This window comes from Camelus ferus, chromosome 16 (genome assembly GCF_009834535.1).
Source record: "Camelus ferus isolate YT-003-E chromosome 16, BCGSAC_Cfer_1.0, whole genome shotgun sequence".
Lineage (NCBI taxonomy): Eukaryota > Metazoa > Chordata > Mammalia > Artiodactyla > Camelidae > Camelus > Camelus ferus.
The window spans coordinates 20,905,078-21,037,908 of record NC_045711.1 but is presented as its reverse complement, the minus strand read 5'-3'; the positions used below and the strand labels follow the sequence as shown (position 1 = coordinate 21,037,908).

At 61.1% G+C, this 132,831-nt stretch overlaps 5 protein-coding genes, 4 long non-coding RNA genes and 1 other non-coding gene across 26 annotated transcripts in view; 5 read left to right on the top strand and 5 right to left on the bottom strand.

The window, feature by feature from the left end:
• The first annotated feature begins 3,185 nt into the window (after positions 1-3,185).
• PVALEF (parvalbumin like EF-hand containing) lies at positions 3,186-9,411 on the top strand. The gene is given in 7 exon segments (XM_032498235.1): positions 3,186-3,319; positions 6,701-6,813; positions 7,029-7,085; positions 7,088-7,160; positions 7,456-7,571; positions 7,696-7,872; positions 9,407-9,411. Coding segments are annotated over 7 exon segments (543 nt in total). The 5' UTR covers positions 3,186-3,317.
• Positions 9,412-13,223: 3,812 nt separating this feature from the next.
• Positions 13,224-30,491, bottom strand: CEP131 (centrosomal protein 131). Of its 12 annotated transcripts, XM_032456589.1 has the most exons (26): positions 30,267-30,489; positions 27,774-27,962; positions 27,056-27,165; positions 26,526-26,640; positions 26,126-26,253; positions 23,998-24,114; positions 23,348-23,503; positions 22,111-22,228; positions 21,681-21,797; positions 21,324-21,474; positions 20,683-20,777; positions 20,069-20,254; positions 19,543-19,719; positions 19,342-19,467; positions 19,140-19,265; positions 18,027-18,143; positions 17,490-17,592; positions 16,707-16,908; positions 16,299-16,406; positions 16,104-16,221; positions 15,758-15,832; positions 14,753-14,895; positions 14,498-14,675; positions 14,216-14,412; positions 13,467-13,527; positions 13,224-13,391 (listed from the first exon to the last, which is right to left on the bottom strand). In XM_032456589.1, exons 2-26 carry the CDS (start codon positions 27,945-27,947, stop codon positions 13,317-13,319), a joined length of 3,273 nt encoding a protein of 1,090 aa, XP_032312480.1. In that variant the 5' UTR covers positions 27,948-27,962; positions 30,267-30,489; the 3' UTR covers positions 13,224-13,316. The 12 variants fall into 12 exon arrangements, 10 of the variants coding, with proteins under 10 accessions (XP_032312480.1, XP_032312476.1, XP_032312481.1 ...); XM_032456585.1 differs by having other exon boundaries at positions 19,342-19,719; XM_032456590.1 differs by lacking the exon at positions 19,342-19,467.
• A 3,178-nt stretch (positions 30,492-33,669) lies between these two features.
• Positions 33,670-44,112, bottom strand: TEPSIN (TEPSIN adaptor related protein complex 4 accessory protein). Of its 4 annotated transcripts, XM_032456580.1 has the most exons (14): positions 44,023-44,110; positions 42,084-42,156; positions 41,724-41,815; positions 41,485-41,578; positions 40,948-41,061; positions 39,343-39,410; positions 39,091-39,169; positions 38,893-38,964; positions 37,882-38,085; positions 36,802-36,979; positions 36,590-36,703; positions 36,393-36,471; positions 36,150-36,284; positions 33,670-35,462 (listed from the first exon to the last, which is right to left on the bottom strand). In XM_032456580.1, the coding sequence occupies exons 1-14, from the start codon at positions 44,068-44,070 to the stop codon at positions 34,911-34,913; spliced, it is 1,902 nt and encodes a 633-aa protein (XP_032312471.1). In that variant the 5' UTR covers positions 44,071-44,110; the 3' UTR covers positions 33,670-34,910. The 4 variants fall into 4 exon arrangements, with proteins under 4 accessions (XP_032312471.1, XP_032312473.1, XP_032312472.1 ...); XM_032456582.1 differs by having other exon boundaries at positions 41,724-41,813; positions 42,084-44,112; XM_032456581.1 differs by lacking the exon at positions 38,893-38,964.
• A 269-nt stretch (positions 44,113-44,381) lies between these two features.
• Positions 44,382-47,048, top strand: NDUFAF8 (NADH:ubiquinone oxidoreductase complex assembly factor 8). The gene is made up of 3 exons (XM_032456584.1): positions 44,382-44,540; positions 44,688-44,798; positions 46,722-47,048. The coding sequence occupies exons 1-3, from the start codon at positions 44,457-44,459 to the stop codon at positions 46,749-46,751; spliced, it is 225 nt and encodes a 74-aa protein (XP_032312475.1). The 5' UTR covers positions 44,382-44,456; the 3' UTR covers positions 46,752-47,048.
• A 1,843-nt stretch (positions 47,049-48,891) lies between these two features.
• On the bottom strand, positions 48,892-83,570 carry SLC38A10 (solute carrier family 38 member 10). 3 transcript variants are annotated; one of them, XM_032456576.1, is made up of 17 exons: positions 83,158-83,570; positions 80,481-80,598; positions 75,216-75,261; positions 74,272-74,365; positions 74,027-74,170; positions 72,706-72,830; positions 70,250-70,352; positions 69,313-69,495; positions 67,031-67,142; positions 66,711-66,817; positions 60,312-60,468; positions 55,215-55,382; positions 54,469-54,909; positions 53,799-53,915; positions 52,662-52,742; positions 50,785-50,955; positions 48,892-50,531 (listed from the first exon to the last, which is right to left on the bottom strand). In XM_032456576.1, exons 1-17 carry the CDS (start codon positions 83,254-83,256, stop codon positions 49,477-49,479), a joined length of 3,321 nt encoding a protein of 1,106 aa, XP_032312467.1. In that variant the 5' UTR covers positions 83,257-83,570; the 3' UTR covers positions 48,892-49,476. The 3 variants fall into 3 exon arrangements, with proteins under 3 accessions (XP_032312467.1, XP_032312468.1, XP_032312470.1); XM_032456577.1 differs by lacking the exon at positions 52,662-52,742 and having other exon boundaries at positions 83,158-83,256; XM_032456579.1 differs by lacking the exons at positions 80,481-80,598; positions 83,158-83,570 and adding an exon at positions 79,580-79,733.
• Positions 83,571-90,957: 7,387 nt separating this feature from the next.
• Positions 90,958-91,030, top strand: TRNAG-ACC. The gene has a single exon. It is a non-coding gene; the product is annotated as a tRNA-Gly (tRNA).
• Positions 91,031-108,281: 17,251 nt separating this feature from the next.
• LOC116656699 lies at positions 108,282-110,944 on the bottom strand. The gene is made up of 2 exons (XR_004311584.1): positions 110,490-110,944; positions 108,282-109,599 (listed from the first exon to the last, which is right to left on the bottom strand). It is a non-coding gene; the product is annotated as an uncharacterized LOC116656699 (long non-coding RNA).
• Positions 110,945-114,262: 3,318 nt separating this feature from the next.
• Positions 114,263-118,955, top strand: LOC116656698. The gene is made up of 3 exons (XR_004311583.1): positions 114,263-114,779; positions 115,939-116,081; positions 116,598-118,955. It is a non-coding gene; the product is annotated as an uncharacterized LOC116656698 (long non-coding RNA).
• Positions 118,956-128,814: 9,859 nt separating this feature from the next.
• The window catches only part of LOC116656697, a 15,284-nt gene continuing 11,267 nt past the window's right edge, over positions 128,815-132,831 (bottom strand). Inside the window, exon 2 of the long non-coding RNA XR_004311582.1 lies at positions 128,815-129,131. This is a non-coding gene — a long non-coding RNA (uncharacterized LOC116656697). The remainder of the gene's footprint in view (positions 129,132-132,831) is intronic.
• LOC116656696 overlaps positions 132,402-132,831 on the top strand; it is a 3,317-nt gene continuing 2,887 nt past the window's right edge. Inside the window, exon 1 of the long non-coding RNA XR_004311581.1 lies at positions 132,402-132,536. This is a non-coding gene — a long non-coding RNA (uncharacterized LOC116656696). The remainder of the gene's footprint in view (positions 132,537-132,831) is intronic.

Here is a 132,831-nt window from a genome sequence, read left to right as displayed (position 1 = left end):
ATGGGACCTCGAGACCCTTCTCCCCGGCCCTGGTTGTGTGGACACTACTCCCAGCAGCGTTGTCCCACGGGCCGCCCTGCGGGGGAGGAGCCAGCCACAGGGGGGTGGCCAGCGGAGGGTGCAGCCGGTAGGAGGGGCTCCGACCCCACGGGGCGGAGGGGCAGCGGCCACCCGTGGAAAGGATGGCTGAGAGCTGAAACACAGGAGCGCACCAGTGTGGGGGGCTGGGTCCGTAAAGGGGTGTCTCCCCTTCCCACCTAGGAGGGGAGCTCAAAACTGCCCACCCCCATGTGGCGCGCCCTCCTCTGTTCCCCAGGAAGGTGCCCAGACACCCGGACCTCCTCGCAGCAGGGTGGGTAGGGGGGCTCCCTGGGGACAAGCAGGCGAAATGGCCAGTGGCCCTAAGTTGTCTCTGTTCAGACTGCACTGCCATGGCCAGCCTCAGTGACCAGGGGGAGAAGGCCCCCTGTGAAGACCTCTGTGACACGGGTTTGTCTGTGAACACACACACGTGCACAGGATGGCACACTGGCACACAGAAGGGCCTGATCTCGGAAGGGCCAGTCCCCAACATCTCGCCCCCCAGCTCTGAGAAAGGACGGAAAGCCCCCACTGTAAGCCGTGGCTCTCCCCGCCTTGCTCCTCCAGTGCTCGGGCCAGGGCATGCAGGAGTGAGGGTGGGAGGGGCGGCCCTGCCAATCTGAGGGTGACCGGTGGCCAGCCTGCCCCAGGGTTTCTATAGGGCTGGCTCTGCCAACCCCACAGTGGCAAGAGGTCCCTGAAGATGTGTCTTCCCAGCCTAGGGGGAGGCAAGATGGCCCCGAGCCCTCCACAGCCTGGGCAGGGGCCAGGCCTGAGGGGGGTGGGCAGGGGCTGGGGTGTCCTGCATCCAAAGCAGGGTGGGGCCAGGGTGGGGGCCAACCAGGGCTCGTGAGGTAAGGGAGGCTCTATGGGTCACCAGAAACTCAGTAATGATGTCCACCAGCAGATGAATGGACACACAAAAGCTGACAGATCAAACAGTGGCATATCAGGAGCAATGAAAAGAACTCGGTGCAGACGGGCGCTGTAGCGAGGTGAACCTCGGACGCGCTGCTCAGGGAGGGAAGCAAGAAGACTGACACTGCAGGAGTCCGCTTACCTGAAAGGCCTGGACTGCGCAAACCCGCGGAGACAGGAAGCCAGGCCGGGGGGGACGGGGTACGAGGCCTCTTCTGGGGGTGATGAAAATGTCCTGGGATTGTATCGAGGTGATGGTTGCACGGCCCCGTGACTACACTTGAAAACACAGATGTGTGCACTCTGAAACAGTGAATTTCACAGCACGTGAGTCATATCTCAGTAAAGCTGTCAGTAACTCGGTGATCAAGGGCAGGAAGGTTTTAGCGCAATATCTTAGAGAATCTGCGAGGAGCTGCCTACCCCAACCTTGAACCAAGGCCGGAGCGGAGCCGCGCTGGGCGCTCTGCAGCCTAAGGCCTGGAAGCCCAGGAGCGCTCACCTGTCGGCCTGACGCCCCTCCAGTCCGCAGCCCAGGGAGTGCCTGGTCACGTCGGCAAACACCCTGGTTCCCAGCAAGTTCCCATCCAGGTACCGGGATTAGGACACGGATGTATCTTGTGTATGTAAAGGACACAGGGACAGGGTCGGGGGGATGACCAGCCAGCACCTCTTGAGTCCCTCCTGTAATAACCCCCATCAGCATTGCTGCATGAAAGGCCACCCCACATTCCGTCCCCAAACCCATATGCCGGGCAGCATAGTGCAGGGCCCCAGCGCCACCCCTGCCCGACAGGATCTCACCCCCAGGGGCTCCCCCCACCCAGCCCTCCTGCTGCACCGGGATGTGGCCCCGCCTGCGGGCAGGGGAGGAGGACCTGGGAAGGTATGCCGCTGCCAACGGGAAAGGCCATCCCCCAACCTCAGAAGAACCTCTCCCCAACAAGCCCGCCCACTGCAGCTGTGCTCTGCCAAGTCGGGCTGAGAGGGGCTCTGGCATTTGCCAAAGAGGCCTTGGAAGGCGGGTGCATCCGCCAAGGGTGCTGGCCTCCCCAGGAAGAAGATGCTGCCTGGTGTTCTGAGCCAGCCAGGGGGGGACCCCATGATCCGGGAGGAGACTGGGCTTAAAAGAGCTTTGTCTTTATATAAAAACAGCTCCCTGGAGAGGAAGAGCTAATTCCCTTTCCGTGTCTAGACTCACGTCACGGGGCAGGGCTGTGCTGCAGGGGTCTCCCCAGGGGTTCCCAGGCTGCAGCAGGAGGGGCCAAGAGCAGGCCAGCCCTGCTCCCCTGAAGTTGTTCCAGGCAGGCGGGGCGAGGGAGGGAGTCAGTGCCGAGAGACCAGAGGGGGCAGTGCCTGCCGTGCCTGGGCACCGGGAACGACGGTGTCGCCGGAGCTGTGGAGCTGGTCCCTGTGACCCCTCCAGGCCAGCTCAGGCCAAAGATCGTCCGTAAGCTGGGGCCGGGGCTCCAGGAGAGAAGGGGCTGCCGGGGGGGACTGGCCATCTGGCAGCTCCGGCAGGTGCTGGTCCAGGAGCCCGTCCACCCGCTCCCCACCCCACTTCTCACAGCCCGAGCAGGGTTGGGCATGGACCCGCCCTCCTGGAAGAGGCCAGCAGTGCCTCCCTTCCGCACAGGGGCCAGGCGGTGGGCTGGGGGTACTCAGATAACAGAAGATAAACCATTTAAATGCAGACAATTCTGGGGCATTTGGTGCATTCACCGTGTTGTGCAACCACCACCTCTATCTGGTTCCAGAATATTGTCATGACTCCAGAATAAAACTCCGCACTCCTTAAACAGTAGCCCCATTCCCCTCTCCCCGCAACCCCCAACCTACTCCCTGTCCCTGTGGAGCCGCCTCGTCTGCACAAACGGCATTGTGGATGCTGCGGCCCTTTGTGACTGGCCTTCTTCCCTCCGCGTGGGGCTGCCGGGGCTCATCTGTGCTGTGGCAAGTGTCGGGGCCTCCTTCCGGGTAACGTTCCACCGGACGGACAGACGCGTTGAGCCATGTCAGCGCTGCCTGCGGGGGACCAGACCGCAGTGTAGGGTGGGTGTGCAGGGGGGTGTGAGGGCACCCAGGCTTGGCTGGGAAGCTTTCGGGTAACCTTTCTGAGAATGTGGCGGGACCGTGGAGTCATCCATCGTTTGTCCCCATTCTCCCACCCGGTCTCGTACCGCACCTCTGAGGACAAGTGCTGGGACCCACTCCGGGCCGAACCCGGAGATGCTTTGCATCATAGCCTTGCAGAGTCTTGGCGGACAGGCTATAAACTCTCAGGAGAAGAAGGTGGATCTCGGAGCCATGTGAGCACCATGTAAGTTGACGGGGCAGAAACCCCACAGAGGACAGCTGGTGATGGGGGTCGGGAAGAGGCCATGCAGATGTCTGCACCGCCCGGGGCACCGTGCTGTGAGATACTGAGGCCAAGAGAGCAAACAGATAGTGAGGCGTCCCCCTCCAGGTAGGCCACGGCCGGGAGGGCCTCTTGGTGATGTGTCCTGGTCTGGTCCCCTCTTCTCCCCCTGGGGTCATACAGCCCTGCTCCCTGGGCCCCCAGGGACCACCCTGCGCAACAGAGACCTCTCTCTCCTCCCTTCGCCTTGACGGCCAGCCCCGGCGTGGCTCCCCGGACCCCCGCAGTGACCCAGGGACAAAAGACTGGCTGCTCACTGGAGGAGACCCAATCGTCCCGCACATGCAGGCCAGCCTGCACTCCTGGGCTGTCTCCTGGGCCGCCACCCCCTCACCCCCCTGACGCCAGTAGGCAGGGTAGAACCTCATGGGAAAGCCAGAAAGTCCACTCGCTCGCTGGTACCATCGCTCTCCTCCTCCACCCCCGGGCTCGGGGCGGCCAGGCGCCACTGATGGTCAGTCTGCCCAGCCTGGTGCAGACATGCCAAGTGCCAGAGAGCCCCTGGGGGCAGCTGGTGCCAGGCTGGAGTGTGGGGGAGGCAGGGGAACAGCTGCAGCCCCAAGCTGTAAACAGACTGGGAAGCCATAGGCATAGAAGTGGGGGACCCCACAGCCTCTCAGCACCCCCAGCTGAGCTGCCTCCCAGAACCCTCGTGGGAAGCCAGCCGGAGGTGAGCTGTGCAGGAGAGAGGGGGTGTGGGCGCCCAGCTGGGCCAGAGCTGCCCAAGCTGCTTGGTGAGAGATGGGGCCTTGTCTTCCACAGGACGAGGGGCGGCCCTGGGTGCTGGGCGTACCCCAGGGAGGCCTAGGGGAGGGGCAGCCCGACGCAGCTGGGTCTGCAGGGATGAGCACGTGTGCATGCGTGTGCCTGTGGCAGGGGCCTCTGAGAGCAGGGCGGGGAGCCGGGCATCAGCAGGGGAGGCTGAGACCCACTCACTGACAGCAGGGAGCCTGGTGCTGGCGGGGAACAGGGTGGAAGGGCCTGGCACGACAGAGGGTCCAAGGCCCCCAGACCCAGCGACTCAGACGGGCATGCTGAGCCAGCTCTGGGCCCCCATGCCCAGCCCCCATCCCGATGGCCACTACTGCCTCCATCACCCCTTCGCACCTCCCTGCAGCCGACGAAGCCTTTTCCTCACTCAGCGCCTGAATTTGGTGATTTACTCTGGGAGGCTAAATGCAGACAGCAGCCCCCAGCAGGGCCACATGGGTGGTCCAGGGTGGTCTGGGGTCAGGGGAGGCCCCTGCCAGCCTTGGAAGGGGCGTCTGGGACACAGCAGTACTGGGGATGTGTGGGGGTCTGTGGGGGTCTCAGCTCGGCCTTAGAGTTCTGGCCGGCTTTGGCTGTGGAGGGCACTGAGATTGAAGGGGAAGGCGGGGGCTCTCTTCTAGGAGGGGGGACGAAGACGCAGGGCCTTTTCAGGCACTGGGAGCACCTCAGGAGGCCGGGCACGGGGCCTCAGGGTCAGCTCTGTGTGGTGCCCCTCAGCCCCCTCCCACCCCGGGCTCGGCACACCAGGTGTGGTGCCATCCCCGGCCCTGGGTCAGGCACTATAAACACGCCAGCTGCAGCCTGAGGCCCAGGCCCTGCCTCGCCGCTGTCTCCAGCTCTGGTCGCACTCCCCTGCCTTCGTGCGGGGGCTGTGGGGGTGCCCCAGAGAGCAGTGCGGTGGGAGGGGGTGGCGAACAGCCCAGCCCAGGCACCCACAGCGCCATGCTGTCAGGGTGTCAACCGCAGGCTTGGCCAGACCTGGCCTGGAATTTGGCCCAGTCCCTCCTCCACAAAGCAGGTGACTTGGCCCCTGGCAGGGCCCCCAGTGGCAGACAGGGCCTCCCTTCTCTCCAGGGTAGACCCTGAGATTCCAGGGTGGGAGAGGGGACTCAGGGTCTCAGCTCAAGATGCAAGGTGGTGGGGCCTGTCCTGCGGGCCTCCATGGCCTGGACCTGCCTCTGATCCCAGCTGACCACCCCCACCCCACCGCCCGTGCTGGCTGTGGGAGCTGGCCATCACGGGGGACACGTGGAGGCCCTAGCTCAAGGCCCAGCACAGGGTCCAGCACCCTTTCCCACCATCTCCTTCCCTCATGGCTCCTTGTACCGCCCTGCGAAGGGACAGAGCAGGCAGGGGTCTCCCCACTTCACAGATGAGGAGCCCGAGGCCCAGAGCAGCTTGGGGGCACGCCCGGGGTCCGGAAGCAAGACGCAGCCCTGCTCCTGCTGCAGGGTTGAGCTGCAATCTTTGACCCGTGACTTCTCTATTAGGAGGAAGGTAGATCCCTCTGGCCACTGCCTGGCCAGCTTGCAACCCGCAGGCCACTGGGCGGCCTTTCCTGGCGGCGGTAGCAGGTTCCAGAAGGCTCCACTGCCCCATGAACTCTGGAGAGGGCCGAGGGGCCTCTGAAATAGCTGCTGTGCCACGAGCCCCAGGACCCAACCCCCCGGAGACGGCAGCCGGAGAGCTCAGCATGTCACAAGGCGCTGGCGTCGGGGCACAGGACAGCCTGGGCCCAGACCCCACCTGCTTGGCTGGAATCCCACCTGCCTCAGTGGCTCCTGCCTGACTCTCCAGGAGGTGGGGACAGTGACAGAGGCACTTCCTCAGGGGCTGTGGGCAGATGCATGGCAGGCTGCCCTCTAGAGCGCCTGGGAAGGTGGGGTGGTCATCCCGCTCCAAGCGTGTTGGGGCCTTGCTCAGTCCAGGGCCAGGTCGAAATCGGCCTGCACCCACCACGCTTCGCCACTGGCGGTTAGTGTCCAGCCAGGATGACCAGGGCCTGGTGGCCCGGGGTCCAGGAGAGAGAGGTCAAGGCCTTGGGCCCTGAGTCCCCACAGGAGGAGGTGGTGCTTCAGATAACCCGGAAGGCTTCCTGGAGGAGGAGGCTTTGAGATGAGCCTTGAAGGACAGAGGAAATTACCCAGCAGTGTTGAGGGATCAGACAGCGCCACTATTTCCACCTCTTCTGAGCAGAGTGAAGGACCTTGTGCATCACTTATCGGCTCAGAGCCTCAGTGTTGTCTTCTGTGAGGTGGGGAACACCTCAAGGTGGCCAGCCAGCAAGAGGCGGGGCTCAGACACACCTGCCTCAGGGCCTGGGCACAGGACCTCTGCAAGGCCTGGGCTCCAGAGTAGAGGGACAGCTGACCCCCCCAGCCGCCCTCTGCAGCCGGGGGGCTGGTCTGGTGCCAGGGTCCCCATTCGAGGGGCAAGAGCTGGTGACGTGCAGGGTCCAAGCAGAGCACTCCTCCCGGCACACCAGCTGAGCCGGCTCCCTGTCCCCTGCAGGGCCAGGATGGGCGAGGACTTCTCCTCCAAGATGAAGAAGATGGTTTTGGCTGTGGGCACGTCCCCGTTGCACAAGGACGCAGACCTGCTGCCCACCAACTTGAGGCACTACGGTACAGCACGTCCCGGCCCGACCCGCACCTGCTCCCCAGGCCCGCCCAGCCATGGACTAGACGTGCTGGACGCAGGAGCCCACGGGCTGGGGGAGGGCACAGGACCCAGCAGCCCCCATCCCAGGGCAGGAGTTCCCTCTGGGCCCTGGCCCCACTGGCCAGGGCTGCCAGGCCCCAAGTTGGGTGGCCCTGGTGACGCGCCCAGTTGTCCCCAGGCTCCTTCAGCTAAATCAGGTTTGAGAACATGCAGAAGTTCCAGGCCTTGGGGCAGCTGAGAGCGCCATCTGCAAGGTCTTCCAGACCCTGGATGAGGACAAGAGTGGCTTCGTCGAGTGGAATGAGATAAAGTGACGGCCAGTGGCTAGGAATGGGGGGTCCTGAGCCCCGGGCCCCATCCCTGGCCTACGGCTACCACACCCACCCCAGAAGACCTGGTACCCCACTGGGCTCCAGCAGGCCTGCTGGGCGATGGGGCCAGGCAGGAAACCGGGGCCTGGGCCACAGCACGGGGCCGCAGCCCAGAGACGCCTCTCCAGCTGGGCCTCAGTGTCTCCAGCTGTAAAGTGAAGAGCAATCACCTTGTAAACCACTGGGCCCCGGCCAGGTGCCCCTCAGCTCTGACCCGCGCCCACCCCGGCTCAGACACATCCTGTCCACCGTCTCCGGCAGCGGGTCCACCGCCCCACTGACGGACGCGGAGGCCGAGGCCGTGATGCAGGCGGCTGACATGGACGGGGACGGAAGAATTGACTTCGAAGGTGGGGCAGCAGAGATGAGAGGGGCAGGGATACCTCTCAGGACCTCCCTGGCCACCCTCCACCCCCGCTGCAATCATTCGCACTCAGGCCGTCAGTACTGAGTCCAGCGCCTGTCTTGGTGCAGGGCTGAGCGGGCTCCCCACTGCCAGGCGTGGACCCCATGCCCCGAAGCTGACAGCGGCCTGTGGAGGTCACCACACCCCCAATCCACAGATGGGGAGACTGAGTCTCGGGGATGCTGAGTGGAGCAGGGAGTTTCACCGGGCCCGGGGGGCTGCTGCGGTGCCTGAGCAGAGGAGAGGTGGTCCAAGCTGGCTTTGGGGAGGGTCAAGGGGGCAGATAAGGTGGGGGCTTCCGAGATGGGGATGGAAATCTGAGGCAGGGGTCAAGGCCTAAGGGGCGGCAGAGGTGGACGCAGAAGGACGGAGGCAGGGTGGGCAGACGGCTGTGGCCGCAGGGGGATGTGTGGGTTGGGGGGGCTTTCCTGGGAGGAACGGCGTTTGTGGGGCTGCAGGCCTCCCCTGAGGCTCCCCACGGCTGCCCTGGAGTCTGCATTGTCCTGCTGCCTGCCCACCCTCCCCTGATGCTGAGCCGGGGCCTGGAGGGTGGCCCTGGGATGGGCTCAGAGCCCCAGTGTGCTGGTCTCCAGACACCCCCGCCAGCTGCGAGCCTCCACTTCCTGCTCCCAAATGCCAGCAAACCTTGACTTCTGGGGTGGCCACAAGGCTTAACAGAGGGCAGCTGGGCTGAGGGGTTCCCTTAGGAACGCAGCCCCCAGCTTTTCTATGCCTCAGTGTCCCCAGTGAAAGTGGGGTGATCACAGAAGCTCCTGCTCAGAAGGCTCGGGGGAACCCCGCCCGAGGGTCTGTCTTAAAGCCCTGGGGGAGGGGGTTAGCTCACCAGCACGACAGCAGTGGGGGCACCCGGGTAGCCAAGCTCCGGCTCCTCCTGCTCCCCACCCAGGGCTCAGGAGGGCAGAATGCATGGCCCCCATCTCCCATGGGGTCCCCCGTCATAACAGAGGCTCCCCGCCAGGCCTGTGGGGCTTGGGGGCCACAAGCCAGGGGGTTATTTACTAGAAATCTGTCTCCCGCTCTAGAATTTTCTGAATTGATCCAAAACGAGAAAATTTCAAAGGAAAAGCAGCGCCAGGCCCAGTGCCGGCTGGCGGGTGTCCCCCGGGGCACTGTGGGCCACGCGCGTGCCCGTGGGGAAGGCCATGGGGGCAGGCGTGGCTTGTGCCAGGAAGATGGGAAAGAACAGCGTTGCGTGAACCTGGGCCCGTGTGTGTGGGGGGAGGTGCGGGGTCAGTGGGGCTGGGGACAGGGCCGTGGGTCTCTGGGGGACGGCTGGGGGCAGGGGAGCACAGGGGGTGCGCCCAGCCCCTGCCCCTCTTGTGCCTACTTCACAGGGGCACCCTCGGAGGGCAGTCCCACCTCCAGCCCCGGCCCTACCAGGTCAGCCCTCCCAGCTCAGTGTCTCTGGACCCTAGACCACCTTCTTCCCCAGCCTGAGCTGGGCTCTGCACAGGCTCCTCACCAGGCTGGGTCCGAGGCCGCTGGGAGTCCATACAGCAGCCGTGTGAGCAGAGTGCGGGGACAGCTGCAGCCCCAGGGTGAGGCCCCAGGCGCCTGGCAGGGGCCCTGCACCCTGCACTCAGGACTGGATGCATCCAAGACTCGCATCTCTGGCGATGACGTCTCCCTGCCCCCTCCCCTTCTCCCCAGCTCTTCCTGCAGGAGTCCCGCCGCCCCACCCCAAGCCACCTGGCCCGCCCCAGCCTCTGCTCCACCCACACTCGCGCTTGCCCACCTGGTGGGCTCCCGTCTCCGTAGGTTAGCACCTGCATGCCGGCAGCTCCCACCCAGGCCTCTCTCCCATACGCCAGACTCCTCTGCTGGTTCTGGCTGCCCACTTCAGATGGAGGCACCTGACTTGACGTGCCCAAGGCTGAGAGCCATCTTCCCCTGGAGTCCCACCCACAGCTGCCCACTTCTCAGAGCTGACTTGGGCTGCTCTGGCAGGGAGCCCATGGTCACCACGCACAAGGCATGGCTGTGCTCCACCCCCCACCCTGGGGACTGGTTGCTGGGAGAGCACTGGCCCCCATCCTCACCCCCTGCTTGTGTCCATGTGGGTGCCAGGGGTTCCCTCCTCCAGCTGCCGTGGGACTCCAGACCCTCTAGGATGGAGGAGCCAAAGGTGGCTGGATCATCCCCCGGGTGAAGGCACTGCCCCCAGGACCCCCCATGCTGAGCTGCCGCAGGCGCCACGGCAGACAGACTTGCCAGGGTCTGCCTGTAGCAGCCGCGTGTGCTCCTGGCTCACACCATCCTCACCTCGTCTCCCTCCCACACCCACCCGCAAGGTAACCCCACTAGTGTTGCCCTCGACGTGCACCAGAGACCCCCACCCCCCCACCTGGCCACCACCACCTCCTATTTGGATGACCATCTGTTCCCCTACATTGGTCTCCCTGTTTCTACCCTCCAACAGTGGGCTCCCAACATAGCAGCCAGAGAGTTCCTTTTAAAATAGAAGTCAGACCCATCACTTCACTTGGAAATTTCTAGAGCCTCCTTTGCACACAGTTGAGCCAGGTCCTTGAGACATTCACATGCTCCCAGGCCCTCCCACCCCTACTGCAGCCACACTGGCCTCCCCACTGCTCCATTTCTCCACCGCACTCACCACCCCCTAGTTCACCAAGCCACTGGCTTACACACTGTGTCTGCTATGAGCAAGGAAAGCATCCAGGACGTGGGTTCTTAGATCTCAGGAAGGAAAGCCGGGGAGGTGAGCCTGCTGTCGGCACAGGGTCCCTGGCAGGGTCTGCAGCTGGTAACAACGGCCAAGAGGCCGAGCGGCTGAGGAGGGCGTCCAGCGGTCTGCTGGGGGTCCACTACCTGCCAGGGAGGAGGGTCTTTGCTTGTGGGGCCTGTGGGATAAGACTGAGTGGCCCAGTCTCGGCCAGCCCCACCCCTGCCTAAGTGTTGCCAGAGCAAAAGTAGTCCTTCCAGAACCAGGGGCCAAATTCAGGTCAATGCAGAGCACACCTGGCCACACCCATTCTTTTGCATATTGTCTGAGGCTGGGCCGCGTTTAGGTGGAAGGTGCGGGAAGGCTGAGGGGAGGCGCACCGTGCAGACGCCACGTGGGGGGAGCTGGCGTGGCTGCTACTGTCGGCTGAAGGAGACTTTAAGGCAAGAAACACTGCGAGGCAAAGAGGGACAGTTTGTAAAGATAAAGGGTCAATTCACCGGGAAAGCACACAGCTCTAAATATGGATGCACCTCCTAACACAGCCTCAGAATGCGTAAAGCAAAAACGAGCCGGCTGACATGAAAAAATGGCGACGCGCAGCCACAGCGGCAGCCCTGAGTTCCTCTCCCGGGAGCCGAGCGAGCGAGCAGGAAAGAAGCCAGTAAAGACAAGACGACTCGAAAAACACAAGGAAATAACCGAGGAGCTAAAAGCTGAGGAAACCTTTCCTGGGAGGCCGGCCCCCACCCAAGGGCACAGAGCCCCCCGCCTACTCTCCCTACCCGTGGGGAGCGGGAGGGCGTCTCAGTCCCCCTCCTCTGGAGCACACCTGTGCAGGTGCCAGAGCCTCTTCCCACCCCCACCATTCTGGCCTCTCAGGGACACGCTCCCACCAGCTGGGACATGTGAGATGCCACCGCGAGGCTCACAGGCAGGTCGTGGGCAGGACGGAGGCCAGGGTGACACAAAGCCCAAGCCCCTTCGTGTCAGTAGACGCCTTCTCTGTGACACAAAACCACAAAACACCTGAGTAAGATTAAAGCGAAGAGCTGAGACAGCAGCAGAGGTCAGGGGGCGCATGGGATGCAGAGGCCGGCCCAGGAGGGGCGCCCTGCCTGTCCTCGTCAACGGGTGGACAGACGGATAGATGGAGGGATGAGCAAATTAATGAATGAACAAATGAACAGATAAATGGATGGGTGAATGGATGGAAGAACAAACGAATGGACAGATGAACAGAAAGCTGTAAATAAGGAATCGGGCACCATCTCCCTGACTGGAAAGGCCCCACTGTCCGTTTCCCTGCTGCTTCTCTGGTTGTCAAGAAAGAGCCACCCCCTCCCCACCGCCTCTCTCTGAAAGTCTCCTCAAGGGTCTGTCTTCCCATCTGCTGAAACCCTTACTTGCAGAAATACCCTAGTTTGGTAACTTACAGCCACTTCCCCCAGCAGCTCCCAGATAAAACTACATCTGGGGGCAGGGCAGAGTGTCCAAAGGCCTGTCAGGACGAGCTGTTTCTGCCCCTGTTTGATCCCTGCCCTCCCCGAGCCCCCCGCCTGGAGACCAGCCAGCAGCCAACTCCCTCTGCTTCTGAGGCATCTCAGGGAAGCTCAGGCAGGCCCAGCACCTGAAGCCCGCAGCCCATTGAGCTGGCCGCCCACTGCCCCTCCCTGCCAGGGCCCCCTCCGAGCCCTTGCTCTTGGAGTCCAGCCCCTCCTCATCTGTTTTCTGGCACTCGGGAGGAATGCCTCGAATGGCCAGCCTGGCTCTCAGAGCAGCAGGAGGTGGGGGGGGGCCGGGCGGGCGGGGGTGTGTGTGGGTGCTCCAGGGACAAAGCTGTGTGAGGGGAGGCAGGCGGTGCTGGGAGCCCTGGGGGTGACTGGGCGGGCCCCCTCCTCACCCCAAGCCCTTGGCCTGGGAGCCCCAGTCGGAGCCGGAGGGGCTGCGAGGACTGCTCCCTGCCTGGCAGCGAGGGAGGGGCCGCAGACAGCACTCGCGCTCTGCCTGGGGCCAGGCCGGGCTCTCCGCCCCGGGACAGGTCAGGCCAGGGCGGCCCGCTCCCCTCGCTGCCTGCCGCACCCGGTGCTCACCCTGGGCTCTGCGCAGGGTGGGCTCCAGCACAAGGGGGGAGCAGCCATCCTGTGTTGGGACTGAGAGTGGCCGCAGCCGGGACCCACACCAAAGAGCCCTGCCCCCGGGGCCTTTAGAGGGCTCGGAAGGGGCTCCGCCTCCACCAGGGCAGCCCCGCGCAGCCCCGCCCTGCCCCACGGCCGTGTGACACCCATGCCAGTAGGAGGGCCATCCTGGCCAGCACCAGCTCTCCCCAGCAGCCTGGTCCCAGCACCCTTGGCGGGTGGCGGCGGCAGCTGCGATGGAGCGCCTGGCAGGAGGGTGGGGGAGACAAGGCCCCAGAGAAGTGTCTCCTTTGCTGGCCTCTTGCTCCCGAGCCTAGGCCTCCACCCTCCTTGTGTGCAGGGCCTGTCCAGTGCCCATTTCTCGAGGGCTCCAGGCTGTCACACCCCCAGGGGGTGCCCCAAGTAGGGGAAGGAAGGAGAAGGCCTCAGGGAGGCTGGCCTGTTCTCCAGCAGTGGAGGGGTGGGGGAGGAAGCACAGAGCTCCTCTGGGGACAGGGGTGGGGTGTGGCGAGGAGGGGCATGAGTGCCACAGGGCTTGTCCAGGACAGAACAGAGAGCCACTCTCTGCTCGGGGACCAGGGCCCAAGCTGAGGGGCTGCAGGGCCAGGCAGGGAACGTTGGGGGCAGGCTGAGAGCAGAGCTGAGTCTGGGCCCCCATGCCTGGGCCCTCCGTGGAGGGGGCCCTCCAGTGGCCTCTGCCCCCGCCACTCTGGACCCCAGCCCAGGAGAGAGAGACGAGGCAGGTCACACGAAGTACAAAACAACACCTCTTTATGTTATGACGCTCTCCCCATGGGGCGCCCTCAGCCTGCTGCTGTCAGAATGTCCACTGTCCACATGCTGGCAGTCACTTGGCGCTCGGAAACGGCCGCCCGTGCTGCTCCAGCAGCTCCTCCAGGTGGTCGGCCCGCTTCATCGCGGCCTGCAACGTGCCATCAGGGTCAGGCCCAAGCTCGCCCGCCCGCCCGCCCCCAGGCCGCCAGCCACGAGGACCTACCTCGTGCTGCTTCCGGAGGCTGTTCACGGCCTCCTCCTTCTTTGCCAGGGCCACCTTCACCCTGCAGGGGGGCACATGGTGGGCTTCTGTGCGGCGCCCGCCGGACCCCCAGACCAGCCTGCAGCTCCAAGTGGGGGTCCTCCACCCCCCGAAGAGCAGGAGGGGCCACTGTCCTGCCCCCCCCGGTCCCAGCTGTGCTGACTGAGGGCACAGGGCCACCTGGAGCAGCTGACAACAGGCCCCGTGTGAGTCCACGCCCCTTGGGAAGGGGCCCTGCTTAGAGGGGGACGAGAAGCCCTCACTGCACGCCTGCCTCTCAGAGCCCACAGAGGGTAGGTGGGCAGGGGCTAGGAAGGCCTCTGGGGTCCCCGGGGAGGGGCACACCTGCTCACTGTGGCCTCACAGGGCCTCCTTCCTTTCTGCATGGCACCTGCTCTGCCCAGCCCAGGGGGCTCCTTTCCCAACACCCGCACAGGGGGGGCACTTGCCCTGACTCGGGGCGGCCAGGCTTCTTCCTGGGGCCGGCAGCCAAGCACCACCCAGAGGGAATGACCTAGCCTCAAACATGGAGCGGAGCCAGCAGCAGCCATGGCTGCAGGACCCAGCTCTGCACCAGCGGGAAGGAGGCAGCAAGATGGGCACACCGCCCGCTCACCTTCCTCAGCCCAGCGTCCTTTTTGGAGCCGCGGGGTCCCGCCCGCCTCCCTGCCCCTGCGCTCCCCGAGGACCCAGCCAGCCCTGCAGCACACCTCCCGTGCACCTCCTCCAGCTCCGCCTGCTTCTCCCGCGTCAGCTGCTCCAGCTCCAGCCGCTGGCGGGCCCGCAGCTCAGCCAGCTCAGCCCTGACCTGCCGGTTCTCCTCCTCGGAGGCTGCCAGCCGGTCAGCGAACTCCTGGCGAAGGACCTGGGCCAGGCCGCTGCGCTCGCCGGCCAGCTGCTCGCTCACCTGGGGGATGTGGGGTCATGGGAGGGTGCGGGCGGCGCGGGCGGTGGGGGAACCGGGGGCCGGGCTGCCCATCCCACCGGCTCACCGCCCTCACGTCTGCCAGCTCCTTCTCCTTCTGCCGCACCAGGCCCTGCAGACGCACGCTCTCCCCCTCGGCCTCCCCGAGGCGTCCCTTCAGCTCCGCACACCGTTCCTGGAGCTTCCGCTCCGACCTTTCCAGCTCCGAGAGCTCCGCCTCGTACTTGTCCCTGACGCGCTTGATGCTGGCGGCAGGAGGCGCAGGGTCGGGGCAGCGCACGGCTGGCTCCCCACCCCATCCCCCGGGGACGCGGGGCCTCACCGGCTCTCGGCCGCCCGCTCGCTCTCCTCCCTGGCCAGCGTCATGTCGGCCTCCAGCCGGCGGACGACCCGCTCGATCTCCTCGTCCCGGCCTCTCCGGACCTCCTCCTTCAGCTCCCGCTCCCGGCTCAGCAGCCACGCTTCCTGGCGGGGAGGCAGGGGGCTCAGTGGGCTGGCTGAGGGTGGCGGAGGGAGGCTGAGGGAGGCCAAGGGCCAGGAGGGCCACGTGGGCTCCCAGGACACCCAACAGGGGGGATGGAGCGGCCTGCCCCTGCCCCAGGCCCCACCTGTCCGCAGGGGTGGGGGCCGGGCCCGTCATCAGCGGCATAAGCAGGAGCTGTCAGCACAGCCTGGTGCTTCTCCCCCACCCAGAGACCCGGGACAACACGATGAGGACTGTCTGCTGCCAGACGGACCCTCACAATAAAAGGGACCTCATCTGACTGCCGAGGGTGGGAAGGCAATTTTGAAACTTCCATCAAGTTTAACACACTCACGTCTGGGAACAGACCCCACAGATACAGTGATCCCTCCGTGCACTGCTAGGGCGGGGACAGGGTGGCTGCTAGGCCACCGCTCAGGCTTCATCGCCAGGCTGATGCCTTGCATGGGACCGTGCCCTCTCCGCCACAGCCTCTTCCATTAGAGTCGGAGAGCCTGCCAGCGCAGTCCACCCCGCGGAAGGCCAGAGGGGACAAGGAGAGGCCTGACCCCACCTGTGCCCCTCACACTGGCTGCAGGGCAGCCTGTCAATTTTGAGAGCAGCTACCTGGGCAAGGGGAGGATGAGGAAAATACCCCACTGTCCCCTGGAACCTGCTCCAGCCCCCTCGTCTCCCCTGCTCCCCTCTAGCAGGACAGAAGCAGCACATTCAAGCAGGGTCAAAACCACACCGCCCACCCACAGGCGCCCCTGGGCGGCCACAGCAGCCTGGAAGCCGGGGCGCTGGGCAGGAGGGGAGGGAGGGAAGCCCCCACCCCCCAGCCCAGCCACACCTGCCTCCCACCTCCTTCTTGGCGGAGTTGGCCTCCCACATCTGTTTCTCCACCTCCAGCTGGTCCTTCAGGGCCTTCAGCTCCATCTGGGGACGGATGACGGTGTGAGAGCGGGCCTTGTGGGCCACTCCCCACCCAGAGCCTGTCTGCCGGGGGGGCCTGGACGGGGCCTGTGGTCAAGTTGGGGTCCGTGGGGAGCTGGCTGGGCAGCCCAGTCGTGGAGACACAGGCTCGCTCAATGCTCTAAGCGGCTGCCAGCCCGGCACAACAGGGCCCCGGTGGCGGCCCCTCCCCCCCAGTGTGGGTGCCCCGGGCCGAGCTGGGGGGCGGGGCGGGGCGGGGCGGGGCGGGGCCGACCAGGTGCCTGCGCTCCTGCTCCTCTCTCCGCTTCTCAAACTCCGCCCGCAGGGCCCGGCCCCCGGCCGAGCTGCTCTCCTCCAGCTGCTGCCTCAGCTCCTCCAGCTCCGCCCGCTGCCTGCAGGAGAGCACGGGTCAGTCCGCAGCGACGGTGGCGGGTCGGCCGCGCGGGGGCCAGGTCCTCCCCAGGGGCACCTGGCGGCCTGCTGGCCCAGCCGCTCCTTCTCCTCGGCCACCTCGCTGTGGAGCCGCCGCCGCTGCTGCTCCAGGGCCCGCTGCTCCTGCTCCAGGTGCTGCTCGAAGCTGCAGAGGGACAGCAGGACCGGCTCGGGGGCGGCCGGGCCCAGGGAGGGCCTCACGCCCAGAGGTGCGGGGTCCACGCTGGCAGAGCGTGTCCCTGGGAGCTGAACTGCCGGCACAGCTGCAGCTGCCCTGCGGAGGCTGCCGCGCCCAGCCCTGCGTCCCGCTGTCCCCCTCCCTGTCTTCTCTGTCCCCCGAGAGCGGCCATGGGGAGGAGGTGCTCTTGGCCCTGGGGGTCCAGGCACACCCCAGCTCTGCTCTGGCCTCGCCCCACCCCCGTGTCCCTGGGGCAGGGGGGCCCACCGCTGCTGGGCGCGCTCCCACTCCTGCCGGCCCAGCGCCTCCTTCTCCCGCTCCAGGTGCTGGCGGAGCTCCTCGGCCTGGCGCCCGTAGCGCTGGGCCGCACACTCATCCGCCTGCAGCAACTCGGCTGCGTGCTGGCTCTTGAGCTTCTTCACCTCCTGCTTGTGCCTGGCGATCAGCTTCTGGATCTCGGGCTCCAGGCCTGGGGGGACACCATGCTGCAGGGACCCACCCCCACCACTGCGGGGTCCTGCCCCTCCCTCCTGGGCTGGGGGGGACCCCCGACCTCTGCCCGCTGTGACACCTCGGCCGCTAGGGGGCCCCGGGGGGGGCTCCAGCACGGAGCACAGCTGAGCCCACTGGGGCCACAGCACATCTCCCTGCCTGGGGCACCGTGGCTCCCCCCTTGGCGCTCTGGGCCGTGGGGTCTCCCCCGGGAGAGGGGGTTACTGGGGCAGGAGAGCCAGGCATAGACGAGCACAGCTGGGGTTGTCCCTTTGGCCCTCGGAGGGCTCTCTACATGGGGGAGGTGCGACCATGCAGCAGGCAGGCAGCCCCCAACGCGAGCCCCCACCCGCGAGCCCCCTTGGAAGCTGGAGGGGAGCCCGTCCAAGGGCCCGCGAGGCCCCTCACCTAGACGGGGCCCTTGCTGCTGGTCTACAGCCAAGCTCGAGTGCCCCCAGCTCCCCCGCTCCTGGTGGCCTCCCCGGCCGGGCTGCACCCCTGGGTCTCAGTGCTTCCCGGGAAGCCCCTTCACGTGCACGCAGCTGGCGAGGCCCTCACCTTTGACGGTGATCTCTTTGATCTTCCGGGTCTTCTCGCTGATCCACTTCTCCCTGCGGACCTTCTCGGTGGCGCTCATCAGTTCTTTGAGCTTCTTGATCTCCTGCCAGCGAGAACACAGGAGTCAGCAGAGGTGCTGTGGGAAGTGGGAAGATGCAAGGACAGCCCCCCACCCTCGGTCACCCCCGTCGTTCAGGAGGCCTTTCAACAGTGACCGCGGGCAAAGCAGGAGGCACCAGGGCTGCAGCACTTGTCTGACGGAAGCCGGTCCCTCTGCCCAGGGTCCAGAGCGGGGGCCATCACCTCCTCTTCAGGGACACGAGAGGGGTCACACAAGCCCCTTGGCCCTGCCCCGGGGTCTGGCACCCGTGGGGTGGCAGGAAGCAGCTCCAGTGGAAGGAGGGGACAGAGCATGGTGCCGGGCTGGCCCCTCCCCGCTGGCCCGCGGGATGGCTCCGGCCGTGGGGTGCAGGCCCAGGCTTCCCCGTGCAGGCACACCGGGTCTGGGGTCAGCAGGCAGGAGAGCAGGGGGCTCACCAGCTCGTGCTGCTCCTGCATCTGGGCCTCTCTGTCCTTGCGCCTCTGGTCCCCCTGCTTCAGCTCGGCCACCAGGGCCTCGCACTTCTCACCCAAGGCCTTCTTGTCCTCGATCAGCTGCGACCAGGGGTGGAGGTGAGGTCAGGAAACACTACCTCTCCTCGCCTGGGAGGCCAGCACACCAAATCCTGCCCCCTCCCAGGTCTGTAGAGGACCCTGGGTCCAAAAAGGTGTGCATGTGGACAAAGGGCTCGACCCCTTCCTGAGGGCTGGCTGGTGTCAGCAGAGCCCGGGCAGAGTGGGCACCTTGGCTACAAGCCCCCAACTGTGGCCATGCCAGGAGCCTCCAGGGGTGGGGGTCAACCTGTTGACCCCGTCATCCAGCCTGTGAGAAGGGCCTGCCCTTGTTGCCTGACAAAAGGTCTCGGCGAAGTCCCCAGGTGGCACCCAGCCTCACCGAGGGGTCCAGGCAGACCCCCAGTTTGGAAACATCTATGACTGCGAGGCGGCGTGTTGAGGCCACTTGGTTCCTCTGGGCTCCCTCCTCTCCTCACAGACCCCACACCTAGAGCTCTCCTCGGAAAAGGACCTGACAGGGCCCAGCCGAGCACAGGTGGGCTGGAAGTCTCCACCAGTCCCTGTCGAGGGAGCTCCGAATGCCCCAGCAGCGGCCTCCCCGGGACAGCACACCAGGAAGTTCAGGGTGTGTGTCCTGCTGGCAGCCTCCTGACGGCCACCAGGGGACCAGCCTGTCCTGAGTGACCCCACGTGGCCGGACCCCACTGGGGGGTGTGCTCTGCCCCCCTGCCCCTGCCGCCCACCATGCTGGGCCTGGGAGCACAGCTGTGGGTGGGCGGAGGGCTGGGGGAGGGGAGGGCAGCACTCGCTGGGGCTGGTTGCCCCAGAGCAGCCCGACGGGCAGGCGACACCTGGCCCCCATAGGGGAAGACGCTGCCCGTTTCTACGAAAGTGGGAGGAGGCCCACGAGGAAGGCCCGTGGGTTTAGAAGTCTCCGTGAGGCCCGCTCTGGTCTGGAACCCGGCCCTGCCCCTCTCCCTGACCCCCAGGTCCTGATGCAACTGCCCTGAAGCCCCGCTCCCCGGGCAGCGCCACCTGGTCAATGAAAGACAGGTGCCGCTGTATGGTGGCCTCGTAATGCTCCCTCTGCTGCCGCAGCTGCCGGCCCAGCTCCTTCTCCGTCTCCTTGACCCGCCGCACGGTCAGGTCCCGCTGCTGTGCCTGCGGGGTGCGGGGGGAGCTGCTCAGGGACAGGCGGGGCGCTTGGGCGGTGGGGGGGGGGCAGAGGGGCCGTTACCAGCGCCCGCTGCAACAGCACCATCGCCTGCTTCTTCTCCTCCACCTCCAGCTGCAGCCGCATCGCCGACGTGCTGGCCTCAGACGCCGGCCCCGAGCACCCCAGCCCCTCCTCCGGCACGTGGCCCTGGGACGCGGCTGCGTCAGGCAGGCCCTCATCGCCCAGTGGTGGCCGGCCTCCCTCCCTGAGGCCTCTCCACACCTGGGGGGCTGGGGCTGCCTGGCGCTGCCCAGATTCCTCCGTCTCATCCAGGAAGCGCAGGATGCTGCGCAGCTTGGCCTCCGAGAGCAGGGCCCCATCCTCGGGGGGGCTGGCGGCCACGCTGAGCCTCCCAAACCTCTCCAGGTTGTGGGCCGTCAGGGAGCTGGCATAGTCCTCCTGCAGGGGGTGGGGCGTGGCATTGGAGGCTGTGGGGGCAGCGGCGGACTCCAGGCCGGCCTTCCAGGGCCCACCGGAGACTGGTCGGGGGGAGGGCCTCTCAGACTGCCCAGACCCTTGCAAGGGACTGACCGGGGACCACTGCTGGCAGAGACATGGTGCCCACTACCACCCCCAGGTTACTCTGAGGGTCCTAACCTTCGTGAGCCCTCGGATGAGTAGGTAGTTCAACAAGGTCCCATCTGGCCCTCGTGGGGTCCTGACTCAAGCAGGGAGGACCCCCGGGGGCTTCCCAGGTCCCCATAGCAAGCCTGTGACCTGCATGGATGGTGCCAGGGCCCACGGTCACCTCGTCAGTCCAGGCATATTTGTCCTTGAGATAGGCCCTAGGGCGGGGCAGCGGCTCTGGCTCCTGCTCCAGCAACTTCAGCGTGTCCAGCAGATCGTCCAGAGTTGCCCTGGACTTGGCCCTGCCCTCAGTGGGGGCCACCACCTCCAGGATCTCACCAGCTGCCGTGTCCTGGGAGCTGGCGTCCTGCAGCAGACGGATGGGAGGCTGAAGCCGGTGAGGCCATAAGAGGCAGAGACCATCAGCGAACAGTGGGGAGGCAGGGGCCCCGATCCTTCTGCTCGGGCGCCTGCCTGCCTGCTCACCCGCCTCCAGGGAGACAAGAAGGGGCGCCAGGTGGGACGGCCTGGGCCCGGGACCCTTGGCCCTCGGGCTAGACGCCATGGCTGCCATCTAACCTCTGTGCTTCTGTGTGGAGCCCAACCCTGCATCCAAGAACACCCAGTGGGATTCCAGGGCAACTGTGAGACCCCAGCCCTGCACGGGAGCGACAAGACCTGTCTTGGTGAGCGTCCCTGTGGCCACGGCAGGGCACGAAAGGGCAGGCGCAGGCCACCCCGGCCTGGACATGCCCCAGAGCTGGGCGGGGAGGGCAGGGAGGGCCGTGCTGAGACCTGAGGCTTGTCCTCTGGAAACTGCTGGGGCTCCAGGGCCGTGTCGGGGGCAGGCTGGCGGGGGTCCTCCGGGCCTGCAGCGCGCAAGCCAGCCCCTGCACGAGGGAACACAGCGTTGGCCACCTGGGGCAACGACTGTGGAGGAGCCCCTGCGAGAGGCCGGGCACGGGGAGGGGCGGAGGCAGGGCCCGGGATGGTGCGCGCCACAGTGGACCTCATGGAGCAGGGGCTGCCTGGGGAGCCCTGACCTTCTTGGGTGAGAGGTCAGGGAGCTGGTGCAGTGCTCTGTAGGGCCCCCATGTCCAGCTCCAGAGCAAGCGGGGCTGGAGCAGAGGAGCAGGGCCTGGGGGTTGCTGAGAGCGAGGCCCCTCCTCCAGGGTGGACGCCGTCAATGGGCAGTGGCACAGGAGCCAGGGGACGTCAGCAGAGCCCGCACCTCCTCCTCGGCCACAGGCCTCCCTGGGGGAGGGGGGTGTGGGGGTCGGGCACAAGGGTGTCTGCCTTCGGGGATGGCCGCACCCAGGGGTCACCATACCCGGAGTGTCCACACTGGGGGGTGTTGACACCGGGATGTCCACACACAGCCAGAGGCAGCGGTGGGTGGGTGGCAGGGCAGCCTCCGGGCTCTCAGCCACGCTCACCGGCATTACTGGCCTTGCGGGTCTCCTGGGCAGCGCTCCCCGGGCTCAGGGGCAGCTCCTGGGTGGGCTGGGGCTTCCCTGTCTCCCTGGTCCCCTTCAGCAGCCCGAGGTCAGTGTTGCCTGACTTCTGCGCTCGCTTCTGCTGCAGCTCCTGCCGCAGGGAGCGCCTGTGAGCAGCCCTGCCCGGGGGGGAGCGGGCAGAGGGCGGCCCCTCATCCTCCCCGAGCCTCGCTGCCCGAGGCCCCACGTCCAGGAGCTCGGGGAAAGGGGTAGTGGGGCCCCCAGTGGTGCTCTCGGCACACAGGGTCCTCCTGCCTGGACACCGGGCTCCCCACACGGCTCAGGTCGCCCGGGCACCTGAATGGCCGCCCTCCGGGCCTGGCGTGCCTTCTCCTCCCGGGCCCTTCTCCTGGCTGCCTCCTTCTGCTGATGCTGCTCCAGGAGGGTCCCCTCTCCCAGCCGCTGCCGCTGCTGCTGCAGAGACCAAGCCATAGTGCAGACAGCAGGTTGCCCCACAAGGCCCCCAACCTGCCATTTCTCTGCCCCACAGAAAACAAGCCCCCCTCCCAGGCGCCCAGTGGATCCCGCAGATGGGACGCAGCTTGGTAGTGCAGCCAGAAACCCGCCCCCACTTTCAGTGGGTGCAACCCAGCACCCAGGCACTGCCAACGAGCAACTGGGGAGGGAGGAAGCTGGGCCCCCAGATGGGGTGGGCCCCCAGGAAATTCTAGGTCCATCCCACCGGTCTGCATACGGCCGGGCCCCCCACCCACACACCCACACTCACCGCTTGCTTTGACTCCAGCAGGCACTGCACGCTGGCCGCCCCTGCTCGGCGCCGCTGCACTTGGTGCCGGTACCAGCGCTGGATGGTGGCGGCGGCCTGGTTCACCTGGTGGATAAACCTGCCGGAGAGCGGGGCTCAGGACCGAGGCGGCTGAGTGGTGGCCTCCCCTCCCGAGTCCCCGAAGGCTGGCCGGGCAGGGACGCCGTGCACAGAGCCCGTCCTCAGGTGCTGACGTCCCGGGGAAAAGGAAACGCCTATCCACATAGACTCCACTCACAATCGCCAGAAAGCGGAGAGACCCGAAGGCCCACCACCCGGCTGTGGGGAGCAAGTGTGCGCCCGATGGGACGCCACTCACGGACCAGCGGCAACAAACTGGAGACACAGCCAGGGCTGCAGTCGGCCCGTGGGGGAAGGCAAGCTGCAGGGACAGGCTGGCGTGGCCAGGATCACCTGGCAGGGCCTGGCTGAGAGGCGTGCAGGGAACCCCGGGGGGATGAGACGCTCTTTTTGCAGACCCGGCTGCACACGTGCCAAGCTCACAGACCTGTGTCCTAAAGGGGGCGCGCCCTGTGCACAAAGTGCACTCAGTAACGTGGGCTAAACCCAAAGCCTCCGTCCTGGCTCCCGGGATGCCCTGTCGATTCACTTGGCGAAGATGCTAACGGACCGTCCAGGATGTGAACGGTCACCGGCCGTGGGACACGCATGCAGAGGCCCGTCCACCACCTCACCCTGCTCGCCCGCTTCCAGGGCCTGTCCCAAGCTCCACGGGGACAGCAGTGGTGACAGCCCAGCCAGGTGAGGCTCTCCAAGCGCAGCCTCTGATGGCTGGGTGGTTCCGGCCTGGGTATGTGGTCTCCAGCTGCAGGAGGAGGCTCCGCCAGGCCTGCCCTCCGCGGCCCCCGGGGCCAAGGTCCAGGGGCCGCCCTCCCACTTGCTTCTGAGCGTTTTAGTTTTCTTTCTACCAGGAATTTTACTGAGATATAATTTACATACTTACAAAATTCACCCATTTTGAGTACACGACTCAGTGATTTGCAGTAAACTTAAAGAGCTGTGTGACCATCCCCAGGGTCCGGTGCTGGGACGGCTCCATCACCCCTCGAAGACCCCCTCCTGCGCCGCCCCAGCCCCAGGCAGCCAGCGCTCTCCTTCCTGATTCTGCAGATCTGCCTCCTTGACATCTCTCCCCGGCGCCTCCGGCCCCCTCCCGGCCCCAGCCCCGGGCGGTCACCTCTCGGCCTCCTCCTCAGTCACCTCCTTCCGTCTGAGCTGGCCCGCGGCACCTCCCGAGTTGCTCTGGACCGCGTGGTTGCTGCGGGCCACGTTCTTCTGCGCCTTCCCGAAGCTGCAGCTCTCGCCCTCGCCCGTGGTGGCCTTGACGATATTGCTGACCGGAGGGGCAGAGAACGGCTCACGGACCTCAACCCTGGGGACAGCTCCACCCGCGGCTATGTCCCGGGCCTGGGAGGAGGTGCCCGCTGGACGCCAGCAGCAGGCAAGGTCCTGCTCCTGCTCTGATTTGCTGTTCATCTCTTGGGGCCACCCTCTCCCCCTGGGGCCCATCTGGTGGCACCCAGGTTAAAAGGCTCTATGTTTAAAACAGCAAAAAGGTCTCAAAAGCCACAAGATCCCAGAATGGATGGTGACTCAAGACACGCGGGTGCGCCACCCCTGACTCTGAGAGTGCCCTGAGGGTGACAGGGGGCGAGGTACCAGAGGATGCTTTGCTCTGCTCAGCCAAGCCCCACCCAAGACCCCCGCAGCTTCGGACTCGGCTGGGGACCCGAGCCGGGGGTTGGGGGGCTGTGGCTTCCTCAGCGGGCCCCAGGCCGGGTGCGCCCAGGTCCCGGGCCCGCGGTGAGACTGGAGCGAGGCCCTTACTTGAGGGAGGGAGCCGTGTGGTTGGAGCTCTTGGGGGGCGGCGGCGCCTTCTCCGAGGGGGGATAGTGGTTGTGCACCATGGTGGTCACGCAGTTGCCCACGGCTCCCTTGCTGCTCCTGCGGGAACAGATGGGAGGCGGCGTCCAGCTCTGGGAAGGAGGCGGACCCTGCGTCTCGTGCTCAGGGCCTGTGCTCACTTGGTGTCGTCCCAGTGTCCCTGTGGGGCCCCGTCCACAGCCACCGCACCCAGCCGTGGGCCCTTCTTGGGACCCAGGACAGCTCCAGCAGGGCTGTTCCACTGAGCAGAACCTGAGGTGTGAGCGGTGAAAACCACCGCGACCCCCGACATCGGACACGCCTGTGATGGGGGAACGGCCACAGACGGGTCGGCGGAGAGAGGGCCTGTCCATGCTGGCCACACAGCCACACGGGGCGGGTGGCACAGGCACTGTGCTTTCTCAGAGCCACTGGAAGGAGTAAAGACAGCGTAATCACACAAAGACGAGAGGAGACAGCGGCAGAGAGATGTCCACGAAGCGTTAGAGGTGGAGGAACAGAAGGGCCAGTGGTGAGGGACGCGCAAAGTGAGGGAGCGGAGCCCCAGGTGCTGCAGGCAGCTGGTCTGCACCCCAGAACCCAGGGAGGGGCAGGGAGCAGAGGCACCGGCTCTCCAAGGAAGCCCACGCCTGGACCCCCCTGCTTGCCCCGAGCATCAGACGCCAGCCCCCTCGCCGCCTCAGCCCTGCAGAGGACGAGTCTGGGTCTCCGGTGAAGCAGTCTATGCCCCGAGCCAGGGCAGCCCCACCCCTCCCCAGCCGGCCTGCAGCACTGGCGGCCAGGACGCAAACCCCAGCGTCGGAGATGAGAGGACCACTCCCCGGAGAGGCTGGGCAGCCCCGAGAAAAGGCCCAGATGCTGACCCCCAGCACAGCAGCCTGGCCCCTGCACAACCACCCCGAAGTGAAGCTGCCTGGAACAGGCTTCCCGGCAAGTCTCAGGGCCTTGAACTCTGGGAACACTCGGGGAAAGATCCACAAGAGAAAGATCAGCAAACAGAATGTGACGGAAATGAGGCTAAACAGAGAACAGGACCGCGAGGGCGGGACGGAGGGCGCGATGGGGCGCAAGGTGGAAGCAGGGCGGTGGACAGTGAGCCCACCTTCCATGTGGGTCACGCCCGAGACTGAAAACCAGTCGACAAGGAGCCGCCCTGGCATGTCTTGAGAAAGGTTTTCTAGAAAATACGAGAACGAACAGCCTGCACGTGGCTGCTTCTGGGGAGCAGGGCTTGGGGCGGGGAGGGGCGCGCGGGCGGGCTGTTTTCCTCCTGAAGTCAGTGCCACTGTTCAACTTTCTAGCTGTATGCACATGTCACTGTGACGGGAATTAGAGTTAAGCCTTAATTCTAATTCTCACGTTGAAACCAAGAATCCTTCCTGCACCGGCGCTGGTGAAGGCCTCTCAAAGGACATTCCTTTGATAAATGGCTCTAAAGGTTGGGAAATTCTTTCTTGTACTGAGGCAAACGTGTCTCAGCCCCTCCGCCCGTGTGCGGGTCGCGCGTGGGTCCCGGCTGAGGCCGAGAGCCAGGGGGCCGGGCTTTCCTGCAGGTGGGGGCGCTGCCCTCAGCTCTTTCTCTCTGGGCTTCTCCAGACGCCCCCATCTGACCATTCCTGGCCACCAGCCCCGATGGCTGAGGTCCCAGCCTGCCCGGCCCTCCCTCTCCAGCCCCCGCTGCTGTCTCGCTGTGAGTGGCATGGCTGAGAAGTGACCAGCACAGCCAGGATGCTGACCAGTTCTGGGCAGTGAGCAGGTGCCCCCGAGGCAGCTCCATCCTCCCCTCCAGACAGACTGAGGCTGAACCTTAAGGTCTCCCGGGGCCCGGAGTGAGCCTCGTCCAGGCCTGACCTCTTCAAGAGTGAAGCTGGGCATCTCGGGTCCTGGGGGGAGTGCTGGGTACAAAACACCATGTTGCAGCCTCTTCCCTCGGCCCTCAGGTAGGGAAGGCCGACCGTTCATTCCCACACTCACTCATTCCAAAGCACCCGGTCCAGCCATGAACAAGACAAAGCGGCTGCCCCGGGAGCTCCGGGTGGGTGGGGCCGTGTGGCCCCTGTAGCTGCCGCACCTATTGTTGGCAGTGAAGGTGGGCGCCAGGGGCACCGTGCACTCTCTCCTCCGTGGGCACGCTGGCACGTCGAGGGCACTGGGACTCGGGGCATCGGGCGGTGAGCTGAAGGCCATGGGCCGGTCGTCCTGTCAGTGCACACAGCCTGTGACCCCACCGCACACGCCCCTGACCCCGGTCACTCCCACGCACAGGGGGCGGTGAGGCAGCCCCGGGACAGGGGCGTTCTTTGCTCCCCCTCACGTCCAGCCCTGTGGTCAAAGCTGGCCAACACTGGCGCCCCCCTCCTGCCAGTCCCCACCCCCAGAGGAACAGTGAGAACAAAGACAGAATGGGGGTCACTCCCCACAGACACCAGCCACCCAACATCCCATCTGCTCCGCTCAGCCGCCGGCCTCACCAGGATGTTCCATGTGGCTCCCTTCTCACTAGAAGTTCTGCTTGGACCGGCCGGCCTCTTTCTCTCACTGGGGCTGCCCTCAGAGAGCAACAGGGAGTCCGGGGGCTCCGTCGGCCTGTGTCGGGAGAGGGCACAAGCAGGGACCGTCCCTCAGCCCAGGAGCCTGGCTCCAGGGACCCAGACTGGAGGGGGTGTCTTATGAGGGGACAGGAGGGGCCGGCTCCCCAGCGGGGACTTCTGCGCCAAGCCCACAACATAAAGCGTCGTTTCTCAGCCCTGATCTGACAACCACGCCTGGATCAGGCGTCACACCCCATCCTGCGGCCACCAAGACTCCCACAAGGCACAGCACGGACAAAGGGAGAGGAGCGGGCAGGGGACACCAGCCTCAGGGCCGCATCTCTGCACACAGACTCACCCCACCCGCCCTGCCCAGGGCTGGCCCCGTGCTCCTGCTGGTGAGGCTGCGGGAAGGGCTGACCAGGCAGGAGAGGAGCAGGCCGCGGTCCCCTGAGGGGACAGGAGGCTACCTGCGGGGGCCGGTCCACGCATGGTCGGCTTGTGACTGGTTGACCTGCGTGGTGCTGTTAGATCTGCGAAGGTTGTTGGCAGCCTGGGAGCCTCTGGGCCCTGGGGCCTCCTGCAAAAAGAGGGGAGGCCACCAACCACGTGGCAAAGGTTTCAGTCACCCACCAGTTCACTCAGCTGGTGGCAGGTGGGCAGAGGTAGCAGCGTGGGGGTCTTGGGTGTGGCCTTGGCCTCTCTGGCATGAAGTGGGAGCCCCTCACCCCAGGCAGATGGAGGGTCCTAGAGGAGATGCGTGAGGCCTGCCCGGGTGCCACGGCAAAGGCTGATGGGCCCCTGGTCCCCTTCTAACCAGCAAGCCTGGCTGCCCGCTCCCGGCTGCCCGCCTGCCCTGGGGCTCGTCTCCATCCCCCCACGTCAGCCCATTTGCGGAGGGCTCCGACAAATCCAGGTGCTGCTGGAGCACAAGGGACAGAGGGCTCTGCCTGGGGCCAGCCGACCCATCCTCGACCTCTCTGAGTCAGCTCCCTGGTCCACAAGCCGAGTCCTTCCTGCCCTAGGACAGCCCCGGAGTGGACGGATGGTGGATGAGAGGACGCTGGCTGAGGTGTGGAGCCCACCCAGTGGGCAGACGCCACCCTGGGGCAGGGGCCCTGGACGCCCGAGGACCAGACGCTAACACTGCTCCAGGCGTGGCTGTCAGATCAGGGCTCTCACACTCACCGGTGCCTTCCTCCCGGGCGCGCCACCCGTGGCCATGGAGACGGAGCGGGTGATGGGCTTGGCGGCAGAGGCGCTGCTGGGGCGCCGGGACACGGGCGGAGGGAGGCCCGCCAGACACAGGTCCACACTTCCAGGGCTGCCCGCAGGGCTGCCGATGGCCCTGGGGCCTTTCATGTGGCCAGGCAAGCCCTGAGAGGAGAAGGGGAGTAAAGAGATGCCCTCTGAGGAACCGGGCCCTGCACACACCACCTCCAACTGGGCCTCAGGGGCTCGGGGCACCTGGGTCTGCGGCCACCAAGCTCTCCACCCTGCTCGCTGGGTGGCCGTCTCCTTGTTGGGACCCTGAGCGTGAGCCGCAAGAGGAGGGCCTCCTGGGCTCCAGAAAACCCCCCCAGCCTGGGAGGCTGCCCTGCGCTGCAGTCGTGGGTGTGAGCCCCCGCCCCTGTGACAGGCACCACGCCAGCCCGAGCCTCGCGCTCTGCATCTGCAGAATGGGCATTTAAGAAGGTGCCTCCATGGCGGGGGTGTAGCTCAAGCGGCAGAGCGAGTGCTTAGCGTGCACAGGGCCCTGGGTTCAATCCCAGTGCCCCCTCCAAAAATAAACAAATAAATAAATAAACCTAATATCCACCCCTGCCCCCCAAAGAAGGTGCCTCCTCACGGGTTATCACGAGGCTCAGACAAGACGGCCGTGGGGCTGGCACGTGGTGAGCCCCAGCAGGCGACATTCTAACTGGGATTTGGCCCCCAAACTTATCTGGCTACAGAGCCCCCTCCAATCCCTCAGGACTCCCGGAACATCCAAAGCCTTCTGGTAGGAGCATCAGCTCTCATGTCAGGGCTCCCCTCCTCCCCGCCTAGAGCGGCTGCCTTCCCAGGGCCCCTCGCTGGCCCAACCGACCGCTCCACCCTGGGGCACCGCCTCCAGCTTCAAACACCATCCATGGGCCAACGGTTCCCAAGGGCATACCTCCCGCCCCCTGTGTCTCCTCACTCCCAGCTGAGATGACCTCGGAGCTCTCCACACCTCAGACCCAGACTCCTGCCTGCTACCTCCAGCTGCCCCTCCCCAGCCGGGATCCCAAGCCAAAGACCCAGCTCTCATCCCAACACCTTCCCCTCAGCAACCAGGCCAGTGTCCCCTACCGTCGGTCCCTCCCCTCCACAAGCCCCCAGCACCTCCTCAAACCTGGACAACCACAGCCGCCCCCGCTCCGGCCCTCCCCAGCCGGACCAGCCCCTCCCCACGCGGCACCCAGAGCTGACCTCTGAACCGGGTCTCAGGGCGGGCTGCGCACCCGCTGGACACCCTCCGAGGGCTCCCAGGTAAAGCCCACGTGCCTCATACCACTCGGACCTCACCCTGGTCTCTGCGACCTCCTCGCTTGGCTCCCCCCTTGATCTGCTTGGGACCCTTCCCAGGATGTCCCCTTCACTCAGAGGGCTGCCTGTCCCTGTTACTCTTCACGCCCTCATCCCGCTTCATTTTTCTTCACCTGGCCACCTGCCCACACAGGTTGGTGTGTGCACCGTCTGAATGTCAACCCCACGAGGACAGGGACCATGCAGCCCGGCAGTGGCACGCGGCTGGTGCTCAAGGAACAGAAGTGGATGCACCGGCACCAGGAGTGACCAGAGAGGAATGAGCACAGCCCTCCGTGCCACTGAGGGCTCTGCTGGGCCAGCGGGCACACACCATCGTCACCTGAGCTCAGGGCTGCAGTCTCCTTCAGCCCCGACACCCACAGAGCCCCCACTCTCTAGAGCGAGGGCAGAGGCTGTCCCTGCCACTCACCAGGCCGGTGTCCTCAGCTATGCGTTTCTGGTCGTGTGGGTGGAATTTAACCCCCTCCTCTCCTCAGGAGAGGGTCCAGCCACGTCCAGCTGGACCCAGGCTGGCCCATGCGAGGAGTGTGCGGGGCTCTGGGACGGCAAACACAACCTCTCCATGGAAGCCTCCAGGCCGGACCTCACCTTGTATGCAGAGGTGTCCCTCCAGGACCTGAAGGTGGGTGTCCGGAGCTGCTGCCCGGGCCCCCCAGGATGGGCTAACTCAGGGCCCCGCGCAGCGTCTCTGTCTGGAAGCTGCCCATCTCCCTGGGGTTTGTTTCAAGGTGGTGAGATGAGACTGCTGACTAGAATCCACACCATTCTCTGGGGAAGGCATGAGAAGCTCCCCGGCCCTGTGCGGGGGGCACCTACACCTTCTCCCTCATCTGAGCAGACCCCGGACACCCTCACCTGTGCAGGGACCTCCGTTATCAGCGTAAAGCCCCTCACTGTGCGAGTGCCAAGCATCCACACCTGCGCTGACCTCCCCACGTGGGAGGGCCGGGGACCACCTCACCTGAGCAGGGACCCCCTCACCAGCACGAGGCCCCACTCACCTACACGCCTCATCTCACCTGCGCAGCCCGTCATGCCCGTCCCTGAGCGGGCCCAGCAGCCCCCTCACCTGCACGGGCCACGCCACCTGCGCAGGGACCCGCTCACCTGCACGGGTCGGGCCTGGGACGCAGGGCCTGCGGGACCGAACGGCGAGGGGTGCGCGGGGCCCTTCAAGCTGGATCGCGCGGGGCCGAGGCCTCGGGCAGCGACCTTGCGCCCCCGGCCCCGGAGCTGACTCCGAGGCTCGGTGACAATGAAGCGTCCGGGCGGCTAGGGGAGCGGCGGCAGCTAGCAACCAGAAAACAGCCTAGCACCTCCTCCCCTTCCGTCACGGAGGCCCGCCTTTCCTTCCGACGCCGCTTCCGGATTGGCTCCCCGGAGGCCCGCTCCGGGCTTCCCGGGAGCTCATTGGGCCGCTCGGCCGTCCTTCGGGAAGTTCAGGCGTGGGAGGAGCCGCGGAGAGCAGGGCACCGTGGCGGAGGCGGGCTGCTGATTGGACGTGGCTGGAGGAGGCGGGGTCTGGCTGATGCGGGGGCGGGTCCCAGGAGGAGCCTCTGGGGGAGGGTGGGGAGGAGGAGAAAGGGGCGGGGCGCGCGCGGCGGCCCAGCACTTCTTCCGCGGGGCTCAGCCTGCCTGTGGGGCGCCCGCGGGGCTCCGGGCTCTCACGCCGTGCCGGGCTCCGTCCTTGCCAAGGCCTGTCTGGGCACGTGGGTCTCGCTACCCGCTGGACGCTCCGTGTTGGGGTCCGGGCCTGTGAGTCCCAGGGAGGGCCGCCTGGCGGAGACGCGAAGCTGCGCGCTGGCGGGGAGCGCCTTCCCCGGGCAGCCCTGACACCGCCCCGGCCCCGTGCCCGGCGCCCTCCTCCCGCCCAAGGCCGCGCGGCGGGTCGCCCTTGTTCTTGTCTCCGTTCTTTCTCTCGACAGTGCCTTCCGTCTTTCTTTTTGCCTGCTCCGAAGTTTCCGGACCTCCGCCCCACCCCCAGGGCTTTGGGGGTTGCCTCCTTTTGTAACCGGCGTCCAGACCACAGGCCCCACCGGCAGGGCCTCCCTCCGTGGCGCCCCGCGTGTCCCACGCCTTCGCTGCGCGTCCTCCGCAGCCGGTCCGTGGGCCCGGCGCGCCCAGCCCCGCGCCCCTCCGCTGGAGTCCACCGTCTGCACCCCTGTCACGCGGAAAGCCCCCCCTCCCTCCGCCATGCGGCTTCTGGTCCCACCAGCAAAGAGTCTCATCTTTCCCTTCAAAGTAATAGCTCGTTGCTGGTCTTTGCCCCACTTTTAAAAATCAACTACTTTTTAAAATTAAAACTTTAAAAATGTACATACAATAAAAACCACACTTTGGGGGCGTACAGCCAAGTTTTGAGAAATGATACAGCTATGTTACCACCACCACAAACAAGGCACAGAACACTCCCCTCCCCAAACCTGGGGCTGACTCTTTGAAGCCAAACCCTCCCATCCCGGGCCCTAGCCACCACTAACCTGTTCTCTGTCACTATGGTGTTCCCTTTTTACAGTCATATCACAGAAGTGGAATCCTTCAGTGTGTAGCATTTGGGGTCTGGCTTCCGTCAGTGTGAGAGGCATCCGTGTTCGTCTTAACGGCTGACTAGTATTCCACCGCACGGGTGAACCACACTTTTGACTCCTCAACCCACGGACATGCTGTTGTTTCCAGTTTGGGGCAATTATGAATGAAACTGCTGTAAACATTCACCTTCAGGCTTTGGTGTGAACCTAAGTTTTCACGTCCCTTGGGTAGATGCTTAGGAGGAACCTGCTGGATTGCATAGTAGGTGTATGTCTAACTTTATAAGAAGCTTCCAGACTTTTCCAAAGGTGTGTCTTCTTACATCCCCACCAGCAGTGTGAGTTCTGACTGCTCCCCGTTGCCCTCACACTGTTATTAGAAGTTTTAAATTATTATTAAAGTAATTCTAATATGCGTGCAGTGGTCCCTGTATGGTGTTCAATGGCATTTCCCTAATAATGCGAAGAATCTACTGGTGCGCTTCTCTGCCCTACACCCACATACCTCCTTTGGTGAAGTCTCTGTCCAAGACTTTTGCCCACTTTGCAAACAGGGGGTTTTGTTTTGTTGAGTTTTGAGTGTTTCTTACACGTTCTTGATACAGGTCCTCCCTGAGATCTGTGAGTGGCAAACACCTCCTCCCAGTCTGTGGTTTGCTTCTGTGTTCTCTTAGCTTCCTCATTCAAAGTAAGCTGGTGGTTCTTCCGTTAGTGTGTTGATGTGATGAATTGCACTGACTTTCAGATGCTGACTCAGCCTTCTATCCCCAGGAAAAGCTCCACTTATCTTGATGTATCACTCTTTCCGTGTGCTTCTGGATTTGTTTGCTAATGTTTGGTTGAGGATGTTTTTTTCACCTATGTTCATGAAGGAGACTGGTCTGCAGTTTTCTAGACCAAGTGCACATGGAACATTCACCAAGATAAACTATATTGTGGGCAACTAAACAAACTTTAACAGAAGTTTGAAATTTTTAAAAATATAACTGAAGTCATACAAAATATGTTCTCTTACTGTATCAGAACAAAAATAGTAATAATAGAGAAATGCATTTCTAAATCAGCCATTACACCAAAAAGATCTCTTAAAGGAAATCAGAAAACATTTTGAACTGAATAAAAATAAAAATGTATCAAAATTCATGGGATGCAGCTAAAGCAGTGTCTAGAGGAAAATGTATGCATTAGAATTATCATACTAGAAAAGAAGGTCTCAAATCAATAATCTAAGTCTCCACCTTTAAGAAACTAGAAAAAGAAAACTAAACCCAAAGCAGAAGGAAGGAAATAATAAAGAACAGAAATCAATGAAATAGAAAACTCAAAAACCAGCAGAAAAAATAAAAGTCCAGGCATTTCTTTGAAAAGATCAATAGTATTAATAAACCTCTAATCAGACTGGCCAAGAAAGCATCAGAAGTGACATATGGGACCCTGCACAAGCTGAGGACAGTGAAGCAGGCTAGAGACCCCATGGCCACGTCTGCAACGGACCAATTCCCTGAAAGACACAAACTGCTACAACTCACTTATGAAGAAAGAGATAACACAAATGGCCCTAAATCTACATAAGGAATTGAATTCCATAGTTAAAAACCATGCAATTAAGAAAACCACAGGACCAGGGGAGGGTAGAGCTCAGTGGTAGAGCGCACATGTTGCAGGCACCAGGTCCTGGGTTCATTCCCCAGTTCCTCTGTTAAAATAAATAAATAAACGTAATTACCTCCCCCCCGCCAAAAAATTGGAAAAAAAATTTAAAAAAGAAAATCACAGGACCAATTATCGGACATTACTACCACATTGTAAATCAACTACACTTCAATTAAAAAAAAAAAAAGGACCAGACAGTCCCCCTGGGGAGTCCTCAAACATTTAAGGAGGAAAAAACACCTGCCTGTTTTAGAAGCCCCTATGTGTGCCCCTCCTGAGTGCCCGTGTACACACACACACATTCTAAAGGAAAAAGCAAACAGCGCAGCTTCGTGTTAAAAGCAGTGTTTATCTAGGAGGTGTGACCCCAGACCGTCCCTGGCTCTAGGAGCCAGAGCTCTCGTCCAAGGTGCCGTGCAGTCTGCAGGCCACGGTCATGGCAAAGGGAGCTGACAAGGGCCACATAGGGACCTGATGTTGGACAGGGCCCCAGCCTGATGAAGAGAAGGTGCCAGGCTGCCTAGGACCCAGCCGACCCCACTCCTTGCTGAGGGAGGAATCTGAGCTCAAAAACAAACCAAGACCCGAGCAGTGGTTCCAAACCCACAACAATCCTTGTTCCTGAGAGAAGGCGGGCAGGGGCCTCCCCCGGGGGCCCGCGGGGAGCACTAGCAAGGTCCTGCCAGCCACTGCTGTGGGGATCCAAGCCCAGGCAGCCGGCCCCTGGCAAAGGAGACAGGTCGGGGTGGGGGTGGCCGAGGTGGCTCTGGGGTCCTCCCAGGACCGTTGCCTGTGAACAGCAGCCTGGGGCGGGGAGGCTGGGCCCCGTCTGCAGGCAGGCCCTCCCCGCCTTCATCTGGCGCCCTGCTCTGCGTGCCTGTGTGGACCCCAGGGACTTGGGGCAGGTCCGAGGGGTGTCACGTCTCAGCTCGGTCACCAGGCCTCCGCTCCCGTGCCCTCCAGGCAGGCCACACCAAGCCATCTGCTCCTCTGCCCTCCCTTCTGATCCCTTTGGCAGATGGAAAGATGGACAGTGTGCTCATCCTGCCAGACCAGACGGCCGTGAGGCAGGAGGCAGGGCTGCCAGTCTCAGCGAGCATTCAGCTCCTCGTTCTGTGCCCGTCCTGCGGGCACTCAGGGCTGCTCCCTGGTCACCACATCCACGGGGCAGACTGTAGGGGGTCCTGCCCCACCAGAAGAAAAACAGGGAACCTGCCTCTGACGCAAGGTTGGGGAGCAGGCCCCCATGGGCAAGAACGACCCCTTCCCGCAGTGCTGGCCTGAATCTGCTGGGTTCGTGGACTCCTGAAGTATCACCTGGGTTTTATTGGTGGCTGGTCTCATCACGGGATGGGCCGTCCACTGAGCCTGCCTGGCTGGCTGCCCGCCCGCACCAAGGCCTCAGTGGGCAAGGGGAAGAGACCAGGGGGAGGGCGAGGCTGACTGCAGACCCCTGAGGGGAAACACTCTTTGATGGGACATGGGGGCTGTAGGCACTGGGGACAGGACAAAGTTGGGGGGTCCTGGGAGCATGGGCCAGGGACTCTGCTGGTGGCCCAGGCTGACGAGGTCATGAGTTTAAGAAGGCGAAAGCCGATGGCTCCGAGCCAGACGGTTTTTTGGCTGCCATCCTCTGAGACAACGTCCAGGGGGCCTGGCGGGGCTCCCCCACAGCAGGCCCGGCCGCCACCAGGCGGGGACAGGCCACCAGCTCCATGCCAGCAAACAAGGAGTGGGAGCTGCCGCTGGGGCCCGGGCCCAGCTCTGGCCCCCACTGTCGGGTGTCCATGCCCACCGGGCCCCGCTCAGATCCAAGCCCCTGCTCTGTGGAAGCTGCCAGTCTGGTTTCGGTCTCCACAGCATCCCCAGGGGCTGGAAGCAGGCAGCCGTCCTGAGGGGTGGGGGACACAGGGCCAGGATGCAGCCCTGATGGGGGAGCAGTGCTCCTGGGTGTGAACAGAGCTGAACTCAGAGGCTGCAGGAAGGCCTGGTCCCCGGCTAAAGGCAGGGCATCGGTCAGCAGGTCTGATGGGCTCACATGGGCAGCTGTGGGGCCGGGCTCAGCTGGGGGCTTCCGGGCAGGAGGCCACTGTTGGCAGGAGGCTTCAAAGTGTCTCAGGATCTGGACGAGGGAAGAAAAGGGGAATCGGTGAGGCTTCTGTGCTCCTCAGGAGTCACGGACGACGTGGCCCTCCCCGCCCCAGTGCCTGCCTCAGTGCCGCCGCCCAGAGCAGGGGAGGGCCGGCCAGCTGCTCCCACCTGTTCTCCTGTCGCCCCCCCCTGGGGAGCAGCAGCGCTGGGGAGGACAGTTAGGGACAGGTGACTAAGGAGCTGAATTTTCAGCCACCACAGAAGAAATGGGAAGCCAACAGCGGATGAAGGGGCCAGGGCCTGGCTGCTGCCTAGAGGCCCCTAGGAAGATCCTGGGCTGCTCCCCGACACTTGTTAGCAGAAAGAGAACTCAGACACACAGAACCACTTCCGTCTTCCAGGAGCTGGGGACCTGGAAGCAGAGCTCAGACCCATGAGCTGTGACACAGCGGAGAACAGAGGAATAGATCCATCCAAGCAGCCAAGGAGGGCTTCCTGCAGGAAGCCGTGTGTAAGATGAGTCATGAGGGGGACGGCGTTGCCCAAAGGACAGAGCTGCTAGGAAGCGGGGAGGGCAAGTGTGGGGTCCCAGGAATGGGAAGACGCCAAGCCCCCGACTGCTGCTCCAGGGGCAGCAGGCAGGAAAGGGAGAGTCCGTGAGCGGGCGCTGGGGCCTGGGGGCTGGGGAGCGGGGTGGGGGCGGCGCTCCGCCGCTCACCTTGGTGGCCTTGTTGGTCACGGGTCCGGGGTGGCCCGCACTGAGCTCCCGCAGCCGCGGCCGGGTGAGCAGCAGGACGCGCTCCTGGGAGAGCAGGTCGGTGCAGCCGAGGGAAGCGATGGCCCCCAGGGCTCTCTGCGGGGCAGGCCTGCGGTCAGCAAGGACCCTCACGGGAGTCCTGCGCTCACCCCCCACCTGTCTCCAGGGCAGGACACCCCCCCGCCCCGCGGCAGCCGCCCTCACCATCTGCTCATGCTCGCCAGTCCCGCCCAGGTGGCGGATCAGCAGCTCCAGCACGGCCTCACAGTTGAGGAGTCCACACCTGCACGGGGGCACCTGGGCAGTGGGGCAGGGGCCAGGGGCCAGGTGGGGGCGCAGAGCTGGGGCAAGGGCGGGGGGTGCAGGGGTGGGGTCCTGGAGTGGCGGGGTGGGGGGCTCACTCTTTGACGAAGTGCTGCACCTCCTCTCGGCTCAGGAAGGCGTGCGGCCCCCGAGTCACAGCCCGGACCAGGCTCAGCTCCTGCTGGTGGTCACCCGGGGTCATGGCCTCGACCCTGTAGGAGGCATGCAGGTCAGGACAGAGCAGGGTGCCTCCCTGACCGGTGGGATCCTGGAGCTGGGATTGGGGGGGTTGCCCTGGGCCCAGGCTCACCTTTCTGCCAGGTCACTGGGCGCCCGGCTGGTAACTGAGGGGCTGTCACTGCCCGACCGACTGCTGGAGTCTGAGGCCCCGCCCAGGGCGCCGTCCTCCTGGGAGGAGCCCTGAGAGCTGGGGCTGCTGTCCAGCTCATCCCAGCCGCCCCCGGCCTGCCCAGGCTGGCGTCTCACTGCTGGGGGAGACAGTGACTGAGGGTAAGGCCCTCTGGGGCCTCAGGCTGGCCTCGTGTCCGCCTCCCCAGGATCCCGGGACAGGGAGATCCAGGAAAGGCCTGGGGTCTGGGTCCCGAGATGTGGACGGGGCGGCCACCTGGGCTCCAGCTCCAGGACACACCAGGTGAGGGGAGACGGGGGCAGAGAGGAGCACACCCTCCCAGGGGACCCGCCCCGCCCGGAAGACGCAGGAAGCCGTGTCAGGAACCAGGGCCAGGCGGGGGCTGGATGTGCAGAGCAGCGGGGACACTGCCAGCACAGCAGCTCTCAAATCCCGGTGAGTCCTGACACCCTTCCTTTGAGCCATGAAAATGTGATGGCAGCTGCTGAGTGAGGTGGAGGTGGAGGTCACGGACAGCTATCTGGCCGTCCTCTCCCCCAGTGCACCAGAACACACGTGCCCCGGAGCCTGGTCCTCCTCGGGTGTCCCTGCCGTCCCGCACAGCCACCCAAACGTGTCGAATGCATGGACGAGGGCTGGGGCTGGGTTCTCGTCCCAGCTCAACCCTAGTCCTGCATCTGAGCAGCTGGGACCTGGGTAGGACCCACTCCTGGTGGGGCCGTTACACCGAAGCTCCCACCCAGAGCAGATGGACAAAGACATTGGACAGCGCAGGGACAAGGTATGGTTGGTCTGGATGCAGCCACCACAGAGGCCACGTGGAACTCATCACCTGGGCGGCTGGCTCTGAGTTCTGAGAGGTGGTGTGGGACAGGAGGGCGGGGCCTGTACACCCCCCACCCCACAGGTGAGCTGCTTTCTTCCTCCTCCATCTGCTCCCACCCAGCCGGCAGGTGACACAAGCCCGGAGCCCTGGGAGGGGAAGCCAGACCCCACTGCGCGAGGGGTGTCACTTGATACCTCGGGCGCCCAGGCCGGCTACGGGGAGTGGGTTCCCAGGAGTGGGGGGGCTGAGGCTGGCTGGAGGCGTCACGGCTGGCTGGTAGGCGTTACCCCGCAGCAGGGGCCTCTGGGTGCTGGGGCTCTCAGGCCCGGGGCGCACAGCGCTGGCCACCACCTCTGCGGCCTTCTGGATGGTGGACAGGAAGGATTCACCTGCAGAGCCTGCACCAGAGGGAGAGGGGAGATGGTACAGCCACCACCCCCATGCCCTGTCTCCACGCTGCTCCCCACCCATGGCTTGGAGGTCAGGACACAAAGCTGCACAGAGCAGAGGGCATGTAGAGGAACCAGGCCCTTCGGGAAGCTTCCCCGGTGAACTCATTTCAGCATGCTCTGGCCCAGTGGAGCCTGAACACTCGGCAGCTTACAGCTCAGCTGTGCCCCTGGGTCCCCTGGGTCCCCGCCTCGGAGCAAGGGGCCTCCTGCTTGTCCTGAGAGCCCCAAACCTCCGTGGGCGCTTAGGGAGGCTCATGTCCAGTGCTGGGGGCTCTCCTGTGTGAGCACCCCAAGGAGGGGATCCAACCATCACCCCCAAATTAAGAACAGGTGAGGTCTCCAAGGCAGACCCACCTCAGGGATCAGAACTTCAGAAGGGCCAGGGGACTGAGAGCGGGGACCAGGACCAGGACCATCAGCACAACAGCGGGACACAGCCCAGAGCCCACAAGAGGGCCACACGGCCCCGCTGCAAGCCGCAGGCACCCCCAGCAAGCATGGCTGGCGCCATTCCTGCCCTAGGTCACCTCTGTCACAGCTGGGGCCCCCGCCCTCTGCCCTCGGAGGAGCAGAGCTGGGGGCCCAAGTGCAGGCTGACCTTCAACCTGGCTTTTCACCTGTCAGTTAAGCAGAGCCAACCACACCTGCCCTGCTGCCAGGGGTGGGAGGGACGTCAGTGTGGGGCCTGAGGGGCCCACCCGCCGCCTCGCCCCCTCGCCCCCTCGGCAGGCCCCTCGCCCCTGCAGCACTCACCTGTGTGGCCCCGTTCCTTGCTGTAGCCGAAGCCCTGCAGGGCGCTCTGGGGCCTGGACTGGGAGCCCATGCCTGCGGTGACGCCCGCGTCAGTGGCCCTCCGAGGAGCAGTGCGCACACCCGGGACGCTAGGGGAGGAGGGACCACGAGCCCGCCCAGAGGGGAACCCGGCCCCCCGGGCTGGACATGGTTGCATACCTGCTGGAGGCAGGGCCCTGGAAGGCTGGGAGGGAGGCGGAGGTGACAAGGCGTCCGAGAACAGGGCAGCCCCCAAGTCCTGGGTGAAGACAGCAGGCACTCAGCACTGCCGTGAGCCCACCGCTGTCGCCCTGCCCCTGCTCCGCACATACCCCTCCCCAGAGGGCCACGCACAGGGCTCCAGCCATGCAGCAGGGGTAGAGCCAGGGCCCCGGGTTGGGGGACAGGGAGCAACCGGGGTCCTGGGCTCACCTGGGCAGCCGCCCGCACCCTCTGGTACAAGCTGTTCCCATGGAGAGGGTCCGGGGGGCCTGTGAAAACTGCAGACGAGGCAGAGAGAGGAGAGCCGAGCTGGGCCCTGTGGACCACCTCGAGGGGCGTGGCCTGCAAGCCCCCTCCCTGCATGGGCAGCCTGAGCTCCGTGCCCCCCGCCAGCCCGGGTCTGTGGGGCCGGGGTGGGCTTTATAAAGCACAGATGCCCCGCCATCCCAAGCCCACGACAGCCCGGCCCTCGCAGCCCCTCGGCTTCCTCCTCGCCCACACCCCAAGCCATGAGGCTGAGATCCGACCTCTGGGGCACCACAGGGCACGTCGCTCCCTGACCCCATGGCCGCCTCTTGCCTGGGCTCTCGCACCAGCAGCCCAACCACCTCCCCGGACCCCGCCACCACTCAGAGGCAACCCGAATGGGGCCTCGTCCAATTCAAAACCCTCGAGTATCCCAGGGGCTTGACAATAAATCTCAAGTTCTTCATCACAGCCTAAATCGTCTCCTCTCGTAAAGCTTCAGTCGTGCCTCATCAAGTGAGCTTCCGCTGCACTGAACCCAGCCCAGGCTCTCCCTGCCTCAGGGCCCTCGCACTCCCCAGGGGACAACCCCCACCACCGCGCGTGCCTCACTACCTCCTCCTCTCAGGGCTCAGAGCGAGAGCAGGGCCTGCCTGTTTCCTCTGTCCAAACGCATCTCTCTTCTCATCTGGCTGGTGCCAGCCCCAGGGTGTGCAGACCATGGCCCCGCAACCAGCTGGGCGGGCAGCCGGACACAGGAGGAGTGAAGGGACAGCAGCACCTCCCTGCCGTTCCTGCCGCAGCTCCCACCCTCCCTGCAGGACCCTGCTGGACCCCAGACACAGGACTGTCCTCTCTGTGCACCCCCCCGCCCCAGCACCACCTCCTCTCACAGCCCATGCAGGCCTATCTGCGCACCGTCCCCTGGGGCCAGTGCTCAGAGCTGGAGAGATTTTGGTGCCAACAGAGAACCTGGTCTGCTGCCCTCAGTCCGTTTCACCTGCTCTCTTCCAGGGGACCAGGACAGAGGTGACCCCCGGCACCCGCCGTAGCTGTGAGAGCTGCCCAGTGAGTCATCGTGACCTGCCGGCTGGTGAGGATGACCCAGCAGGACTGCTGCGGGGCACGAGCTCTGGGGAGCTCGGCTGTGATGGGTGCACCCCAGCCCTGGTGCCTCTGGGCCCCTTCCCAGGCTGCTCCATCTCCAAAGCACCGACACAGCTGCCCAGGGCCACAGGCAGCCCAGCCCCGCCCTGGCCACAGCCCCATCTGCAGTAAAGGGTGCAGGGGGGTGGGTCCCAGCACCCGGCGGGTGGGACATAATCCGTAACTGCCGAGGATCTCCTACAAGTGGTGGCCAGAGGACTCGGTCCCCATCGTGGCGCTGCCCTCTCGGGGACAGCTCGGTTGGGTGGGTTCTTGCCTGAAGGCCAAGGCCTCCCTGTTCCATTCGCCCCACCCAAAGAGCAGACCTCAGGCCCCCAACTCGCAAGTCTGTGTTAACAAGAGGCGAAGGGACGGCCCTGGCCCAGGGAATGGGTGAGGGACGGGACTCCACCCCAGACCCACCTGTCGCCTGGATCACGACAGGCCAGAGCCCCACCTCTCCTGATGGCCTCACCAGTCCCGTCCTCCCACAGCCCTTCGAGAGCGGAAGGTTTACTAGGGCCCCGGGGAGCAGCCCTGGGGAGAAGAGAGAGCCCGTGGCAGGGACGGCAGCACAGACGCTTGCCGGAAGCCCACAGCACACAGGTCACAGGGGCAGACGGGAAAGGTCTGGCCGCAAAGGCCTGGCAGGGCTCAGAGACAGACACGGTCATTCCGCCCTGCGTGGTAAGTGCAGTGGAGGAGTGGGGCGGCGGGCGGGGGGAGGCTGAGAGCATGCAGGGCTTGGAGGAGACCCCAGCTGAGCCTGCCGGGCAGGGAGGAGGAAAGGGTCCTGTGTGGTGGGAGCGGAGAGAGGTGCTGGCAGTGGATGACGGCGTGGATGGGGAAGCACGGGTGAGGGTCAGGGAGGCGGGGGCCCAGGCTACCGATCCGGCTGCAACCTGCCCCAGCCGCCCTGCTCCCTGTGCCTCGGTGGGGCTGGCCGGGCAGACCCCGTACCTGCGGCTTCCTGGATGAAGGCGGGGTTGCGCTGCAGGATGAGCAGGAAGGACTGGGAGCCGTGGCTACACAGGTGCAGCATGATCTTCAGCACCTGGGGCGACAGACAGGTGGGGCCAAGCTGGGCCCAAAGGAGGGGACCCCGCCCAGCAGAGCCCCCTGCCGCCGGCCTCACCCTGGGGCAGGACCTGGGCCTCGACCTGACCCCGGGGAGGGCCTGCCGAGACACTCAGACTCACCTTGAGCTTCACGCGGCCGGAGCCGCTGTGCAGGCGGCTCAGGAGGTACTCCAGGAGGCACTGGCTGCTGCCCAGGGACTCGTGCGAGATCTCTGGGAGGCACTCGGGTTAGGGAAGGGGCGAGCTGACCCTGGGCTGCAGGAGGCCGCGCTGGCCGGGGGGGGGGGGGGGGCGGGGGGGGGGGCGGGGAAGAAGCCGCCCCGCCCCGCCGCAGGCACCCATCCCAGGCCCTGGTTTGGGATGAATGCGGCCATTAGGCCCCGCCCACACTGGTTACTACGGGGACGGGGCCGTGGGCCCCTCGGGCAGGAGAAGCCCAGGAACCCTGCCCCAGCCCCCAGGCGTCCGCGGGAAGGATACTGGCGATCTCCTCAAACAGGTAGCCGGGGCACGGGACATCGTCGTCCGCCGTGCCCTTCAGGAGGATCGGGAGCTGAAAAGGAGCGGAGCCCCACCCACAGTGAGCGGCCGCGTACACGGGGCCCGCGGCAGCCGGGAGGCCAGCCGCTGCCGAGGGGACCACAGGGCCCTGTCTGCAGGGCTGCAGCGGTCCCAGTCTCCACACATCCTACTGCTGACGTGCCATCTGGTCAGGGGGCCCGGCCAGGACAGCTGCGGTCCCACGGCCACAGGGAGCCCGCAGGAGCCTCCCTGCCGGAGGGTGGGACAAACGCCCCGGAAGGTGGTGGTCTCCACGGCGACGGGCCCTCTGCTTGGGTCCGGATTTGTCACGGCCCCCAGGGCCCTATGCTTACAGACACACAACAACGTAAAGGCGACTTTACATGTACCCACTTACTAACTGGCAAAAATACCCGAACAACTCAAGACGAGCTCCCTTCCCGCGCAGGGCACCGGGAAGGTTCCATTTCTCCTGGAGCACAGATCAGCAACGTGACACAACCATTCGGACTGACCGCCCCACAGCTCCACTCCTGGGCATGGGCCCCACAGAAATAAGTCAGAGCAAGAACAACTTAATTCCTTGAGCGTCCCACAGTTACCTGTGAGCACAAACGCCTTTATGTTACGTGCTCACTCGACACAGAAACATACTGTTTACAGACGTGAAAACGGGAAACACCCACTCCCCCATCACTGTGCATCTGCGGGGCGCGAGGCTCGGTGTAGACAGGACAGAAGGCCTCAGGTGCACTGTGAGGCGTTGGCCACAGACGCAATTTGACTGGTGGATGCCTAGTGTCACAAGACCTGCCTGAATGTCATCTGAGGCTGTGTGCGCACACTGCTTACATGATTTGTCCACCAAGACCAAAAGGGGAGCTGAACTGACGGGGCTTCTAAAAGCACCAGGGTAAGCCCAGCCCCCCCCCCCCAAACACCTGCCTGAGGAAGTTCAAGGCGCCAGGAGAATTTACTGTTAGTTCTGGCCTACACCTGGTGACAAGCCCCAGCCTCCCACTCCTGGAGCATTTTCTAAAAAGAACCTACAGCTGTTCATGTGGACCTCCTACAACTCAGGAGCCTCTTTCTGAAGGACCTGGAGGCCATTCCTGGAAACATAACCACCAGGAAGGACGGGGCCTGTCTCCCAGTCCCCAAAGGAGGATAACTGCCAGCTATCAGACAGAGCAGCCTACCCCACCGACACTGCCCCACTCCGCCTAACTCTGCAGCTGGGCACCGCTCCTCCCTGGTTCTACCTTAAAAACGTCCGGCCCTCTTGCCACAGCTTGGAGAGGTGCGCAGGGCCTTCCCTCCCATCAGGGCTGCGGAATAAACGGTATTCCCCTGCTCCCAGGCCAGGGTCTGGTTGTGTTTACTGTGGAGTTCACGGTTCACTGGGTTTCTTTTTCTCTAATGCTACTTAAAATTAGGTTGAAAAAAACAAAACTTTGGGTCCCACGGCTTTCTTCTCCGATTTGGATTCTGTTCAAGGGGTCTCACAGTCCCCAGTGGACCTGACACTGCGGTGGTCTGACCTGACCCCTCCAAGTACGTGCGGTGCGGCCCCCCAGCCGTGGGAGGGGCGGAAGGGTCGGAGGGGAGAAGAGGAGGGGTCTGCGGTGTCGGAGGACCGGGAAGGAGGGAGAAGAGGCGAAGTGAGAGGTGGGAGGGGTCGGAAGGATCAGAGGGGATAGAGGGGATGGAGGGGCCGGAGGAGGACGGAGAGGACACCGAGCCCGGGAGGAGCCGGAGGGGCCGGAGGAGGACGGAGGGGACACCGAGCCCGGGAGGAGCCGGAGGGCCCGGAGCGCGGGGACCAGGCTGGGGCCAAGCAGGGCCACAGAAGTGGCCAGCTTGGGCCCGGGGCGAGGCCGGGGCCGCCCGCACTCACCCGGTGCAAGAAGCTCAGACGGTCCCGCAGCTGCGGCGTGGCCGCCATGATGCCGGTCACCTTCCGGCCCCGCCCCGCCCCGCCCCGCCCCGCCCCGCTTCCGCCAGGCCCGGGCCCCCTCCAGTCACTGCCCTGGCCTGGGCTCGCTGGCCAATCGCTCGTGTGGGGCGGGCCCTGAGGCCGACTTCAGTAAACAATTTGAGCCTGAACCAATCTAAAGTCCAAGGACAAAGATAGACAAGGCCACAAGCCAATTGCAGGGCTCTGAGGAACCAGGCACGGTTCCGGAGGAGAGGCAGAGGCGAGGAGAAGCCTAGCCAAGTACGAGGCAGAGGAAACGTGATGGGCGGGACCGCCGACCTATCAAGCTGTTGGGCGCCGGAAGAGGACGGACCTAAGATGGCGGCGCCCACGAGTGCCAGGAAGAGCCGCTCATGTCGGGGAACGGAGCGGTGTGGGGTCGCGTGCGAAGCCGTCTCCGCGCCTTCCCCGAGCGCCTGGCGGCCTGTGGGGCCGAGGTGCGGAGCCTTCCCGGGGGCAGGAAGGGCTGCGTGGGGCGGCGGTGGGGTGGTGGTGACCGGGAAGCGACGGCGAAGGGGTCTGCACGGGTGACCGGCGGATGCAGGGGTCGCCGCGACCCTCGCGCGTCTCCTTCCCGCCCCCAGGCCGCGGCCTACGGCAGGTGCGTGCAGGCGTCCACGGCCCCGGGCGGCCGTCTGAGGAAGGACCTCTGCGCGCAGGAGTTCGAGGCCCTGCGGAGCTGCTTCGCCGCCGCGGTAGGTGGGCTCCGCCCCGCCCGGGGGAGGGACACTGGGGGCGGGGACCCACGTGCCTGCCCGGGACCGCCGGCATCCTTCTGGGTTCAGCGGTGGGCGCTAGCCTCAGACGCGGCCCACTAGCCGGCGCAACCGCCGCCACCATGGAACTCGCGCGTCCGTGAGGTGGGGGAACAACACCTTTATCGTGTGCCCCCCAGCGCCTTGTAACCCTAAGTGGTACTGTCGCGGGGGTTAATACCAAAACGAACCTCAGCCCAGGGCGCCAAGAGCAGGCGTCCTGGCACCCGCTGGTGTTTAGGACCCACGTATGTGCTGCGCTTGGGCAGTGACAACCGAGGGTCTACCTAGCGTGTGCTGAGCCCGGGCACTCCGACTCCCGGCGCACGACTACCCCATTTCGGAGGGGAAAGAGAACCAGTAGAGCGTGTATCTTGGGTTTGCCGTTATTACCGAGGCTGCAGCGGCTTTGGAGCCCTCCACCCAGCCCACCGGCCCCTTCTTGCGCTGGGAACAGTCTGTTCTCCTGGCTCAGGACTCAGTTCTTCCTCTGACCTTCCATTCTGAGGTGCCTCACCTTCAGATGCCCATCTGGTCAAATGCTATGCGGGTGAAAATCGCTAAGCCCTGTGCACAAGAGAGAACCACGGTGTGGCGTCGGTGCATTTTCATAAAGGATGAGGAGGAAGCAGGACTGGAGGAGACCAACTCTTGGGAGCCGAGGGGGGAGGAACTGTCTGGGGAACCAAGCTGGAAGTTCAGAGTCTCAAGGAGAGGGGAAAGGGGCTGAGACTGCCTGTCATGAGCCTTTAACATAGGGTCTTGAGCTAGTGCCCAAGGTGTCACAGCCGTAAGTCCCCGTGGCCTGGTGTGTCTGGGATGGGCCATGATACCAGTGAATCAGAGCTGCTGACCCAGAAAACTGAACCAGAGAGAGGGCAGTTGGGTCAGCTCGGCAGAATTCAGGGAATCTGAGACAACCGACTGACGTTCCGGGATGGCTGAGACTACGCGGGCTGTCCCTCGTTTCCCGGAGTGCTCAGAGAACTCCTTTCTCCATCTGCCATTGTGGCTGGGACGTGCAGCCTCAGCCCTTGTCACCAACTTCCGATCCAACATGGGCCGTTCATCCGCCCTGCACGTGTCCCTTGGACTTCCTTCCTGCCTCTTGGTAGACACCCTGCTTTACTTACAGCACTTCCCCCAGGAGGGGACAAACCTCCACTCTGTGGTCACAGTTGGGGGGATTTGCACGTGAGATAAGATCACTGTCCTTCCCTGCCGCCCTTCGTGGTTAGGCAGGAGTGACCCACCACACGCACCTGGTCATCAGTGAGTCCCAACACGCTCTGTCTCTGTCATGTCTGGCCCCCGGGAGCACCTCGCTGCCTCTAGTGCCATTTTCCGCTGAGGGGGACCCGGCCATAGACCCTGGGATCTGGAAGCTCAGGACAGGGAACCTGGGAGCTTCTCACCTGAGGGCATGTGCCAATGAACCCATTTTTGCCCATCCTGCTTGGAACCTGAGGCCCCGTGGGCCCGCATGTGGGGCAGAGGGCTCTGGGCTCCATTTCCAGCCGTATCCCGGACACCCTGTCCCTGGGCCAGTGTTTCAGCACCTCTGACCTCAGAGTTTTCTCTGTAGAAGGGGTTCCTGCCACCTGGTGAGGACTCAACCTGACATGGTGGTGGCCCTGCACGGGGCCTAACACAGACAGGCATGGCTCATGTCACGGGGCAGAGCCCCGTGGCCTGTGAAGGCCGCACTGGAGACCCAGTCCCAGGGGCCCCCGCCACCCATCCAGAGCTGTGCTCTTTGTAAGGTATTTGCCAGAAGGTGGCATTTGGTGTGGTAGTTTTCTTACTTCACTGCCACGTCTTATCTGGAAACCACCCATTCAGACAAAACACTTTCTTTTCCAGGCCAAGAAGACCCTGACGGGAGGCCGCTAGGAAGGACCAAATGCTCCACTTCACGTCCCGGGTGCGTGGCACGGACGGCCCCCAGGGGCAGACATCTAACACCTCGAAAGCTCTTGGGACTAAAAGGCCCAGAAGGCGCGAGCAGAGGGGAGTGGGTTTTCCAGCCTCGCGCAAGTGAGGGTTTGGGGTAGAACAAGATGCAGGGAACCAAAAGTAAAGCGCAGTCAGGCGGCACCAGATCTGTTTTGTTGTCTGCAGGGTGAGCGTGTGGGCCTGGAACACGCTGCTTTACCAGTCTCACTTTTTAAAGAATCTTCACCAAAAGCACGTCATCTGAGTCTAGTGAAGTCACTGATAGTTTATGAGACAGAGAGAACCACGGCACCAAGAGGGGAAGATGGCGCTGCAGGGCTGAGACACTGATGATTCATTCCGGCCTGGAGGAAGGGGTGGGTTAGGAACGCAGCAGTGGTGAGACCACCGAGGCAGCAGGGTCCACTCCCCAGTGGGGAGCTCCTCACCTTCCTGCAGCCTCTGGAGTCAGAGCCCAGACACATCCCGGCCAGGCTCCTGCCGGCTCTAGTCCCCTGCCCCTTGTCCTGAGAAGAAGGTTAGGCTGCAGCAGTGTGCGGGGGTCCAGGGAGACTCGGCAGGACCCCCAGTGCTGGGGCCCCAAGATCCCAAGGTCCTGAGCACCGCCTGTGGGGCACACAAGGACTGCTCCCAGAGACCCCTCCCCAGGGGGTGGGGGTCCTACTGTCCTCTGGCTCCACCCAGCCCGTGTCCCAGAGCCCCAGAGCTGTTTCCTCATAAACGCTCGTTAGTCCGACCCTCCCCCTAGTGGTGAAACCCCACGTCTCCGGGATGCCCATCTCAGTGAAATGTGGCTCCCAGGGCGGCCTCAGGGGAAGCCACAGGCTGTGTGAGGGCGTCATGGCTGTCAGTCTGTCCCAGTGGGTGGTCACATTTCACAGCAGACTCGGATTCGGGATCAGGAACTGATGACACAACTCCCCATCCCTGGGGTGACGGAGACCCACAGGTTGGCCGCGGGCCAGAGGGAGGAGGGCGGGCCAGCAAAAATGGACTTGCTAAGCACCTCCGCTCAACTTTCTTGTCTGCCTGGACCTGATGTGCGGCCCCAGCACATGTGTCTGGCCTAAGGATGGGCTTCACCCAACCCTTTGTGCTCTCTCCGCTCTGACCGTTGACAGCCCACTGGCCAGAGCTCCCAGCATCTCCGCTGAGCACATGCGCTCTGGCCCCTTCTAGGTGCTCTTTGCTGCCAGCCCTTCAAACCCCAATCCACGGTGCTCACGTCTCACACCCAGGGCTGCGGACTTGCTTGGCGACCAGCCAGGCCGCCCCCTACACACCACACTCAGCTCACAGGCCTCCCGAGCGACCCTGCCCTCCTGACCTGCCCAAACTCACTCGTCTTCCAGACGCTGTGTATTGAAGGGAATTCAACAAAGTGGTGTCAGGATGCAGCGAAGAGCATTTCTGCTGCTTCTGCAGCTGCATCGCTGCATAGAAGTCACCATGTGCAGCTCTGTACTGTCCACCTGTCTCAGCTGTGGGTTGAGGGCTCAGCCCCACCAGCAGGGGCCCTAGCCTTACACAGCTTAAGCCTTGGCTCCTTACTCCCAGGGCTGGGCGTGGTGGCCTCACTCTAGAACAGGAGTACAGACAGGGTCCTGTCCCTGTCGCCCAGGCCAGCCTGGCCCCATGTCTGCCAAGTGAAGCTGCCAACACGAGGGGCTGCCCACTGGTGGCCTGACGGCCTGCTCTGGCTGGACCACTGGCCACGGAACCCAGATGGAGGAAAGCAAAGCACTGTCCCCCAGCCCCTCTTGGGTCTGCCGATCACCCTCGGGGGCCAGGGGGTGACCATCGGCCTTTCTGCCACTTGAAAACAAAATACAACACAAAACACCACAAAAACCCTTCCAACAGCTGAGCAGTTTGGTGGGGGTGGCCTGGAGCAGAGGCAGAGCAGGGGTGGGGGAAAGCTGCCCCAGGGAGAAGTGAGAGGCAGCCTCTGTCACCGCCCCCCCAGCCCTGCAGCGGGGCCCCCAGCACGCGTCACCCAGGCACTTAATGTCTGTGGTTTGGGATCCTGGACTGAAGCTGTCCTCTGGGTGAGTCACCTCGGTACTAACCACACTGATTAGATGTCAGCGGTGTGTTTTGTTTTTTAAAACCTCACAACAACGTGGCTGGGAGACCAGAGAGCGTGTGCAGAGCAGGGAGCGGGGTGGGGCAGACGTGGCTGGACTCCTGGGCCCCCCTGCCCCTCAGAGGCAAAGCAGCACTCGCTGTGGGTGGGGTGAGGGCAGAGATTTACTCAGGGTTTGCAGGACACTCAGGGAGCCTCAGATAAAGCAGCGTTTGGAGTCACAACAGCGGCGGTCAGGTGACAGTCACTCAGCAGCTTGGGGGCCAGTACAGCCGGTGGCTCCTCAATCTGGAATCTGGGCTGATCCCCAGCTGCACGGGAGGTAGTGGGTCACAGACCTCAAGGCCGCACGCAGAGCCACACCTCCAGGGTCTCACCAAGAGGCTGTCTCTCCTCGCAGCTGCAGTGGACTAAGTCACCGCAGGAGCAATGGCAGGGCTCATCTGGAAGGCGGGGCCACAGCGCGAGAGCGGTCAGACTCCACTCCCAGCCTGACCTCCGGGACGTCCAGGTTCACTGGCGGCCTGGGTGAGGCCGAGCGAGACCAGCTGACCGGAAGCAGGCGCTTAGCTGGGCTCAGGGCTCCTCCAGGGCCCCGGGCAACTGTTTGATCTGGCGGCCTTGGACTACCCGCAGGGCGCCGCCTGCAGCCTGGTGCAGCTGGGCCTCCAGGGCGCTGCGGAGGTCGCTGACCTGCACGTCGGGCAGGGGGTTGAAGCTGATGACGACCCCGTCGTTCGGGGCCGGGCCCCCCTCTGCCTGAGGAGCCACGTCCCGCCGTCTCCTCCGAAGGTCAGAGCCGGCCTGGACTTTCAGGTCCCGATTGGGTTTGGCATTGTCTAGCTTCTGAGCCCCGGGCATGGCCGGTTTGGGCCCGAGCTCAGGGTCTGGCCTCCGCTCTGTCTTTTGGATGGCGGCGTCCTCCCTGGGAGCGGGCATGTGGTCCCTGCCGAGGGTCTCCTTCCTCGTCTCCGGATGCCCGCCCTGCTGCCCGCCCTGACCCGGGGCAGAGACAGCCCGGGGCTCCGGCTGATGCAGCCCGGCCTGGGCCCAAGGGGCTGCTCCCCCCGACCTGCTGGCCAGGCCTGCAGGCGCCTGGTCCTGGCTCGCTTGCTGGGACTTCACCTGCAGGTCCCCAGTCGCCGCCCCCACCCGCAGCGGGTCTGCCGCTTGAACATCCGTGCCCGGGGCTGCCGCCTCCTTTCCGGATTTCTTCCTTTCTTGGGAGACTCCACCAAAAACGTCCCGACTCTGCCCAGGGAGTCCTCCAGCACCGTGCTTCTCCAGGCTCCCGAGCACCCTGGCAGGGTCTGGCACGGGGACCCGCACCTGCACACCAGCTCCCGCGGCCTCCGGCACGGCGCCCCGCCTGCCTTCCCTCGGCTCGGCCTGGGCAGCCTGGGGCTCCAGGTCAGCATCACCGGGAGGTGCGGCCGGGGCTCTGCCTGCAGCCCCCTCGGGTTCCTCCACTGGGCGCTGGCTGTGCCCCTGGGGCGGAGCGGGGAGGTGCCTGGGAGCGCCGGGCCCGGCTTCCAAAGGAGATGGAGGGGGGCGCTCAGCCATCCCCGTGTCGTGGGCCTCCTGCTCCTTACCTCTGGGCGCAGCGACCCCGGGCTCGGGCTGCACGTCCACTGCAAGTGAAGTCAGTCCTGGTTTAGCCACAGGAGTGAGCAGAAGCTACCGACACAGGGACTAAAAGAACCGGGCTTGCCGGCAACTAAGGAACACGAACCGCAACTGAAATCAGGCCACAGGGGCAGATCCCGCTGCCCAGGACCCACCCTGGAGACACCGGCATCTATGTGTTAAGTGACAGCCCCCTTCCCCAACCGGGCACGGCCACAGTCCCCTCCCCTGCAGGCCGGGTCCCCCTCCCCAACTTGCCATCCTCACTGTCCCCGCCGTCCTGCCTCTGCTGGTGGATCTCCTTGTGCTGCTCTTCAATCACCGCCAGCAGCTTCTCCTGCTGGTCCAGGAGGCGCTTCTGCTGCACCTGCTGTTCCTTTATCACTTGCAGCAGGACAGCATGGTCCAGCATCTCCACCCGGCCAGCTTCTGGTGTTCAGAAAACCAGAGAACACACACAGTCAGAGCCTGCCGGCTGCAAAGGCACTACGCTAGGCTGAAGGTGGCGTGATGTGCACAGAGATGCCAAGGTGGCCTGCGGGACCCTCCCCGAGATCCCCTGGCTGCTCCTCTCCGTCCAGCTGGCTCAGCCAGCACCCAGGCCACCCCGGGGCAGAGCCATGGCCTCTCCAGTGACCAGACACCCTTCCAACTGCTTTGGTCCCAGGGTTTATGGGGGCCGAGAGGGAGGTCCCATAATGACCTCCCATAAGAGGGAGGTCACAGCAATGACGGCAGTCTGGGCTGGGACCTGGGACCTGTGAGCTATTCTGAAAAAGAACACTGGTGCTTTAAGAGAGCTTCCTGCAAGGAAAGACTTAAACACAATCGGAGCCATCTTCCTCTTCAGCAGAGACACGAGCTGGGGCCTCAGAGAGACGGAGGCTGTGACGCCGCTGCCACCGGCCCCACCTCCCCCAGGAAGCCGGCTGCGGCTGGCACGGAGCAGCGCCAGGTGAGCTGAAGGGAGGCAGCTGCAGCCGGCATGGGAGGAAGCCCCCTGCAGACCGTGGACCCAGAGGAGGCCCCGAGGCTGGACCCTGAGCATGCGGGCCGCTCACGCTGCACCACGAACGTCCTGGCACCGAGTCAGCTCTTCTCAGCCAACAGCCTCGGTTTAAGTCACTTTTAAACATGATTGTCTACAAACAGGAGACTATGACAGACGACACGTGCACAGGTCGCCAGATATAAAAGCTCAAATCGGAAGAAGGAAGACCGTTTTGTGAGTGGCGCAAGCCGACACCCCAGAGGGGGCCCACGTGCTGGCAGACACGGATGGGCTGGCCTGTCCTCCATAATGATGACCTGTGATCCTCCAGACAGGGCAGGGCTGGCCTCCTCCCAGAGGCCGGTGCCGGGACATGTGGCCAGGCAGGCCCGTGAGGGACGTGCCGAGGCCAGCCACGGGGAGGATGGGCCCCTGCTCCCTGCCAGGCTGGCGTCCACACATCCTAAGGTGATCGAGGTGCCTGCCTGAGAAAGCCTGGGTTCTGTAGGTCGGACTGGGGCTCTGCTCACCCCTTCAGATGAGGACACAGCGTGTCCCCACGGGCTCGAGGCCTGCCCCCCTTGGCCACGGCCATGCTGTCACCCTGGGTGTGGTGCACACGCTGCTGGCACCACCCATCCCCAGTGAGCGGGTCTCCGCCTCACTGGCCTGGTGGAAGGAGGCTGGAGCGGGGAAGTCCACCACAACCCCCCAGGAGCAGGTGGGACAGACATGAAGCAGAGTGGCGGTGCCGGGCCCACCACCCCGGGGCCCCAAGCTCTTGGATGGGATGGAGCCATGCGGATGTTAATCCATCAATACCAGGCTGTGCACATGGCGGAAGTCACACACAGGCCCCGCCCTGTCTGGGGGGACAGGTGCTCATAGGCTGCACTCGGCTGTGCTCCGGTGACAGTGGAGCCACCGCAGGGCTGAGGAACCAGGGCATCTGTGCAAGAAGTGGGGCAGGGGCATTGGGGGGCCCCACCTGAGGGGCTGCGGCCTGGCCGGGCAGGGGGCAGGCCGTGTGTGGCTCCTGAGGTCTGCCCCACGCACAGTGCAGTGGGACCCGGGCCCACACCGCCTGCTCTCGCGTCTTTAAACCCCGACAAACGCCTCACTGTGATGCCCTCCCAACTCCTACCTGCCACCATCTTTCTGATCTCAGCTGCATGTCCCATCGAGAGGCGTGTGGAGAAAGGCAGAATAGGAGGCCGTGAAAGTTCTTTTCAGAAAAGAAAAAGTCAAAGAATCAAATAGGCTCAGGCAACAGGTTATAAGGACCAGGACCAGTAACATGAGACTGAAACCAAAGAAGAGATCACGGGCGGAACCCCTGGCGCTCCCGGGGTGCTCCGGAGCCACAGGGTGCTAGCACCCTCAACTCTGCCTCCCTGGCCTCTGGGTGGGCAAAGGCTGGGCCGGCTCCCTGCCCAGTCCTCCAGGCCAGCTGTCCCGAGGCTCGTGGAGGAGGGAGGAAGCTCGTAGGGCAGCAAGGTGCCAGTGTCCCGCGACCCCCATGTGCAGACCCAGACTCCCAGCACCCAGAGTGCACCCCAGGGCTGCTCTGCGGACGCTGCTAGCAAATACGGTGACACAGGGGACTCAGACTGGGCGGGGACCAAAAACCAGGATGGGCGACCACTGGCTGTGACAGCTGCCACCACCTCTAGTGCGGGGGCAGCGCCCGGCCAGGTGGGGCCACAGGAGGGGGGTCGTTAACAGTGAAGAGCTGGGAGCAAGTAAAACGGGACGGAAGGCCTAGAGGAGGCCACAGGGCAAGTTTCATTCGCTGGAGACAAAAAGTCAGATGAGCTTGCACCGCAGGACTGGCACCGGGGCTTCACCGCAGGTGGACATGGTGCCGCTGCCACGGGTCCCAGGACAGCAGGAAGTCACCCGCCTCCCCTTCACTAATGCCCCACACCTGGCCGGCGCGTGGGGAACGTTATCGTATCTACTTTGAAATGAAAAACGAATGGTACTAGACGTGACCTTGACCTTTTTTTTTTTCCAAAGGGGGAGAAAAGGAGATTAAAAAACGTTTTGGCTGGGGGGGGGGGCGCCAGAGAAGAGACTGTCAGTGGGAAGGGGGCTTTTTAATGTCTTTCCTCAGCAGGAAGCTCAAGAGAGCAGAGGCTGGGACCCAGAAAGGCCCCCGAGATGCCAGGCACCTGGAGACGCCAGGCACCTGTGGCTCTGTCCCTGTCGTCACCGCGTCTGGAAGGGGCAGATGTCTCCAGGCCCCGGGGGGAACATGGTGAGAAAGCAAAGGCCTTACCCTCCAACTTGCTGCCGGCGTGGTCCCCTCCAGGTCCCTCTGCATTCCTCTGCTCCCGGGGCTCTGCCTGTGGCCCTGCCCCTGGGGCCGGCTTCTCTGGGAGGGGGGCCTGCCCACCTGCACACACAGTGAGGACTCAGGAGGTTTGCAGAAAACGTGGACGAACGCAGAGGAGGGATAAGAGGAGGTGACAGGTTTTCCCTAAAATCACCCTCCACTTCGCCCCTCCCTCCCCTGCCAGCAGTTTATATTCAACCTGATGATTACCGGGGAGGCAATGAAAAAATATTTAACAATCTCACAGGCTTGTGGCAGGGAGCCAGTGGTAACCACCTTTGCCAGTTAACACGTAGGAACCGTCCTCAGCAGCCCTGGGACGGCACTAACGACGCGGCACCTGTCAGGCCAGCCGTGCCCGTGCGCCCAGACGTGCAGGAGCACACGGCACGTGACGCTTAGCGGTCTGGCAAATAACCGAGTGACAGATATTAGCTTAGCTGTCAGATCGCCAGACTCCTGGTCACCCCGCCTACCCAGATGCAGAGGCCAGCTACGTTCACACGCTGATCTTGCGAGAAGAGAAAGGCAGCGGGACAGAAGTGAGGGTGGTCAGTCCCTCGTGCCCCTCCCCAGCCTCTCCCGGGCCCACACCGAAGGAGCCGACACCCACCAGGCTCGCTCTTCTCTGCCGGCTTGGCATGGTCCAGTGGCGGGACTCCGTCCGCTCTGTCCCCTGCACCTGCCACTGGGATGTCCTTCCCCTTAGGGAGCACCATCTGGGGCCCTGGATGCACAGCCCCGTCGCCCGGCCCCACGGGCTCCTCTTTCACGGGCTTAATGGCTGGCTGACCATTTTCTTCTGGAACCTTCTGGGGAACCTCAGGAAGACCGCCCGCTGCCTCCAAAGCCTGGTCTCGTCTGGGTCTCTCTCTCTCTGAATCCAGCAGGAGCAGCACCACCTGACCCTTGCCCCCTAGAGCCCTTTCATCCACATGTTTGGACGGATGCTCATTCTCCGGTCCCTCTTGGTCTTGACCTTCATCCACCACCACCTTGTCGTGAGGGACGGGGGGTTCGTGGCGGTGGGCCTCGCCCATAGGTACCGCAACGCCTGGAAGGAGACAGAGGACGTGGTGGGTGAGCATGGAGGGTGGCCCGGCCTTCCCGCCCAGGGCCTGAGAACAGAGTTCTAATCCCAACCGACCGACCACCCGACCAAGTGACTGCTGTCCAACTGAGGTCTGACGCTGTTCTAGGAAGTTACAAGAGTGGCAGCCTCTGTCTGAGTCACAGGATGAAGGGGCAGACAGGGCCGGGACCGGGCAGGGCTGAGGGAAAGACCTGCGGGCCCGAGAGCCCCTCCCCATGGACGCCAACAGCCCTCTCCACCCTCCCGCCCGAGAAGGGTCATACCACCTTGACCAGGGCGATCCAGCTGCACCTCCTCCGGCTTCTCCTTGGTGTCCTCCCTCGGGGGCACGTTCACAGGGCCCTTGATCTGGGCCTGCTCCATCTCCTCTTTCTCCTTAGGCAGCTTCGGCTTATCCCGGCCATCCTCAGCCGCGTCCACAGCTGGCTTCTGGCCTGGAAGTGCAGCACAGATAACACAGCGGGGTTTCCACATGGCTGCTCCGCCAGTCAGCAGGGCAGCGGGGCGGTTTCCCTGCACTGTAATCACGTTTCCCAGTCGAATGGTGGAGCCTAAGCTGTCACTTTTTTTCCTGTTCAATCATTAGCAGCTAAGCAGCACAGGAGACCGTCATTTTCCATGTGTATTCATAACAAAAATACGTCAAAATGCAATGTGCAATTTACACCTAACTGGGAGCAGAGGAGTGACACTCTATGCAAGACTGGCCGCCGCCACCGGGTGGCAGCATGAATCCACCACCTGAGGCCTAGGGACCCTAAGTGCCTGCGTCCTCCCTCTCTGGGGACAACCACTGCGCCCAAGCCCAACCCCTTGCCGCAGGCCGGGGTGCGCATGGAGCTGGGGGGCTTCTTACTGCTGATGTGAAAATTCTCCTCAAAAGGAAGGCGAGAAAGAGACAGAGCCTGCAAAGCTGAGCGTTCCCGCTGCCCACGCCACCCCGTAACCCACACAGCTGGCCTCACCCTCCAGAAGGCCCGACAGCGGGTGTCCGGGAGGGTGGCAGGAGGACCGCCTGCGGAGCCGGGCCAGGATGGCGCCTGCTGGGAACCTCTCTCCACTAACAAAGCCACTTGACGTGTTGGACAAACGCGGCAGAAACTGAAGAATTATCCAGGAGAAGAGACTTCTAAAAAGAGTCACTTCATCCCCAAGGCACAAAGCAGCCGCTTCCCCTCTCAGGGCACAAGCTGCCTGGCAAAGGGCAGGCGGAACCCCCGGAGGTGGCGGGTCTGGGGCACTCACGACAGTCCATTCAGGCGGGCCTGCTCCCTTCCCCCCCAGAGGACATGGGCCTGGGACAAGCTGAGGTGGTGGCCCGGGGCACCTGAAGCAGCTGAGGGGCGGTGTCTGAGACAAACTGGAGTGGGGGGGCCCTGCCGGGCAGAAGCCAGACCCTGGGCTCCTTGTGTGGCCAAAGGACCGACTCAAATAAGCACGTGGCATCTGCGCCACAGCTAGCCCCACCCCCACCCCCGAGGAGGCCCCTGTGCTCAGACAGGAGGTGTCTGTCCAGCAGGTTACAGAGCTAAGAAGGGGGCTGGGAAGGGAAGGAGAAGCACAAGACATTCCATCGCAGGACCAAGTAATTTGCTCGGCAGAAACAAAATTCGCCCATCATCAGGCCTCGCAGTGTTGGGGGGGGGGTCCACCCAGGCTGCAGAGTGACCTGAGGCTGGGCGTGAGTGAGGGACGCTGGTGCACAGCGTGGCCGCACCCGGCCCGCAGAGCCTCGTGGCCGACCTTGGGCATCAGACAGCGTCTCTACAAGGAGCCGAGCTCCTCGTGGGGACAGTCTGCCAGCAACGCCTCTCAGCAGCAGTGAGACTAACAGAAAGACGGGCATCACCCGAGCGGCCGCCCCAGGGAAAGACAGGTGCTCAGGCCCAGTCCTCCTCCAAGAAGTGGCAGCAGGTCTGCGGGGAGCAGCCAGCAGAGGGCGCCCCAGCCCCAAAGGTCCTCCTCTCGGCCTCAAGGTCATGGCCTCCACTACTAAAAGCAGGAACCAGACCCATGTCTGTGGTGCCCCCTGACCTGCCCGCCTTGTCCACACTCAGGCCCTCCTGGTGCTGCCCTGGGCCAGGAGCTCCGGAGACAGACGTGCCAATGGACATCACTGGTCAGACTCCTTCCAGAGTCCTGGGGGAGCTCCAGGCGATCCTTTACTGGCTCAAGGTGTAAGGACCTAAAGGCTACCGAAACCCGCGGATGTGAAACCCAGGACCGGGCGGCAGTTTGGGGATGCCACGGCCAGAACAGGCCTGCACACTGCACTGAACAATCTGCGTTCCAGGCTGGCTCCACCTTGGAAGATGGGGGTTGGGGCTGGGGCTCCTCCTTGTGGACTCTGCCCCGCAGGAGCCGTTCTGACACGGGGGCGTCTCTCTCTGTGTGATCAGTAAAGATGGAAGCCGTCCTCCCTGACGGCTAAACACAAAAATAAAGTGACTTTTAAAATCGCAACTGGGTCCCACAGGTGGAGCCCCTGTTGGCTGGAGGGGACCCCAGGTTCAGGAGACGCACAGGCCCCCAGGGCTGTGCACTCAATGCTACTTTGAAAGGCCAGGCCCTGCTTCTGAGCAGCTGTGCTGACCACCTCGAAGTGGCCGCCTCGACGCCACCGTGAGGTGTCGCTCGGTAACCCCGCTCCTCCTGACTCAGGCAGCAAGGGGAATCCTGACTGTTACACTCCTGTCTCTGGACGTGTGGGAACCCCAGCGGGTCTTGGACCTGGCTCTCCTGCAGACAGGCAAGTCTGCCCGTGGGCAACAGGCAGAGGCGGGTGTGCCATTCTCTGCGGGACCCGTGAGGGCGGCCAAGTCACTCTGGGCTGGACCCGGGAGGCAGTGCCCCTCCCGCCCCCAGGAGCCCTTCTGAATTTGGCTGCGGCTGGAGTGGTTATGTCAGCACTGGTGAAATGTGCTTAGGGCTGTGTCCTGACACACGGGCAGAAAGCTGGACAGAAATCAGGCAGCAGAGCGGTGGTAACAGCCCTTCTCTGCGGGGCACAGGTGGAGCTGCGGGGCCAGGGAGAGGAGGCAGGCGTGGCACCAGGCCTCCCCACAGGCACACTGGCGTCTGTCATGGGGATTGGAGCCCTCCTGTCCACACGCACGGGCTGCTGGCATAGCAGCAGAAGGCGCACAGCCTCAGGAGAGCAAACACGAAAGAGCTGGGGGATGCCAGCTCCTGCTTGGGCCCGTGGGCCCCCTCAGCCACCTATGTCCCCACATGTGGACGTGCTGCCACCCACAGGCCCCTTCCTCTCCTCCCAGCAGAGGCAAGCCGGGTCCCACCAGGGGAAGGGACTCGATGTACAAGAGGTCAGGCCAGGGCGGCCTCAACACCATGAGGAGGTGCGGGTGGGAGGGAGAGGAGGGGAGGGACACACAGTTAGGAGAAGGAGCTACGAGTATTTCAAACTCTGAACCACCTGTCAGACCCGGGGCGGGAAGGCATCAGGCTTGAGGTGAGCAGCCTCAGAGCCTTTCCTGACGGGCTCGGCCACCTCTTCCGAGAGAGAGCACCGGGCTGGGGGAGCGGGTCCTGCGTGTCCCCCAGGGCAGGACTTCCACGTCAGTCCTGAGGCCAGCTCAGGAGCTAAGGAACGTTGGCACTGTCCTGGCCTCTATGACACTAGAGAGACCAATAAACCGCCCCACACGCGGACGGGAGACGTCTGCCGGGGAGCACGGCCAAGGCCCGCGGGCCCAGCTCTGCTTCCACAAGGCAACCCGTGAATGATGGGGGAGGCTGGGGGTGAGAAAAACGGAGACCACGTTAAACAAACGGCGTGTGGTTCCGAGAGGGGCCATGTGTTTTGTTACAGACTCGTGGAAAAAATGGAAACCAGATGTGGCCGTGGCGGGCTCCAGGTGAGCCAGAGGCCCGCCTCCCCGACAGGACGCAGCTGCTAGCACTGCTTGGGCTGCAGTCTGAGCCACGCTGTGGGGACAGGCAGCCTGGGGCCGGCTATGCCGACTGATGCCAGGAAGCCCGCCACCCGGCAGGCTCGTGGCCAGCAGGGACGGCACACAGGACCCAAGACGCCAGAGGGGGTGCGGTGGGGGAGGGAGGACCCAGCGGGGCTGCCAGCAGGGGTGGAGGAGTGACACCCTCCTCCCTCTTCAAGTGACTTTTTCCCCGTCCAAGTGACCAAGTCCACGCAACTCAGCGTGGGGCACCCAGGCAGCCTCTGACCACTGACTTCTCTGTGGACCCCACCGTCCCTCGGGGCTCTCTCTGCAGGGAACCCCCAAAGGGGGAATCTTGGCTCACCAGCCCTCGCCATCCCAGGAAGGCAGAAGAGAGCATGTCCAGCTACTCCTGGCTCAGGGCTCCCCGAAAAGAGCCCCAAGAGAGACTGTTCTCCCACAGGGAGCTGGGGCGGGGCTGGCTCCGCAGACGTTCTCTGAGCACAGGGAGGTGAGGCAACACACCTGAGGGTCCCAAGCCTCCGACTGGGCCGCAGCCAGCCTGGCCCTGCAGGAGCCCACCCTGCCCGCCAGCCCTTGGGGCCTCTCCTTTCTGTCAGTCACAGCAGGTGCCGAAACCCGGGCTCCACCTGGACTCAGCCACCACCGCCCAAAGGGACCTGGAATCCACCAGCAACCAGCACCGCCCCCAGAGGGGGGTGCCAGGCGGGCAGGCTGGGGAACCTCAAGCCGAGGCAGAGGTGAGCGGACACGCGCTCACTACGGGTGTGAATACAGGACCCCAGCGTCGTCAGGGCAGAAGCCCCCACAGCGAACGTTCTCGCAGCACCGCCACCAACACCCGAACCTAATGCCGCTCGGAGCTGCCGGGCGGCCGGCACGGGCCGGGAGGAGGGGCCCTCCCCGCACCCTCCCATCTCTGCCTGGGAAGGCACGGGCTCCAGGCGCCTCTTCTCTCCCAACCACCAGGCTGCTGTACCTCGGGAAGCCGCGCTTGGAGCCTGCCTGCACCTCCCTGGGCGGGTGGACAAGAAATAACACGAAGTGGGGAGCAGAGCCGAGGGGGGTCACTGACTCTGTCCAGGGAAACCCTGCTCGAAAGTCACGTCCTCAAAGTGAAACAAGCATATGTGAGTGGTGCCCACGTTTACTTACCTGTTAGCGCACTGAGCGGGGGCACTGAGCTCTCGGCCCTGCTGCCCCTCATCCGCTGTGCACCGTCTGTCCTCTGCACACAGGTGGTGCACCTGCCAGCCCCCTGCGTGCCCCCCCGCCCCTAAATCACCAAACAGGATAGAAGCAGCTGGGCAGGTAAGACAGCCTGCAAAGTGCCACCTGTGTCCCCGTGACCCTAAGGTGACGCTACCAGGGTGTCCCTGAGAAGGCTGCAGGGAAGGGGGCCTGTGTTTGTCACTGGGAGCCACGTACCTGGGAGCCAGGCTGCCTCTGCCTTCACCTCGCCCTCAGCCTCTCCAAGCTGGTCGCCTGGGGCTTCCTCGGCCAAGTCCACAGGGCCTTCCTGGCTCACGGACAGGGTGGTATGTGTGCTGACCACCAGGATGCCCAGGCCAACCCAGAGCACCACCTGGAAGACACCAGACGCAGAGCTACAGGGTCACGCAGAGCTTGCATCCCCACCCGTTCTGGGAGGGTGCCAGCGTGAAGCCCCCTCCGTGAGCACAGCACGGAGGCCCCAACCACACTGACCACAAGAAGGTGACGGTCCCTAACTGATCAGCATGGCTGAATCACGGGCCAAAACAGTGAAGAGGCTCAGGGAGGGGCCACACCCACCAGCAGGCCTCTGGGAGGGGGAGCCAGGCGCCCTGCACACACCTGCGGCTGCAGAGGTCAGGCCCCTTGATGTTTCCAGACAGAAGACTGAGACCCTCAGGGTCCTTGCTTGTCTCTTCCCCTCACCCAGGGGCCCGGCGGAGGGCCCAGACCACAGGGTGCCCAGCTATGAATGACCTGCCCCCAGCGTGACGCAGCAGGCTGGACACGCCCGCAGCTGCAGGGCGCAGACGCGGAGACACCCCGTCCCCTTGGGTGCAGCCCAGCAAACTAAGCTGGAGGCACTGCTGCTCGCGTCCCCACCCCGTCCCTCCTGTGATGGCCCTGAAGCCATCATAAAGGCTGCCCTCAGTGACTGGCTCACCAACCCCACCCAGGGAAACCCTGCCTCCTCCTGTAGCTCCTGCGGGGCCGGGCTCCGGACACCTCTGCTGCCGCACCAGTGGACACGTGTCTGCCCTTCCCGACCCGGCCCGCCTGGCTCTCCCCGAGGACCAGGAAGTCCTGGGTCGGCAGAGCGGGGGCGGCCTGAGCGAAGAGCAGGGAGACACCGCCTCTCGCCTCCATGCGCTTAGAGCCAGAGCACACACGTGTTCTGAAAGGCACGCTGACCCTTTAAAAAATTTCAGCTCAAAAGAACCAGTCCCAGGCCCGGCACAGTAAGAGATGAGAGAAGCTGTACTCCTGCAGGCGGGAGCCGATCAACGGGGAAAACCTGGGAGAAAGTCTGTCTCCACCGCTGCCTCTCCAGAAACACTGAGCTGGCTGTGCCCGGGGCCGGCCGTGGTTCAGGGCGGCCTGGCCAGTGCCCGCGGGCACGAGGGGCCCCTCTGGTGCTGACCGCTGGCTGTCCCCAGTCAGGGCAGGGGGGGTGCTGCTGGACTCGAGCCCCTGGGGTCTGAGCAGCATCTGAAGTCTGTACAAGACCCAGCTCAGGGCCAAGGGCTCCTGGCTCCTCCCCACAACCCTGAACCACTTTCTTAAACGTGGTGGATGCCCAGCGTTGGCTGTGTGCTCAGAGATCAGCGTGGTACAGCTGCTCACCGTGAGGAGAAGGTTCGTAGAGCAATGCTGGTGTTCAGGGGAAACCAAAGCAGTCTTAATTTTTTTTAAAAGAAACTTTAAATCCCTTACATCTTGTATTTCTCCAGCTGATGGCTGAAGAACAACAGAAAAATCCATGTCCGGACCAGGACCCCGCGGTACCAACAAGATGAGCCCTGAAGCACCCACACAAGAAAGGAGCCCCGCCAGCCCTGCCAGCCAGGCGGGGGGCCGCTCCGGAGCAGCCCGGGGACGGCGCCCGGGTTGGGGGCCCATGAGCCTGGGCTTTGCCAGCTGAACCCCGTCGGGCACAGAGAGGTGCTTCACGTGATTCTACGTGTGTTTAGTCTACAGACATGGAGAGGCGCACAAAGGTGCCTGTTCACTTCTATAAGTGAAGCCAAAGCCAGCGTGAAGCTGGACAGCTCCACTCGGGGACACGCCGAGCCGGCCCCGACCCCTGTGCCATGGCCAGAGGTGCGGGATGACACAGATGAAGGAGAAACAGCTGGTGGGGGAGGTGAAGTCACCAAGAGAAGCTGTAAGATCAGTGGGTGAAAAGCTAACACACGGGGAACCTGGAGCCTCCCGACGCACAACCAGTCAGAAAGGCAGGAGGAAGGAGACACCCCAGGGCCGCAGGCGCAGGTCCAGCAGGTGGAGGCAGGGAAGGAGGGCTGAGCGCAGCCGTGACGACCAGGAGGCTCACAGGCACACCCTGCAGATGAGCCAGAGGATCAGGGGAACGACTGTAAGTTTACCCACAGCTTCAGTGAATTCCAACCAGGCCAAACCCCAAAAGTTGGGTTTATCTTTGTTAAGAGTCAGATCGGCTGATTCAAACATTTATATGGAAAATAAATAAACAAGGATATCCAGAAACATCATTAATGAAAGAGGAAAGCCCAGAATGAAAACGTTTTCAGAGCCACACGACCCCGCGCGGGGAGCACCAGGGCGAGGCCAGCCACGGCACTGGGCGGGGTGGCCGGGAAGCTAAAACGCAAGCCCGAGGCGAGCCCAAACACGTACAAGAATTTCACACACGGGAGCAGTAACGGTTCACGTCGGCGGTGGGCTAGCAGTGTTCTGACAACCAGGGAGCCATCTAGAAACTAACTTAGGGTACCTACTTTGTTTCTCACACCAAAGCAGAATTCAGATGGGTCAGAGATTTCAGTGGAAAAACAAAGCCACAGAGGTACTAGAAGAACTGAGGGAAGAATCCCCTAAAACAGCACCCGGGTGGGAAGGCCGTTCTAACAACGACGTTCTTCCTCCCCACTGAGACTTGACAAAGCGGGAAATACACTTGCAACCTGGCAGGCAATGGGCTAACTGCATATCGTGAGCAGCTCCTGACTCACTGACCCCTGGCTGAAGACACTGGGGAACAAGCTTAGCGGCCGAGACTTGAGAGGTGAGGCCTGTGAGAACAGAGGCGGCACCGCTGGCTGCCAGCCCAGGCTTCTCCCACAGGGTGCGGAGCAGCAGCCTGCAGCCTGCACAGATGCACGGGACGGGCTGCAGGCCTCAGGGACGAGGGGCCACAATCTGGAGAAGAGGAAACCTCAGGGAGGCACCCACGTTGTGTGTGCAGCCCTCCCCCGAGGCACATGCCAGCGACCAGTTGCGCAGACTTGCACAGAGAGCAGATGTCACAAGGATGAAAGCTAAGTGGAGTACGGAAATCCGTGGGCGACCTCGTCTGGCTGAGACTTGGGAAGGAGTGAGGGCAAACCTGAAACAGATTTGCCTCAAGTGGACACAGGTCTCCTGCCCATCCTCTGCCCACTGGACAGAGGACAGCATCACCCAGAGCCTCTGTGATTTCTCACACACACCTCCACAAACTACCAAGCACACCAGGAGATGGGACCAGGTCACAGAAAACCAAGAGGGTGCAAAGGATCAATATAAACAAATGTTGACTATTCGAAAAGTAAGAACGTGGTGTTTAAAATATAAATAAACAAGAGTTAAAACATCACTGGATACTTGCCTTGCCCAGAAAGTAGTTAAAAAAAAAAAAGAACTAATTTATGGTCAACTCTAATAAACCAAGGATTCACATTAAACTGCCTTGTATAACCTCTAGCAGAATAGAATGTACACCACCAACTAACAGAAAGAATAAAGAACACAGACTTAAAATGCTTGATTTACCCAAAAGGCAGCAAGAAAGAAACAGAAAAAAAGGACAGACGGGACAAATAAAAACCAAAGAGTAAGACAGAAGCTTTAATCCCCCTAAGTCAGTCATTTTATTAACTGTAAATAGTCTGAAATACTTCTATTAACAGACTGAATCAAAACAAAACTCAACTATATGCTCTTACCCGAGATGTACCTTAAATATAAAGGCACAGAGAGATCAAGAGAGAAAGGGTAACAAAACTGCACTGTGCAAACATAAACCCCAAACAAAGCTGGGCTGGCTGCATTACCTCAGACCAGGCTGACTGTAAGGAGAGAAGCGTTTCCAAAGATGAAAAGGGACATTTCACAAGAAAAAGGGCCATTTTAATAAGACATAACCATCTTAAAACTATGCTCCTAATAACACAGCTTCAAAACAAAATGTTGAGAGAACTAAAGGGAAAATAAACAAACCTGTAATTACAGCAAGAACTGTCACACCTTTCTCATACCTGACACGCAAGATTAAAAACTCAGCAAGAATGTGTAAAATCTAAAACCAGCCATCGGTGGTAAACGCGACCCCGCCGCACGCAGCACGCTGCGCCCCACCGCAGCCGGACACTGGCAGGACGGGCCGCCTGCTGCGCCGCAGCGCCAGCCCCGCCGCCGTCCAAGGACCGAGGCGCCTCGGCTTGTGCACGCGCACCATGCCCGGAATCCATAAACGCCCACAGGTCTGGAAATCTAAAGAAGCCATTGGTGAAAGAAGAAATAAGGATGGAAATTAGGAAAAGTTGTGAGTTGAATGATGACGCCAAGTTTTCCACCTACAGTTTGATGCATCCCCAATCAACAGCCAACAGCCTGTTTTGGAGGAAGGTGACGAGCCTCTTCTAAAGCTGAGTTGGAAATAAATGCGAAGGGCCAACGACAGGAAAGACCGTCCTGAGAAAGAATGAAGTTGGTGTCATCAAGGCTCATTGCAAAGCCTCAGCCATCGACACAGGGCAGCGCTGGGATGGGAGGGACCCACAGGCCAGGGACGGGAGCCCCCGTCCCACACACATGGGAGATCGATGACAATGGTGTCACTGCAACGTCAGCGGAGGGTGCTGATTGGCACCATGTCGACAGCCATGCAGAACACGGACCCAGACCCCTGCCTCACGCCAGTCATTCCAGGTGGAGTGTGGCTCTAAATGTGAAAGGAAAAATGAAAAGCTACTACAACGTTACATGGGAGGCTATCGTCAAGACCTCGAGAGAAGCAAAAAGTTCTTAAACAGCACATAAAAAGCACACAGCAAAGGAAAAAAATTCCAAAACCTGAACTACACCAAGATGAAGGACATCTGCTGATCACAAGGTGTCATTAAGAAAGTGAAAAGGCAGCCAAGAGTGAGAGAACACTTGTAATACAAGTTTCCAAAAAAGTCGTACGGCTAGTCTTTTAAATAAGGAGACAGGCAACCCAGTGGGTAAAAACTGGGCAAGACTTGAAAGGCATTCACAAAAGAAGACCCCACACGGCTCAGAAGCATCTGAAAGGTGCTCAGCATCAACAGTCACCTGGGGACTGCAAATTAAAACTCGAGTGCAGTCCCGCTACACACCTGTAGGGAGGGCTGGACCCTGAAAAACGGACAGCAGATGTAAAAGCAGCTGGATTTCCAACATGGTGCCTGAGGACCACTCTGGAAAGCCAGGAAAAGTCTGGCAAAATCTACAGGAACTGGACAGCACCCCAGGACCCAGCCATTCCACACCTAGGTGACAAACAACAGTGCACACACGCGCACCCGAAGGAACGTGCGGAGCAGCCTGTGTGGGACACGGCTCTGGGTGACCGTGAACTTCCAGAGCAGAACAGCCCGGAGCAGGGAGACAGGCAGACTCCCCCAGCCCCGCAGTGACGTGCGTGAACTCGGGTGACCAGGCTGGGCAAGGAGCCAGACACGCACCGACACTTCCTGTGAGACACTGCTGGAACCAACTGGAAAGGCAGGCAAGCTTATTCTACAACGTTAGAAGACAGACAAGCAGGACATTGGCGGAGGAAAGACGAGGGCAGCCCAGGGAAGTGTCGGGTGCCAGAATGTTCTGTCTCCGCCCTGGACAGGGTTTCGTGCCTGGGCTCTCTAAGCAAACCGTTCATCAGGCTGCCCGTGAGAACGGGGCTGTGCCGTGTCCGCACCGCACTTCCAAAACGCTTACAAGATGCACCAGACAGAAAAAGCGCAGCAACTCCTAAAAGGTGAGCCGAGGGCACGGACTACTGACGGAGAGAGAGGCGCAGCTGCACCCCAGGGAGGCCGAGACGCGCCGCCACCCTCAGGCAGACGGAGCGGCAGTGCTGACCTGCACACAGGCCCTCGGGGATCCCGTTCCCAGAAGGCGTCCTAGACTCTTCCTCAAATACATGGAAATGCTCGTGCGCAGTCATGCACCAAGGTTTTGTCCGTAACAGGGAAAGGCTGGAGAGGTGGCCCTGCAGAGATAGTCCTTAGCGAGACCATAGGGGTGACCTCAGGAGGGATGGGGATGGGGAGTGTGCAGCACACACGGATAGCCCGGTCCCCAGACAGACATGCAGCCATTCGGGAAAATCTGTTCAGTATCTGATGCTCAAATTAGCAAGCTGGGGTGACTCGGATGCCAGGCCTGCAAAGCCTCCCCACCCACAGGCGGCCCTCGCTGCCAAGGCTGCTCCCCACGGCTTAACCCCACATGCGGACCCACGCTGCTTCTGTGCTAAGAAGCACGGCGAGCTCACAGAAGCAATCAGGAGCGCGGCCTCCTCCCCGCCCCGCCCCGGGCCCGCCCCGAGCGGGGCCGCGCAGCACGCACCTGGGAGGACAGCGAGCTCTTGTGGACCTTCCTGGAGATCAGTGCCGGGCAGATGAAGCAGATGAGGCTGCCCATCGTGGCGCCTGTGAGCCCCAAGATGGTCTCCACTGGGGACGAGAGCGACAGGGGTGAGCCAGAAGCGAGCACAGCCAGCAGCCACCTCGCCACGAAGGCCCGTCGGCACGCCCCTCCAGACGGGCAGTGGGGAGCGGGGTGCAAGGGCACAGGGTGTGAGATCTGACACACCCGCGGCCCCATGTGCGACAGCAGGATGGGCAGCAGGGGAGGAAGGGCCGGCAGCGGGTGCGGCCCCCACTCACCGTTTGGGATCATGATTCCACCGAACATGGTTCCGAACACGACCGAAAGGGTGAGGGCTTTAAACCGCAGGGGCGGCATGTAGCCTCCAGCGGCGAAGGTCCCGTCTTTTTGCTACATGAAAAAAAATAAAAACTAAAGACTTTTGCAATGACCGGTTTCCTCTCCTCTCTCCTGTTAGCAATTCCCCAGGCGGGTCCACCCCGGGGGCGGCAGGCCCGCTCTGGGCGCAGGCAGGTCGCCTGAAGGTGGACCTGCGAGCGGAACTGCAGACACCAGGGAGGCACAGGCTGCTCGTCACGGCCACTGCGGGGACAAGCGCAACTCTGCCCTGAGATGCAGCGGCGAACCTCGCTCCTGGAGCCACGCCACCCATGAGGGAGACCTGTAAAAGCGCCGCACTGCACGGGAAACAGAATGCAGATCTGTCTCAGGGGATGTGCGCGGGTCTCAGGGTGCAGCGGCCCCCCACGCGCACGCGCACCCTCATCTCCAGCAGGCACGTCCAGGAAGAAGACAAGGAGAGAGGTCACGACCGGCCGTGATCAAACCTAAGAGACTCCACCTCCAGCCTCAGGCTCAGCGTCCATATACGCGGGGACCGGGAGCATCCCGTCAGGCTGCGGTGAGGACCAAAGGGGGCGAGAGGAGTGAAGCTTCTAGAACAGCGGGGTGCACACAGGAGGGGCTGACCACGATTCCTGCTACTGTGCTAGGAAAGCGCCACTCAAGTAAAGCTTCAGAACCTTCCAGAACTAGGGTGTGGAGGCCCCCGACGTCCAGAATTGTCTTCTGACAGGCAGCTATCTTAGGATGGACCTGTGAGGGAGGGCGTTAGGTCTACACTTTCTAACTCAGGAGCCTGCCTAGAAATTTACCCAAGAAACACTCCACGAGGAGAGGAAGAACCCACATCTACATGCACGAGGAGGTCATGAGTTACTCCTGAAGGTCAAGGGTCAAAGGCCAGCAACAACCGGGACAGCTGACCAGAGGCAAGAGCAAGGGATTCTATGGGAACAGGTGGGCCGGAGGCAGGAGGAGAGCCGCGCAGGGGGTCGGGGGCAGAGACGCGCACCAGCCCTGCGGGCAGCAGAGCGGCCACCCCAGTGAAGATGGAGGTTCTGAGCGTAAACCCGCCTCCTGACAGCATTTCCTCTAACGCCGCTGCTGACTTTTTAATTCAAAAAATGAGTAAAATATGTTACTACAAAAACACAAATGCTGTTCAGATATGAAATGCAAGTTTGCATCAGATGGAAGACCTGTGGCCACGTGATCGGACAGAGCCCAATCAGACCGTGCTCGGTGTCCAGGTCCCTGGACAGCTAACTGGGGGGGTGGGGGGGCCTGGGGTTCCGTCATGAGGCACTGTCCTTGGTGGCAGAAACCACAGGAAGCTGCCTCAACCACACGCCAGCCACGTGGACACTGAGCCTGGTTCCAGTTGTCCCAAAGACCCAGGCAGCCACCCCCCATGCGTCTCCCAGACTCTCCCCCTCCCCCAAGGCCTAGACAGTTCACATGGAACTTGTGTGGCCACCAGGGGCCCTGGCTGAGACCACGGACCAGGCTCAGAGACTGTAGGTGGGAACACAAGAACAGCCATGACCTGGGCCCTGTCCAGGGGCACGAGTTCCCACCCAGGCCCCTCCATCCACCTGGTGGCAGTCAGGGAGCAAGGAGAACTGTAGTTCCCATGGTATGTTTGACAACTGCTTACAAAGGATGACGTGGCACAGGGCCTACACACACGACAGCAAGCGAAACTCGGCCTCCCTGCAGGCTCAGACACCTTTTGTCAAATTGCTAAAACTTCCAATTACACAAATGTAAAGAGAATAGTGGTCCAACCCCAGTGCCCATCCACCCACCCAGCTGGCCGTCATCAGCTCCTGTCGATCAAGCCAGCTCTTCTGAGCTCCTGGCCACTCCTCTCATGCAGGGTGGAACTGAGGCCAGCCCCTGACACCCCTGACAGGGGGAGGAGCGGGGAAGTCTCGGGACACAGCCTAACCTGCCTGGACACTGGGCCTGACCCCACATCTCCTGTTGGAATCAACCTGATTGATCAGAGGCTCTTTTCTCCAAAGTGGGTTCAAAAAAAGATCCCCGTTAAGAGATTTCACTCTATTTGAGTTTTTGATGTTTATCTAGGAAAAGCTCTGCCGGCCAGTGCCCAGGAAAATGAGGATCTAGCAAAAGCCACTGGAGGAGAACGCAACTGAGACCCGGGCGGCAACGCTTCCCAGCAGGACACCGTCAAGGGGCCCGAGCACCTTACCTGCTGCTCGAAAAGCAGCGTGTTCAAGGCCTGCCTGCAGGGCAGGATCATCATGGGGAAGCCCACGGCCACCGACATCATGAAGCCCACGCGGATCATCTCCGTCACCAGGTTGGATGGGAAGTGCATGAGCACGTTGCCTGCTGTGGTCTCCGCGAAGCTCACATAGCCAAAGAACCCCACCTGCGGGAGGACAGCAGCAGAGGGCGTGTGGCGGGACCTCGTCACGAGCAGGCCCGGCAGCTCGCAGACCGCCTCCTGGACGAGAGAGGCGGGCGGCCTACAGGCGAGGGTCCAAGGTGGCTTCTCACAGGGACAACAGGGCAGCAGGAGGAGGAGCTGCCCGGGTATAAAGAGGGCGCCAAACGCCCCACAAGACCAGCAGACGGGCTGATCTTAATCTGGCTCAAAACCCACGCTAGGGAACTGTGGGGCAAACCACGGCCCCACGGGCTGAGGCTCAGTGCGGAGGGCATTTGCGAAGCCGACGAAGGTGGCAGAGCCACAGGGTTCAGGGGAGTGAGCCAGGCTCTCAGTGTATTTATAATTCTACTTGTTACATGAAAAACACAAGGGACCGGAGAATTAAAAGACTAGCGGGAAAACCTACATGCACTGTGTCTGCACCCGTGGGCTGGAGCCCATGATGTTCGTTCTCTGCTTTTCTATACTCTCCGATTTCTACAATGGACCACCTCTCTACAGCGAATCAGTGGAGGTCTTGGGGAGGCAGGGAGAGGAGGCACTCCTCCTGGGACTGGGGCGGACACCAGCACCAGCAAGGGGGGTGCGGGGAGCGGCTGGGCCGGGAGCTGAGTGGACCAGCAGAGCTGCCCGGGGGGCTGCCACCGCCACCGCCACCACCACCACCCGGGGCGGGAGGGAGCAAGGGCAGGCCCGCAGTGGGGCCTGGAGGAGCAGGAGGGAGGGTCCCTACCGCGACGTAGAAGGTGGTGACCACGTTGAGAGAGGAGGCGAAGACGGAGCTCATGGCCTTCACCGATGGCTCGTCCAGGCTGTCGTAGGTGGGCAGGACCTGGCTGTGTGAGAGGGAGCGACTTCACAGAGAGGCTCCAGAGAGACACACCTTCCCCCAGGGCCCCAGCCAAGTCTCTGACAGCTGCCTTCCCACCCGGAGGGCCACCGCCAGAGCCGAGGCCACAGTCTCCTGCTACAGGATGGCACTCGCAGCCCTCCCCGAACGCACGCTCTGTGAACGGCTCAGGCTCGGAAGTGCCGCAGAATGAGAGGCCGGCTGTTCCGCGGCAGCGGGAGCGCGACCGCTCAGGGAGCCTGGGGCCGGGCTGATGCAGCCCGTGTTTACAGGGCAAGCAGGAAGCGGTTCAGAGCATCTCTGTCAAAAGAATGGAAAGTCAAACAAACAAGCTGGGTCACCAGCCCATCTCAGCGCCTCAGCGAGGGGGCCAGAGGTGCCGCCGGGCGTGGGAGGGACACGTCCAGCGGGCTCTCTGCTAACGGCAGGAGGGGCCTAGGCACCTGCGACAGGTGGGCCACAGAGAAGACGAGGGTTAGCCGTGCAGCCCGGAGGGAGGGGTGACGGTGCCCCAAGGGAGCCAGGCCAGCGGTCCTGCCACGCAGGAGGCCGGGAGGGGGCGCGGCAGGACATAAATGCAAAGCACAACAGTCAGCAGAGCCAAACCCCAAAACTGCCGTAAAACAGTGAAAGGAGAACAAAGGAGCCCCGCTAACCTTACTAACAAGGAAGGACACGGCCTGGGCGGGGGTAGGGGCCCAGCCAGCAGAAGCTGGCGCCACTCCCTGGGCTTCTGCACACTGCCCCTCAGCCATCCGCCATGGGCAAGGGTCACCCGCGGACGGCGGAGGGCATGGGGTGACTGCACACACCCCCACACAGCCCAGGGAGCTGGCAGAGGACCTGCAGGGGAAACGGCGCGAGTGTCTGGGCACTGACCAGCCCCTCAGGCCGGAGCAGATCCACACCAGAGAGCCTGCGCACCTGCTCTTAGGACAAGGGCTTCCCACCTCGGCCCCACCCAACACTCCCCGCACACAGGGAATACTCTGCCTGGGAGCTGCTGACACTGTGGGGAGGGAACTGTGCCTAGCACAGAGGCTGGAGGAGTGTGGAAACGCCGCGGTGCCCACCCTCCTCCAATCCTACCTGCACGCCAGGAACCCCAGATGGAGGCAGCCAGACCCCCACAGCAGTCCACCCCAGCACCCGACCCACCACGCAGCCCAGGCCTGGTGGTTCTGCACCACTACATGCTCATCTACTGCAAAGACCAGAAAGGGACAGGGTGATGACAAAGTAAAGGCCTGGCCTGTCCAGGAAGAGACCAGCCCGGCAGGCGGGGGCCTGTGGTCCCTGCCCTGCACGTAGTCCATGCAGAGATGCGGGGCAGGAGTGCGGGCTCTGGACGGCTCAGCACCGCTCCCTGGGGCCGCGGGCGCATCTGCAGGCCCCGCGCCCCCCGTGTGTGCACAGACCCTCTGGAACCGGTAACTCGACCTGAGACCCAAACCCAGCAGATAGGCCTGGCCACGGAGCAGCCACCACCAAAAAGCCCGACCAGGGTTTACCTTTAAAAAAGCAAGCTCAACAGACAAAAAGGACAACCGGTAACGAGGTACATGGCAAAAGAATGTAACTTCTGTCACCACTCGTAACGGGGACGCCAAACAGCGAGTGCGGGGTGTGCGCAGGCGGGACTGAGCTGCCAAGGGAGACGATGTGTGGGGAAGGATCCGGACGCCGCGTGCGGGTGTGAACACAGCCGTCTCAGCAAGTGCTCTCTGCCACGTGAGTTTACACCCAGCACAGTTCACGCCCCGGGGAGCTGCGGGGCGGCTCCGCCGGCCCTGCGGGACCGGTGCCTCTCTGCCGAGCGGGTTACTGTCCGACTGGGCATGAATCCCAGGCGCCTGCCATTCGGCAGAGAAGGTAGTGCTGCCGGAATTACAGCAACAGCCTGATCTGCACTTACAGCGTGGTGCGTGCCAGAGAGAGCACGCCCGCCGTGCACGTGCACACGCGCGTCCCCGGCGGTCTGAAGTCAATGTTTGTGCAATTTCCTCTGAAGTATTCTCACACGAACAGCTCCAGCCTGGCAGGATGCTGGGGCTGTGAGTCAACGGCACGGGCTGCTCCGCGCTCCCCGCAGCCAGCTCTTCTCGCGGGGGACTTGGCAAACCAGTGCTCTCACCAACAGCGCCCGCAACACAGCCCGGGAATAAAGTCAATTTCTCTCTGAATAAACATCCAACTCCCTCCCTCAGCCCCACTGAGGCGCACAGGACGCTGCGAGGGCCTGCACCGTCCTGTTAAAGAAAACTGCGCTTCCCGCCTCCTGGCCCCGTACCCCTCCCATAAACACTCCTGCCTCAGGCCCTGGGGCCAGCAATACTTACGACTGGCAGGCGAAGGACATGCCAAAGATGGGGATGCAGCGGAAGATGCCCTCCCAGCGGATGTAGCTGACCTGCCGCAGCCACTGCCCACCGAAAAGGCCGTGCTTGAGCGAGGACAGCACGATCTGTGCGAGGAGAGGACAGCAGAGCTCGGCACTGGCCGGCAAGCACAGGTGGGGCCCGCGCCATGGTGGGAAAGAGGCGGGCTGGGGGCTCCAGGTCTGGCCCCAAGCTCCCTCGCGGCGAAGCCTGGGGCTGCCAGCTGGAGGGGCCCAGGGTCTGGTGTGGTCCCAGGGCCGCTGCCCTCTGCTGTGCACCCGAGCACTGCCACGAGGAGCACACACGGCAGGGCCTCCTGAGCGCAGATGGTCAGCAGTAAGGCCCCCTCGCTGTGCCTGCCCCCAGTGCCTTGGGTGATAGGACAGTCCCCTGGCCTGGCAGGTCCCTGCTGGTCCTGAGCAGACATGGGTCCTCCAAACCCACCAAGGACAGGACTGTCTAAGCGGAGAGAGCCGGTCACCGGGCTGGCCGTCACGGCAGAGGGACGCCGGCTCGCCACCGGGGCTCAGTCCCCTAAGGAAAGCCTGCTGCACAGACTCTCAGGTTCAGCTCTCACAGGAGAGATCAGGTCTGACCTTCCCAGGGCCGGGGCAGGCCTGGGGGTTCAGGTCCGGGAGCTCCCACCAGGAGGCCTCCCAGAGCTCAGAAGGAAAGAGGCACTCTGAGTACCCATGCCCTGCTGCATCCCCCGTCCCACTGGTCATAAACTCTCACGGGAAAATAACCGCTAAGGGGGAGGGCAGAGCTCAGGGGAGAACGTGTGCTCAGCACAAAGGAGGTCGTGGGTTCAACCCCCAGAACCTCCTCTAAAAGTAATTAAACTAATTTACTAACTCCCCACCACCAAAAAAAATTTTTTTAAAAAGAAAAGAACTACTACGAACATTGGGGTGCATGTACCTTCTAACGCGTTTTCTCCAGATACATGCCCAGGAGTGGGATTGCTGGATCATGTGGTAACTCTATTTTTAGTTTTTTTAAGGAGTCTCTGTACTGTTTTCAACTATTCTCCAATTAAAAAGAGAGGAAGGAAGAGAGAAAAGAAAGGAAAGGGAAACAAAGGAAGGAAGAGAAAACTGCCCTCCCCCTGTGATGAAGGCTAGCCTGCACTCCTGGCCACAGACCCCGCGTGCAAGGTCCCTCCGTGAACTTTCACTCCCCAGGCTGAGCCTTCCCTGCTCCTGAGTCCAGATGCCCTGTCTGTGCTCTGGGCTCCTGGGGACATTTCTAAGGTCACTCTCCTGTCACCCTCTAGACTCACCACAAACATGAAGACAGTGTAGAAGATGAGGGCCATGGCACTGAAGGACTGGATGGAGGCCATCATGTTCCTCTGCAGGCTGAGCGGGAGCACGATGCACAGGCACACAGCGAAGAGCAGGAGCACGCGCAGGGTGCCCGTCACCTGCAGGCAGGCCCAGAGCAGGCCCAGGACACAGGCTGAGAGGTGGGCTGACAGCGTCCCACGGGCCTTCCAACGCACCAGACACCTGCACGTGTCCTTACCTGCAACCCACAGAGCCGAGCAAAGAAGTTGGACCCCAAGTCGCCAATCACAACGTAGAAGGCAATGCAGGTTCCCAGCATCAGCCCGATCATGCTGCCGGCAGGAAGGCATGGTTGGAGCGCGTTTTCACAGAGGCCCTGGCTCATCACCATCCTAGTCGGCCCCTCAGCTGACACCCAGGGTCCCGGGGAGCCCCAAAGGCGGCCCTCCCTGCTGGGTAGCTGCTGACACGTGACAACCCGAGGGAGGGGCTGGATGGAGGGCACGGGGCTGACACCCAACAGTTTACAGGACGGTGGTGGGTTCTGCAGGGTTTGCAGTTTTACTCGGAAAGGAACACTGAGCAACACCGAACTCTATCTGGGTTACGTTTTCCTCTCCACAGGAGGTTCTACAAGTTCTTTCTGGTGCTACAAACATGCACTGCCACGTGAGACAAATTAAAAGGACAATCGACTGCTTCAGAACAGGTTATTCTTTCCGGTTTCCAATTCCCTAATTTAGAAGCCCCAAAGTGCAATTTCCCAGCCATTTTTTCATCTCATAAAACTGTACTCCAAAGGGAGAAAACAGGACATTCCCAGCTTAATGCCACCTTTACACAGCGGTGCTGGGGGCAGGGCGGTGCACCGCTCCCCAGAACAGAACTGAGACGAAGCACCGCGGGGCGAGGGCCGCCTGGTCGCCTTCCCTGGGGGCCCCCACTTTTATATTGTTCTTAGTGAGACTTAAATAAGGCTTTCAGCCTTGACACTTACCATTTTAAGGGTACAATAAGTTGAACTTTCAACTACTCAGTAAGTAACACTTCAGAGAAAAATATTTTAAGTTACGGACGAGCCTGCATCTGAAACGTACCCCTCACTGTGTGACAGCCCTCAAGTCTGTTCAGCTGCAGGCGAAGCACAGAGAGGACTACACCCGCCCAGGCCACACCACCTACCTGGTCTCCACCAGCATCTTCCCCGCTTTTCCGTAGGCGTGCAACGCTGGCGCAGAAGAAAGGAGAGTTATCGCTCAGCCAGCAGCACGGAGCCCATCCATTAGGACGTTACCGATAAAAGTCGTGGAGGGAGATTTGACAAAAACCCGTGGGCCTGGAGTTGCACGAGTGTGAGGGGGATATTTCTAAATTTCGGTCCCACGCTTTTTTCAGACCTACCATTGATAAATAAGAATCACAGAAAATAAGAACAAAGCCAGGGAAAGACATGGGCAGGTTGGTTTTTTCATACAAAAAGGGAGGAAAGAGAGGAAAAGAAAAGAAACGTCATCCCAGTGAAGAAGCAGTGTCCCGCTGGGCAGGTGGGCAGCCTAGAAGGAGGCAGGAAGGAGGCTGGGCCGGGGCAGAAGCTGGGCAGGCGGGCGGTGGGCGGCGGGCAGGGAGGGGCCCGGAGGGCCGTAGGCCCAGCCCTGGCACATCCAGTTTTCACATTCACACCAAAGGGACCTGGCTCAGGGCTTTTATTTCAGAAGAAAATCTCAACTGTGGTACTTCGGGACTGGAGGGGACAAGTGCGCTGGGGCCCGCCCTCTTGCCCTGCTGGCGGATGGCGCGTCCTGTAGCGGAACCCCTCGGCCCTTGCCTCCTGCCGGCGGAACCGTCTCCAGCAGACGAGGGACTGAGAGCTGCCGACCCAGCAGGTCCCTCCCAGGACCTGACGGGGTCCGGCAAGCCCGCGTCCCACGCCCAGGGCCCAGCAGGACGAGGGCAGAGAGCTCCGGTCTCCTGGGTGCGCGTGAGCGCCTGGCCCGCTTCCTGCCCCGCGGCCCCCTCCCCGGGGGGGGAGCAGGAGGCAAGGGCCACCTGACGTGAATGAGGCCAGAAACCACCCGTGACTCTGAGCTGACGGAGAAAGAGGCGCAGCACGGCCAAAAGCCAGGAAGCCGCACGGCGACCGGGCCGCCGGCCTCGAGAAGCAGAGGGGGTCACTCCGGCCTCGCTGGCTTGTCCGACTACCGCACGGACACTTCGCACCTTGGGGTCATCTGAGACCCGCGACCTGGAGCCTGAGCGTGAGGGCGGCTGCGCCCAGCCATCCCATCCCTTTTCCTTCTGCAAAAGGCAGCTGAGCTCCACAGCATGTTCCAAATGCTCAGAGCACCCTGCCAGAGAAGGTTCCAAAACCTACCAATATCCTGGACAGAGGGAACAGAAGGTGTGCTGGGAGGTCAGCGCACATGGCAGGAGTGGCACCCCTTCACCCAGAAACACTCGCCCGGTTCCCACGGTGACACCCTCCCGGGGCTGCCCCCGAGGTGCTGCCTGTGCAGCCACCGCTCCCCGCTCCTCAGCCGGGCCGCCCCACGTACCCGGCCCCCGATACGCACACCACTGCAGGTGTCGGCCCCTCAGCAACCTCCAATCCTGATCTCAAACACAAACGCCCGCACGGCACTGGGAGGGCGACGGGGTCCGGCGCTGCCCTCTGCCCCTCCAGGTTGGAACCACAGCACCGGACCAGCCCCGCGAGGCTGGGAGGGGTCTGCAGGGATGGTTTCTGAGAAAGCACACCCTGTGTGGGCTGGACACTCAGGTCCCCATGCTCCTGGGCTGGGCAGCCCTTCTCCATCTGTGACCAGCATGCTACAGCTCACGGGCTGGGCCTCACAGGGACCGAGGGCCAGCACTCCTCCCAGCAGCGGAGCTGAGACTGGTGTCGGGAGGGCTCTCTGGTCTCCCCTGGGGGGCTGGGTCACCTCTTCCTCCTGGGGCCACAGCCTGGCCCACAGCTCTGAGCCCACCTTGCTCAGAGTGTGGGACCCCTGCCCCACTCCCATACCCTTCACCCACCCTCTGACGCCCCCTGCCGGCCAGGCAGGGACAGGAAAGCACTCACCCAACAGTGCTGTTCAAGTTGGGGGTGGTGACCTCAACCCAGCCGTCCCCAGAGCCAGGGCCTGGACGGCACCCGACACCCTGCTGCCATCCACCAGGGGATGATGGGCATCTGCTGGACAGACGAGGGTCAGGAGATGCAGGGAATACTGGGTGTTGGGAAGGGTGGTTTTATGACCCTCATTTGCCCAGCAAGGTTCGCCAGGTGCAGGTCACACAACTGCCAACGGCAGGGAGGAAACTGGCTGGATAGGCCTCTGCGGCCCCACCCTCAGAAACCTGGGTGGGCAACAGGATCAGGCACGATGCCAGAACATCCCCAGTGCACACTGAGGGGTCCGAGGTGGCCCCAAGGCCCGGCCACACTCCCTGAGTGCAGGCCCAGCTCAGAGTGGCCTCACGGGGGCCAAGACTTCCAGAGGCGGCTGACTGTCCAGCACAGCTGTATATCTCCTGAAAAGGGGGGTTAGAAAAGTTCACGCAAAAGCAGGACCTGCGGGGTGAGAGAGCAGCAAGTAAGAAGAGGATAGAAGTCACAAACCAGTCCACAAGCAGCCAAAAAACCCATGAAAAACAAAAAACACCAACAAAAGATCCACCAGCGCTGTAACTCCCCAAACTGGCAAGGTTCACTCTCCAGCCATGCCAATGCACAGGCCAGAGCAGCAGGGGCAGTGCTGTGATCACTTCCAGGGATGAACAGACCTGAGACACTGTCGCAAACGCAAACTCGAGGCTCGGTGGCAGACACGTGGGGGAAACCACCGACCCATTCCTCGGAGTGCAGGTGGTTTATACAGGCTATTTATTCAAGCTACGCCTGCCGTTCCAGGAATTTCCACACCATCCCCTGCACTGTCCCCTGGTCTAGACAGAGGCCGTCTGTCCATCTCTTCAATCCCCAGCTGCCTGATGCCCACGGATCCAGCAGACAACACGTGCTGGGGGTCTGCTGACAGAGGCTGCCTGTCCCGGCCCTGCAGCACCGGGATACAGTGGGCACTCTCCTCCGAGCCCACCCTCTCTGGCAGCTTCACAAGCTCTTGGGGATGTCTCTGGCCAGGAGAAGGCAGAGGGTGGGAGAGAGGCCCACAAGCAGGAGACGGCCCAAGAGGTACGGGAGGATTGCTGACCCACGGGGTCTGAGAGAGTCTTATCTCTTTCTATCTTGGCTCCTTTCCAAGCAGTGGGGCCTCTCCACTTCTGAAACGTGCCAAGACCGAGCCAGGACAAAGGGCAGCAGATGGTGGAGGCTGGGCGAGGGGACTGTGGGAGCTCACAACTGAGCCCCCTTGTTTGGTACCAAAGACATAACCAGAGACCACTGGTGGTCTCAGATCTTTTTTGCTTCTAGCAATTAGAACCACGCTGCAGTCACCACGAGCAGTCAGAGATAGGAGCCCCAGACAGCCGCGCAGAAAGGCGTCCATGGGGCAATTTCCCTCAGTCTTTCACATCTAGCCAAACCAATCTGCCTTCTAGGAACTTTCTAAGAATAATCAGACAGACAGCTGTCAAAAACCATGGCCTCCCCAGTCTAGGGTCACCCGTCCTCTTTCAGGGCACAGCCAAGCACTTCATGGGATATCTTCTACAGGAACCCCACTGCACAGAGGCCCTCAGTGGGGAGAAAGGGTCACCCCAAAGGCCACGGCCCTGCAGATGGAGGAAGGGGCCCGCCCCGGAGCACATTACACCCCAAGCAGAATTTGGTCTCGTGGGTAGGGGTGGAGAGGGTGGCAAGTTTGGCTGATAAATTTCACCTCCCTCAGTGACTCCAACAATAAAAAAGCCTGACAGCTCTGGCCTCATAGGAATGGAAAGAGAAGGAAGCACCCCTTCAGTTCTGAGGTCAGAACAAACGCGAGCATCTCGCTGCCAATGCAGCACAGGCAGACTGGTAGGAAACCAGAGGTCACGCTGCCAGAAGCCCATGCATGGGACCTGCAGGTGTCCGTACTTCGGCCCCCGGAACGCTGCACACCACTTCCTCTTGCCGCCTCCTCCCGCTGTGAGAGCTGTGAGCGCAGGGTCGGGCCGGGCCCTCCGCGAGCAGACCCGGTGTCCCGGCCACACATGAACTGGGACGTCCGGGGCTCTCATCCTGAGGACAGGAGTTTTCCCCAGACGCGCACAGGGCCGGCTACAGATGACACGTGTGCTGCATTTCAACACCCACACCACGTATCCCCGGGATGGCATGCGGAGCCCAGAGTCCTGAGGCAGCAGAGAGAACGCAGGCCTCACGCACCAGCCCTCAGAGCCCAGCTGCCCAGGAAATACTCCAAACTGAAAGGAAGCAGGAAGGGCGATGCCTGCCTCGGTGGAAATCAGAGGAAGAAAGAAAGAACCAGAGGGAACAAAACCGCAGCCAACAGCATCAGGAAACAGGACACATGCTGCTGGGGGGCGGGGACGTGCTCCCAGCCGCAAGCCCGAGCCCCCGGACAGTCTGCCACGGGACTTACAGTCGGGATGGGCAGAGAGACCCCGTTGGGCCGCTCACAGGGAAGCGTCTAGGGGCTCAGGAAACAGACAGCACCCAAGTCAGCAGAGGAGACGTGCGCCGAGCCGCTGCGGCAGCAGAGCTGGGAGGGGGCCTCTGTGTGTGTGTGTGAGCTGAGCTGGGAGGGGCTCTGTGCGTGTGTGTGTGAGCTGAGCTGGGAGGGGCTCTGTGCGTGTGTGTGAGCTGAGCTGGGAGGGGCTCTGTGCGTGTGTGTGAGCTGAGCTGGGAGGGGCTCTGTGCGTGTGTGTGAGCTGAGCTGGGAGGGGCTCTGTGCGTGTGTGTGAGCTGAGCTGGGAGGGGGCTCTGTGCGTGTGTGTGAGCTGAGCTGGGAGGGGCTCTGTGCGTGTGTGTGAGCTGAGCTGGGAGGGGCTCTGTGCGTGTCTGTGAGCTGAGCTGGGAGGGGCTCTGTGCGTGTGTGTGAGCTGAGCTGGGAGGGGCTCTGTGCGTGTGTGTGTGAGCTGAGCTGGGAGGGGCCTCTGTGCGTGTGTGTGAGCTGAGCTGGGAGGGGCTCTGTGCGTGTGTGTGAGCTGAGCTGGGAGGGGCCTCTGTGCGTGTGTGTGAGCTGAGCTGGGAGGGGCCTCTGTGCGTGTGTGTGAGCTGAGCTGGGAGGGGCTCTGTGCGTGTGTGTGAGCTTAAAGGTGGGCAGGAGAAAGAGCACCACCTCGGCCTTGAGGCTTGTGTTCACGTTAGCAGGGCTTTCAAAGGGCGTTACATTTTAAAATAAGAAAGAAATTGCTGCTCAATGGACTCTCTAAGAACAAAGTGGAAGAAAAATAAAGCAATGAGGCCCAGGCCCGATCCAGGTCGCTACACTTCTTAATGTACTGAGAAAGGTCCACCCCGTGGAGAGGTGGCGCCCTCACCCAGGCCAGCGTAGGTCCTCCGTTTGCTCAGGCTGGCGGATTTCACCAGGAACATGCAGGATTGGTGAGTCATCCAAGAGCAGAAGACCAAGAGCAGGGCCCCCAGGACGATGCCACACTGGAGGGTGGGGAAAAACAGAGACGTTAACAAAATCAAAACTACCCGGTGTCCTTACTTTACACACTGAACAGCACGTATGTGGTGCCCCAAAGCCCTCCTCCTGGGCCCTGTTCTCGCACACACGAAGCCCCAGCCCCATCCTATTCCCCTGCCTACGGGTGACAGTTCCTAGCACTGAACGGACAATGCCCTGGATGTGGCGGCCACGCACTCTGTCCACGGGTATGAAGCCCATGCGTGATCCCGAAACAGCACCAGGGACACCGTTTCCTTCCTGGCCCTTCCCAGTCTCCCCAGGTCCCTGCAGACACCCTACAGTGAGCCACCTTCTAGCCACTTGGAGCAACAGCCACGAGTGATAAACACATTCTGGAAGAAAGACATTAAAATTGACATTTATGCCTTTCTTATAAGTTAAACAGACACTCACCATCTGACCAGCAATTGCACTCCTAGGTATTTACCCAAAAGAAATGAAAACATGTGTTCATGAACAGACCTGTATGCCAATGTTTACAGCAGGTTTATCTGGAATCCAAAAACTGAAGAAACAACCAACTGTCCTACTAGCTTCTACCAGAGCAGAATGTACACATATCCCACGATCTTGCTACCCAGCCCGAGGTCAGCCCGCCGGGGCACGTATACACAGGGTCAGAGCCTGTGCCCCGGTCCCTAAGCACTCAAAACAGGAAACGCCACACATGCCTGGCAAAGGTTAGAGGGCAAATAAATGCACGGACTCTAGACAGTCGTTGCAACGAACCTGTTGCACGAGCCATTCGCATAAAGTTAAACCCAGCCACACTGACCTCCAGTGCTGGAGGTGGGAGGGGAACCTTTGGCGGTGGGGAGGGGCTGGGGGGCTCTGGCAATGCTGTGCTCCTTAATCTGGGAGCTGGCTACATACGCTGTTAACTTTATGAAAATTCATCAAGAGGACACCTAAAATGTGTTCACTTTTCTGTATGCATTACACTTCAATAAAATGTTAATTCTCTTGGAAAAGTACCCAAATTATTAAAATCAATCAACCAAATAAACAAAACAAAAACCCCCAAACCAAAACTTTTTTAAAATGGCATGGCTGCCAGACATCCCCGAATTGCCCGTTGACCTCACACTGAATTCCGGCCACGGGGCTTCCCATGGAGAAGGAGCCGAGTCCGAGTGAGAGCGTGTGGGAACTCGGCCAGGCCCTAGAGGCAGGGCAGACCACATCCAGGTCTTGGCTTGCAAGGCCCCTCCCTCTGAGCTCTTCTCTGGGCAAGTCAGCCAGGGCCGAGTTTGAATGCTCTGGCGGGGGCGTCGTACCCAGCACCCGGCAGACATACAAATCTGAATCATTTCTCAAATCTGAACCATGGTGGCACTTGGCAGACAGGCCTCGAGGATGGCAGCCTGATCTGCAGACACAGGACCAGTAAACTACACCTCCCAGAATGCAGTGCTGTACTAGGCAAGTCGCAGTGCACACTGGGACACGTAGTCGGCCCAGAAACACCTTAGGTGGCCGGCCCACGCTGGGATTCACACGTCTAGACACAGATGTTGCCCCAGGGGTTCCGGAAGCCGCCAGCGTGGCCTTCCACATCTGCCTGCAGTCTCTGTCCTCCCGACAACGTGTTTGCCAACCAAGTCAGATCAACCACTCACATGGGAACCCTAAACACATTTTTTCTTTTTCTTTTTTTTGCTATTTTTATTCCAAAGATGCTAAACATGAAAAATGCAAAGTATTAATCTGAAATTAAACGACTTGTGCCAGTTTCAGTTCCAAAATGTCCATCTAATTTCCCTTTTTCCACCTATTTGGTTTCATCACATAAGGCTGGCCTTTGAGGCCTTGATAACCACCTGCCCTTCCCTGTGTCCCCCTCCTCTTCTCCCACCCTCAAGCAAGCCAGCTCTATCTAGTGGACAGCTCCTGCCCGGGGGAGCAGCACCTCCACCGTGGCACACGGGAAGCTGAGAAGTTCATTTTTAGGAAAGAAGTTACCCAATTTGATAATTCCATCAACCTCCCTTTTCTAAAGTACCGAATGCCTGTATATTTGTGGATTAAACAGAAGCCAAATGAATCCACACCTCAGAAATGGTGACTTTCTTTCCCACGGTATTTAACATTGGAATTTCAGATTTTTTCAATTAAGGTAACATATGCAAACGGTGAAATGCACAGACCTTCAGTGTACAACCTGGCAGATTTAGTTATCACCTTGTAACCAACCTCCAGTCTAGTTCCAAGGCCTGGGGGGCTCGACGTGTGTGCTTCTTACATACAAGTGCAGTAGGGTCAGAGTTTTTAAAAAATAATAATAAAGAAAGATAACACTGAATCCTGTGGTCACTTTCCACTTCTGGAAGATCACTTTGCACTTTGGTCTGAAGTTACTAGTCGTGAGGAAGCTTTTCACTGAGGGAACTCTCGGTTTCTCTTGCAGGCCCGAGGCGGGCGGGCTCCGGGACCGCCTCCCCCAGCCCTGGTTCCCGTGAGGGGACGAGCCCGGGGCGGCGGGGGCGGCGAGGGCGGCGACCACTGCCCGCTAGACTCACCTGTTTGAAGCAGAAGGGCATGGTGAGGACACTGACCCCTACTATGCTGTTCACTATGTTCGTGATCAGCCCCCAGTTGGAGGCGGCGGCCGCGGTCATAGCGGGGGGTCTGGGGGCCACGGAGCCTCGGTCCAAGGCGCCGGGAGGACGCTGGGGCGCGAGACCCTGAGAGGGGCGGGTGGCTGCCTGGAGGAGGCGGCCTCGCGGAAGGCGGCGGGAGCAGTCAACCTCCAGACCCCGCCAGGCCCCGCGGCCGCCTCATGGCTTCGTCACCCGCTGGTTCTCGCTGGCCACCCTGGTGTCCCCGCGCCCAGACCCGGAAGAGCCGCGGGGTGCCAACTAGGGACACCTCAGCCCGGCTTCGCGGCCGCCCTGACAGACACACTTCCGCCTTCCGCGGGCTACTCTGCCCGGAAGTGACGACAAGGAGGCGGGGCTGGGGCAGGGCGCTCACCAACGAGAGGCGGGCCTGGGCGGGGCCGTGTGGGCGCGGGGCCTGAGAGAGGGCGTGAGGGTGATGCCTGTAGGGGCGGGGCTTGGCGGGACACAAACCAATGAGGGGTGGAGGCGTGCCCGGGGGTGGGGTCTGCGGGGGCGGGGCCGGGCAGCGGCGCACTTGTCCCAGCGCCCGCTAATCCTCCAGCGGAGCTGGGATTCTGAGCCGCCGTCTTGCAGGGTCGGGAACACAAGGAACTCGCCCTGCGGGGCCTCCATCCGGAAGGGCGTGAAGGTCAGCAGAGAAAGGGCCGCGCCACGCTTTCTAGAGAGGAGCAGGATTTCAAGCATTCATTTTCAACATTTACACCCTAGGATCGATTTCGGGAAGTGTGCTAGGGGCCCGGGGCGCGGGGGCTGGGGCCTTATATGTCGGCGCTGATGTGGTTCCGAGGAGTTATCACCTACGTTTTACGAGTGGAACGCTGAGCACAGAGAGGTCAGGTGACTCAGCAAGTGTACACAGCTCTTAAGAGGGGACGTGGGATCTGCTCCTTGTGCCAGTGCCTTTCAGAACAGTACTTGGAGCAGTGAGACAAGGGACTCTAACGTTCTAATATTAAAGGAGCAAAGAAATGTAGTGAGAGGATGGGAGAGGTAGAGACCGATATGACTGGAGAAATCAAGGAGGGCTTCGAGAAGGTGGCTTGTAGGCTGGTCTTGAGAGACAAATGGGAATGGAGGACGGAGATGGCTTTGGGGAAGGAGAGAACAGAGAAGGGCTTTGAGTCATCTGTGAATTCCTGGCACCTGGAAGGTGCTATGTGTCTATTGAGTGAATACGTAGTGACAGGAGGGCTGGGATGGCCTTCTCAGGAAGAAGCAAGTAATTCCGAGCCAGCTGGAACTGTGCACGGGAAGAATTAAAAGTCACTGGGAGAGGGAATAGGGGAACCTTGTTTGTAGGCACATGAAGGACCTGATGTCTTAGGGCAGAGGCTGATGCCGCAGCTCCAGGCAATGCAGCCACTAGGTAAGGCTGTCCCACCTTCAACCCCCAGGCACCAGTGGAAGAAGAGGAAATGCCAGGTAAAGAGTAATTAAATTCAGAATGAAAATAATAAATGCTATTCATTCATTTTTATGTAAATCATAATACATTCTATAACCTGCTTTTAATTAGTTATGTAATTTTTATGAAATATTATACATGCAAGATAGGATATAAAAATTAAATGTATGTTTCAATGAATAACAATAAATAGCCATGAGTCCACCATTTGGCTTTAAGACAGAATCTTTGTAGAATCTTAGGTGCTCCCTTTGAGTCCCTCCACCATTTCACCTTCCTCCCCTCTTCACAACCATCCTGGGAGCATCACTATCCAGATTTTGTCAATTCATTATTTTTCTTTAAAGGTTTACCACATATGGATATATTCCTAAACAATTAAAGACTACTATGTGTCTCTTAATATTCATTTATTCTGTTTCCAAATTTTGCCAGCACATGTGGCAGCCAAGAATAAACAATACACTTCCCAGCCTCCCTTGCAGCCAGAGGTGACCATGTGACTAAGTTTTGACCAATGAGGAGTGAGCAGAAATGACAGGTGCAATTTCTAGGTCAGTTTTTAAAAGGAGGCAGTCTGTCCCTTCCTCCCTCTTTCTTCATCCTGCTGCTTGGAATATCAAGGTGATGGTAAGAAGCCATTGTGGGCCATGCAGACCATGGCAGGAGTGGGACAACAGGCCAGAAGGTGCCTGGATCCCTGGACAACAACATGGGCAGAGTCACCATCCCAGCCCCTGGCCACATCCTCCGGGCTGCTCCATTGGAAGAGACAAATCATCTTGTCCAAGTCATTATTATCTTGGACTCTGTTTTGTCCAAGCCAAATTTATAGCCTAATTCAATTGTGTACTGGGAGAGAGCATTTTTGCACTTTTGACTTTCGTGTTAATGGATTTATATGTGTGTATTCTTCTGCAACTTCCTTTTTCACCTAACCTTGTTTGCAAGATACAGCATCATGTCGTATGTACTCTGCGTCATCTAGTCTCACTGCCCTATGGAATTCCACCCTTTAAAATAGCCCAGAGTATCTGTATCCATTCTCCTGCTAAGGGCAGCTGAGTTGTCTCCAATTATTTGCCATTATAAACAGTGATGCAGTGAACATTACGGTCCTTGTCTCCTTAATATTTTGTCATTTCTCTGGGTAAATACCTGGAAATGGAATTGCAGATTCAAGTGTTTGTGCACCTTTGATTCTACCACTTATTGCCCAATTGCTCTTCAACGTAGTCATGAGAGTTCCTGCCAGTTTACATCAGAGGCTGGAGAACTATGTCAGTGAAGCACCACACAGCAAAAGTATTTTCTGCTTTGGCAGCCATGCAGTCTCTGTCACGACTATTCGAAAGCAGCCCTAGATGACACACGAACAAATGAGCAAGTCTGTGTTCCAACGAAACTTTATTTACAAAAGCAGGGCTGGCCCATTTGGGCTGAAGGACCGCCGATCTCGGCCCCAGCTCTACGTTGTCACAGACATTGGCCATCAGCAGTCTGGCCGATCTGGTGAATGAAATGGAATCTCGTTGTGGTTTTCCACTTGTTCTCCCTCATTACAAATGAGGTTAATCACCTGATATATGTTTACTGACCATTCATACTTCTTGAAACGCTTGTACGTTTCTGCTTGTTCATTTCTGCCCATTTTTCCAGTTAGCTGTTGGTCTCTGCTCTTACGAATTTTTAGTTCTTTCAAGGTGCTTGACAGTGAACCCTGTATCCCTCGGTAGGGGCTTCTCTGATGTCTCCTCATCGTATTCGTTTTTTGTTGCTGTCATAACAAATCACCACACACTTAGCAGCTGAACCAACACAAATCTGTTCTTCCAGTTCTGTGGGTCAGAGATCCCATGGGGATCTTACCAGACTGAAATCCAGGTGTCGGCAGGCCACCCCCTTTCTGGAAGCTCTTGTGGAGACTCCGTTTCCCGCTCACTGAGTAGCTGGCAGAATTCACTTCCTTCAGGTGGTAGGACCAAGGCCCCTGTTTTCTTGCCAGCTGAAAACTGCGGCCTGGTCCCAGTTTCTAAAGGCTACATTCCCTGGCTGCAGGGGGTCAGGGAGGGGGCTGCCTCCAACTTCAAAGCCAGCAGCCAGGGGAGAGAGCTGGCTTCCTCTCACTGCATCTCTGTGACCCAGCCAGGAAAAGGTTTCCAATTTTAAGGATTCATGTGATTAGATTGAGCCCATCCGGATAATCCGGTATAATCTCCCCATCTCAAGGTCTGTAACCTTAATCACGATGCAAGGTCCTTCCACAGAAGGTAACGTATTGCCAGGTTCCCTGGTTTATGGGGTACACGTCTTTGGGGGGAGCCAGCATTCTGCCTCCCGCGCTCACGATGAAATTCAAGCTACGTCTCTTCGGCAGGAAAACCATGGACGGGGTGCCATGTTTCCACTGAACCCTATCAGCTGCCGCACGCCTCCCCGTTACTGGTGATGTCATCTTTGATCACTTGACAAGACAGCTCCCTTGAAGTTACATCTTTCTCCTTTGGAATTAATGAGTGGTTTGTGGGGAGGGACTTGAAAACTAAATATCCCAGTCCTTGTCAAATGTTCAACTTACTAATTTATCTCCATCACTGTGGACTCCTGTTTTCCTACCGTATTCAGCGGGTTATAATCCTTACTATCACTACTTATTCCGATGCCCACATTGTCCCAGATTTGGACCACGAGAGCCCCTTCAGCTGGCTCCTGTGTCCTTGACAGTGTCCCCATCATTCCCCAAGCACTTCCTTGCTTTCTGGCCCAATAAGATGTTCCCAGATCATCGTGTACTTTTCTTGGACTCAGGCATTTCTCCAAGGAGCCCTGGTTCCTTCCAGTGGAGACTACTAATAGAGACCTAGGTCTGGGCCCCGGGTGCGTGCACAGCCATTGGGATGCCACGGCTCCTGGGTCCCTCCGTGGACAGAGCTTGGAGACACGTGCGCAGGCACCACACACGTCTAGATTTCTCCCTGTGTTTATCTACATGTATTGAAAGCCACAAGTTCACAGCCATACCTTGAATACCGCTGGAGGTCCAGGGCCACAGCATTCATCCTGGTATCCTCCCTTTCCATATTTGTAACTCCGCAGTTGAGACTCCCCCCCCAACTCGGGCTCCAGTACCCTCCCCTGGGATGCCCACCTCCACCCTAGACCCCCTCCCCACCCCACTCTGGTTCTGAGTGGCTTCTCACCCCCAATCCCCGCTGGCACAGATACTCACTGTGCCCCGCCCCACCTAAAGGTTTTAGAACCCAAATTTAAAACAGGGAAGGGCAGCGCCATGGTCATTTCCAAACATGCACCCTCTCTGTTATCGCTACCCACATGTGATTTCAATCATCGGAGTTGATGGGATGCTGCTGTCCCATGGGAGCCATCTGTGGCTTCCGATGCACAAAGGCTGTGTGACCCTGGGCATGTAAATGAACCTCTCTGAGCCTGCTCTGGGACACCCATCACTGAAGTGGCAGCAACTTTCCATTAGGTCGCTGGAGGTGACACAATCTGGGAAAGGAGAGGGAGGGGCTGGACGAGGATCCAGCCTCTGGATGCTGAAGACTTAGGTCTTCAAACAGGGGGGTGCTGAAGCCCACCCAGCACATCTGGGATGAGGTGAAGGACCCTGTTTCTCACATGCTGGGCAGGGAGGGGGCGCCTGCTTTACCAAGGATGAGCACCCTGACCACCCCCTACTCTCCCCCACCACCCTCTCCCCCACCTCAATCCTCACCAAAGAAATGCAGGGGCCCAGTCTGGGTTAAATCCATGTGGGAGCTGTGGCTGCTTCAGAGAAGGTGGCCTGGGCCCAGAAGCAGGTGGTGGGCAGAGCCTGGGCCATGGAACTGGCCCTGCCCTGGTTCCCTGGACACGACATCAATCTTCAGTGTTTCCAGGTGTAAAACGTGGCTGATTATCCCCCTCCGGGGCTCCCCGTGAGGTCGCAGGGACAAGTCCGGATGAAGGCTGGTCCCTTCTCTCCTGGAAAGCAACACACTTTTTGGCAAGCCTCTTCTTTTTCATGTGTCTCCTACTTCCAAACTGGAGGCATGATCTGGAGGCATGATCAGAGGCTAGGCTGGTCCATCAGAAAGAATGCTGGGGACCCAGCGGGCGATGTGGGCATCAGGGAGCCTCCATGGGGTCTGGGTTTCCATCACCCCCACAAGCAGGGGTTAAACGTTTGCTCCAGCCCAGTGGCTGAATTGGCCAGAAACCCAAGTTTCCATCCCCTCTCTGGTGGGGTTCCCCCCCTTTCAGACGGTCTGTGTCAGAGCAGAGCCTGGAGGCTGCCCCAAGCCCAAGGGGGTGGCCTCAGGGAGGAGGGGGCGCCCAGGCCTGGTGGCCCCCGGGCCCTGACTCCCTGCACTCTCCTCCCGCTGTTTACATAACCCAGAACCATAAAACTGACAACAGGTTCCGCAGAAAGGAATGGGTCTCAATTAGCATCCGCTGGGCGGAGCGGGGCGCCATCCAACCCTCTCCCACCGGGGCCTCATGTCGGGAGGGAGGGCATTGCCAGAACCACGTGGAGGGACTGACTTCACCGGGAGCCTCAAGGCTGCAAACCACCCCCCGACACACACTTGGTCCTGACCTTGGTTTTCTGGGTGGGAGCAGCGGCAGGTGCGGGCAGGCTTAATGAGGTGTGAGGAGAGAAGGGGGTCAGCCCCGGGGTTTCCCAAATGCACTCGCTCCGTTCATTCCATAGGCCCCCTTTTGGGGAGGGGGAGGGGCAGACGAGAGGTGGGGGAAGCCAGGGCTGACTCCAGTGTGACCTGGAGGTTGATTACATCCCACCCTCCTCTGTCAGGGCCCCCCCAGGTGGGAGATGCCTGGGGAGCCCGCCCAGGTGCACAGAAGCTTCACTAGCGCTGGCAAGGGGGAGATGGGCGGGGCAGCCCCTAACACCCCCACCCCCCATCCCCACTGAGGTGGGCCCAGCTTTGAGAGTCTCTCCTTGGCCCCAGTCCAGCCACTAAAACCACTGACTAAGGTTTTTTTTCCGGAGCTCAAGCTGTTGGTGACTCCTGGTGGCTCAGGATCTGGGGGAAGGGCTGGGGGCCGGGGGCCGGGCACCCTAGAGAAGAAGGCAGGAGAGCAGCTGCTGATGGGAGCCAGTGCTGGGTGGACTTGGGAGAGTCCTGAGGGGCCAGAGGGGCTTCCAGCGGTCTTGACACTGGTTCTCTCTGCCTCCAGGGGCCTCTTTCTGGAGCAGGGACAGCTATGAGACCCTCTGTTAGAAAAACCACAGATTAACCATTCACTCCTCCAGTGACCTCCGCCCAGATCTCAAATCCCGGGAGACCAGGCAGGCAAGAACCCAAGGAGGTGGGCAGACCCTGTCCATGCCAGGGCCTGGCCAGGTAACCCAGCCCTGAGGTAGATCAGTAGCCAGCTGGGCCCCCGACTCTGCCTTGGTGCTGTCTCTCTCTCGCTGCTCCTGGCTACCCGTCACCGCCCAAGCCAACCATGTACTCCTATGGGGCCAAGTTCACAACCACCTAATTTGCGGCACTCACCCTGAAGGATCCCAGGAATTGGCGCCATTAAATTCTGTGCAGAGGAGAAATTCCGTCTAGTTCCCGCAGGTTGCAGGTGGAGAAGGTCCGTGGGGCACACCACCTGGCCCAGGTTGTCAGCATGCAGGGCATTGCCCATACCCACTGGGAGCTGACCTTGGGCTACGTTCACCTTGGTCAGCATCTCAAAGTGGCCGCCTGACCAGTGTCCTTGCTGCCCTTTCCTCTATCAGCCGCACCTCTCTGTCCTTGTCGATGGCACTGCACCTGGCCAGGAGATTACTATTCCCACCCCCTTGTGCAGCCAGGACCGTCACGTGACTAAGACCTGACCAATGTTAGCAGAAGGTTTGGCTGGACTTCAGGAAAGCCTTTTCAGTGGTCCTTTTTACTTCCCTCCTCCTCCTCATTCCTGCTACCTGGAATGCAGATGCAATGGCTGGAACTCCTGCAGCAGCCATGGAACCACCCTTGACTCCTCCTTTTCAGTCACCCCCGCCCAATTCAATCTGTCAGGGAATCTTGTTGAGTTCATGTTCAGATACCCATGATTCTGACCACCTCTCACCACTTCCTCTGTTTGTACCATGATGCAGGGCATCATCTTCTCTCTCCTGGACCGCTGCAGTGTTCTCCCCACTAGGTGCTTCCTGACTTCATCACATTCTGTTCACCACCCAGCAGCCAGAAAGTCAGGTCATATCCGCTTCTCCTCCAAACCTCCTCACTCAGGCCATCATTTAAAAAGTCCACCAATAGTGGGGAGGGTATATAGCTCAAGTGGTAGAGCACATGCTTACCATGCATGAGGTCCTGGGTTCAATCCCCAGTACCTCCTCTAAAAGCAAAATAAAACCTACTTACCTCCCCCTGCCAATTAAGAAAATTTTTTTAACAATACAATAGTAATTAAATAAAAAAAAATTTTTTTTTAAGTTCACAAATGATAAACGCCGGAGAGGGTGTGGAGAAAAGGGAACCCTCCTACCTTGTTGGTAAGGATGTAAATCGGTGCAGCCACTGTGGAGAACAGTGTGGAGGTTCCTTAAAAAAACTAAAAACAGAGCTACTGCATGACCCAGAAACCCCACTCCTGGGCATATAGCTGGAGAAAACTCTAATACGAAAAGAAACATGCACCCCAGTGTTCACAGCAGCACAATGTACAATAGCCAAGACATGGAAGCAACCTGTGTCCATTTACAGACAATTGGATAAGAAAAAGAATGAATAATGCCATTTGCAGCAATATGGATGGACCTAAACATGATCAGACTAAGTGAAGTATGTCAGACAGAAAAAGACAAATATCATATGATATCACTTACAAGTGGAATCTGAAAAAAATGATACAAATGAACTTATTTACAAAACAGAAAGGGACTCACAGAGATAGAAAACAAACCTATGGTTACCAAAGGGGAAATTAGGAGTTTGGGATTAGTAGATACAAACTACTGTATATGTAACAGATAAAACAACAAGGTCCTACTGTGTAGAACAGGGGACTATATTCAATATCTTGTAATAACCTATTATGAAAAAGAATATATATATGTAACTGAATCACTATGCTGTATACCAAAAACCAACAAAACATTGCTAATCAAACATACTTCAATTTAAAAAGACAGAAAATCTCCTCACTCAGAGTAGAGCCCTGGTCCTGGTTGGGGCCTGGCCAGGGCAAACCCCTGGGCTTCCTGAGAGAGGCAGCCAGTGGAGATCCCTGTTACCCTCTCCATTTTACAGGTGGGGAAACTGAGGCTCAGTGAGGTGAGGCTATTTGCTCAAGGGCACAGGATTCCTAAGTGCGGGCCCAGGTGAGGACACAGGTCGGTGTGGCTCCATAGATCCCACAAGCCTCTGCCCCCCGAGGTGAGCTGAGGGTGGCAGCATCTTCTAGCCGGTGGTAGAGTCCAGCATCGCACCTGCGGGGGTGGCTCCTAGGGATGCCTTAGGCCACATCAGGGGAAAGAGGACAGACAGAGCACTAGTACCCACACTAGACCTGCCCCCGGGCTCCCCTGAAAGGTTTGGGGCCTTGTGTGGCCTCTGTAGACCTGATCCCCACCAGGGCCTCGCCTTTCCCTGGTCTGAGTGGGGAGCCCTCGGCCAGGTCCTGCCCAGCAGCTGGGAACAGGAAGTGTGTCCCCCGGCCCATCTGTGCAGCCAGGCTGAGCTGGAGGGACATTGTGACCTTTGCGATGTCCCTGGGCTCAGGCAAAAGCTGCAGATTGTAATCTTGGCCGCCAGGAGAAAACTGCCCCTGAATCTCATTACCGTCTTCTAATTAGAGGTCGGGTGGAGAATCTGACAAGGCGGAAACCTGCTTTCATCTGTAGGGCTTTTCCCCCTTTCCTGAAACTTCCAGACATGAGGGGAGAGCTGCCTGGACACAGAGGGGCAGAGCTGCACGTCCGGACATAGGGAGCCGCGTGCACCGGCCCTCTAACCCCAGAGCGGGGGGGGGGGGTGTTCCCTCACCTCGGTCCCTGGAAAATTCCCAACCAGTCTCCTTTCCTGTTGAGGCTGGAGGCAGATCTGGGGGTGCGGGAAAGGCGGGGCCATTTTGGAGCTCATTCTCCTGACTCATCAAGCAGGTTAAGAGCTGGCACCGGACCCCAGGGGCGCCCGACCCCTCATCAGCAGGCCACGTCTCTGGGCCTCCATCTCCCCAAGCTGGAGTGCAGGGCTGTCCCACAGCCACCTTCCGCTCAGCCCGGCCGACTGGGGCAAAGCCGGGCACTCAGGCTACACTCCTGCCTGCTCTTCAGGCCGTCTGCTGGGCAGGCCAGCGAGGGGTACGAGGCCTCCCCCCCCACTTCCCAGGCTGCATCTCAGGAGTGGGGACAAAGAGGGGTTGTTCTGCAGATGGGCACTCCCCAGGCTTGCCAGGGTGAGATGCCGCAACGGCGTTGTGAGTAAGCAGGGAGAGGCCAGCAGGGTGGCCCAAGCCAGACAGATGTGCCCTGAGGTGCAGGGTGGGCAAGGGCCTGGGGCTCCTGCCTGCCTTCGTCTTCAGCCCATTCTGCATCTGGTCCTCCCAGGCCCTGGAAGCGGGGAGACCTCCCCACGACCACCACCCTACCCAGGCAGTGGCCCTGGGTTCAGAGATGTCACTCATCTCCCCTAAAAGGTGTGCCCCAAACAGGGCTTCCCAAGGCACCGGGGAAGGCTGTGATCCACAGGGTGGGAGGGACACTGGAAAGTCACGTGGGCCTGTTCACGTGGGGAAGTCTCTCCCTTGCCCTCGCCACTGGAACACTGAGCTCCTCCACACTGCCCCAATGGCCCCAGAGTGATAAATTTCTGACTTCTCTTTGCTTGGTTGGGGACAGGACTGGGATGGTGGGCGGGGGGAGACACAGCTGGGAGTCCTGGGGCACAGTTGGGCGGTATCCAGGCTCCCCATCCAGCAGCTGCAGTCCCCCAGGCTCCCTGCTCCCACGGCTGCCCTGCAATTGGGCAGGACGCTGGTGGCCCGTGGGGCGGTATGCAGGAATGTGACGTGCCCGGGCGTGGGTGCAGCTTCTGAGAGCTTCCCCAGCTGTGCAGAGGCCCAGGCAGATGGAGCCTGGGTGATTAGAGCTGGTGGCAGCTGACGGCTGATGGAGGGGGTAGTGCAGGTGGGAGCTGGGGGGCCCAGGCCCCTGCACACGCCAGGCAGGGGGCCGGAGCTGCGCCCAGGGGAGGGCAGCCTTCGCGGAGACAGGGGTCCTGGGCAGGGAGGCTACGGGGGGGCCGGGGGCAGGGCTGAGGGCGGTGGGCCTGCAGGAGCCCTCTGGGTGCCCACCCAGGCCTCGTCTAGCCCTCAGGCCCCTCGCGTGGTGGAGAGTAGTCTCCCCTCCGACAGGTGCCAGAGGACCCACGGGCATCCAGCCTGAGGGCAGCCTGTCTTCACTCGCCTTCAGAGGAGCTGCTGCCGGGAGGCCTGGAGGCTCAAGTCCTCTCCCCTTCTTCACGGCGGGCGGGCTGGGAGAGTGCCTGCATCTGGCCTCGGTTTCCTCGCCGGAAATGTAGCGCTCGCCACGCCTCGCGGCAAATCAAGTGGGGCCCACAGAGGGCCCGGTACACAGCAGGAGCTCAAACAGCGAGGAGCCCCTGCGGCTTGCAGCCCTGCCCACTCCCTCCTCGGGACGGCCCGCGGGCCCCGCTGCCGCGCCTGCAGGTGGGGGCGGCCTCCGCTCGCCGGGCGCCCCGGGGCGCGGCAGGTGTGCGTGCGGGGCCGCAGCCGCCGGCCAGCGAGAGGCCCGCTGTCTGGGTGCCCGGCCTGGGCCACGGGTCCAGACGGCACCGGCCGGCGGGGTGCCGGGGCACGGCCTCCGCCCTCCGCACAGGGCGGGCGCTGGGACTGGCCGCGGCAGCGCCTGCGGGGTCAGAGCGCGCCGCCTCTGGTCATGGTCTCACCTTGGCCCAGCCCCGCGTGGTGACTCACCTGTGCTCTGCAGCCCTGGGGGTGGAGGCCGCCAAGACCTGCGAGGGGAGCAGGGGGCGAGGCCCAAGCAAGCGAGAAGCCCCTGGTCCCACTCCCCCACTCGAGCCCCGGGGGAAGGCAGTCACAGGATGCAGCTGCAGGGTGCCGCCCCCCCGCCCTTCCTGGGGACCCCCAGCCCCCATCTTGAAAGCGTTCTTTTGTGCGATGAGCTCCCCCCTGGGGGCTGAGTCACAAGATCATCCCGACTTCCCAGCTGACAGGGACTGAAGTCACTGCCTTGGAGGCTCTGGGGGTGGAGGGGCCAGATCTTCCTAACGTCACACCCCCCACCCACAGGGGAGAGCGAGTCCCCTCCGCCATCTGCAGGACCCGCTACCTGACCCGTGAGGCCCGTTAAAGGAGAGTGTGGCCCCGCTCAAAAGTCTGGGCAAAGTCCATGAAATGTGAGAAAGCGAACGCCTTCTCCCTTTCTTCCATGGCCTCTCCACTTGTCATGGTGTTTTTATTTGCTATTTAATGTCATTCTATGTAAAAAAATTTAAATTATTAGCACGCATTTTACGTTCATCTTGATAATGATCGATGCCCATTGGAGACATAGGCGGAACCGCTGAGATCACGCAGCCTGTGTTTCGTGGCTGGTGCACCTCTTGGAGTTCGCTGTCACATGGGGAGTACAGATGTGCCACGGAACTAACCCAGCTGTTTCCACGCCTGCTCTGCCCAAGTTCTCATCCAGCAAACTGATGGGGGACGTACCGGAAGGGGGGCTGTGCCCCCCCACTTTCCTTCCACATCATTTCCAACATGAGTGGTTGGCCGATAGGGACGTAGCACCAGGAAGAACGAGATGGGCTCTTGGTCGCTGGTCACACCCCTCCCCTTCCCAAAAGGCCTGGGAACGAGGCCCGCCTCACCTGCCCGCCTCCTGCCAGACTCCGGGCCCCTACTCTGTCCTCCAGCCTCCAGAACCGCCCACCTTAAATAAACCAGGCCTTTCCTGGCTTCTGCCCCGCAGGCCCTTCCTCCCTACCCATCTTGAAGCTTCACAGGCTCCTCCTCCTGGCAGCCTCGCTGGCCCTCTCCGCCCCACAGCTGGGTTACACATGCCCTGCCTCTGTGCCCCAGAGCCCCCTGGATTTGCATGTGGTCTCTTGTAGCTGGGGCTGATGCAAGGTCTCGTGTACCGCTGTGGCCTTGGCGCCTAGTGCCAGTCCTGGAACGCTGTCCTTGTTCTACACAGGAAAGTGGGTTGCTGGAGGGGGTGTTAGATAAAGGATGGGTGAGCAGGTGAATGGACACATGGATGGGCGGGTGGGGAGATGAGCAGGTGAATGAATGAGTAAGTGGATGATGGGTAGATGGGTGGGCCGGTGGATTGAAGGGGAGAGTTGGTGGATTGGTGGATGGGTGACAGGTGAATAGATGTACATATGGATGGATGGTTGGATGGATAGATGGACAGATAAGTGGGTGGGTTGGTGGGCATGACCTGGCCTACAGTCCTCTCCAAGCGGAACCCCAGGTCCCAGCCCTCTTGGTTTCATCTTGGCAGGCCTTACATGAGCCAAATGCTTTCAGTCAGTGTTTTGGAGACAAACCAGCGCTGTTCTCTCCAGCAAACAAGACAAGGTTGGGAGGATGATGGGACCTCACACTTGAAAGAAGTGGCTGGAAAGTGGGGCTGGGAAACAGGGCCTGTTGGGGAGTAGAAGCAGGGAGAGCATTACCCATCGCTGGGCAGACACAGCAGGCCAGGACCCCTGGTCAGCCACACCAGGTCCCTTCTACCTGTCCCTTCACCTGGTGACTCAGTCAGGGGGCAACGCCCAGAGCCAGGGAGACTCTGCTGGCCAAGATCTGGGCCATACACTGTCCAGGGAGGTTGTGCCCAGTGTCTAGGGGGAGAGACCACACAGCTGTGGGGGTTCTCCCTCAGCAAGGGTCACGCACGGGCCCTGCTGGTCTCGGGGCAGAGCCCGCTGCTCAGGGGTGGGGTCTGCTGGGAGGCCGTCTGCCCTGTGTGGCCCCCGGATGCCATGTCTGCATCTCCTCACCTCGGGGCGTCCTGGTGGTCAGGGCAGGATCCACCCTCTTCCTGAAGAGCCCCCCACAGCCCCTGGGTTGAGGATCTTGACACACTCACTTGTTTGATTGCCAGTCGAGTAGTCATCGCGTCATGGGCCCTGAGTGCCAGGCAGCCGTGTCGTGGGGACGAGCCCTGGGCACGAGTGGAGATGGCAGAGGATGGCGTCCATTCTGTTGGCAGTGATCTCAGCTAGCACCCCGAGTACGTGGCAGAACCACACAGACCCTGCAGGCAGTGCAGAGGAAGAGCCCACAGTCCCAGGTCCCCTGAGTCCTCTTTGGGAGGGGTGGGAGTGGCACCTGGCAGAGGTGGGTGGGGGCAGGCAGGAGCCATATGCACTTGGAGTGTCTGCTGACAGTTTTCTGACGTGCTCTGTGCTGCTTTACAAGAGACTGAAAGCTCGTCGATTATACACAAAAGGTTCTCACAATTTCAGGGGGCGGCTGCTAAAAACCTCCGGCTGCTGCCTCCGCAGAGGAGCCCAGGGGAGAGGCTCCGTCACCCCCTGTCCCCAGGTGTGCGACACCAGGGGAGAACTCAGGCTGAGCAACAAAAGCCAACTGAACACGTAAAGGACACAGTTAACCCAGCTGTCCCTCCCTCCCCAGCCTCCTAGGCCTTCCCCTCCCGAGGGCCCTCGGCATGCAGGTGGGAGGAGGATGTGGCCTGGCGGCCCCTCCACCAGGAAATTCAAACTGCCCCTAGACCACCCCCTTCCAGGAAACACGCTGCTCGGGACCCCCCGGCCCTGTCAGAGGCAACCTGAGGCTCAGACGCCGTAGGTCCCAGTCCCGGGAAGGAGCCGAGGGCGGGGCTGCCCTGGGGAGGACACCCCAGCCTTGGTCTGGACACTCAGACCAGGCCCAGCTGCAGCCCTGCGGAGGGCGGGGGGGCCGAGAGGGGCTTGTGAACAAAGACCAGGTAAGGACATCAATCAGCCGCGGGATCGCATTTCCTGCTCTGAAAGGTCCTGTAAAACACGGGAGAAAATTGACCTGTCAGGGGGATAGATGGCCAGTGATGGTGGCTGCAGCCGGGGCCAGGCTCCCCTCCGCCTGCGGGGTCCCACCTGTGACGGCTGCCCCCACCCTCCCTGGGGGGGGGGTGCCCGCGGCCTGGGCAGCCCCAGAGCAGAGGCCAGGCTGGGGGGGACGGGGTGCATCTACCAGGCCGCCTGGGTGGGGGGTCCGGCTCCTCACCGCCCACCCCACACACACCCCCTGACAGACGAGGCCCAGCTGCCTGAGCCGTCAGGCTATAAAACGGATGGAGAACAGAGATGGTGTCAGCAGACAGCTAGAGTACCTTTTAAAAAATGTAATCTCTTTTTATTTCCCCTCCCCCAGCCCCCTCCTCCCTCCACAGAGTAACCTTGCGGTCACCCCTCTCCCTTCCTGCGGCGCGGGCTGGCAGTGACCTTGCTGCCTGGACCTTGGCGCGGGGCGGCTGGAGGCCTCAAGGACGCCCTCTTCACCTTGGGGAGCTCTGTGCTGGGAAGAGCCGGCACGTGGGGGTGGGGGGAGCAGAGCCCCCTTGGCAGGCTCTGGCCCGTGGCCAGGCTCCAAGGTGACCCCACCACCGGCAAGGCCCATAGCCCTGGGCTGATGTGGGACCTGGGCCCCTGTGGCTGCCAGCTCAAGGGAAAGGGCTGGAGGGAGGCCATCTGCGTCTGCTTCTGGGGACCGCGTGGGGTCCCTCCTCCCACAGCCCCACCCCGCAGAACTGTCTCAGCACCACTTCTACAGCTCCTGGGGACTCCAGCGCTCGCCATCCCTGCGCCACTCATGTGGCCTGAGGGCCACCAGCTTGAGTTGTGTGCGGGGCGGCTAGCTGTTCTCTGAGGGGGAAGGCCGGGAGAAGTTAGGGAGGGGCCTTGCCCTGGGTCACCCTGAAGACTCCCGCATGATGGGGGAGAGGACAGCAGGAGAACCACACAGGACAAGGGACCGAAAAAGGTGCAAACGTCCCCATCCTCAATGAGCGGAGGGTCCGAGTGGGCAGAGGCCTGCGAGGTTCTCTGGAAGGTGCCTGGGTGTGGGGGCAGGGCTGGGGGCACAGAGACCTGAAGGTTGGGGAGCAGGGCAGGGCGCGGGGGACAGGCACACCTGAGCGAGGAGGCCGCACAGACTGACAGTCAGAGGCCAGGCCTCCCGTGGGGACTGTCACCAAGGGCGCAGACCTCTGGCCAGTTCTTCCCTCTGTCCTCGCAGAGGACAGACTGCGCTGGAGGATGCACTTCAGGGGCAGCGTGGGAAAGGGAGGCAGAGGTGAGGAGACACCTGGGACAGAGAGACGGGAGGACGAGGGCCGGGCAGAGCAGAGGGCAGAGGGGGCTGCCTCTCTCTGGGTTTTTGTCTGTATTGTGCCAGTCCTGGGGGGAGCTGTCTTGTGCCCTAGGGCCACCCCACCCCCACTGCTCAGCCTGAGTCTCCATCCATCCACCTGTCCACCACTGGCTGGTTTTATATTCTCTGGCCAGCGACCTGGCCCAGTGACCCTGGACACTGCCCAGAGACACCCTGCCTGATGGCCCCTCGGGCCCCAGCCCCAGCCGCTCCTCCCCCTCTTCCTCGTCTCCATCTGAAATCCGCCGTGTTCAGTGCTGGGTCCCGGGCGGCCCAGGCCCAGGCTTATGTAGGACAGGCCTCGGCTCCCCAGGGGCGGCAGACGACGAAAAGCAGGTTACAGCCAGTGAGCTTCAGGGCCTTCATGTTCTTAGGAACGTCAGGAACCACGGGCGGGCCTGACCGGGCACCGCCGGGCCTCCAGGACCCGCCCCATCTCGGGGAGCTGAAAGGCGGTGGCTGATTGAGGAATTTCCGGCGTCATGTAGGGTCCTGGGTCCGGGCCCTGGGCCTGCGAAGGCTGCGGGGAGAGCATAAGGGGTACCCCTGCTAGGCCCCAGCGTTGGCGGTGCGGTTGCTTTTAATACATTTTATTTTTCCATTTCTTCAAAAAGGTACGTTTCCTAATTCTAATGAGACAAAGAGAAAAGTCACGGAGCAGGGGGTTAGGTGCCCACGTCTGGACTGGCATCTGTGGGGCCACCCACTGAGGGGGGGTCACGGAGCAGTGAATCATCTGGAATAAAATTCCGGGCAGCCGTGCATAGGCGGCCTTGGGTCTGGGGACCCCAGGTCCAGAAGGGTTCGTAGCCCCCTGACTGGTCCTGTTCCATGGACGCAGCCCAGGGTCCCTCTTCAGTATCTCTTAGGGCTGAGAGCTGGAGCCCCCTCCCCTGGACTCCACCGCCAGGGGTGCCCCCCAACTGCCCCCTGCCTGCTCATACCTGACCCTGGGCCCCAGAGGAGCCAGACAGGCCCACAGCTCCCTCTTCCTAAACACACCTCTCTCTCCCACAAAATAATTTAATGCAACTTAATGGCTTGAAGTTGAAGTAAAAATTACAGGCACGTGGGGGGGGGGCTGGGACACCCCCCCCACCGGTAAGAAATCCTTTTGAAAATATAATTGAGTTAATGGAGCCGTAACTGTGTGTTATTTTGGGGGGTAATTGGCCTGCTTTTTGGCACTCTGCCCCTTTACATGCTCCTATTTTCTTCCAGCTATTGATTTTTCCTTTATAAAGTGGGCCGCTTTACTGCAAGTTTTAAAGCCCCAGCGATGAATAAAAACCTCATCTTCCCACTCATTAAGACACAGGAATTAACTCAGCTCGGGGCCTCACCAGTCAATTTGGGGAAGAATCCCGGGCTGCTGTGTTTCGGTTGAGGCCCAGGGGCTGCCTACTAGTGGCAGGGGTTCAAAGCACCAAGAGGGCCTTGAGTCCGTTTCCGGAAGGCGGGTCCTGGACAAGGGGCCCTTTTGGAGGGGGTCTGGAAGAAGCTGAGGACTTAAGGGGTCTCCTGAGCTGTGATCTCGAGGTGCCCCTCCCCTCCAGGTCTTCCTGCCCTGCGGAAGGGGCCTCGGACCCCTCCCTCGCCCTGCACCTGCCTCCTTGTGGCTACAATTCAAAGGCCCCACCCACCTGCCTGACTGCAGACCAACGTCACATGTGCTGATCAAGGTCGCACATCCTTTAGAATATATTTTTTGATTATAAAACCCATACACACACAAAATAAATGAATCCAGTGGCACAAAGGGATGCAAAGCAAGAGCGGAGCATCTCCCGGAGCCCCTGTCTCCAGAGGCGACGTCTGTGAATGGCTCCTCGCCACCTGCAACTTTGTCGCTTGCTTGATCTTGCTCACCTCCTCAGACACGCTGGCGCTTGCAGACCCACCGGTCACTTTCCATGGCCTCGTAGCACTCCGTTGCTTGTCTGTATCATGGTGTGTCCCGGTTTGAGGGGGCTTGGGATCTCCAGACATGGGATTGTCAAGGCTAACGGCAGGACAGCCCTGGGGACCCCGGGGCCGTTGGTCAGGATGGTCGGCTTCCGTGAATTCCGCCGACTGCTACTGTTCGACGTTTAGGTTGTTGTGACTTTCTCAACTCAACAAATGTTGCTGCAAAGGACATCTCTGTTCACACATCTTAGTGCCCTTATGCACGTATGTCCGGAAGATAAACCTCCCAGAAGAGAAACTGCCGGGTGAAAGGCACGCATATTGCAAACGCTGATTGCTGTTGCCAAACTGCTCAGCCAAAGTGTGCCAGCCTACACCCCCACCAAGTGTGAGAGCTTCCGCCTCCCCACGTCCTTGGCAAAAACCAGAGATGGTCAGTCATTTTGGCCTCTGTCATCTGAGAGGTGACAAATAGTGGCTTTTTATTTTAATCAGCTTTAAGATATGACTTAGATACAATAAAAGTGCCCATTTTTAGCATACAATTGGGTAAGTTTTGACAAATGGGTACAGTTGTGTAACCAGCATCACAGTTGAGATGCAGAACATTCTAAGTAGCTCAGGAAAGTTCCTTCAGGCCCTCGGTCAGTCCCCCTCTCCTGCCCGATCTCAGTCCCCGGCCACCGCGATTTGCTTTCCACCTCTGCAGAATACTTTCACCGTTTCTAGAATTTCACATAAATGGACCGTGCAGAACGAACACGCTCAGCAAACGGCTTTGAGACTCATCCAGGCCACTGTCATGTGTGTCCTCCTCACGGCCACGTGGTGTCCACGGCCCGGGTGCCCCATCCGCACCATTCCCCTGTGCTTGGACTCCTGGGCCAGGCCAGCTTGGGGTTCTTAATGAACAAGGCTGTATGTGAACTTGTGTCTCATCTCCTGGGCAAACACCTGTGGGTGGAATGGCCAGGTCACAGAGCAGGTGGAAGACGACGACCTTTCCCAAATCTGCTGCCTGCGTCCCCCCCGGGGACGTCCTGTTTTCCGTTCCCTCCTGCAGAGCGAGAGGACCAGCTCCTCCGCATCCTCGCAGCTTCTGATCCCGATGCCCGTGTCAGGCAGTCACCCAGGAGGGGTGCGACGGCATCTCCTTGTGCCTGTAACTTGCATTTGCCTAGTCAGTCCGCTGTCTTTGACATTTGTTAATAGCGATGTTGTTATTATGGAGAAATTTCAAACATTTTGTGTAATGGATTTCCCTTTCTGTTTGTGGTTTGGGGGTTTCATCACAGTTTCCTTTTATACCCCAGTCGTGATGGCTTCAGTCCCCAGAAACTGTCCCCTCAAGCTGACCCCACTTGTTTTTAGAGGTTTTCAAAGTGATGGAACCCACACCGGGGCTCGCAAAAGCCCCATCTCCCTCCTCTCCGGCCGCATGGCCAGTCTCCAGGGTCGTACTGGAAAGCGGTGTGGAGACCCTCACCCCTGCTGCCTGGGGCTGCCACCACCCAGGCCGAGGGTCCTTCCTGGCCGCCGCCCGGGCTGCAGCCCTCAGGGCCTCAGAGCAGCCGCTGGCTGGGCAGCTCTTCCTATCCTTTCCCTCCTCTGACCACAGGGCTCAGCCCCAGGCTGACGGGCCCAGAAGCGAGAAAGTAAGCTGCACGCACCCACGGGATCAGCCCAGCGGGGGCACCTGGGGCCCAGAGAGACGGAGCTGGATGTGGGGAGGGGCCCGGCAGGACATGCAGTGAGGTCCAGAGGGCGTCAGCCCGGACCAGTGTTCCAAAATGACCGTTCCACTGGGTACGAGGAGCCCCAACTCCATCCCCCACTTCCCAGCACACAGCTGCCTTTCCTAGCACCCGTTGCGGCTCCGTGCCTAGTTATGAATAAAGGATGATGAGCAGGAGTGGCTGGAACAGGGACAACGAGAGACGCAACCCCGCACCACCCCACCACCACCTGGACCCCTGGGTGAGACGGAGCCCACCTCAGGCTGCGGCCCGAGCGCTGTCTGGGCTACGCCCTTGGGCCCATCAGCAGTATGGGCTCCGAGGGCCTCCCCCTCCTCCCTGCAGGGACCTGGCTCCCAGGCTCCCAAAGGAGGAGCCCTCCCCCTCACTCCCATGGGTCACTTTGCTTCTCTGAGCCTTTCCCTCAAGCTCGGGTCAGCGGCTCCTGACACAGTTTCCAGAGCCACTCGCTGCAGTGGGTTGAGTGGTGTGTCCACCCAGAGCCTCAGAAGGTGACCTTACTTGGAGTAAAGGCCTTTGCAGATGTGATTAAGATAAGGGTCCCAAGAGGAGGGCACCCCGCCCTAAAACAGTGTCGGGCAAACTTACAGGAAGAGGACAGGACACATGTCCCACAGGGAGAAGCCAAGTGGAGATGGAGCCAGGGACTGGAGAGATGTGGCCACAAGCCAAGGGTGGCTGGAGGCCCAGGACCAGGGAGCAAGGCCAGGCAGGGACTCCTCTTGGGGACCCCAGAGGGAACCAGCCCTGCTGACACCTGGACTTCGGACTCTGGCCTCCAGACTGCGACAGAATAGGTGTCCGAGTTTGCGGTCCTTTGTTCGACGCTAGCACGGTCACCCAGGGCCTGCCTCCGCATCCCCCAAAGCAGGGCCCCAGGCAAGAGCCCATGGTCCCTGAGAGGTGACCCTGGACACAGACCTGAGACTGGGAGGCGGGGAAGCTGGATGCCGGCATGCTACCAGGTGTGGGCCCAGAGGGCCTCCACTCACCAGCCCTGAGCCTCAGAAATGTTCCCCACCTTAGAAAGCTAAAAACTAAAAATGATACAAATCTCATTTACAAACCAAAATTAGACTCACCGATGTAGAAGACAAACTATGATTACCAAAGGGGAAAGGGCGGGGGAGGGATAAACTAGGATCAGGGATTAACAGATACAGTCACTATATATAAAACAGATAAACAACAAGGACCTACTACGTAGAACAGGGAACTATATTCAATTTCTTGTAGCAACGCATAATGGAAAGGAATCTGAAAAAATGTGTACGTGTGTATATACAACAGAATCACTCTGCTGACACTGTAAATCAACTGCACTTCGATAAAAAACAAAACGAAACAAAGAAATATCCCTGTGATACCCATGGTTGGGGACAACAGCGGCACCTGTGTGCAGGGTGTCCTGCCCAGGGCAGAGACGTGCACTCAGGAAGGACACACGTGGCCGGCGGAGCTCCGCCGTGGCCGCCCGTGGACATGGGCCGACAGGCATCAGCAGCCCCTGCCACCCCAGGAACCCAGCGACTGCTCTGAGCCCCCAGGGTGCCCCGCCCCCCAGGACACCGGGCTGGAGCCCCCAGTGGGCAGATGAAGGTGCGCAGGGGGGCCCCAGGAGAGCCAGGGCACTCGAAAGGCCTCTTGGAAATAATCTGATATCGATGCTTCCAAAGGGCATCGAAGTGTCCACACGGGGCCAGCTCGGACCTGTCTGGTGGGGTTGGGTACCTGACGCTCCCAGGACCTTGCCAGGACCTCTCCTGATGGCTTGTCTCCTGTGGGGCCCCCTTCGGGAGGCCCCAATTCCTGCCTCCATTTCTGCGCTTTTGTTCTCATGCAGCCTCACACCCAGGCCCCCATGAGTACCCCCCCCAACTCACTTCTCTCACATATCAGGTGTGTCTCAATTTTCCCAGCCCTGGGCTTCTCTTTTTGCACAAATACAGATGCTTTCCAGGTGGAGCCATTTCAGCCCTAGGGGTCCCCAGCCTGGTTCTGGAAGGCCTTTCCTGGCCACCTTCTTCTGGGGTCCTGCCTTCCCCAGCTTAAGGAAGTGCCCTCGCATCCAGCCACTGGTTCTCCCACCTGAGCAAGCATTTGACCATCGGCCCCACCTGCATTTCTAACTAGCGTCCAGGAGCCGCTGGTCCAGGCACGGCCCTTAGAACCACATATCCTTGCGGGTGCAGCCCTGCTCATGACCCCTCTTCACCTCTGCTGGAGGAGAGGGTCTCCTCTGGGCACAAGGGAGGTGCTCCACCCCAAAGTAAGCCCACTGGCCACTGGTCCAAAGTCCCAGGGCTGAGGGACTTGGTTCCCAGAGAGCCCCCCGCCCCACAGCTGAGGCTGGTTCCACCTGTAAGGGGGATTCACCACCTCTCCTGCTTCCTCGTCCCACATCGGGAAGTGTGGGATTGCCCGGAGACACCCAGGGTGCGTGCACACCCACAGACAACGTGACAAACACGCAGTGATACCCTCTCTGGTCCAGGCCTGGGAGATGCAGAGTGAGCCTCAGGTGGGAGTGAGCACTCGCATGGGGTCAGGTGGCACCGGGTTCTGGACACCCTGGGATGCCTAACACGGCTGTAGGCCAGGGGGAGGGCGGCGGACCAGCGTCAGCCCTGAGCCACTGGGAGGGGGTCGCTGCCACCCAGGATCACAGGGCCCTGGGGACTCTCCCAGGCTGGGAGGGAGAGCACCACTCTCAGCCCCTCCTGCTTCCTGGCTGCGGGTCAAGGGCTGGGTCCCCTGAGCTCAGAAGGTTTTCTCTGCACACACTTCCCACCCCAACTCTGTGAGCCCTGGGGTCACATTGGGCAGCAGGGCCTTTTTGAGGCTGCAGCCCAGAGATAGGTCTGCCTCTGCCCTTGGGGATCCGGCAGTTTGTTCGGCCCCTCTCCCCTCCACAATCCTGGGCCAGGATTGGCCCAGAGACCTGGCGGTGTCACTCTGAGAGACAAGCATGGGATCAGAGGCCCAGAGAGCGGCGTGCCGGTGCCCGGAGCGCACAGCTGCGCCCCCAGGGTGGAGCAAGGGGCTCTCAAAGGAGCGGGTGCTGGGGAGGAGGGCAGAGCTGGCTTCCCACGCTCTGGGCCCTGGGCTGGGACCCACGGGCCACTCGCCAACTCCCAGGGCGGCCAGGCAGCCTCCTGAATATCGGGCACTCCTGAGGGTTCGGCCCTGGACCTGTGTTTTCGTCTGTTTCGTGTCGTAGGATACCAGCCACTGGGACACAGCCACCCCCGGCCCAGCCTGGAGCCGAGGCCGAGCAGGGAGCCACGGGCCCAGGGGAGGGACAGCACGGGCTGATGCGGGCACACGAGCAGAGCCCCAGGAAAATCCCACTCGGAAAAGCTTCCCTTAAGCGCTCAGGAAACATTAGAAACTTTGCAACCGCTGATGAGTATTATTAGAATTGAACTGGAAACCCAATAGACACCTGCGATCCTGCTGCAGAAAGCAAATCTTCCCCTTAATTCGGTTCTCCAGTGTGGGGGGGCGCCTGCACCCCCATCTCAGCCCAGGTCCCAGCAAAGACGCAGGCAGAGAGGGTGCAGGAGCAGCCCTGTCTGAGGGCTGGGGGTTTGGAGGCTGAGAAGTGGAGCCCCAGTGCCAGTCGCCCGCCCATCTGGGGTGGCCCTGTCACCAGCCAGGCTCCGCCCCCACCCAGGGGCTGTCCCAGAATGCTTCGCCTGAAGTGTACCCTGAGCTTCTCTAGAAGGGAGGGAGGTACCACGCCTCTCCCCCCACCCCCGTCACCCCCGCCCCCCATTCCGCCAAGTCCCCAAACTTAAAAAGCTTAACACCTGAGTTTAAAATCCTCATCTGCAGACACCAGCCCTGTTACCCATTCAGGGGTGAGGGGGCAGGTCTGGGTCCCACTCTGCCCCCTGTGCTCAGACTATCCCCTTCCTGAGCCTGGCCCTGGCCCAAGGGGCCCCCTTGCAGCCCCTCACCCCTCACAGGATGGACCCAGAGCTCTCAGCATTTCCGAAGGGAGCTGGTAGGGAGTATGGTTCCCCCCAAAGTGGGAGGGATAACCTGGCATCCAGGCCTCTCTGCCCATGGCATGGTGCTGGGGGTGGGCAAGAATGAGACCCCCAACCCAGCAGCTGGGCCGACCCAGCTTCGGCCATCCCCTCCCACCAGGAGTCCCCGGGCTTGGGTTCTGCTCCTGGGACGTGGAGTCTGGGGGTGCTGTCGGCTGGGGTGAGGGGCGGAGGGTGCTTAGTGGACCTATCTGCAGGGTAGAGACAATGATGTGCTGAGATAATGTTGAGGGGAAAGGGGGTGGCTTCCAGCCTAGAAGTCCCACCCTGGGCCCCCCAGGCCCTCTCCCTTCCTGTCCTGGGATGTCCCCCAGCAGCTGTTTTCTGGAACGGCTGGAGGCTGTGGTCAGCAGGAGGCCAGCTGGGAGAGCCCTGGCGGGAGCGAGGCTGGGAGGCCCCGCCCCCAGCAGGAGGCCCCGCCCCCTGCCTTGCGCCCACCTGGGGCCCCAGGAAGGCTGGGGTAGCCTGGCCAGCCCGGGAGCCGCAAAGGGCACAGAGAGTGCAGCACTGGGTGAGCTGCCGGCAGGGCCGAGACAATGTGGTTTCAATCTAATTGTCCCAAAATATTGTTACAACACAAACCACGTGCCATCCACTCACCTGCAACTCATCAGTGGCAAAGCTACTGAGTAAATCGGTTCCACACCCGTGGGGCCGGGCCCGGGCCAAGGCCTCCGCACCCGGGGCCTGTTTCCTGCTGGGTGGTGAGAACCGCCAGGGCGAGTGGGAGACACCGCAGGGGCTCCTCCTCTCTCAGCGACCCCCTACCCCACGCTGGAGGGCAGAGCTGAAAGGACCAGCCCCTTGTGCCGCGCCCGTCCAGGCCCCAGAGGGTCGACCAGGGGACTGGGGCCACACCGCAGCTAAAGGCCACTCAGCCAAGATCACCCCAGGGTCCGAGGGCCCAGGGGGTCCCCAGCGTCCTCTCTCTGCCCTTACCATCCCACCCTGAGACCGGGGCCTTGAGGACTTCACCCCTCTGGGAAATCTTTGCCTGGTATCTTCAATAACAACACAACCGCACTCGAAGGCACCGAGGCATTTTGGTAAATATGACTTGAGCGACTCCACCAACACTCAGTGAGCTAAGCCTATCCCGTTTAGCTGACGAGGGGACTGAAGCTCACAGAGGACCCCGGATGTGCCAGGGCCCATCGCTGGCTTCTGGGGCTTCCATCCCCAGTTCTTCCTGAGGTCTGCATGCTGCTGGCCAGTTGGACCTGACACAGGCCCTGGGGGAAGGGGCTGGGTCCTGAGCTCCAGGGCAGGGGACAAAGCAACGACCAAGTGCGGGAGTGGCAGGCGGCTCTGACCCCACCCTGGTGCCAGGAAGGTCCCCACCGTGGCCCTTGAGCTCAGCCCTGAGGGTGAATGGTGTGTCCGTGGCCAGGAAAGACGGCACAACAGAGAGCCCCACAGATCCGCCCTCAGTGGGGTGTTTGTGGGGGCTGGGGGGCTGGCAAAGACCGTTTTTCCAAATGAAGTGACAGTCATAGGTTCCAGGTGGAGGTATGTATTTTCTTGAGGGGGTTACCATTCAACCCACTACACAGTGACACCCACAACCACCCTTGAGAGCACAGTCTGTATTAGGTTGTATGCCACTAGGCGGTTTCCCATGTTAATTTTCACAGCATTCCCGGGATGCGGATGTCATCATCCTACTTTATGGATGAGAAAATGAGGCTCAGAGATGTTAAGCAGCCTCCTGGAAGCAGCACAGCTTCGAAACGGTGGAGCTGATTCTAACAAGGCTTGTGCTCTTCCTACAGGACTACATCGTGCTCTGCTAGAGGAGAAAGCTTGAAAAATGGCCACAAGGCCTCATTACAGCACGTGCCGAATAGGCACCAAAATGCTCGGCGAGGTGTGGCTTGGAGGCCTGCGCCAGCACGTCCTGAGCCCCCCGGAATGTCAGCGCTCACTGCCCGCAGCCTCTCTCTGGGGCACACAGGCCAAGGTGGGCCGGCCCTAGCCCACCTGTACCTGGCCCCCTGTCTCAGGGCTCCATCAGTTTATTCCCTCCCTCCTAACCGCTCTCAAGGCCCCCAGGAGTTGAGCTTACAGCCCCTTAGGAAGAGGATCTGGGAGCCGCCTGGAGGAGGGACAAGGTGGGGACAGAGGTGGAGAGCAGAGAGGGGCCCTCCTCCAGCCCTCCCGGCCTGCATAGTCATCAAGGGCTTGGGGGGGGGGCTGTGCTTTGTGGGGTTCTCTCCAGTAGGGGGCACCCTCTGCATTTCGGCCTCACCCTTGCCTTTCCTGAAGTGCTGTAGTGACCCTTTCTCGGTCCAGTGATGGACAGTTGGAGGTCGCCCGGGGAAGGCCAGGGGTGGGGCCAGTACAGGGCTGGTCACCCTGCCTCGTAGGGCTCTCCCAGCTGTGGTGTTCTCAGGGGCCGAGGCCTCACCCTGCACGTGAAGAGGCGCCTGCAATGCGGGGGCTTGCAGTTGAGGGGTGAGGCCAGGGGAGGTGTAGGCAGGCGTGGGGACGACTGGGATCCTGCTTGGGGTGTCCTGAGCCTTGCACACCGTTCCCAGGGTTGCGGGGACCCCGGGCTGCCTGGAGAGGCTGCTTCTGGGAGTCCAGGCCTGCTGAAGGGGGGGCAGGGGCTCTGGACTGGACTCAAGGCCGGGCCTCCCTGCTCTGGGGCTGTCCCGGGGAGAGCCCCTTTCCAGGGCAGCACGGCTGCAGCCAGACCCCCTTTGGGCTCTACGTTTCCGAGGGAGGTGTCGGCCACCCCCCAGGCCGGTTGCGCCTGACTTCATCCACAGACGGTCCCCACAAACTTTTTAAAACACATGATTTCTCTCAGCGTCTGTTGGAAGAAACAAAACCAATAGATCAAGCTTGCAATTTCACAGACCTTAATGCCTGGGATGAGATCAGGTGAAAAAGGAGCCGTGAAATTTCAGAATTTGGTTGAGTCAGTGGTGGTGCGGAGTCTGGGGACGGTCAGGCCTGGACTGGCTCAGGTTTGGGAAGCATCCCCTATCCCATGACTCAGGAGCCTGGGCAGCCCGGGCCCCCGACCTGCTGGAGGAGGGAGGGAGGTGCTGGGCTGGGTGTGAGCTCCCCTGCCCCACCCCGCCCCACCCTGCCCCACCCCTGCCCCCTAGGCCCAGCAAGGATGCTCCCAGCCTGGCCTCTTCCTGCAGGTTTTTCCCATCAGGTCTGTCGGGAGCCCTGGCAGGCAGGCCAGCAGGCTGGGTGGTGACTCACGGCTGGCCAGAGCCCATTTGCCCTGCACCCTGCCTCGGGGTGAAGTGAGAAATCTGACCGGGCTCCAGCACAGATGGGAAACCCCACCCCAGGGCCTGCAGCGGGACAGGTGTGGCTCCGTCCCACGCCCACACAGGCCCCAGGCCAGGGTGTCTGAGCCCGGCTTGGCAATGTCTGTCTGCACTGGTACAGCGGCTGCCTCTCCCCAGGCCTGGAACCCAGGATCCAGGCAGCCCTCCCGGCGCACAGCTCAGGGCCTCTGCCCAGGGCGGGAAGCTCCTGCTTGGGTGGCAGGCCTGAGGGACTGGGGTTCCCACCCGATTCAGCCTCCGCTGAGCTGTGAGGCCTCAAGCAAGTTGCTTCGGCTCTCCGTGTCTGTCCCTGGATGGGTCACCTGCTCAGCGAGAGTTTGCAGGTGACCTCTAAGGCTCCTGAGACCCAGAGGCTGGCCCCCTGACCCCCTCCCTTCCCCATGGTCGCTCTCACCTGGAGCCCAGGGGCAGGTGTTCCAGCCCCCGGGGCCGGATCAGTGTGGGCAGTCACCTCCTCCCTGGTGGAGCGGCTAGGGCCCACGGGAGCGGCCTCGAGAGCCCAGTGCAGCGCCAGGCCTGGCACCACTGAGACCCTTCTTCACTGTTTCCTCCCTCCACTGGTCACGGGCACCACACGGGCCCTGGGGAGACGCGGGGAGGCCCAGCGGCACAAGGACACCCCGCCTCTCTGGAGGGGCTGAGGCTTCACGAAGGAGATGCTATTAGAGAGCAAGGAACAAAGTCCTGGCAGAGCAAAGAGCAAAGGCTCCCAGGCAGGGCAGTGAAGACAGGGGAGGCGTGACTAAGAAATAGGATGGGGGGCCCCTGGTGGGGGGTTGGGGAAGGGCGGCCAGCACCTGCTAGTGCCAAGCCCCCGGCCTGCCTCCCTCTCCGGCTGGGGGCCCCTGATCCAATCCTTCGGGCTGAGGGTGACCTCATCAGGACAGAGGTGAGACCTGGATGGGGGGGTGGACTTAGAGTCTCCCACATCCCCAGCCTGTTGCTGCCAGAAGCCTGCGAGGCCCACCTGGCAGGTGCGGGTGGGGACCCAAATTCATAGCAAGTTCCCTAGGTTCCAGGCCCACCCAGCACCTTCAGAGAATGTGGGTTCTCATCTTGAGCCCGCTGACCACTGATCCAGATACACAGGTGCTGGGGTGCCTGTGGCCTGAGGGCATCAAGCGGAGCCTGGCACTGCGGGTGAGGGGTGCCCGGGAAAGGACGTCGAGGGAGGAGGGGACGCGGTCCCCACCAGGGGTTAGGCTGGGGGGGGGGGCAGTGTGGCCAGCCACAGCCACAGTGTGCCTGGCAGAATCGGGGCCTGGAGCAGCCGGTCAGGGGCTGCAATGTGAGCTCTGGGGGCCAGGGACCCCCTCCCCTGCCCGGGGAAGGGTACAGGGAAGGTGTTCTGAGCTGTCCCCACAGCCCTGCCTGGAACAACTCGATCTCAGGCTGAGCAAGGGCTGCAGAGAGTGAAGGAGCCAGGCCCAGAGGCTGGACTCCGAGCCCCATCCCGTCCCCTCTCGTCCCCTGCCCTGGCCCTCCCTAGGTCTCATCCATACACATGAAAGCAAATTAAAGGAGGGCCTGTGGCCTCCACGCAGCCTGGGGGAGACCCAGGGGGCCTCTGCAGGTTGACTAGGGTCTCAAAGAGGAAGAAGGGAGGCCCCCAGGCTCTAACAGGCAGAAGCGGTGAAGCGACCTGGCTGCACCGTCGGCCCTAGGAAAACACAGAAGGGCCGGGCTGCCCAGGGCCACAGCCAGCCGACTGCACCCTTCCCACGGGGACGGGACCCTGGTCCTCAGGGGCACTTGCCACCTGTGTCAGAGGGGCCTGCCCAGAGCCGCGGAGAGCAGTGTGTATGCATGCCTGGCAAGCCACGTACCCCTGGAACTGGCTTCCTCTCCTGCAGTTTGCACTTTGCCAGCATGAGATGTGTGTGCAGGTGGCAGGAACACACTCAGGCCAGCACAGGGCCTACAGCACGCCCTCCCTGGGCAGGGCCCCCTCCAGCTCCTCCTGGAGATAAGGTGCCCCGTGTGGTGCCGAGTCTGTGGGCACCGACCTATGGGAATGTCCCTGAGTCTGTGTCTGTGCAGCTGGAGGCCCGGAGCTGGACTTTGTCCACGTCACTCCCTTTAGGGCTGCTGCCTGCAGGGCGGGGCCCAGTTCCCCCTGCCCTGGCTGGGGCCTTGGGCTCTGTGTTTAAATTCCTCAAACCTCAACTTCCTCATCTGGGAAATGGGGTCAGTATTCCGTACCTTTCTCTCAGCATTACTGTGAGGGTCGGACGGGGCAGCCGCCTCCCAGGGCCCTGTGCACAGTGCAGGCTGAATCGACGTGAGCCGCTGTTCCCCTTCCCCTGAGCGTTACTCTTTTTTAGCCTAAGTTTTCTCATTTAAAAATGGGCTAATGGGAGGAGGGTGTAGCTCAGTGGTAGAGCCTGTGCTTAGCATGCACAAGGTCTTGGGTTCATTCCCTGGTAGTTAAACATTTTTTACTGTTTGAAAAAAAGGGTAAAACAAAACAAAACAAGACAAAACGGGTTAGTAACTCCCCACGGCCATGGGGACACAGGGCGTTAAGTGTTAGGGACGGGACTTCGTGAGGAGCCTCCTGTGTCTCAGGTGCTGGGACACGTGCCCAGGGAGATGCACGCGCTCTTCCAGGTGCATCGGAGCAACAGGACCCTGCCCCGCCGAGAACACTGCAAACGCCAGCACGGTGGCCGTCTCGGCAACGGGACCACAAGCCAGCCCTGGGCCGTGCGCGGCTCCCGCGTGTCCTCTCTGGCCGGTCCCCGAGGGCCAGAGGGACAGTGGGATGGGGTCATGGGGACGCACCGGGGCACTGGCCCCTCCAGGCCTCAGAAGACATCTTTTTTGAAAGTACATATAAATAAAATTTATTTGTGTATGTTGCCTCTGTAGCCAACAGCTCTTTTTAAAACAACACACTCGCGTTTGCTTTCTCCCCCTTTATACACAATTGCTGAACCACTGGGGTGAGTTGCAGACGCCGTGACACCTCACCCCTAAACGCTTCAGTGTCTCTAGTCCAGGAAGGGCCTTTCGCCATCCCCACGCCCGGGAAACACAGCCGGCACGACCTCTCAGGTCCCACGCGGCCCCCGTGCACAAGGCCCCAGCTCTCTCTGAAATGCTTTAGAGCCAGCCCCAAGCCTAGTGGGGTCCGGGGCCTCCCCGGGGTCTTGAGCTGTGATTAGTCGTCACAGCTCTTTAACCTCCTTTCCTCTCGAACAGAGACCCCACTTTTTGTCTAACATTGACCATTTCGAAGCATCCAGAGTGGCTGTCGACGTGGACTTGCTTTCTTCTTCCCTGTGGCTTGACTCGGGTAAAGCATCACACAGGTGACACTGTGAACCACCTGGAGGAAGCTGAGGCCCAGAGGGACGCCACTGGCACGCCTGGCCCCCGTCTGCTGTCGTGGGGCCTCCAGTGAGTGCTGCCCACCAGCCCCAAGCCTGGATGGCAGGGCTCCCGCTTGCAGTGGTGGCCTTCCGCTCACGGGTCTGCCCCTTTTGTGGACTTGGGGCTCCTTGAGGGGATACCTGCCTTTTGTTCCACCTCTGAGCTGGCTTGGGGGCCAGCAGGGAGCAGAGAGGACCCCGGACAGCTGGCAGTAAGGGGTGGGTTGCCCAAGGAGCTCGTCAAGGGCCCTCCAGGGTGCCCAACCCTCAGACCAAGGTGTGTGGGGCTCAGGCTAGGCAGCGTCGTGGAGGGCTGGGGACACAGCAGTGCCAGGAAAAGTGCAGACTGGAATCCACGCATCGTTTTCCTGGGAAGAGTCAAGAGAGGGGCAAAGGGCAGGGGCTGAGGCCCTGGGGCGCAGGGTCGGCCCGCAGTCTGGCTGGACCCTCCCGCATTCGTCTTTCCGCTGCCCCTGGTGCCCAGAAGGGAGGTGGGAAGGGAACAGTGTCGCCCGTTTCCTAAGATCTCCTCCTACAAGGGCAGAACCCGAGGGTGATGTGGCCGGAAGAGGAGGGAGCCCCGTCAGCTCAGTGTGGGGGGTCGGAGGGCCTCTGGGGGCCTCCACGTCGCTGTCTCTGTAGCGCTGTCTCTGGGTCTCTGACCGTCAGGCTGCTGTGCGGTTTGGATTCGTCAGGGCCCCACAGGCCTACCAAAGGGAGGCGAGGGGTCGCATTTGCTGAAGGACTGAGTGCAGAGGGGTGGGCAGGGCCAGGAGCCATCACCTTCCTTGGACGAAGGGCAGGAGGGAGGTGCTGTTGGAACCAGCAGGACACGGGAGCGCTGCAGCCCAGAGCCCGGGTGGAGGGGGCACTGCCCTCTCCCTGCCCCGCCGCCCTCCGCTCTCCAGCCTGTGCCCAGAAGCCAGAGGGCGAGGTGGCCACGTTGCGTGTGCAGGCCACAGCACCAGCCCCCAGGTCAGAGCAGGGCACGGAAGGGACCCCAGCGCCTAGTGGGTCCAGCGCCAGCAAGCCACGCCCATTGATTGACTCAAATCGATAAACAGGCATAGAACACATTCCATTTTGATGAAAACATCACCAAACAGCAGATTCCGAGAGCCGAGGGCCTCGCCTGGGGCCGCTCACGCCCCTCTGAGGACCCGCCCCGATGGGAAGGGGAGAAGCCCGCGTCTCCTGTCTCCCGTCTCCCGTTGTCCGCCCTGGGCCTCAGGCCTCCCCACCAGGCCAGCACTGCCCTTCTGAGAGTGCTGCAGCGTAGCAACGGCCATCCTGGGGCCGGGATGGGGCAGGTAAGGCCAAGGGGTGGAGAGGACTGCTAGGTCAGGAGCTGGGGAGGGGTCTGTGGGTTGTCGAAGGTCTCTGGCTTAGTATGGACCAAGGATGGACAAGGACTAGTGGAGAGAAAGGCTGGGTGAGGGAAGCAGAGGCTGGGGGGAGGGGAGGGACCTAGCGACACATAAGGGAGCAGGCGGAGAGGGGACCTCAAGCTGGAGAAGAGACAGCAGGAGCAGCACTGGGTGACACCAGAGGTTGTGGGGGGGGAGGGCGGCCACCGCAGATCTGGAGGGGGCCAGTCCCCCCTCCTGCTGCGCAAATGCCCCACACCCCCATGGTCCTGGAGTGTCCTTAGGATCCGGGGACCACTCAAGGCCAGGACACCATCACCCGCAGTGACCAGAACAGGACGCAGCCCCGGTGCGCAGAGGTCTCTAGCTGTGGCGGGGGGTGGGGGCGGAGGTAGGGGCGAGGACCCAGATCAGAGCCAAACTGCTCCCAGCCAGAGGGTCAATGCAAAACTTAGAAAGCAGACAACAGGTCAGATGTGACCTTAGCCAGGGCCGGAACCCCACAGCTGGAGCATGTCTGGGCTCCAAAGGGCCACATTCACCGGTTAAGGGTGTAAAGGAAGCATCGGACCAGTGAGTCCAGTGCTGACCCAACGCGGGCCCCCAGGGAGGCTCCGCCGGACCGAAGCAGTCAGTGCAAAGGGAACAGGAGCTCCTGAAGGGGAGCCACCCCCTTTCCTAGAGACATTCTCAAAGTGGAGTCCCGCTGCACCCCATGGCCCTGGCTGGCTCCAGGCCCCAAGGCTGTGTGGTGAGGCGTGAGCCCCTCGCCCTCCGCCCTCCAAAGCTGCCTGGCCCAGCCTGCCCAGCCCGGGAAGCTGGGTCAGCTGTCTGGCTCAGGGCCATGAGCTCGGTCTTAGGCCGGGGGAGGGACTGTCAGGGGACCTGCTGGGATGACGACTTTAATTAATCTGCAATATGTCGTGTTTTGGACAAAGGCAGGCTGCCCAGCCAGACAGCCCTGGTTCAAATCCTGCTGTGTGGCCTTGGGCAAGTTAGTGAACCTCTCTGTGCCACTTATCTTTAACGTGCTGAGGCTGGCTTCTTTCTCTTCCTTCTCCTCTCCTTCCCACCATGTCCCTGTGGCCTTGGGACTAAGCAGTTCGGCAGTCCTCATAGGGTGCCCAGGGCTGCCCGCTCGGGTCCACACAAGCTCACCGAGCCCAAGGAGGGGTCGACACCTGCCAGGTGGGCGGAAAGGCCCCGTCCAACTGTGGCAGTCTGCCAAGAGCCAATTCCACCAGGGTGAGTGGGACCTGCCCCCTCCTCCTCCTCTCACTGCCCCCTAACCTTCACCACCCTTCCCCGCTTAATCGCGTCCCAGCTGCTCCACCTTCCTTGTGGTCGCATTTCACTAGCATGGAGAGGCTGGGGTGGGGGGTGGGGTAGATGGGGGGTGGACAGCATCCCAGGTCTCCCTACGTGTCCCTGCCTTCATCAAGGAGGGGGTCTTTTGGGGGGGGAGAGTATAGCTCAGTGGTAGGGTGAGTGATAACCGTGCATGAGGTCCTAGGCTCAATCTCCAGCACCTTCATCAATAAAAAATATACATATGTAATATATACATACATTTAAAAATAAATAAATCTAATTACCCCCCACACCAAAAAAAAAAAAGAAAGGAGGGGTTCTTTCTTGTGTTCCTTGTGAGCTTGGTCCTTGCAGGGAGGAGGCCAGAAAGCCCTCTCACCCCTCTCCCAACCTGTCTGCTCCTGGATTTGGGTTTGTTCGGATCCCCGATTCACTAAAGAAAATTTCCAGGTAGGGCGAGGTCAGCTCTGCCACCAGCAGGCTGCGTGGACCCTAAAAGGGCCAAGGAAGTCACCTTTGCGCCTAGCAAAACATCATCATTCATCTGTCATCCAGCACTCGTTCACAAACATGTCCTGCCTGAAGAGCGCCCACCCCACCTGCCTCCTATCATTGACCCGCGTCTCCTGCACAGCAGTTGGACCGCCTGAGTCAGAACCATCTGGGGTACTTACCGGCCGGGCCCACTCCCAGCCACTGTCCAGCATGGGCTCTCACCTGGGGCCCCGAGAAGCCCTGCAGTGCAGTGACGTGCTGTTGGGGACCCAGCCATCGGGCGCCGTGCCCTCACTGCTCCCGCGGATGCAGAGGCCTGAGCAGGGGCATGCTTTGCCTGAGTGCTGATCCCCCACCGAGCCCCAAAGGACAAGGCTCAGAGCGCCAGAATTATGGGAATGGGGGCTGTGCCGCTTTACAGGACAGGAGTCCGAGGAGCAGGGTCCCCAAGCACGAGGCAACTTCTCCCCTCGGGGGACCAGCGAGATCCTGGCCACTTGTCTCAAGAACAGCTCCAAAGGTGGGGAGGTGGCCCCGATCCCCCACCCCCACGGCCGTCCTCTCCTGCCTCTCCTTTCAGGCTCCCAAGGACCCCCTCTCCCAACAGGTCTCCAAGTCTGCACTCAGGGCTCCCCCTTCCCTCACCTCTACTGTGTAAGAGACCCCAGCTGGAAGCACCCCAGAGACTCCTGCGCCCAGGCCACACAGCAAGAGACCCTGATGGGGGTGCAGGGATGGCTGAAGCACCCTCACCCCTACCGTCGCTGCTCCCAGCACTGGGGCTGCCGAAGTCCTAAACTGCTCGGCAGGCAGCATTCATGCTAATGGTCTTCAGGGGCCCTCCTTCACCCAGGCCCCCTCCTCCCAGCCAGGAAAATTATTAATTCCCATCCGTCAAGTTTACTTCTGGTAAAGTTTGCCATTAACTCGGCCGGCCAGGGGCCCAGAATAAAACGGGGAGGGAGGCAGAGGTCTGGGGCAGTCCTAGCGGGGGGTGTGGGGGGCATCAGGTGGAGACTCCATGATCCTTGGGCGTCTGGAGGGCCGGGGGGGATTAGGAGGCGGTTCCCCAGCCCCCACCCACCCATGGCAGCAAGTGGCAGGAGGGGACAAGGCTGCCTCAGCCCCCGTCTTCCCGCCGGCTTTGGCTGTGTGATGCTAAACTCTGTGTGTATGTGTGAGTGCGCTGTGCAGGGAGGGGACGGGCTGGGCTGGGAGCCCCGGCCCTGACAGTGTCCACAAGTGGCCGACGAAGCTGACGGTCTAGATTCTAGGTCAGAATGGCAGGAGCTGGTGGCCGAGGATCCCAGGACCAGCAGGGCCAGAGTGTGTTTCAGCTTTTCCCGATACTCCGCCCCACAGTCCCCAGCCCTGGTCCTTCCTGCACTGTCTTTCCCTCTTTTGTATGAAGCCAGGCCCCTCCACCTTCAAGGCTGGATTCCAGTCTCCCGCAGGCCTCCCCCCCTCTCAAGAGTCCGCTCTGGGCTGTGGCTGGGCCTGGAATGTTGCCGTCATGATCCTGGCTTCTCCAAGTGGCTCGAGGGCTGTCTGTGGGTTGAGGAGGGGGAGAGGGGTGCAGAAGGAAACCAGGGAGACACACCCGCAGAGACTGTCTGGGCCCTCAGGCCTCGGCAGTGCACGCGGTGCCCTGCTTAAGCACACAGTGCTGGGACCGGACAGGTGGGCCCTCGCGAGGCTGCAGAAACAGACATCTGATACACAGACACACCACACACACAGACACACCACACACACAGACACACACACACACACACAGACACACACAGACACACACAGACACACACACACACACACACACACACACACGGCTACACGGCCAGGAGAAGGGGGACAGCGGTGTGGCAGGGCTCCCGACGCGAGGGAGACCCCAGAGGCAACAGGCAGGCTGTTTCTGGACTCCCTGCCCATTTGCCCGCGGGATGGAGTGGGGTGGGGGAAGCCACCATGCCCAAGGTCCCAGGGTCTCAGGAGACAGTCCTGCCCAGCAGGCTTCCCCAGCCCACTGTGCAGCAGCCAGGGACAGAAGGGCAAGGCCTCGGAGTGACTTTTCACCGCTTTTTAAAAGGCAGCCCAGAATGTCACCTCCTGCCAGCCTAAGGCCTTGGCCGCAACTCCAGTTTCCTCTGCGTTTCCTGCTGCCCCAGGTCCAGTTTCATCTCCGCCACTCCCTGTCCCTCCCAGTGGAGGGGCTGCAGCCCTAACCCCCGCAATGACACCCTCTCCGCCCCCTCTCAAACCCCAGAAGTACTTAGAAACATAAATTAAAATAAATTGCATTTTTAAATCGCAAAATAGGGGCCATTTTATAGTTTTTATTGCATAAGAGCCATTAATGAAGTGTAGTCCCTGCCACCTTAATTGCCTGGGGACTAAAGTTCAATTCCTGTGTCCGTGCAGGCTGGGGACCTGGGCGTCACATCCACGCACCTGGCGGGACACAAGGGTAAATAAATTTATGGGCAGGATGAGGGGCTTCGGGGAGGTTCTGGAGGCTGCGTGGTGGAGCCCCTGCCTCCTGGGTGAGGGGTCAGGGGTTCCTGGGGACTAATGGACATGGAGAGGCCTCTCCGCCTGCCTCCCCCCCCCCCGCCTTCCTGACCATGGAGGGAGAATGGGGAGACGCCAGCCCAGGCTGGGCAGTGTGAGGGCCCCTGGCTGCCCCACTACACTCACCCCCATCCCCCAGTGACAGAGGAGCAGAACAGGACCAACTGGGTGAGGCCGACGCAGGGAGGCCCCGACCAGCTGTCCCGCCTGGCTTTCCCCCAGCCCCTCCTGGGCACGGCCACGGCCACTTTCCTGGGCTTCCTGCCCCACTGGGGGAGGGGCCAGGATGGCCAGGGTCCCCTCCTCTTTCCACGGCATGCAGCAGGAGCCCAAGGGGTTGAAGCTGGAGGATCATGTGTGTAGTGAGCCATCGGTGTCCCCCACCCACACCTCCCTGGCCAGACAGGTGGACCCGCAACTGCTGGCCGCTTTGAGGCCACTGATCAGCCCCTATGGGTGGGGGAGCAGCATTAGGGAACAGGACTACATGCCCAACAGAGTGCAGAGGCCAGCAGGGGCCTGACTGCCCACGGAGAGGGGCCAGACTCCCTCTCCAGACCACTCATCCCATCCCCCAGGGCCCAGGCCCATTAATCTTTAACTGTCTCTGGTCTAGAGCTGACCCCAAAAGCAAACAGGGGTAGGATTCCAGGAGAAGAGACACCCCAGTGAGGGGTCGCCCGGTGGGGCTGGGAGCGGGGATGCAGCTGGGGTGGGGATGCAGTGGCGGTGCGGTAAAACGCTCCCTCTTGCCCCCACCCCCACCGATGCTGGAGGAGACCACTACTCCCCAGTTCAGAGAGCTGCGACCTTTTCCAGGGGCGATGGGGGCTGGGGCAGGGCCCCAACCGGAGACAGATTTGGGAGCCAGACAGAGGTTTTGAAGGCCGAGGTGGGGGGGGCGGGGGCCAGAGCAGGGGAGGTGGTCCGCGCTCCATATAGAGGTCCTCGCGGCAGCCTGAGGGCAGAGGCGTCCCTGGAGAAAGCAGGGGAGGGGGCGCTTCCTCCAGAAATCCGCTGGGCTATTGTTATGCTTTCCGAGACCAGGGAATTTTTCCAGGAGGCTGTGACAACCAAAAATAATAATAATAACGCCCCTCCCCCAGCAGCAGGAATTCTGGAAAAAACAGCTGCTGCCGCCGCTCTCGGGCCGAGAGAAAAACAAGGTCAGGCGCTGCGAAGATTTAATTTAAGGCGCGCACCCGCAGCCCGCCAGCCACGCACCGGAACGCATGTCGCCCTCCCGGCGTGAGGCGCGGGGTTCGCGACCGCCCAGGCGCCACGTGGAGCGCCTGGCGGGAGGACCCCGGCGCTCGGGCCGGAGATCGGCCCGGGGAAGTGCGGCCCGCACTCGGAGCTGCCTTCCGCGCCCTTCCCCCCTCCACCGGGGACGGCTAAATCTGGCTTCAACAAACCACTCACTAAATGGGGGAGGGGGAGAGGAGGAGGAGGACGTCGCGGTCGGGAGAATAGAGCCCGACCTTAATCAGAAGTGACAGCAGAATGGGCCGCGGGCGCTGGCGGGCCGGGCCCGAGCAGGGCTACTCAGACCCCCATCCCCCCTCGGTCCTCCGCTGGCCGGGAGGGGCTGTCGACAGCCGGGCGCGGAGAGGACGGCCTCTGGGGTCGGCTGGCCCCGGACAGTTCTGCCCGTGAGGCCCGCTCCCCACGGGCTGCGGCGGGTCCCGGCGTCAGCTCCTGCGGCCGCCCTGGGCGCGCCCTCGCCGTCCAGGCGGGCGCGGGGCAGCCCCAGCGGGAGCGCAGCTGTTTTGCACGAAGTGGCGCGATGAGCCTGCTCCGTTCTCGCTGTCCTGCCGAGGCCCTGCCAGGGCAGCCCGCGCCGGGCTTTCCGAGGGGCGCCTTCTCCATCCCACCCGCGCCGCCTGGGGAAGCTGTCCGGCGCCGAGGCGGGCAGAGGCTTGCTTCAGCTCCCATGGGTGCCCCGAAGGCCCCGAGCCCCCAGAGCCAGGCTGGGCATTTCAACTTTTCCAAGGACCCCGAGGACTGGGGGCTCCAGGCCTTCGCTGGGAAACGGCTCCGCGTGCACACGGCTGGCGAGGCCTGCGGGCGCGGAGGGGGGCTGCCGGGCGGCCGGAGCCGGGAAGGTTGGGCCCGCTGCTCCGCGGAGCCCCCCCACCCCCCGCCCGCCAGAGGGGCTCTTTCCTGACCACCCCCTCCCGGAGTGAGTTCCAGTCTCTCCCGCATTGGTCAACAAATAATTCTCGGTATTTCCCAAACTGAGGAGCCTGGACGAAGCGCAAGGGCAGAGAGAGGAGGGGACAGGGCCGAACCCTTTGTGTTTTTTTACTTTAAAAATTATATATTTAATGTCACAATCGCTTTTCGTTAAGACCACAAACATCCAATTTGGCTTGGCGTAATAAAATCAGCTGGAGCTCCCTTAAACGGAGCCATTCCCGTGAATTAAGTTGTGAAATCTAATCTATTATATCCATAAAGGAGAATGCTTTCATTGTAAATTCAGGTTATAAAGAAACTATACCTGGGCCGCCAGCCTCCCTTTCCGATTTGCTACTTGAAGCCTTATCAAATTACTTCAAAATGTTGGGCTACCCTCTCGTATCTCGTGGCAACAGAAATTAAATGTGGCAACATTTCTTTTAACAGTAAGAAAAGGTCAGAAACAACCGCCACCACAAGGGGGTATAATTAAAAAAGACCCCCCCACCTCTCCCTGCGTTGGGAAGCGAGTTTACTATTTTCCCAATTAATTCGAGTTTATGAAACAATCTAAACGGGCCAAGCCTTCCTTCACCACCTCTCCCGCTCCAGCTGGTCTGGGGCGAAGCTCCTGGGTGGATCGAACGGGCCTCAAGAAGGGTGCAGAGACCTCGGGGCTCCTACGGAATCTGCACTGGAGGTCCTCACCGGCAGCCTGCGCACCTGACCCGGAGAAGGAGTCCTCGCAAGTCAGGCTGGCTCTCGGCTCTGGTGCCTGGCCCGAAGGCCAGGACACCACTTGTCTCAGCAGTGGCCAGGCCAGACAAAGGAGTCGCCAGCGAGGGGTTAACCCCCCCTTCCCACATACGCCCTCTCCATCCTCCCCACCACACCCTCGTAAGGCAGCCTGGAATGGGGAAAGCACCAGTGCACGAGTATTAATTTAGCAAACCCCATTGCAAACAGGGTAGGGGTATTTGCTGCCCTTCCTCGGACAGGGGTCTTGGGCCCCCGTCACTCGCTGTCCAGACCACCCCTTTACCCTAGGACATGTCCATCCATTTCTGAGAACTAACTGACCCCAGGGTTGGGCCGGGAGCCTCGGCACTGGCCAGAAGTCGAGGCCCAGAGCATTCTGAGCCTCGTTCCCGAAGAGGAGTGCTAGGGGGCGGCAAGGAGGCGATCGGTGAGTCTCCAAATTCCCAGGTAAGGGCAGGACACAGCAATTGTCAGGCCCGCCAAGATTTACGAGGCGCCGGTGGAGTGTCAGCCAGGCCTCGCAGCGCACCCCATCTAACCTTTGATTTCCATCTAATTATCTTTTTCCTGCCACTTTCAACTCAGTGTCTGGAGAAGTGAACAAAGGGAAGAGGATGGGGATGGGGCCGCCAACCAGTGGCAAGGGGTTGGTCCAGGGTCTACCCCCAGGACAGTGGGGGTCCCTCAACACCCCAGGCTCAAGCCCTGCGTGGGCCCCCAGGAAGGCGAAGGATGAAGGGTGACCAGGCTGGGGCTAGGACCACGGCGGGACTCGCTCTCCAGCTCGGCTGGGCCAGGATGGGGGCTGAGACACCCAAAAGGAGTTCCGGGCCCCGAGCCGTTGGCATCGCACCTCGGGTGTCACAGGAGAGAAGAATCCTTGTTAACGCCCTTGGGCCACAGAAGGAAGAAAAAACACTTTCCCCTAAACTGCAATTTAGGGCAGCAGGGAGGCAGAGGGAGGCTGGGCTTTTCTCCTCGCACGGAAAAAGGCGCGCCCAAACGGGTAGAAAGAGCGAGGTTTGCATTTTTCATGTTAAAATAAAATTCCAAAATGGAAAATGATTTTAGTGGTCACCACCCATAAGTCAACTAAAAACAGGGGTAATTAGAGTGTGGGGAATTCGGGGGACTATAAATCTTCGGTGCCTTTTCCACTGGAATCGGGAGCCTTTTATGGCTTACTGAGTTTTATTTCGACAGAAGTGAGGTCCGGGGCTTTGGTGGATGCGGGTCGGTGTCGGAAGCGCCAGCCACACTGGGGAGAGCGGGGACGCGCACAGCGAGGACACCGGGGGCCTCTCGTCTTGTCCCGGGAAGGTGGAAACCGAAACTACGAGCTTCACCCCGAGGAGAGGCCTTTCCCGCCCTCGGGGCCCCTCACTGCCCAGCCGGGTTAACAGGGCTCGGGACGAGCTGGGGAAGCTCTCAAGGGCTGGGCACTGGTACAGACCCCAGCTCGGCAGTGGACTCCTTTTCTTCCCAGCCCAAACTCCAGTGAGAATACTCCGTTGTGGGCGGGAGGTGAGGCAGTTTTACAGACAGCCCCATCTGAGCCCCTAGCCCATTCTGTCCCTTTCACTTTGTCCCTTTGTTCTAACTGGGGGGGTGGGGAGAAAATGTCACAAATCACCCCCTCCTCTTTAACCATCAAATCCCTAATTTTGAGTCTTCCCCAAACGGCAGGGAATACATTTCACTCCATGGGGGATTTTTCCCCACCGGGTGGAGACCAGATTACCAAGTTCCTACCTATCTAGGTCTCTTCCTTTCCTGAAAGTCTCCTAATAAAAACACCCAAATCCAAACATCACCTAAAGCCCCATTAACCAGGTAAGAAAATGAGAAGAAAAAGATCGCGTATTCTCTCTTTAAAAGCGCACCCTTTCCTTCAACTCTCTCCAACCTTCCCCTCTGTTGTAAAGACTGTCCCACCCTAACAACGGGGGCGAGGGGAACTACAGGTTCACATTCAGAAACCATTCTCGGAGGACTTCTTTTGTTTGAAGTGGGCATGGGGGAGGGGAAGGAGCTCGCCCCAGGCCGGCTACCTGGCCTCCCCAATCCACCCCCAAAAAACAAAGCCCATGGGCCTCCCCTAACCGGTAGGTCCGGGGCTCGGGGAACCAACTACAGGACAAGGGGAGCTGCCCGCCCAGCGTGAGACCAAGGTCAGGTCTCCCCATCGCGAGTTTCCTCAGAACTGAGCGTTCCCGCTGCAAAATCCCCAGGTGGTTCCAGGGGGTAGGGGCGGGAAAGACTGCCCAGAACAAAGCCCCATCGCCCCAGCTCTGAGGCCGAGGAAGGGCACATGGTCTCCTCGGCGAACTAAATGGAACCTGGAGAAAGGGGACAAACTTTTCCAAAGGGGTACTCGTTCCGAGCCCCGAGGTGGAGTAAAGGACGGTCCTCTGGCCGAGGCTGCGGACACAGCCTGGGGAAGCGTCCGCTCCGCGTTCAGCGGCCCTCCCTGAGCCCCGCAGGAAGACACGCTTGCAGCGAAAGGCTCTTACATACCAGCCGGGTTTTTATTAGTTCCCTATCCGGAATGCGCTCTGGGCGCGCGGGAAAAAAGGAAAACGCACGTACCTGGCGGAGCTCCGAGGGCGGCCTCGCGGGCCCGCCGCTGGCGAGGGGGCCCCCAGAAGCCACTCCCCGCCCGGCCGGTCGCCCCACGGCCGGTCCCTCCCTCCCCGGCGACGCACCCCGCCGAGCCAACTCTCCAGGAAGCGAGAGGAGCTTCCAGTCCCGGCGCCGCATTCGTCTTCCAGCGCCACGGCCTGCTCCTCCTCCTTGTGCGCGGGCGCGCGGAAGATCCCCACGGCCCGGCAGACCCGGAGAGGAGCTGCGCGTCCCGCCGCTGGGCTGCGGCTCCGCCTGCAGATCCAGACCGGGGCCCGGGCGCGTCCTCCTCCTCTCCGGCTCCGGCCTTCCCATGTTCCCGGCCAAGCTGCGGAGACGGACGCGGAACCCTCGGGGAAGACGAGGAGGCGGAGGCGGCCGCGATCCGGGCAGAAGCCCGGGGGCGGGAGGGGTGCTGGGCGGAGGGGCGAGCGGGATCCCTGCGCCCCGCGGCCGCCGCCCTCCAGGGGCGCCCGGCCCCGCCCCCGCGGAAGGGCCCCGCCCCGCCGCCCCGCCTCCGCCGTGCACTGAGTCCTCCCCCTCGAACACCCCCGCTCCCGCTCTCCCTGCCTTAAACCCCTCGCCTCTCCGCCCCCCCCTCCAGCCCCGCTGTTCCTCCCCCGCCCGCGCCCCTCGGCGCCCCCAGCCCCTCCCTTGCCGCTCCCCGCCTCTCCGGTCTCTTCCACCCTTCCTCCACTCGCTCTCCTCCCGCCCCAACTCCGGGCGCCCCCCGCCCCTTCCTGTGCGGGTCTCCCCCACCAGCTCTCTTACTCCCCCCTCCACCCCGCCCCGCCCCACCCCATCCCACCCCACCCCTTCAGCGCCTTCCCACCTCCCCCTGCCAGCCGGCGCCCGGCCCAATAGCCGCCCTCCGCCGCCGCTCCCTTTGTCTAGGCCACGGGCGCGAACCAATGGGATCGCGCGGAGACGCGGGCGGTGCGCGTCTGGGCCAATCGGCGGGCCGGGCGGGCCGGGAGGGGAGGTGCCGCGGCACGGGGATCCTGCGCTGCAGAGCGGCGTCTGGCGGGCCTGCGCCCGTGCCCCAGAAGCGTGTGGCTCCCCGCCCCAGCCGCCTGAGCTCTTCTCCGAATCTGCCCTCCGCTGTCCAGAAAAGCTTCCCGGAGTGGGGAGGGGGTGGGGGTGACACCGCGTGGCGACCTCGGGGGCCCAGGGGATTTGGTTAAGAACCGCCTGTCGCATCTCTCTGGGACTTGCAGAGAAATGCAGCACCGGAAGAGAAAGGAGGGTGCTCTGAGAGCCTCCCGGAGCCCCGGAGGGGGTTGCTTGCTGCTCAGGGGCGCCCCCAGCCCCTAGCTAGTTCCCATGGGATGGCGTTGGGGCCCAGGGGCCAGTCCGGGCGGCAGTGCTTGCCTGGTGGCTACCTCAGGAGCACCTCGAATGAGAAGTGGCCCCTAGACCCCCTGGGCTAGGTCAGACTGAAGAGGAAAAGCCGGCGCCGAGGGACTCAGATCGGGAGCTTCCGCAGCCAGCCAGGGTTGCACCGCCTGCTACTCTTAGAACCCTGCCCAGAGGCAGGGTTCTTCCTAGCTTACCTGCAGGAGGGGATCAAGGCGAGGGGCTCTGCCAGTGCCCTCACTTGAACCCTGTGGGGATGAGAAGGATTCTGACACTTGTATTGCTTCCCTGCTGCCTCTTGGGAGAGGGGGGAGGTGATAAACCGCCTTGGGGACGCCAAATTGCTAGTTCCCATCTTTTCCTTAATGGAAACACAGAAAGCAGGCTGCCTTGCTTCTGGAGGAGAATTTGTGCCGGCTCCAGTCCTGCACCTTCCTTGAAAGCAGCAGACAGGGTCTGTCTTATTCTATGAGAGGGGGAGCCACATGATGTGGTCGGCTGCAGTCCTCAAGGGAGGGTGGCTTCCAAACTTTCCTTGGTTTCTAAACCTCAGCTCAAAATTTAATCACAGGTAGAGTAGAAACCAGAGCGGAACAACCAGCGATGGTTCTTTTTGAAAGCACGGGGCGTAGAGACCTTCCAGGAAGGGGCTTCCCTGCAGGGTCCTGTCCGTCCAGGGGCTCGCTGACCCTACATGAGCCGGGTGCCATGTCACAAACGTCCTGAGACCTTCCGGTTTGGCCCGAGGATTCTCGGTCCCCACATCACGAGAGCTGCTGCTACCAAAGTCACAATCCAATTTCCCATTGCTAAAGCCACTAGACAGTGACCTCCAAGGCTCCACCTTGGAGTTCCCCCCTCCAAGAGTGACAGGGATCCTGAGCCAGGCCCCCGGGGGCCAGTAGGAACCAGGAGGTGGCAGGCAGTCCCCACCGACAGGTCCTAGGAAATTCTGCTCTCGGGGACTAAGCACCTAAGGACTGAGAACTGAAGGGCTTTAGGTGCCTCGAAGAGAATCGAGATGGTGGTCCAGACACTCCTAACAGCATACGTCCCCATCTTCCATGCCTGGAAATGACAGAAAAATTTAAAAATCCACTATAACCAGGAGAACATGAAGGGCACCCTTGTGGGCCAGGAATCCTGGGGGTCGGGGGCTGTTGCTCTGGCTGGAGGGGAGCAACTGCTGGCAGGTGACGGTGGCACAGAGGCAGCAACCGAGGGGTCTAGGGAACCATCGGGGTGACCCACAGGGGTATCTGTGGTAAGCCCCACCCCTGGCTGTGCAAAGCAGCAGGCGGTGGACAGAAAAGGATCCTGTTGGTAACACCTAACAGAACAGGGAGTCTCATGTCCCCAGAGTGGTCACTGAGGCCCCTGGCAGCCAGCTGGACCCTCCACACAGTCTGGAGACCACTGACTACTGACAAACAGGGACCCTTGCATATGAACAGGAAGCAGCACCAGGCACCACACAAGAAGGACTTCACCCGAGGCAGGGCCAAGATTGCACTTCCACCCCCTTCTCCCAAATTCCCTAGCAAGTAGGTGTGGCTGTGTGAGCTGAATGTCAGTGGGTGTGACTGGCACCTCTCCTGTGCCTGGACAAAGCATTTGGGCCTGGACGGTGACAACCCTAGTGACTCAGGAATCTGTGTGTTGAGGATGGCCAGTCACCATCCTGCAGCCAGGACTCTTGAACAGCTACAGGAGTTGAGACCATAGTCAAACTGGAGCCCTTGCCATGTGCTGTACAGAGAGAAGTCCGCTGCCCTGTTGTTGGGGCTGTTCCACCTGAAACAAAGGGTCTGGACGTTGGAGCAATTTAACTGAACTGTGCTTGGTTGAGTCACTGATTCCAGTTCTCTCCCCTGCAGTAGAATTTCACATCTCCCTCCTTGCCATGGCCTCCAGGTGGCACATACTTCTCCACCCTGACTTCGGGCTTGGCAGTGTGACTCCCTTGGGCCAGTGGGTTGTTGGCAGAAGTGAGGTGAGAAGAGGCTCAGCATATGCCCACTTGGTCGGCCTCATCCATGGGAAGACAGTATTCCTGGAGGAGTGGGGAGCAGACCACACGCTCATGGGAAGCCACCCGTCCAAGGAGGGTGAAGGAGCCCCGGAGCAGACCAGAACGTGCCCCACATCCACTCTCAGAGCAGTGATGGTGAGCGTCAGTGATGTTTAAGCCATGGAACCTTGGAGTGGTTTGTTATGCAGCATTGCTGTGGCAACAGCTGACTAATACGCCCAGCCTAACTAAAACAGAAATGGGTGCCCAGGGAGCTGGTGTGACCAAACCCTAAAATATGTGGTGTTAGCTTTAGTGGTTGGCTTGTGGATGGCAGGGAAACGGATATGGCCAGCTGGAAATAACAACACGTTTCCCTTGTTATGCCCCGGCTAAACACTTGGGAAAACTAGGGAGGTGACAGGAAAGAGCCAGAATGTGAGTGAAAAAAAATGAAAGTAAGTTTGAAGAGGTACTTTCCAAAAGTCAACTGAAGAATGCTCCAGAACACAGTCAGAGACCAGAAGTTATAACGTAGGAAGGAAAAATTAAGAAACATGGGACTTGGGGGCGGGGTCTGGCTCAGTGGCAGAGCGCATGGTCCTGGGTTCAATCCCTAGTACCTCTATTAAAAAAAAAGGGAGGGGAGAAGGAACATGCAACATAAGCCCACAGTTTTTTGCATTCAGTTGTGAAAAGGAATTGCAAAGGACAGAGGCAGAGGAAAGGAAGCTTCAGGAGAGAATACAGGGGAACAGCCCTGGGCGGGAGAGGACACTTTAGCACACAGAGTTGAAAGGGATCAAAGAAAAGCTCCCAGTGGGGAAAAAAAGTTACCTCAAAAAAAAAAAAAAAAAAAAAAGGAAAGAAAGGGCTAAGCCTGCCATCAGACGTCAGCAGCGTTGGGTCCAGACAGCGGAGGGGCACCCTCACAGTTCGCAGGGAACACGACGTGAACCTGTGATTCTCCACCGGGCCGAACAGCCATTCGCCTGGAAGGGAAAACAAACACTTTTGGGGGTCGTGCCAAGTGTGAGGAGAGTTTCTTTCCAACGAATACCATCCAAAATAATTACTAGCTTATATACTGTAGCAAAATGGAAAACGCATCCAAGAGGAAGACATGGGCTACAGGGAGCCAGCGAAACTATTTTTATCAGGGGACACAGGCTGGAAAATACTCTCAGCAGTCTGGGAGGAAAATCCGGGTGATCTCATCCCGGGCCGAGGAGAGGAGAGGAGGGAAGTAAAACTGGAAAGTGGTGTGTCTCGTTCGTAGGGACGACCGAGGTATTTGCTTAACTCTGGATGTGGGTGGGGAAAGCTAGGTTCAGATGCGCATGTTAGAAAAATGTAAGTAACTGCTGGATAAATAGAAATAGGAAGTAAAACTTCCAAACCGCTAGAAGAAAAAATTTGCACAAGGACATCTTGACTTTTCTGACAAAAGCAGGAAGCAGGGGCGGGTGGCGGGTGGGAAGACCAGGAGGAAACAGGTAAAGAGACTCTGCAGTCAGACCCCAGGACTAGGTTTAAGTACGTGGGTCATCGCCGTCAGTGCTGATGAGTTACAGTCTTGCATTAAAAGACAGAGGCACTTGGGATAGGCGAAAATTCAACATCCAGACAGGTGCCGCCAACGAGGCTGAGCCCCAACCGCGGCCGGTTCGGCCAGGGGTCCCTAAGCTGGGCCCGTGGACGGGATCGGGGTCCGGAAGCTGAGATGACACTGTGTCATCACGCCTGTCTTTTCTCCGGTCTCTCACTGCAATTTGGCATTTCCTTCGGTTATGACTTCACTGGTATTTTCCAGTCACTCTGCAGTTATTGTAGGTATCCTGAAATACTGTTTCTGTTCATCAGGACTTCAAAATTTGGGTCCTTATTTAACATGTTAATGAGGAAGCACAAACACCATGATTTTTGTGATGTGGTAATACACATATGCAGAACATACACAGGTCGTATACAGAGTTCGGCTATCGTACTGTCATGTCATTGGTCTCCTTCATAACACTGTGTATCTAAGAAACCTTACGCTAAGAAGGGGTCCGCAATTAACAGACACACACTACTGTATATAAAATAGATAAACAACAAGGACCTACTGTAGAGCACCGGGGACTATATTCAATGTCTTATAATAACATGTAATGGAAAAGAATCTGAAAAGAAAAAATATCTATCTATCTATCTACTTACCTACCTACCTACTATCTACCTATCTACCTACCTACCTACCTATCTACCTATCTACCTACCTACCTATCTATCTATGTGTATGACTGAATCACTTTGCTGTACACCTGAAACTAACATTGTAAATCAACTACATTTCAATTAAAATTTTTTAAAAAGGGTTCTAGGTGCCAAGAGGTACCCAGGCCCATCATGATGACTCTGCTGCTGAAGCCAGAGCCGAGCAGGGTGGCACGGGGCCAGTTCTGCACGGCACCTGCAGTGGGACGGGTGGGACTCTAGGACAAGATCCTGAATCTTATTCTGGACTTGCCTGAATCCTGTTGGATCCTGTTGGGTCTGGGCAGGAAGCCGGCAACTCCAGGCACCTCGCCCAGCCTGAGGGCAGAACCGCCCCCTCCCCAGCATCCTGAGGCCCTGAGCAGGACCCTGGCTCTGGGAGACACTGCTGGATCTCTGTGTCCGCCAGCGCTGCCCTGCAAAACGTTCGACTTCATTAGCGTTGATGCCAGTTTGAGGCAGAGTTTCTGCTACCTGCACGCCCCCCCAGCAGTAAACCCCGCAGAAACACAGAAAAGGGGTGGGGAGGGGACACCAGGTGAACCTTCTGTTTCTTGATCTGGGTGCTGGTTGCACAAGTGTGTTCGTTATTTGAGAATCTGTTGGGCTGCTCATTGAACGTAGCTGCATTTTTCTGTGTGTGTGTTGCGCTTCAGTACAGAGGTTGCTTTATTTATTTATCTAGTCGGGGGAGATAATTAGCTTTACTTGTTTATTTATTCTTGGAGGAGGTGCTGGGGATTGAACCCAGGACCTCATGTGTACTAAGCATGAGCTCTACCACTGAGCTATGCCCTCCCCCACTAGAGTTTTTAAATGTTGTATCAGTGGTGATGGTTGCACAACACTGTGAACGTTCCGAATGTCACTGCATCCTATACTTAAAAATGGCTACAACACAAATTTCCTATGTATATTTTACCACAACAAAAAGCAAGCAAAATTTGTAGGATGACAAAAAACATACTATATCAGACAAATGCTAACAAAAAAAGAGCAGATGTAGTAGTATTAATAAAAGACAAAAAGAATTCAAGGCAGAAAGCATTGAAAGAGACCCCCCCCCAAAAAAAAACACCCCACTCTTTCATTTGCAGCCATCACAGAGATACGCTGGGTGTAGGAGCTGTTCTGTAACTTCGGTTGCAAAGACTAGACAACACATTGTGGGCAGCCCAGGCAGAGTTTGTGTGTCTCAAGCAGGAAGATCGGAGTCCAGGATAGATCCAGCTGTCGGAGGAGCTCATCAGAGATACAGAATCTGGCGTCGGGTGGCATCTGGCTTTTGTCCTCATGGTTGCAAGATGGCTGCTGTGCCTCCAGATATGTCCTGCTTCAAGAAATGAAGGGGGAAGGGCCAAGGGGTAAAGCCTAAGCCTTATCTGCACACAGCTGCTCCTTCGTTTTTAGGAAGAGAATTCCTCAGAGGTTTCTGTCTGCGTCTCCTTGGCCAGGACTAGGTCACATCACACCCTTTGTCTTCCAGGGAGACCAGGAATCTGGGGGTGACTTGAAGAGCCTGGGGGCTGCAATCATCTGGAAACACTTTAGCTCCCACGCCTGGTGGTTGATGCCTGTGGACCTCAACTGGGCTCGTGGTAACTACCTGTGGTCTCTCCGCGTGGCCTGGGCTTGCTCACAGTGTGGCGGCCTCAGGCCGTCGGACTCCCTGCATCACAGCTGGGGGCTCCAGAGGCTGCCATCCCGAGAGACGCGGAGAGAAGCATTGAGGCTCTGCTGGATGAGCCGAGGCTGTGGCCAGAGGCAGCCCTGACTCGAGGGGGCATCAGAGAACTGGTAAGCGTGTTTGTTGTTTTTTTTCACACCACCACATGCCCAACTGTCAGTCACTGCACAAGAGTCGAAATTCCAGGAAGTGAGAGTCTGACTGCTGGGCTGGTGTCCACGTGCAGGAGGATCCTCAGGAGAGTTCATTTAAAATACGTTTAAAATTTGGTCTGTGAATTTGGGGTGGGATCCGGAAAGCTCACACAATACGCTCCCTCTGTGCTTCTGATGTGGGTTCCCAGAGGAATGACGCTTTCCAGTGCGGGCGGGCATGGTCGGCATGGCCGCGTCAGCCCTCAGGCGGTGCTGGGAGACGAGTGCCCGAGGGGAGGACCCCCGAGCCTGGCGAGGTAGGGCGGGTTGCTGAGCGGTTGTGAAGAGCACAGAGCAGCCCTGGGGGGTCCGTGAGAGGTGGGGGGCACACGGAGGCGGGGACAGAGGGGCGTTGGTCCCTGGCTGCGGGCCTTGCCTGTGAGCTGCGGGCTGGCTTTCTGTACCCAGCTTTAGCCCAGTGCCTGCTCACAGCACTTTCTCGAATAGCATGAGTGGACTGGAATGGTGGCCTGTGGCCTGGGGGAGGCTGAGGACTTCAGAAGACACTTCTCTGCTGACCCTGGAGATCTTGCGGGTCTCAGTCTGAACGAG

Excerpts from the sequence above, each read along its gene's own strand:
- CEP131 (XM_032456585.1), bottom strand. The coding sequence starts at position 27,947 with ATGAAAGGCCCCAGGGCCATCGGCAGCCCTGCGGGCAGCCCTGGAAGT. Across the intron at positions 22,229-23,347 it reads ACTGAGGAGGAGGCCGAGAG|GTTTATCCACCAGGTGAACC; the intron begins GTGACCGCCCGG and ends GCTCTCCGGCAG. Across the intron at positions 14,676-14,752 it reads GAGCGGGCGGCCGAGAGCCG|CATCAAGCGCGTCAGGGACA; the intron begins GTGAGGCCCCGC and ends TCCTGCCGCCAG.
- TEPSIN (XM_032456580.1), bottom strand. The coding sequence starts at position 44,070 with ATGGCGGCCACGCCGCAGCTGCGGGACCGTCTGAGCTTCTTGCACCGG. Across the intron at positions 38,965-39,090 it reads CAGGGCCCTGCCTCCAGCAG|GCATGGGCTCCCAGTCCAGG; the intron begins GTATGCAACCAT and ends GCGTCACCGCAG. Across the intron at positions 36,285-36,392 it reads CTGGCGAGCATGAGCAGATG|AGAGCCCTGGGGGCCATCGC; the intron begins GTGAGGGCGGCT and ends CCTGCCCCGCAG.
- NDUFAF8 (XM_032456584.1), top strand. The coding sequence starts at position 44,457 with ATGTCGGGGAACGGAGCGGTGTGGGGTCGCGTGCGAAGCCGTCTCCGC. Across the intron at positions 44,541-44,687 it reads TGGCGGCCTGTGGGGCCGAG|GCCGCGGCCTACGGCAGGTG; the intron begins GTGCGGAGCCTT and ends TCCCGCCCCCAG. Across the intron at positions 44,799-46,721 it reads GGAGCTGCTTCGCCGCCGCG|GCCAAGAAGACCCTGACGGG; the intron begins GTAGGTGGGCTC and ends TTTCTTTTCCAG.
- SLC38A10 (XM_032456576.1), bottom strand. The coding sequence starts at position 83,256 with ATGACCGCGGCCGCCGCCTCCAACTGGGGGCTGATCACGAACATAGTG. Across the intron at positions 66,818-67,030 it reads TGGAATCATGATCCCAAACG|TGGAGACCATCTTGGGGCTC; the intron begins GTGAGTGGGGGC and ends TCTCGTCCCCAG. Across the intron at positions 60,469-66,710 it reads AGAGCTCGCTGTCCTCCCAG|GTGGTGCTCTGGGTTGGCCT; the intron begins GTGCGTGCTGCG and ends GGTGTCTTCCAG.